Genomic DNA, 135,147 nt, shown 5'->3' with positions numbered 1-135,147 from the left:
TCCAGCAGCAGGGAGTTCCACAGGCAAATCCATGCTGTGGGGACCGGGCTTTCCTCATGGCCGTTCTCTGCCCACTGCCCTCAGCTCCCCGAGCAGCCCCTTGTTCCCAAGCTGCACCGCGGGGGGCAGAGACCAGCCGGCTGCCCCCTGCCGCCCTCCCCCCCGGCAGCAATTATTTTGGGAGCTGGAAACGGGTAAAAGCTGGTGAGAAGCTCTGGCCCCTGGCGTGTCCTGGCCACACTGTGTGTGTGTGTGTGGGGGGGTGTCTGATCCTGCCCCCCACCCGGGGCTGGTGTCATGCAAGGCCAGGATGGCCGGCATGCCAGGGTGAAGCGGTGTCACTGTCCAGGGGCGATTACAGCAGTTGGTCCCGGGGCACCCCACAGCACCCTCCCCCCTGCACTGCCCCCCAGCTCCCCACGGCCCTGGCACAGCCAAGGAAGGGGCCACTCACCTGCCCAGCGGCTGCATGTTTCCCCGCGGCGTGGTGCTGTGGGGCCCGTGGGGAGCACAGGAGGATCTGCAGGAGCCCCAGACTCTGACCCCCAACCTGCATGGCAGCGACAGACGGGCCATTATAAGGGCCCGGTGCTGGGAGGAGCCAGCTGGCTGCCGGCCAGCCAATCCCTGCCTGGCAGTGTTACATTGCAGCCCCCGGGGGGGGGGCATCACCTGAGCTGCTGCTTCTCCCCTCCCCAGCCAGCCTGTGCCCAGGGGCGCAGGGCTGGGCAGGGCTGGGCCCAGAGGCCTGCACTTCCGGGGCTCTCCGCCCTGTGCCCTGGGCTCTGAGACACCCGGAGGGGGGGGCTGCGCTCCTGCCTGGCCTGGCACTGCTAGGGATGCCCTGAGCCGGGGGCCAGACGCCGCTGGGACGTCCCTGCAGGAACAGAGGGGTTAAAGAAAGGGGTGGGGGGGGCTCGGTGCCAGGACTCAGGCAGCTGAGGGACAGGGGCCTGGCCAGTGCCCCCATCAGGTGGGCACCACAGACCTTTCTGCCAGGCTCCTGGTGCCTGGATTGGGCCGGGGGGGCTCAGGTTTCCCAGGGTGCAGTGGGACATTCAATAGCAGCTACGCTAAGGGGATGGGGATGAACACCCCCGCTGCACCCCCATCCCCCCATGAGGAGACGGGCTCAGAGCCCGGCACCGGGGTGCTCCTTGGAGAGCTGCGTCTCTGCCCCGCGGTCTGAGCCCCTGGGGCTAGTCCCCAGCCTGCTCCCCAGGGAGGGGTTCCTGGAGCAGGCGTGGGGCAGTGGTGCACATAGGGTGACCAGATGTCCTGATTTTATAGGGACAGTCCCGATTTTTGGGTCTTTTTCTTATATAGGCTCCTATTACCCCCCCACCCCCATCCCGATTTTTCACATTTGCTGTCTGGTCACCCTAGGTGCACAAGGCAGGGGGAGATCCCCCCCCAGCTGAGATGACAGCCCATTCGTGGCTGGCTTTGATCACTGCCTGCCAGGGAGCAACGTACCGTGAACGCCAAGGGGTCGGGGCAGCCTCTGGCCCAGACTCCGAGGGGGCCGGAGTCTGAAGGCAGCTGCCCAGCCCCTGCCCCATGCTCTGCCCCATTCCTGCCTCAGGGCCTTTCCCCTCTCCTCCCCTGCATGGGGCCTCTCGCACTGCCTGAGCTGGGGGGCGGGGGGGGGCTGCCAGGGGACTCCCCGTCCTCTCCCCGCAGCACGCTCAGAGCAGTGCCCGGAGCCCCCCCCGCGCCCGGCCTCGGCACAGGGCCAGGGTGGTGCCGGGGTCACAGCGGGGGGCTGGGCTCTCTTTGGCTGAGGGCAGCAGGGACAAAGGCTACGGCCCAGCAGAAACTAACCCTGGGCCCAGAAAATACCCAACAGGAAAGCTGGGGTCAGGGGGGTCAGAGAGAGGCCTACGGGGGCCCCCGTGGCGATGAGAGAGCAGCCACTGCCGGGGTGGGAGCGGGTGCCCGGGAGGGGAAGGGTCCTAGGGCCTGGTGCCGTCGCTCTAAGCTATGCAGCCCCCTCCCCCCTGGGTACTGGCACAGACGCCGCTCCCCGGGGCGCCCGCCTTGGCTTCCCCAGCACCCCGTGCGGCGGGCGGGGCGAGGGCCGGGGCTGTGCGCTCAGCGGAGCGACTGGCGGAGCCTGGGACGGCTACAGGAAGCCAGGCGCGGGCGGCGCGGGCGGCGGGGAGCTGGCCAGAGCGATGGCGGCGGCAGGGCCACAGCCCCTGGGCTCTCGAGCCTCCCTGCTGCCGGCCCCTGTGAGCGGACGGTGCTGTGGGAGGAACAAAGGCTCCTTCATGGCTGGGCAGCAGCTCAATGGGCCGTTGTTCCCCACAGCCCCTGGATTAGAGGGTCCCAGCAGGGAGGGACTCCGGGGCTTGTGCCAGGGCCCTCTGGAGATTGCAGCCCCTTTCATATCACCTGGCCTCTGGGAGCCCTTTGTTCCCCTAGGGCTGGCCCGGTTCCAGGCCCCCCACGCCCCCTCCCTGCGAGGACTCCCCAGGTCGGGCCTGCGCTCAGCCCCGTTCCATCCCCCCCTTTCCCAGCCCCCCACGTGTGGCCCCCTCAGGTCCCTCCAGATACCCCCCACCAGCGAGCCTGGCAGCGGGGCCCATAGCCTGGCAAAGCCGCCCATAGCCTGGCAAAGCCAGGTACAGAGCCATCACTGAGCCCCTCCTGACTAATCCAGCGCTGCTGGGTCCCTGCTGCGACCCCTGGGCGAGGCAGGGCCCGACCCGGCTCGGCATCCCTGGGCCCAAGCCTGCCCCAGAAACCTCCCTGCAGCCGGGCAGAGCCCCTGGTGCAGGTGTGACGCCTCGTGCCAGGCCCTGCCCCTTCACACACAGCTGCTGTGCGCTGGCCAGCGGCGGGGATTGGCTGGGCCAGCCCCATGGAGCAGGCCCAGCAGTAACCCGACCCCCAGGTGACAAGGGGTGAAGTCGGAGCCCGGCAGAGACGCATGCGACCTCCTCGCCAAGCACAGACAGTGACAAGGGCACTTGGCGACCTCTGGTACCTGGGAACCGCAGAGCAGCTGGGAGCTCCCCCGGCTGCAAACCCCAGGGCCAAGCGCTGACCACACCCCATTGATGTAGCTCAGAGTTCCAGTTATTTCTCTTTACACACTGGACCCCTGTCTCAGCCTGGACCCTGCCGTTCCCTCAGGTGTTTTTAGCAGTCTCCCTTCCTGGGCAGGCATTGAGGTATCAGAGAATCTCAGGGTTGGAAGGGACCCCAGGAGGTCTCTAGTCCAACCCCCTGCTCAAGGCAGGACCAAGCTCCAGACAGATTTTGCCCCAGATCCCTAAAGGGACACCCCCCCCGCCAAGGATTGAATTTACAACCCTGGGTTTAGCAGGCCAATGCTCAGACCACGGAGCTATCCCTCCCCCCCCCCACCCCTGGAGGAGAGTTAAGATTAACCCCCTGGCCAGCCTTAAAAAGGATTTACCTCAGGTGGGAATCCTTTGTTTGAACCCCATCCTCCTACAGTGGAAAAGTCCCAGCAAGTTAAGACATTGGCCAGTACCAGGTGACAGGGGCACCAGACCCTGCTGTGTGGAGCAGCAGCCCAGGAAACTTCTCAGGAAGGAGTGAGATTCGCATTTTCCAAGTTCTATTGTTCTCTTCCTAATGGCCCATCAAGGCTGATGGCTGCTGTCTGGCAGGTGTTTCCCAAGTACACACACAGCTGTAATTGTTACACAGTCAATGTTCCTAACTTTAGAGACAGAAATGACACATGCATACAAATTGGATAATCACATTCAGTAAATCAGAACCTTTCCAATGATACCTCACATGCCCCTTCTGCCATAAAACGTATCTTAGTTATGCCATATTCATATCCTAACAATATTTCTATGAAGAATATGGACTGTAACGTCACACCCACATTCGAGCCGAAGTCCAGGACTCTTGTGATCCGTGCGCATGCACCGAGATACCCCGCACTAAGCCTCTTGGCACTCTAATACCTGTGGAGACCCCGTCTAGACCCTGGGCTTCATACTCAAAATCCCTGTGGTCTTGACCGTTGTAGACTAACTGACGAAAATGGTACAGTTCATCCACTGTGACTGCCTGCTCTCCGCTGAAACAACGGCTCATTTCCTCGTGCTCCATGTTATCTGTCTTCATGGGCTTCTGATACGGTCTCCCCAGGGGCGGCTCTAGGAATTTGGCCGCCCCAAGCAGGGTGGCACGCCGCAGGGGGCGCGCTGCCGGTCGCCGGTCCCGCAGCTCCGGGGGACCTCTGGCAGATGTGCCTGCGGAGGGTCTGCTGGTCCCGCGGCTCCGGTGGAGCATCCGCAGGCGTGCTGGGTCCACCCAAGCCGCAGGACCAGCAGACCCTCCGCAGTCATGCCTGCGGGAGGTCCACTGGAGCCGCGGGACCAGTGGACCTCCGCAGTCATGCCTGCGGAAGGTCCGCTGGAGCTGCCTGCCGCCCTCCTGGCAAAATACCGCCCCAAGCGCGCGCTTGGCGCACTGGGGTCTGGAGCTGGCCCTGGGTCTCCCACAGTATTCCTGCCAGCAAGTTAAAGAAGTATGGGCTGGATGAATGGACTATAAGATGGGTAGAAAGCTGGCTAGATCATCGGGCTCAATGGGTAGTGATCAACGGCTCCATGTCTAGTTGGCAGCCGGTTTCAAGCAGAGTGCCCCAAGGGTTGGTCCTGGGGCTGGTTTTGTTCAATATCTTCATTAATGATCTGGAGGATGGCGTGGACTGGACCCTCAGCAAGTTTGCAGATGACACTAAACTGTCAGGAGTGGTAGTTACGCTGGAGGATAGGGATAGGATACAGAGGGACCTAAACAAATTAGAGGACTGGGCCAAAAGAAATTTGATGAGGTTCAACAAGGACAAGTGCAGAGTCCTGAACTTAAGGACAGAAGAATCCCATGCACTGGTACAGACTAGGGACCGAGTGGCTGGGCAGCAGTTCTGCAGAAAAGGACCTAGGGGTTACAGTGGACGAGAAGCTGGATATGAGTCAACAGTGTGCCCTTGTTGCCAAGAAGGCTAACGACATTTTGGGCTGTATAAGTAGGGGCATTGCCAGCAGATTGAGGGACGTGATCATTCCCCTCTATTCAGCACTGATGATGCCACATCTGAAGTACTGCATCCATTTTTGGGCCCTGCACTACAGTAAGGATGTGGAAAAATTGGAAAGAGTCCAGCGGAGGGCAACAAAAATGATTAGGGGGCTGGAGCACATGACTTACGAGGAGAGGCTGAGGGAACTGGGATTGTTTAGTCTGCAGAAGAGAAGAATGAGGGGGGATTTGATAGCTGCTTTCAACTACCTGAAAGGGGGTTCCAAAGAGGATGGAGCTCGGCTGTTCTCAGTGGTGGCAGATGACAGAACAAGGAGCAATGGTCTCAAGTTGCACTGGGGGAGGTTTAGATTGGATATTAGGAAACACTATTTCACCAGGATGGTGGTGAAGCACTGGAATGGGTTCCCTAGGGAGGTGGTGGAATCTCCTTCTTCAGGAGTTTTGAAGGTCAGGCTTGACAAAGCCCTGGCTGGGATGATTTAGTTGGGGATTGGTCCTGCTTTGAGCAGGGGGTTGGACTAGAACCTCCTGAGGTCCCTTCCAACCCTGATAGTCTATGATTCTATGATCCAAAAGAAGGTGTATGGACCTCTGAGCTTCAGCCATTGCTGGGAGCCCACCAGCGCCGTGCCAGCCTGTAACCAGGTGGGCTGGGATCAGAGAGACAGGAGGGCTCCTCATACCATGGGGGTTGTTCTGCCACACGCTTCTCAATTACCCTCCCCATGGGGAGGGCCCCCCCAGCCTGGCTCCGTGCAGCTTGCCCAGGGGAGGTGACTCCCAGCCGTGGCCGGCTCAGCCCCGCTCTCTGGCCAGGGAGGAGCGACTCGTCAGCTCTGGCAGGGCCCGCTCTGCCGCGGGAGGCTCCTTGCTGGCGGAGGAGGCCGGCTGGAGATAGGGCTAAGGCTTGGCAGCCATGCCACCCCCTTGCGAGGTGATTGCAATGAGGTCCCCCCCCCCGGAACGACTCTCCCCAGACAGGGGCCACCACTGAGCCCTGGAAACGCAGTGGGACGGAAGCTGGGCCTGCTCCTCTGTTCCTGTCCCACTCCCGTTTAATGGGGAAAGCAGGCGCTGGGCACCAGCGGCCTTTGGTGCAGCACAGCCCGTGTCATGTGGCTGGGATAATGTGGCCTTTTACTGGGCCATCCCCAGTCAGCTCAGCTTTGTCTGGGCCCCACGGCGCTGAGTACAAGCCACCCCTGGAGCACTGCACAGGTGGCCTGGCTCCTTTCCCAGCCGGCAGACACTTTACAGCCGGACAGGTCCATGCTGATGATCTAGGCTGGCCCCCCGCAGATCACAAGCCCGTCACTCCTCCCGGTCTCTCTCCGGCGCTGTCTGGCTCTCCGGCTCAGTACACAGCCATCCACCTGCTGCACTTCGCTTCCGAGTTTCCGCTGCAGCCTGCTGCTGTGGTCGGCCTTGCCCGGCACATTGGCTAGACTGGGGCAAGCACCAGGGCCCGTCTGGCCCACTGTCCTGTCCTGTCGTGGAGCGGGGCAGCCGCAGGTGCTGCAGGGAAGGTGTCAAATTAAGAACCCCGTGGAGGGCAGACAGGTTCATCGGCCCCACCAGAGTCTCCTTCCAAACCCCGATGTCAGCCGGGAAGCACAAGGTTTGGTCTCCCGTCTGAGCTGTGTGTTTGAATGAACTCGGGAGAGTCTCATTGTCCATGCCCCTCCCTAAGCCTGGGGAAGGAGCGTCCCAAGATGGACTCACAGATTAGGACATTGGGACCGGGATAAGGGACTGGCACATGCTTCCCTCTTCCCGGAATTTCTCGCCTGCCCACCCCAGCCCCCGCGGCTCCCCTCTGCTGGTGCAGCCAGAGCCCCGTCCCGCTGGGGGCGGGGGGGGTGACACCAGTTTAGGGTGCCCTGCAGACAGGGTGTGACGAGCCCCGTAGCCAGCTCAATGTGCAGGGGGGGTTCAGGAGCCAGCGATTACCTGGCTGAACTGGAGCCTGGCCCGGACCCACCGGGGGCCCCTTATGGCTCACCCAGGACCTGGGTTTCCACATTTCACGGCCGCCCTGGCACCACGCTGGGGCAATGGGTCAGACAGCAAGGGGAGAGCACGTCCTCCCGCCCCACCAGCACTGCTGCCTGCTGCACGTGGCCTTTCTCGAGAGGTGTCGCAGCCGAGTACGGGCTGGGCCGGGGGCTCCGGTGACCTCCCGTGGGCTGGCCTGGATCAGTGGCTTGCTCCAGCGTAGCTGCCTGAGCGTCACACTAACGTTCGTCCTCCCCGCAGAGGCTCAGGGTGGGCTTGGGCATCCCCAGGCCTGGGTGCAAGGCCCAGGTCTGCCCTTGTCTCACGTGTGAGCTTCCCTCGTGTGCCGGGCTTCCCCCTCAGTGCGCCGGGGAGGGAACCAGGGCCAGGCCGAGGGCAGCCAGTCAATACCCCATGAGCAAGCAGCCTGATTAACGGGCAGGGCCACCTGACTGTCAGCTGAGCCGGCAGGTGCAGCTTGGCAGCACCTTGGCAAAGCTCGGCAGCCCTGCACTTAGCGACATTCCTCCCCCGGGGCCGGGGCCGGGGCTGGGGCCGGCAGAACAAGGGGCTCTTTGCTGCTGGGCCGCAGTCGCTCAATGGCCCATTGTTCCCGGAGCACTCCATGTGCCTGGATCAAAGGGTCTCTGGGGAATGACTCAGGAGATTGTGGAGCCGGGTTGGGTTCCAGGGGGCCCCTTGGTCCCGGGCTGAGGCAGAGCAGCACGCCGGCTGTGTCCTGCAGCCCCCCTTCCTCGGAGCCAGGCCACCCCAAGGGTCAGAGCACAGCGAGGAACGGCGCGACTCCCCGGGTTCCTGAGCCCCCAGAGAGCCGAGCCGGGAGGTGGAAAGGGGGGATACTGGGGCTATACAGACAGGCATCATTTGTCATCGTGCCCAGCACACCCCTCTTTGCCGTGCCCACATGGACACTAGTGAGGGGACCAGGAGCCAGGCAGGGGGCTGCTGGGGCTGCCTGGCAAGGGGGCAGCATCTTTTGAGGTTGCCGTCTTGTGCTCCAGCATCTCAGCTTGTGTTATAGACGAGCAGGTGGCCAACCCCTGTGCCATGCGGCTGGAGCAGCTCTGAGGGGGGAAGCTGTGAACTCAGCTGCCCAGTGACGGTGGTTTAAGTGGCAGGGTTGTTACCTGGGTCACTGCTGAGTGAAGCACGTGAGGAAGGCAAGGGAGGCTCACACACCTGTAAGTGGGGGATCCCGTCACACGGACCCGTGAGCGGGGGGATCCCATCACACATACCTGTGAGTGGGGGGATCCCATCACACATACCCATGAGTGGGGGGATCCCATCACACATACCTGTGAGTGGGGGGATCCCGTCACACGCATCCGTGAGTGGGAGGATCTCATCTCACATACCTGTAAGTGGGGGGATCCTGTCTCACATACCTGTAAACAGGATGATCCCGTCTCACGTACCCGTGAGCGGGGGGATCCCATCTCACATACCTGTAAGTGGAGGGCAGGGGCGGCTCCAGGCCCCAGCACACCAAGCGCGTGCTTGGGGCGGCAAGCCGTGGGGGGCGCTCTGCCAGTGCCGCGAGGGCGGCAGGCAGGCTGCCCTCGGCGGCTTGCCTCTAGAGGGTCCGCTGGTCCCGCGGCTTCTCGCCGAAGCCACGGGACCAGCGGACCCTCCGCAGGCAAGCCGCCGAGGGCAGCCTGCCTGCCGTGCTTGGGGCAGCAAAATGCCTAGAGCTGCCCCTGGCGGATGGATCCCGTCACACATACCCGTGAGCGGGGGGATCCCGTCACACGTACCCGTGAGCGGAGGGGATCCCATCACACGTACCCGTGAGCGGGGGGGATCCCGTCACACGTACCCGTGAGCGGGGGGATCCCGTCACACGTACCCGTGAGCGGAGGGGATCCCATCACACGTACCCGTGAGCGGGGGGGATCCCGTCACACGTACCCGTGAGCGGAGGGGTTCCCATCACACGTACCCGTGAGCGGGGGGGATCCCGTCACACGTACCCGTGAGCGGAGGGGATCCCATCACACGTACCCGTGAGCGGGGGGATCCCGTCACACATACCTGTAAGCGGGGGGATCCCATCACACGTACCTGTAAGCGGGGGGGATCCTGTCACACGTACCTGTAAGCGGGGGGATCCCGTCACACGTACCCGTGAGCGGGGGGATCCCGTCACACGTACCTGTAAGCGGGGGGGATCCCGTCACACGTACCCGTGAGCGGGGGGATCCCGTCACACGTACCTGTAAGCGGGGGGGATCCCGTCACACGTACCCGTGAGCGGGGGGATCCCGTCACACATACCTGTAAGCGGGGGGGATCCCGTCACACGTACCCGTGAGCGGGGGGATCCCGTCACACGTACCCGTGAGCGGGGGGATCCTGTCACACGTACCTGTGAGCGGGGGGATCCCGTCACACGTACCCGTGAGCGGAGGGGTCCCGTCACACGTTCCCGTGAGCGGGGGATCCCGTCACACGTACCCGTGAGCGGGGGGATCCCGTCACACGTACCCGTGAGCGGAGGGGTCCCGTCACACGTACCCGTGAGCGGGGGGGATCCCATCACACGTACCCGTGAGCGGGGGATCCCGTCACACGTACCCGTGAGCGGGGGGGATCCCATCACACTTACCCGTGAGCGGGGGATCCCGTCACACGTACCCGTGAGCGGGGGGATCCCGTCACATGTACCTGTAAGCGGGGGGGATCCCATCACACGTACCTGTAAGCGGGGGGATCCCGTCACACGTACCTGTAAGCGGGGGGGATCCCGTCACACGTACCCGTGAGCGGGGGGATCCCGTCACACGTACCCGTGAGCGGGGGGGTCGCGTCACACGCACCCGTGAGCGGAGGTCCCGTCACACGCACCCGTGGCGGGGATCCCGTCACGTACCCGTGAGCGGGGATCCCATCACCGCGTACCTGTGAGCGGGGATCCGTCACACGTACCCGTGAGCGGGGGGATCCCGTCACACGTACCCGTGAGCGGAGGGGTCCCGTCACACGTACCCGTGAGCGGGGGATCCCGTCACACGTACCCGTGAGCGGGGGGATCCCATCACACGTACCTGTGAGCGGGGGGATCCCGTCACACGTACCCGTGAGCGGGGGGATCCCGTCACACGTACCCGTGAGCGGAGGGGTCCCGTCACACGTACCCGTGAGCGGGGGGATCCCGTCACACGTACCCGTGAGCGGAGGGGTCCCGTCACACGTACCCGTGAGCGGGGGGGATCCCGTCACACGTACCCGTGAGCGGGGGATCCCGTCACACGTACCCGTGAGCAGGGGGATCCCGTCACATGTACCTGTAAGCGGGGGGATCCCGTCACACGTACCCGTGAGCGGGGGGATCCCGTCACACGTACCCGTGAGCAGGGGGATCCCGTCACACGTACCTGTAAGCGGGGGGGGATCCCGTCACACGTACCCGTGAGCAGGGGGATCCCGTCACACGTACCCGTGAGCGGGGGATCCCGTCACACGTACCCATGAGCGGGGGGATCCCGTCACACGTACCCGTGAGCGGGGGATCCCGTCACACGTACCCGTGAGCGGGGGGATCCCGTCACACGTACCCGTGAGCGGGGGATCCCGTCACACCTACCTGTAAGCGGGGGGGATCCCGTCACACGTACCCGGGAGCGGGGAGGCTGGTCCCGCTGTTGTGGGGAACTTTCCTGGCTCCTGCACGGCCCCGGTGGAATTGGCTGGCGAAAGGCACTGAGTCCTCGTTCCCACTCCCTTCACCCGGAGGCCACCTGACCTCGAGGACTCTCCCTGGTGGGGTCCTTGTAACTCTGACAAGGCTGGGCCCAGGATTGCTGGGGGGGCTGAACCCGCCCGGCTTGTTGTGGTCACTTGGGACGGGGGCTGGGGGGTCCCTGCTCGGGGGTGCTCTCTCCACACCAGCCGCTTCCTTTACCCATCGGTCTTGGCATTAAGTTCAAACCAGCAGCTGCAAGAAAACTAAGGCACGAAGGGAAAGGTTAAAGGACCAGGGCCCAGCCCGTGGGCACCGGAACACTGCGACCAGCCAGCTCTGGGACGGACGTAAGACGAGTTCGCAGGCTGCTCCTCACCCGGCCCAGGCCCTGCCCAGGCCCTGGCTGTGCTGAATCTGTGTGTCGGACACCTGCTCTGGCGGTGGCCGCTCACCCTCAGGCGCTAGGTGGCAGGGCCCCTCTCCCCAACATCGGCCCCCTGTCAGGGTCACATCCCCCCTCCGCGTCCGGCCTGCAAGGTGTCTTGCCTGGCGACGTCTCCCTGGGCAGGGCCCCCTTGCTCTCCCCTGCCGCTCACCGTGCCTGGCACAGCCGGCATCCGCCGTCCCGGCTCTGGGCCCACAGCTCCACTCGCCGCTCAGCCCTGGCTCCCTGTCGGTGCAGCTGCTCTGTGCTGCCCCAGCTCCTGGCTCTGGGCTGCTCTAGCTCCAGCTCCACCAGCTCTGCCTCCTTCCCGGCTCAGCTGCTGCTTTCCCCTTAGCTCTGCCCTCCTCTGGCTCACATGGAGGACAGGCCCCCGGGCTCCAGACTCCCTCATTGGCTTGCCTGCCCTGTCAGTTGCACTGACCTGGAACATTGGCATCTCCCTATTGGCCCTGGGGACTGTCAGTCTCAGGATCCTGCTTTCTCTTTGCCCTCCCCTTCTGTTGGTATGGGGAGAGGGGCAACCCCAAACCCCACTGAGCATCAGTGGGGGGTCAGCAGTCCCCGGACAGTATGGAGCCCTGCCCAATCTCCCGTGAGGAGTGTGAGGGTGGCCTTTGGGAAGGCACCTGCCCCCTTTGCTGGGCACCCGTAGGGCAGAAGCAGAGTTCAGTCAGACCTGAGCCCCCCAGGTGCAAGCCCCCCAGGTCCCGACTCTCCAAGGACCCTCTCCCCAGCTTCCCAGGCTCCCTCTGGCCAGGAGGCACTCGGGGCCGCTGCTCATCCTTGGGGCACCTTTCGGGGCTCGTGCTGGGTCTGCCCCATGCTGTCAGAGCTGGGGAGCCCCAGGTACGGGCGTCCCGCTGACCTCAGAATGTGCTCGCCGTGGGGGTCCCTGCAGCCCTGGCAGTGCCGAGAGCTGCACGGGAACCCACCTCCCCCTGCGGGCCAGCGTGAGGACACAGGGTGCAGTCGTGGGGTGCCGAGGCCTGTTCCCGTGCAGACGCCTTTCCCCTCTTCCAGCCGGTTCCTCCCTGCTCTGCTTTCTGCCCTGGCTCTGCCCCCCAGCCGTGACCCACTGGGCAGCACGGCTGGGATTTCGCGCGTCCCGCAGGGCTGCAAGGACCCAGCAGCCCTTCCCAGCCACTGGGGAACGCTCCCCCGCGGGAGTCCAGCCAGCCCAGGGCGGAAGGGGAGCAGTGGGGTGGGGCATGGGAGGGAGGCTAGGGCAAGAGGGGGAGCCTGTCCCAGCCCTGCCCTCCCCCTCTCCCAGAAACAAGCCCCCAGGCTCCCTGCCCCACAGCCGGCCCCTGCTCCCCTCCAGTGCTCTTGCTCCGCACTGGCTGCGCCAGGCTCCCCAGTGCCCATGTCTCTGCCCAGCCCCGGGAGGCGAGGGGCAGGCGTCTATCTCTCGCGGCGCATACATCACGCCAGCGGCACTGCTGGGGGCCGGCTGAGCCCCCAGCCCCTCCCAGCTCGGAGCCGAGTGCAAGTCAACATTATTCACTGGCTCCTTTTTTCTATTCGTTTATTTATTTTTGAGCCCGGCACCCTGCAGGCAGGAGGGGCAAATAGGTAGGGGGAGTTCCTGGGGGGCAGCTGGGACTGAGCCCCTCTCTCCCCCTGCGCACCCTGCTGCAGTGCCTGCCCCATCCAGCTCCGGGGCAGCTGAGCCTGGGTCCCGCTCTCCCCTGTCCTTGTTGCCACCGGCTCTCCCCAGAAGCCCGAGGCACAGCTGATCCATGCAGCTGTGCCCGTCTCGTTGCCTGCAGATGCCAACAGGCAGTGGCCCCCACAGCCTCAGCAGCACAGCACAGGTCCCGGGGGCTCGGGCAGGTGAGGCCAGGCCAGGATCCGGGCCGTGGAGTGAAAGACAAGGAAGACTCATGGGGTCACTGTGATGAAGTGGGAGGTTTCCTGGTTTTTCCGTGTTTCCCAGTGGGTTGCATGCAGAGGAGGTGGGACTCAGTGTCCCCAGGTGTTACTGGTTTAACGAGGGGAGGGGAGAGGGAGTTTGTTGGTGCACAGGACTGGAGAGGGAACTCCGGACCCCGGCCGATGGCCTGGAGGATGGAGACCCCAGCGACTGGTGACCTGGTGACCCGGAGACCCAGCTCAGGAGTCACAGCCGGTTCTGGCCAGTGGGGGACAATGGGCTGTGGGGAGAGGACCCTGGTGACCTGACCAGCTGGTTCCAGCCAGAGGGGGGCTGAGAGGAGAGGAGACCCAGGCCTGCCTGTTTACAACCCTGTTTATCTGGAGAGAAGCCAATGGACAGAGGGGGCTTGGGGCTGGGATATCGGAGGCCCAGCTGGGAAGCAGGGGGGCTCGGGGCTGGAGAGGGGGAGCAGGCAGAGCCCACGTGGCTGCAGGGGGACTGGGATGTGCTGGGCTGAGGGAAGCCAGGCCTGAGAGGTTCCTGTGCTGGGTTCAACTCTCAATAAACCCTCCTGTTTTGCGCTGGCTGAGAGTCACTCCAGGCTAGAGAACAGGGCGTGGGGGGGGGCATCAACCCCTTCAGGGGTGAGGATGCCTGGGGGGGCCAGAGTGAGGGGACTCCCTGAGGGGGCCCACGGCAGAGACAGACGTGCTGAGGCTCAGAGAGGTGCGGCTCTGGGAGATGGAGGGGCCTGACCCCGAGAGAGAGTGGCCCCCGAGAGGGGCTCTCACACTGGAAGTGCCCCTCCCACGGACCGCACGGGGCCACGAGTGGGCATGACCTGTGAGTCCGTGACAGTCACCACTCACTCAGCCCCGGGCTTGATCCAGCTCCTAGCACTTCCTGGGGCTGGATTGGCCTGATCGGTGCTGCCTGTCCCCAGCAACCTCTGCAGAGCGGCTGAGTCTGAATGGGGCTGGGGCCAGACTAGCACCTGATACCCCAGGTGCCCTCCCCTCCCAGAGCCTCCCAGGGCTCGGGGGAGCTGGCTCTGCCTGGCTCAGGGAGGAGAGGACCTGGGCTGGCAGCATCTCCCAGCAGCACTAAAGTCCCTGCAAGACAGTGGCGCTGAGCGGTGACATTAACTTTTTCTGCTTCCCTCCACACGTGTCACCATCCCAGCCCCTTCCGCCGACGTGCCGTAATCAGATCCATTTGGCTATGGAGCCGGGCTCACCCTTGTGCGGTCCTGAGCTGGGTGAAGCTAACGGTTCAGTGGTCGTCCAACAAATTAAGTGCAAATCAACTGTGGGGAAAAAATATCCAGCGCTACTAGAACGGTGTGGCCAGGGAGCAAGGCAGGCGAGTGGCACTCCTCTAAAACCTCTGCCTTTTCCTCATGCTCCGGGTGACCAGCAGGACAGGAGAGAGACATGCTTAAAACAGCTGTGTGAGGAGTCACTGGAGTACCCTGGCTCTCCTGCTTGAGAGAGACGGTGCAATCTCCGCATTATGATGCTGTAACTGCCATATTTAACAGCGAGCCCTGAGGCGGAGTGGAGACAAGGGGACACTATCTAGGCAGTGCCCGTAATTCACTGACTTCCGTTTCGTTTACGAATTGGTTACAATTTAAAATAACTCTGTCCTTGGTTTGGTGACACTGCTGGCTTTGTGCGTCTAAGTACATTTCCCACAGACCCAGGCAGAATCTATTTTTTGTCTACTTAAAACGTGGTCAGTAGATGTACGGGAGCCTCTAGTTAACGCATTCGGAGGCTAATGGGTTTAACTCATTCATAATTAGGGTGACCAGATGTCCCGATTTTATAGGGACAGTCCCGATTTTTGGGTCTTTTTCTTATATAGGCTCCTATTACCCCCCACCCCAGTCCCGATTTTTTACATTTGCTGTCTGGTCACCCTATTCACAATAGAAATCAGTTGCCGTGACGACAGGCCTTTGGTCCTCGCCCATCCACCATAAATTGGGGCCCACCCAAATTTCCATCCTTAGCTACGCCACCGCGTCCCACCGGGACCTGCACAGATCTGGGCCACCCTGAATCCTGTCCCCTAGACATGGACTTATTCTCCCTTCCCTGACAGGTGTCAACCATCCATCCAGCCGCTCAGGCTGTGCGCTGATCCCAGCCGAGCGCCGGGGCTGCCCCTGTGTCTGCGGAGAGCCCGGCCCGAGGTAGCTAAGCCCAGAACCCCGCTCCCGCTCCTGGAACCAAAACCTGTCGCTCAGGCTCTTCTGTCTCAGGCCTGCAGTTGTGCTGCCCTCTGCGGGCTGGACATTGCACTGAACGTTGCAAAGGCTGCCTGGCAGGCTATGCAATGGACTGTATTGGCATGGCAGGCTCTAAGAGCTTGCTGATCTTGAACGCAAAAAAGCAGCTTACAAGAAGTGGAAGATTGGACAAATGACCAGGGAGGAGTATAAAAATATTGCTCAGGCTGCAGGAGTGAAATCAGGAAGGCCAAATCACACTTGGAGTTGCAGCTAGCAAGGGATGTTAAGAGTAACAAGAAGGGTTTCTTCAGGTATGTTAGCAACAAGAAGAAAGTCAAGGAAAGTGTGGGCCCCTTGCTGAATGAGGGAGGGAACCTAGTGACAGAGGATGTGGAAAAAGCTAACGTACTCAATGCTTTTTTTGCCTCTGTCTTCACAAACAAGGTCAGCTCCCAGACTGCTGCACTGGGCAGCACAGTATGGGGAGGAGGTGACCAGCCCTCTGTGGAGAAAAGTGGTTCAGGACTATTTAGAAAAGCTGGACAAGCACAAGTCCATGGGGCTGGATGCGCTGCATCTGAGGGTACTAAAGGAGTTGGCGGGTGTGATTGCAGAGCCCTTGGCCATTATCTTTGAAAACGCCTGGTGATCAGGGGAGGTCCCGGATGACTGGAAAAAGGCTAATGTGCCCATCTTTAAAAAAGGGAAGAAGGAGGATCCAGGGAACTACAGGCCAGTCAGCCTCACCTCAGTCCCTGGAAAAATCATGGAGCAGGTCCTCAAGAGAATCAATTCTGAAGCACTTAGAGGAGAGGAAAGTGATCAGGAACAGTCAGCATGGATTGACCAAGGGCAAGTCATGCCTGACTGACCTAATTGCCTTCTATGAGGAGATAACTGGGTCTATAGATGAGGGGAAAGCAGTGGATGTGTTATTCCTTGACTTTAGCAAAGCTTTTGATACGGTCTCCCACAGTATTCTTGCTGGCAAGTTAAAAAAGTATGGGCTGGATGAATGGACTATAAGGTGGGTAGAAAGCTGGCTAGATCATCAGGCTCAACGGGTAGTGATCAACGGCTCCATGTCTAGTTGGCAGCCAGTTTCAAGTGCAGTGCCCCAAGGGTCGGTCCTGGGGCCAGTTTTGTTCAATATCTTCATTAATGATCTGGAGGATGGTGTGGATTGCACCCTCAGCAAGTTTGCAGATGACACTAAACTGGGAGGAGTGGTAGATACGCTGGAGGGTAGGGATAGGATACAGAGGGACCTAGACAAATTAGAGGATTGGGCAAAAGAAATCTGATGAGGTTCAACAAGGACAAGTGCAGAGTCCTGCACTTAGGACGGAAGAATCCCATGCACTGCTACAGACTAGGGACCGAGTGGCTAGGCAGCAGTTCTGCAGAAAAGGACCTAGGGGTTACAGTGTGTCATGGAGTGTGGGGGAGTCGGGGCCCTGCACCCCCAGCTTCCTGCGATTCACCAGGACTCTCAGCCAGCCAGTAAAGCAGAAGGTTTATTTAGACGACAGGAACACAGTCCAACACAGGTCTTGCCAGCACAGACAACAGGATCCGCCCCAGTTAGGTCCATCTTGGGGCCCCAGGGGCACCACAGCCCCACTGGGGGGGTCAGAGCCCTGTCTGTCCTTCCCTCCATTCCCCAGCCAGCTCCTGAAACTCCCTCACTCTCCAGCGTCTCCTCCCCCAGCCTTTGTTCAGCTTCCCAGGCAGAGGTGTCACCTGGCCTCTAACCCCTTCCTGGGTTCTCACGTTACATGCTCAGGTCTCCTCCCTCAGGCCAGTCTCCTATCCCCCAATGCAGACCATCCTCCCAGGCCAACACCCTCCACTCAGCATTCACAAGCCACAGTAAGAACAGTCCCAGTTCTCACACAGTGGACGAGAAGCTGACTATGAGTCAACAGTGTGCCCTTGTTGCCAAGAAGGCTAACGGCATTTTGGGCTGTATAAGTAGGGGCATTGCCAGCAGATCGAGTGACGTGATCATTCCCCTCTATTCAACATTGGTGAGGCCTCATCTGGAGTATTGTGTCCAGTTTTGGGTCCCACACTACAAGAAGGATGTGGATAAATTGGAAAGAGTCCAGCGGAGGGCAACAAAAATGATTAGGGGGCTGGAGCACATGACTTATGATGAGAGGCTGAGGGAACTGAGATTGTTTAGTCTGCAGAAGAGAGGAATGAAGGGGGATCTGATAGCTGCTTTCAACTACCTGAAGGGGTTTCCAAAGAGGATGGAGCTCGGCTGTTCTCAGTGGTGGCAGGTGACAGAACAAGGAGCAATGGTCTCAAGCTGCAGTGGGGAGGTTTAGGTTGGACATTAGGAAACACTATGATGATGTCACTCCCCTGCCTTATGTAGTTTTTGCATATGGCAGGAACTCTTTGTTTCAAAGCTTGATTTCCACGCCTGTCAGTGGAAAAACACTGATATCCCAAGATGGAGACCAGCACCAGGTGACCTGATCACATGTCCCTGTAGTGTCACAGCAGCCATAACTCGGTGGCTGTTTGTAGTATCCTCAGGAAGGTCCAAGTGGGCAATAATCTTCTAAGGCCTATTGTTCTTCCGAACGGTTCATTAATTTGAATGGGTCCTTTCCAGCCAGCCATCTAGACTGGGAGCCTTTTGCCTAATGGGCATTCCCCATGTGTAAACATATTTTGTGATACCAATACATAGTCAATGTTCCTAACTTCAGATACAAAAATGGTACATGCATACAAATAGGGTACTCATATTCAGTGAACCAGAATCTTTCCAATTTCTGACATGACCTATCCTGCATAAAATACATTATGATGATGTTATAATCATAACATAATATATCTGTGGAGAATATAGGGTGCAGTGTCACACCTTTATTTCAGGCTGTGTTGAATAAACTCTTGGGAATATCGACAGCATCGGGCCAGAAGTCAGGGCAGTGCTCTCAAAGGTACAGCAGTGCAAAATGAGACTTTTTGGCTAAATATCATGGCTGTGATCATCTGGTCTGACCTCCTGCATAACACAGGCCCACTTCAATCCCCCCCAGCTCAGGGACTGGGGCGCAGGCACCTCCCCCACTTCAATTCCCCCCCAGCTCAGGGACTGGGGCGCAGGCACCTCCCCCACTTCAAGTCCCCCCCAGCTCAGGGACTGGGGTGCAGGCACCTCCCCCACTTCAATCCCCCCCAGCTCAGGGACTGGGGCGCAGGCACCTCCCCCACTTCAATCCCCACAGCTCAGGGACCGGGGCGCAGGCACCTCCCCCACTTCAATCCCCCCACCTCAGGGACTGGGGTGCAGGCACCTCCCCCACTTCAATTCCCCCACCTCAGGGACTGGGGCGCAGGCACCTCCCCACTTCAATCCCCACCTCAGGGACCAGGGCACAGGCACCTCCCCACTTCAATCCCCACCTCAGGGACCAGGGCACAGGCACCTCCCCACTTCAATCCCCCAGCTCAGGCACCGGGGCGCAGGCACCTCCCCCACTTCAATTCCCCCAGCTCAGGGACTGGGGTGCAGGCACCTCCCCACTTCAATCCCCAGCTCAGGGACCGGGCGCAGGCACCTCCCCACTTCAATCCCCAGCTCAGGGACCGGGGTGCAGGCACCTCCCCCACTTCAATCCCCCCACCTCAGGGACCAGGGCACAGGCACCTCCCCCAATTCAATCCCCACCTCAGGGACTGGGGTGCAGGCACCTCCCCACTTCAATCCCCACAGCTCAGGGACCGGGCGCAGGCACCTCCCCACTTCAATCCCCCAGCTCAGGGACTGGGGTGCAGGCACCTCCCCACTTCAATCCCCACAGCTCAGGGACCAGGGCACTGGCACCTCCCCCACTTCAATCCCCACTGCTCAGGGACCGGGGTGCAGGCACCTCCCCCACTTCAATCCCCCCAGCTCAGGGACCGGGGTGCAGGCCCCTCCCCACTTCAATCCCCCCACCTCAGGGACTGGGGTGCAGGCACCTCCCCCACTTCAATCCCCACAGCTCAGGGACCGGGGTGCAGGCACCTCCCCCACTTCAATCCCCCCACCTCAGGGACCAGGGCACAGGCACCTCCCCCACTTCAATCCCCACAGCTCAGGGACTGGGGTGCAGGCACCTCCCCCACTTCAATCCCCACAGCTCAGGGACTGGGGTGCAGGCACCTCCCACTTCAATCCCCCCACCTCAGGGACCAGGGCCCAGGCACCTCCCCCACTTCAATCCCCACAGCTCAGGGACCGGGGTGCAGGCACCTCCCCCACTTCAATCCCCCCCACCTCAGGGACCAGGGCACAGGCACCTCCCCCACTTCAATCCCCCCACCTCAGGGACTGGGGTGCAGGCACCTCCCCCACTTCAATCCCCCCAGCTCAGGGACCAGGGCACAGGCACCTCCCCCACTTCAATCCCCACAGCTCAGGGACCAGGGCAGAGGCACCTCCCCCACGTCAATCCCCACAGCTCAGGGACTGGGGTGCAGGCACCTCCCCCACTTCAATCCCCCCACCTCAGGGACCAGGGCACAGGCACCTCCCCCACTTCAATCCCCACAGCTCAGGGACCGGGGTGCAGGCACCTCCCCCACTTCAATCCCCCCCACCTCAGGGCCCAGGGCACAGGCCCCTCCCCCACGTCAAACCCCACCGCTCAGGGAGCGGGGGGCAGGCCCCTCCCCCACTTCAATCCCCACAGCTCAGGGACCAGGGCACAGGCACCTCCCCACTTCAATCCCCACTGCTCAGGGACCGGGTGCAGGCACCTCCCCACTTCAATCCCCACCTCAGGGACCAGGGCACAGGCACCTCCCCACTTCAATCCCCACCTCAGGGAGCACCTCCCACTTCAATCCCCAGCTCAGGGACTGGGGCGCAGGCACCTCCCCCACTTCAATGCCCCCACCTCAGGGACCAGGGCACTGGCACCTCCCCCACTTCAATCCCCCCAGCTCAGGGACCGGGCACAGGCACCTCCCCACTTCAATCCCCACAGCTCAGGGACCGGGGTGCAGGCACCTCCCACTTCAATCCCCACCTCAGGGACCAGGGCACAGGCACCTCCCCACTTCAATCCCCCCAGCTCAGGGACCGGCGTGCAGGCACCTCCCCCACTTCAATCCCCCCCACCTCAGGAACTGGGGGCGCGGGCACCTCCCCCACTTCAATCCCCCGCCAGCTCAGGGACCAGGGCACAGGCACCTCCCCCACTTCAATCCCCCCACCTCAGGGACCTGTCCTTTAAATCGGCTTCGGTACCCAGTGACTGGAAGTTAGCTAATGTAACGCCAATATTTAAAAAGGGCTCTAGAGGTGATCCCGGCAATTACAGACCGGTAAGTCTAACGTCAGTACCGGGCAAATTAGTCGAAACAATAGCTAAGAATAAAATTGTCAGACACATAGAAAAACATAAACTGTTGAGCAATAGTCAACATGGTTTCTGTAAAGGGAAATCGTGTCTTACTAATCTATTAGAGTTCTTTGAAGGGGTCAACAAACATGTGGACAAGGGGGATCCGGTGGACATAGTGTACTTGGATTTCCAGAAAGCCTTTGACAAGGTCCCTCACCAAAGGCTCTTACGTAAATTAAGCTGTCATGGGATAAAAGGGAAGGTCCTTTCATGGATTGAGAACTGGTTAAAGGACAGGGAACAAAGGGTAGGAATAAATGGTAAATTCTCAGAATGGAGAGGGGTAACTAGTGGTGTTCCCCAAGGGTCAGTCCTAGGACCAATCCTATTCAATTTATTCATAAATGATCTGGAGAAAGGGGTAAACAGTGAGGTGGCAAAGTTTGCAGATGATACTAAACTACTCAAGATAGTTAAGACCAAAGCAGATTGTGAAGAACTTCAAAAAGATCTCACAAAACTAAGTGATTGGGCAACAAAATGGCAAATGAAATTTAATGTGGATAAATGTAAAGTAATGCACACTGGAAAAAATAACCCCAACTATACATACAATATGATGGGGGATAATTTAGCTACAACGAGTCAGGAAAGAGATCTTGGAGTCATTGTGGATAGTTCTCTGAAGATGTCCACGCAGTGTGCAGAGGCGGTCAAAAAAGCTAACAGGATGTTAGGAATTATTAAAAAGGGGATAGAGAATAAGACTGAGAATATCTTATTGCCCTTATATAAATCCATGGTACGCCCACATCTCGAATACTGTGTACAGATGTGGTCTCCTCACCTCAAAAAAGATATTCTAGCACTAGAAAACGTTCAGAAAAGGGCAACTAAAATGATTAGGGGTTTGGAGAGGGTCCCATACGAGGAAAGATTAAAGAGGCTAGGACTCTTCAGCTTGGAAAAGAGGAGACTAAGGGGGGATATGATAGAGGTGTATAAAATCATGAGTGATGTTGAGAAAGTGGATAAGGAAAAGTTATTTACTTATTCCCATAATACAAGAACTAGGGGTCACAAAATGAAACTAATAGGCAGCAGGTTTAAAACAAATAAAAGGAAGTTCTTCTTCACGCAGCGCACAGTCAACTTGTGGAACTCCTTACCTGAGGAGGTTGTGAAGGCTGGGACTATAACAATGTTTAAAAGGGGACTGGATAAATTCATGGTGGTTAAGTCCATAAATGGCTATTAGCCAGGATGGGTAAGAATGGTGTCCCTAGCCTCTGTTTGTCAGAGGATGGAGCTGGATGGCAGGAGAGAGATCACTTGATCATTGCCTGTTAGGTTCACTCCCTCTGGGGCACCTGGCATTGGCCACTGTCGGTAGACAGATACTGGGCTGGATGGACCTTTGGTCTGACCTGGTACGACCGTTCTTATGTTCTAATGTTCTAGGGACCGGGGTGCAGGCACCTCCCTCACTTCAATCCCCCCCACCTCAGGGACCAGGGTGCAGGCACCTCCCCCACTTCAATCCCCCCCACCTCAGGGACCAGGGTGCAGGCACCTCCCCCACTTCAATCCCCCCACCTCAATTTCTCGTCCTAACAGAACCAGGCTGGCAAAGCCCTGGCTGGTGGCGGACTGCTTGGGCAGGAAAGGGGCTAGTGTTGCGTTTGTCACAGCTGCTGCCATGCGTTGGCCAGGTATTTTCACAGCCATCCCCAGTGCTGCTCAGGACTCTTCTGAGCAGCTTCGGTTTAATTTAGACCCCGGCCATGTGCATGAAGAGTTCACATTTTTCTGCCCAATGTGCGTCACCTGGCAAGTTTAATGGGGTGGAGTCCTGGTCACTGGCATATGCAGGGTGCAGGAGGAGAATGGGCTCTGGGTTCAGCCCTTGCTCCAGACCCGCACTCCCCGTGGCATTGCTCGGCACCCCCTCCCTCTCCCTCTCCCAGACCCGCACTCCCCGTGGCATTGCCCGGCACCCCCTCCCTCTCCCTGTCCCAGGCCCGCACTCACCGTGGCATTGCCCGGCACCCCCTCCCTCTCCCTGTCCCAGACCCGCACTCCCCGTGGCATTGCCCGGCACCCCCTCCCTCTCCCTGTCCCAGGCCCGCACTCCCTGTGGCATTGCCTGGTACCCCCCTCCCTGCCCTTGTCACAGACCCGCACTCCTGTGGCATTGCCCGGCACCCCCTCCCTCTCCCTGTCCCAGGCCCACACTCCCCGTGGCATTGCCTGGTACCCCCCTCCCTCTCCCTGTCCCAGACCCGCACTCCCCGTGGCATTACCCGGCACCCCCTCCCTCTCCCTGTCCCAGACCCGCACTCCCCATGGCATTGCCCGGCACCCCCTCCCTCTCCCTGTCACAGACCCGCACTCCCCGTGGCATTGCCCGGCACCCCCTCCCTCTCCCTCTCCCAGCCCCGCACTCCCTGTGGCATTGCCTGGTACCCCCCTCCCTGCCCTTGTCACAGACCCGCACTCCTGTGGCATTGCCCAGCACCCCCTCCCTCTCCCTGTCCCAGACCCGCACTCCCGATGGCATTTCCGAGCCCCCCCCTCACTCTTGCTGTCCCAGTCCCACACTCCCTGTGGCATTACCCGGCACCTCCCTCCCTCTCCCTGTCCCAGGCCCACACTCCCTGTGGCATTGCCCGGAACCCCCCTCCCTCTCCTTGTCCGAGGCCCGCATTCCCCATGGCATTGCCCAGCACCCCTCCCTCTCCCTGTCCCAGACCCGCACTCCCCCTGGCATTGCCCGGCACCCCCTCCCTCTCCCTGTCCCAGGCCCACACTCCCCGTGGCATTGCCTGGTACCCCCCTCCCTCTCCCTGTCCCAGACCCGCACTCCCAGTGGCATTGCCCGGCACCCCCGCCCTCGCCCTGTCCCAGGCCCCCACTCCCCGGGGCATTGCCCGGCACCCCCGCCCTCTCCCTGTCCCAGGCCCGCACTCACCGTGGCATTGCCCGGCACCCCCTCCCGCTCCCTGTCCCCGACCCGCACTCCTGTGGCATTGCCCGGCACCCCCGCCCCCTCCCTGTCCCAGCCCCGCACTCCCTGTGGCATTGCCCGGCACCCCCCTCCCTCTCCCTGTCCCAGACCCGCACTCCCTGTGGCATTGCCCGGCACCCCCCTCCCTGCCCTTGTCCCAGACCCGCACTCTCCATGGCATTGCCCGGCACCTCCCTCCCTCTCGCTGTCCCAGACCCATACTCCTGTGGCATTGCCCGGCACCTCCCTCCCTCTCCCTGTCCCAGACCCGCACTCCCCGGGGCATTGCCTGGCACCCCCCTCCCTCTCCTTGTCCAAGGCCCCCACTCCCCATGGCATTGCCCGGCACACCCTCCCTCTCCGTGTCCCAGGCCCGCACTCACCGTGGCATTGCCCAGCACCCCCCTCCCTCTCCCTGTCCCAGGCCCACACTCCCCGTGGCATTGCCCGGCACCCCCTCCCTCTCCCAGTCCCAGACCCGCACTCCCCGTGGCATTGCCAGACACCCCCTCCCTCTCCTTGTCCGAGGCCCGCATTCCCCATGGCATTGCCAGGCACCCCCTCCCTCTCCCTGTCCGAGGCCCGCACTCCCCGGGGCATTGCCCGGCACCTCCCTCCCTCTCCCTGTCCGAGGCCCGCACTCCTCGTGGCATTGAGATATCAGACAAGGTAGCCCGGGTGAGGTGGGGGAGGAGGGAAGGACACGGCCACATTGCTTATTGTAGCCACACTAAAAATCAAAGTGTTTGAAGGACAGCCGTCTGTTGCTTGGGCCATCCTCTGGAGTGGAGTGGCTGGGTGCCTGGAGCCTCCTCCCCGCGTTCTCGGGCGTCTGGGAGAGGAGGCTGTGGAACATGGGGAGGATGGCAGGCGGTTATACAGTGGATGCAGTGGGGGCCTGTGCTCTTGTTGGCTTTCCTGCAGCTCCAACAGACACTTCATCATGTCCGTTTGCTCCCCCATTAGCCTCAGCATCACATCCTGCCTCCGCTCTTCACGCTCACTTAATTCTTTCCTGGCTTCTGCCACTGAATGCCTCCGTGCATTAAGCTGTGCCCTATCAGTGCAGGAGGACTGCATGAGCTCAGAAAACATGTCATCGCAAGTGCGTTTTTTTCACCTTCTCATCTGCGATAACCTTAGGGACGGAGATGATAGGGGGAGCGTAGAAACATTCTACGCTCTATGATTCTGGGGGGACTGCATGGGCACCTGTGCTGCTGAGTTCACCACGCTGACCAAACAGGAAATTAAATTCAAAAGTTCCCAGAGCTTTTCCTGTGTACCTGCTCCCTGTCCCCTGACTGCCCCCCTGGGACCCGCTGCCCTTATCCAACCTCCCGGCCCCCTTACTATGCCGCTCAGAGCAGCATGTCTGGCAGCCACGCCGCACGGCCAGAGCTAGACACGCTGCCGCTCTGCTTAGCAGGAGCACGCAGCCCCGCTGCCCAGAGTGCTGCCTGCACGGTGGTGTGGCTTCAGGGGATGGGAGACAGCAGGGGAGGGGCTGGGGGCAGCCTCCCCAGCTGGGAGCTCAAGGGCCAGGCAGGACAGTCCCGCAGGCTATAGTTTGCCCACCTCAAGCCTAACCTGAGGGGGCTCTCGCCCACCCCTTGGGAGCCTGCTCCATGGCTGAGTACATCTCCCTGGCCGCATGTCCTGCTATTCAGTCTACATTTCCCATCCTAGGGTGTGTTTTGCTGTTGGATGCAGTCCAGTGCCAGAAAAGACTCTGGCCCCAAGTCTGGTGGTCTCCTCCCTGTGTGGGAAGCCTTCCTACGACTGGAGGCCCTTTCGCTCTGCAATGGGAAAACCCCTCCATCTCTAGTTCAAAGTGTAAACTTCTTTGGCACCAGGAGACTCTTGGCTGCAGGAGAACAGTCCCTTAGACCTACATTTTAAAAAATGTTCACGTATTTGATGGGTGCTCAGCGCCTCTGAAAACTAGGTCCATGGTATCTCAAGCTGGGCTCCCAAAAACCGAGGTCCATCAATTTGTGAACCCCTTTGAAAATGTGGGCTTTATTCACACTGCTGCTGTCTTGGTGCAAGGAGGAACTGAGGCAGCAATGGTAGGTAAGCCCAGAAGCACTGAGCTCGCCCATCTGACCTGCATTCCCTAGCCTCTGCCCCAACCTCCCCCAAACTCCAGTCATCACCCTACTCCCAGGGGGACAGCACTGTGGGGAGAGCTTAGGAGGTGTGTGTGGAACTATAGGGTGTCTGGGGACGGGGGAAATGGCTCTGTGGGGATCCAGAAGGGAGAACCACCATGAAAGAGTGCAGGAAAGTTAGTAGGGGAGAGTGGCTTTTTGGATATGTGGGGATAGCATGGGGTGGGTGGCCAGTACGTCTGCAATGAGGCATTGGTCTGTCACACTGGGGCAGTAGTGCAGTGAGGAGCCCTTCATGCACCAGTGCCTCAGGGCAGAGACACAGCTTCCCTTTGTCATTGCTATCATGGCAGCAGCACGGGAGGAGCCGGCATTGACACTTGAAGAGCTCCCCATGATGCTGCTGCTTCAGTCCAGTGGGGAATCAAGGCACCACTGCCAGCCAAGCCTGTTGAGTACTGATACCTCAGTGCAGAGCTACTGTGCTTCCCCATATCCCAGGCCTCCCTCACAACCCTGCTCTGCCTGACTGCAGACCTCCCGCCTAGCTTCAGTCTCCTGCCTGCTCCCACTTCGCTGGCCTGCATATCCCAGCTCAAATCCATCTCTCCAAGGCCTGGCTTACTCGGTCTGCTCCCTCCTCCCCCAGTTCCCTGAAACACTATTAGGTGTGTCAAATCTGGCTCATGGTTTGTGTCCTAGTCTATTTGTGTTGTCCATGCCAGTCTGCCATTTCGTAAAAGATGCATCTCAAATGTGCATTTCTTGCCAAGCCTGTGAAGATTTACTTCCCTCATTTTCATTTTCTCCCACCCTCATAGGAATTCAGAAGGAATTTTAGTCTCTATGGAAGTCGTGTTGGATTATGACCAAGTGAAGGGAGAAGCCCACTGAACTCAAGAGAAGAGGATATCAAAATACGTTTTTATCCCCAGATTTACATAGTTTCACACTGAATTTATGGAGAGCTTGTTGCTCTTATAGTTATGATCTAATTTAAGGGGTTATCATAATTCTAAACCAATTCCCATGTTGGATAATAAAGGATTATTATTTATATTGTGTAAACTCTATATCACGGTTAGGTTGGGGCCATCTAGGCCTGGGTGCACTGCACACACACAGGAAGTCACAGATGGAGCCTGCTCAAAAGTGCTTATATCCTGACTTGAAACAAGACAGAAAAAGCAACAAAGAATCCTGTGGCACCTTATAGACTAACAGACGTTCTGCAGCATGAGCTTTCGTGGGTGAATAACCACTTATTCAGATGGAAGTGAAGATGCATCTGAAGAAGTGGGTATTCACCCACGAAAGCTCATGGTGCAGAACGTCTGTTAGTCTATAAGGTGCCACAGGATTCTTTGTTGCTTTTACAGATCCAGACTAACACGGCTACCCCTCTGATACAAGACAGAAAAAGTGAGCCTAACAAACAAGAGGAGGGAAGGGGAACAAGGAAAAGGGTAATGATGATAAATTCCTGAGGTTATATAGGTTAACAATATGTTCAGATGGTTGGTTTTGAATCATGCAAAAGTATGAAGTTAGTAGAATCTGTGGGAACTCAGAACCTCTGAAAAATCTGCCCAACTGTGTTTTTAAAAAAGTGAATCAATGTCAGCCCTCACTGAATACCCTGTCTAGCCGTTATTAGCTGTTGATTGGTTACAAAACAGAAGCATGCTTGAGAGAACGTAGGTGGAGCACATTATGTTTTAAAGTCTGTGGATTCTGTTCCGTATCAATGGAGTCTGTTCTTCTTCTCTTCTCCTTTGCACAATTCTATTGTTTACTTTGTCCCCTCCACACACATCTTTTTCCTCTAGGTGACTTCAGCACCTGCAAATTCAGCTGAAGTCAATGTGAGCAGCAGCTACTCCGTACCTCTGAAAATCAGGGACATAACATTGAGATATGATCCATGGTGGGAAGGGCACCAGGGTCCTATGAATCTTACAGGCTTCTCCTCCTCAAGCCCATTCTAGCAGCATTCAGCTACTGCTAGTAGTCAGTGCTGCAAATCTAGGACCACTGCTATTTAATTTACCTTTGATCCCAGAGGAGGTGGGGACCCCTGATTTCAACCATAACTGTAATACCCCCTTCATAGATGCTGCCCAGAGACATTCAGGCTGCATTAGCTATGGATGGGATTTGGGATTTATTTTTATTTGCCTTTAAAATATCAAGGGAATTTCACTTTCATTCATAAACATCTAAAAAACTAAGAAGCTTCAGACTGGGTTATTACTTGGAGGGGAAGCTTCCTAAGACATCAGGGAGCCGTGCAGGTGACTTCCTCAGACTGCAGGGAGCACCAGGCAATATGCTCTGTTTGAGTCAGTGCTGATCTAACCCCAGGGCCCCTGCCCAGCACTAGGAATGGTATTGTGCTCCAGGAGCAGTGGGGGAAGGGGGAGTTCAGCAGGGGGCACCCCCCTCAGTCAGGGTTGACCCCAATGCCCCAGCCCAGCACTAGGGAGCTGTTCTGCTTTAGGGAGCAGTGGGGGAAAGGGGAGTTCAGCAGGGGGCACCCCCCTCAGTCAGGGTTGACCCCAATGCCCCAGCCCAGCACTAGGGAGCTGTTCTGCTTTAGGGAGCAGTGGCGGGAAGGGGGTTCGGTAGGGGGCACCCCCCCTCAGTCAGGGTTGACCCCAATGCCCCAGCCCAGCACTAGGGAGCTGTTCTGCTTTAGGGAGCAGTGGCGGGAAGAGGGTTTGGTAGGGGGCACCCCCCTCAGTCAGGGTTGACCCCAATGCCCCAGCCCAGCACTAGGGAGCAGTTCTGCTCCAGGAGCAGTGGCGGGAAGGGGGTTCGGTAGGGGGCACCCCCCTCAGTCAGGGTTGACCCCAATGCCCCACAGCACTAGGGAGCTGTTCTGCTTTAGGGAGCAGTGGCGGGAAGGGGGTTCGGTAGGGGGCACCCCCCCTCAGTCAGGGTTGACCCCAATGCCCCAGCCCAGCACTAGGGAGCTGTTCTGCTTTAGGGAGCAGTGGTGGGAAGGGGGTTCGGTAGGGGGCACCCCCCCTCACTCAGGGTTGACCCCAATGCCCCAGCCCAGCACTAGGGAGCTGTTCTGCTTTAGGGAGCAGTGGCGGGAAGGAGGTTCGGTAGGGGGCACCCCCCCCCTCAGTCAGGGTTGACCCCAATGCCCCAGCCCAGCACTAGGGAGCAGTTCTGCTCCAGGAGCAGTGGTGGGAAGGGGGTTCGGTAGGGGGCACCCCCCCTCAGTCAGGGTTGACCCCAATGCCCCAGCCCAGCACTAGGGAGCTGTTCTGCTTTAGGGAGCAGTGGCGGGAAGGGGGTTCGGTAGGGGGCACCCCCCCTCAGTCAGGGTTGACCCCAATGCCCCAGCCCAGCACTAGGGAGCTGTTCTGCTTTAGGGAGCAGTGGCGGGAAGGGGGTTCGGTAGGGGGCACCCCCCCTCAGTCAGGGTTGACCCCAATGCCCCAGCCCAGCACTAGGGAGCTGTTCTGCTTTAGGGAGCAGTGGCGGGAAGGGGGTTCAGCAGGGGGCACCCCCCCCAGTCAGGGTGACCCCAATGCCCCAGCCCAGCACTAGGGAGCTGTTCTGCTTTAGGGAGCAGTGGCGGGAAGGGGGTTCGTAGGGGGCACCCCTCAGTCAGGGTTGACCCCAATGCCCCAGCCCAGCACTAGGAGCTGTTCTGCTTTAGGAGCAGTGGTGGGTAGGGGGTTCGGTAGGGGGCACCCCCCCCTCAGTCAGGGTTGACCCCAATGCCCCAGCCCAGCACTAGGAAGCTGTTCTGCTCCAGGAGCAGTGGGGGAAAGGGGGCTCGGTAGGGGGCACCCCCCTCAGTCAGGGTTGACCCCAATGCCCCAGCCCAGCACTAGGGAGCAGTTCTGCTCCAGGAGCAGTGGCGGGAAGGGGGTTCGGTAGGGGGCACCCCCCCTCAGTCAGGGTTGACCCCAATGCCCCAGCCCAGCACTAGGGAGCTGTTCTGCTTTAGGGAGCAGTGGCGGGAAGGGGGTTCGGTAGGGGGCACCCCCCCTCAGTCAGGGTTGACCCCAATGCCCCAGCCCAGCACTAGGGAGCTGTTCTGCTTTAGGGAGCAGTGGTGGGAAGGGGGTTCGGTAGGGGGCACCCCCCCTCACTCAGGGTTGACCCCAATGCCCCAGCCCAGCACTAGGGAGCTGTTCTGCTTTAGGGAGCAGTGGCGGGAAGGGGATTCGGTAGGGGGCACCACCCCCTCAGTCAGGGTTGACCCCAATGCCCCAGCCCAGCACTAGGGAGCTGTTCTGCTTTAGGGAGCAGTGGTGGGAAGGGGGTTCGGTAGGGGGCACCCCCCCTCAGTCAGGGTTGACCCAGCAGGAGCCCGTGGCAGCGAGGCATTGAGTCCCCCTGCCCTAGTGGAACCCCCGGGGTGGGGGGTGCCCCGCAGGCAGGAGGCCCAACGCTCTATGGTCCCATGACGTACCAGGCGGCCCTCGGCCGGCGCCGTCTCTCTCCCGCACTCTATGGTGCGGGCCGGCGGGATGCGGAAGTGACCGCGCGCCAGGCCCTGGCGCCCTCTGGCGGCCCGGCCCGGCCCCGCCCCTGCCGCTCCCGCCCCGCTCCACGGCGCTGCTGCCCGGGCGCGCCGGCCGCCATATTGTCACCGCCGCGGGCCGGGCTCCGGCAGCCCCCGCCTCCAGCGGCCCGGCCAGGTGAGGAGCCGGCTGCGGCCTCGGCAGGGCCCGGCCCGGAGCGCGGGGAACCGACCGGGGGCGGGAGTGTGTTCCCGGATCTGCCCGGGGCTGGGGGCGGGAGTGTGTCCCCGGATCTGCCCTGGGGCTGGGGGGGGCTCGGGGTGTGTCCCCCCCCGGATCTGCCCCGGGGCTGGGGGGGGGCTCGGGGTGTGTGTGTCCCCCTGGATCTGCCCCGGGGCTCGGGGGGGCGGGGAGTGTGTCCCCCCCCGATCTGCCCCGGGGCTCGGGGGGGCGGGGAGTGTGTCCCCCCCCGATCTGCCCCGGGGCTCGGGGGGGCGGGGAGTGTGTCCCCCCCCGATCTGCCTCGGGGGCTGGAGGAGGGTGGGGAGTGTGTCCCTCCCTGGATCTGCCCCTGGGGCTGGGGAGTTCCCCCCACTCGATCTGCCCTGGGGCTGGGGGGATGGGGAGTGTTCCCCCCCCCAGATCTGCACCTGGTGCTGTTGGGGGTGGAGGGGAGGGTTCCCCGAAAAACTGACCCAGGTGCTGTGTGGGGAGGTTCCCCTCAGATCTGCCTGTGATGCTGTTGTGGGAGGGGCAGCATAGAGGGAGGTTACCCCCATCTCCCCAGTGCTATGGAGGGAGGGGGCGGTGGGAGGGGAGCTCCCCCTGGTGCTCTGGGGCAGAGGTCGTCCCCCCCCCCTCACCCTCGGTGCTGTGGCAGGAGAAATCAGCGTGTGCGAAGGTTTCCCCCGTCACCCTAATGCCATAGGGGTGGGAACCACTGTGTGGGGAAGGCCCCCCGCCATCCTCCCTGGTGCTATGGGGTGCTGGTCTAGTGTGGAGAAAGTTTTCCCAAGCTGTATTACCCACTGGTGCTGTGGGGAAGAGAGGCAGTGTGAGGGGAGCTCCCGTCTGTATACCCCACTTCCCACCCTCAGGGCAGGGGTTGGTGTGAGGGGGTGTTCCCCCTCCCCACTCCTCCTAGCGCTGGTGTGGGACGGGGGTGGTTTGAATGAGCATTTCCCCCCTTTCGTATCTCCCTGGTGGTTGTGGGGAAGGCAGTTGATGAGAGTGGAGAGGTGAGATAGTGTTGGGGCAGATTCCCCTCTCGCTGTGTTCCCTGACACACTCCACACACCCCCAGCACCAGAGGGAAGATCTCATTTGCCCTTCCTTCCTGCTGCTGTTGTGGTAGGTGGTCAGTGTTAGAGAACATCCTCTCCACCCATGTCTATGTTCTGTTGGTGCTGCTGGGATTTTGTGGGGGGGGGGGGGGGGAGGGAATCTCCTTTTTGGCCTTGCTGGAAGGGGCTTTCATGATTGATTTAGTTGGGGTTGGTCCTGCTTTGAGCAGGGAGTTGGACTAGAACCTCCTGAGGTCCCTTCCAAGCCTGAGACTCTAGGATCTCAAAGGCCTGGCCTAGTTTCTCGTGGAGGACACATTTCCCAGCCCTACCCATGACTCCTACCATCATACGTCGTCATTCCCAGCCGTCAGTCCCAAGCAAGCCCGCTTGGTAACCGTGATTCTAATCAGGATCCAAAAGCCTCACTCCTGTGCTAAGCGAGGCCCCAAGCAGCCCTCGGATGCCGTAGCTCCCAGCATGCTGTGCCCCATCTTGAGAGGAGTGTTCCAGGCCTCCTGTGCTTGGACTCTTAGGCTCCATGGGCTCCTTTGTTTTATTGCAGGCCTGCTGGACTCTTGGGCCTCTGGCGAGTGGCTAGTGCAGCTTGAGAATGTGTGAGGTTTGGACACCCCCCGTTCTTTAAAAGTAGACACGGACATTTGTGGATGACACCAAGCTGGGAGGGGTCGCAAGCACTGTGGAGGACAAGATTAGGATTCAAAATGACTGTGACAAATTGGAGAACGGTCTGAAATCAGCAAGATGACATTCAGCAAAGAGAAGTGCAAAGTACTGCACTCAGGAAGGAAAAATCAAATGCACAAGTACAAAATGGGGGATAACTGGCCAGGCAGAAGTGCTGCTGGCTCACAAAACGAGTATGAGTCGCCAATGTAATGCAGCCGCAACAAAGGCTAATCCCATTCTGGTGCTTACTGACAGGAGTGTCCTAGGTAAGACGTGGGAAGTAATTGTCCTGCTCTACTCGGCACTGGGGAAGGCCTCAGCTGAAGTAGTGTGTCCAGTTCTGGGCACCAGATGTGAATAAACTGGAGAGAGTCCAGAGGAGAGCAACAGCAATGACAAAAGGTTTAGAAAACCTGACCTGTGAGGAAAGGTTAAAAAACTGGGCATATTTAGTCTTGAGAAAGGAAGACTCAGGGGGCACCTGGTAAGTCTTCAGATATGTTAAGAGTTGCTGTAAAGAGGGTGGTGATCAATTGTTCTCCGTGACTGCTGAAGGAAGGGTAAGAAGTAATGGGCTTAATCTGCAGCAAGGGAGATTTAAATTAGATATTAGGAAAAACTTTCTAACTCTGAAGGCAGCTAAGTTCTGGAACAGGCTCCCAAGGGAAATTGAGGAATCCCTGTCATTTAAGAACAGGCTGGACAAACACTTGTCAGGAGGATGGTCTAGGTTTACTTGGTCCTTCCTCAGTGCAGGACGTGGATGTGTAATGACCTCTCAAGATCTTTTCCAGCCTGACATTTCTGTGATTCTCTGGGCAGAATAAATGAAGCTTCATTCCAGTGTAGCGGAAGAGTACTAGCTCCGTGGATTTCTGTTCCGGGCTCAGAGTGGTCCCTCTCTAGTTTATTGTGGATTGTGCTGTATTAGATGGGTCTATTGCTGGATTATTTCTCTAGTCCTGTAAGTGTACAAGGCATTTTGTGGGTGTGTGATTTTGGACATCTAAAGAAGCATCAGGCTTTTTAGCTGTAACATCACTGGTCACTTCCCCTTCCCTCTGACTATATCAATGTTTGTCTTAAGCAGATTTGTTTTCAGTGAAACCTGCTTTCTGTGCATGCGATTGAAACCACTCCACCTCATTTGCTCTTGCAAGCAAAGCAGAGTCAGGCCTGATCAATGCTTGGAATGAAGATCTCCAAGAAACATCTAGATGGTGCCAGAAGTGGCTTTGGTAATGGAGAGGGTTCTCTCAGAAGGGGGGTTCTCCCTTTAGTCAGGAATAGTGTTCATACCCCATTTTGGTGCTGCAGGGAGGGGCTGTGTGATTCAGCAGAGGATGCTCTGTGCCAAGTCAAGATTGACCCCAATGCCTAGCGGGGACTTAGGGGGCTGCTGGAAGTGCTATCTTGTGGATAAGATGTAAAATCAAGGGCTTGAGCATTTGTGGATATTAAAGATACTATGGTACTTTCTTCAGAAACTGGCTTGTTCACCTCAGTGTCATCTGCAACATTCAATTTAAGTAATTTAATTTTGCTTCCCCCCTGTGATTTCACCTGGTTATGGAATTCTCCTTTAATCTCTGTTGTAAATAGCTGGGCAGTGTTGCTATGTGCTGTTAAACCACTGCTGTGTCCCACCGGAGAGGTAGCTGCATTTCGGTGCTGCTCTGATCCTTGTGTATGTGTTTGCCACGCCCTTTGGATTGCTGATGGAGGGGTGCTATAGACATGTCTGCTTTGTTTTTTTTTAGGGACAGGGCAATGCTGTAAGTGCCTGGTTCCGGGAGGCCTCTCAGCCCATCACTTTTCTCTGTGCTGATGGATGGAAACCACTGATAGCTGCAACGTGGAAGCACTTTTCCTTCCCTCTTGAGCTGATTGCTGCAGTGAGCTCTGCCCGGCCCCGCTGGCCCCCGCACCCGTCTGGAATGCAGCTCACGCCTTTCTCTGCCTCTCCCAGGACAGCTCAGGGCAGCATCTGGGCTAGAGATTAAGCAAGGTTCAAGGTACTAACTTTCTGTTCCTGGAGAATGTGAAATCAATGTCAGTGACCTGGGCCATGTTGTACCATGGTCCTTTCAAAGGGAAAGTCAGTCTGAGACTGTGCCCTGTCTGACCTGGGCTGGAGAGTTGATACTCTTGCAGGCTGTAATATGTATGAAAGTGTTTTGCCAGTCCTGGGATGCTCCCTCAGGTGTGCCCACGTATCTCACTTCTTACCTGCAGTTCCCCTGCTATCCCTGTCCTGGGACCCTACATGATTTGCTCATGCGCTGTTCCTGAGTTGCTCCCACCTCCTTCTCCCTGACTGCTGCTTCTCCAGGTGTGAGGGCAGCAGCCTAGCAATGGAGTGCTTGGGCAGCTTCACCTTGTTCTTCAGCTCGCACATGATGTGCGAGTGCACCGTGACCACATGCTGCTGGCACTGTGCTGCCTCGTCCTGGCCCACTGTGAGCTGGGACCTGGGACACGTGTTTCAGTCTCTTTGTGCCTCAGTCACTAGTCAGGCCCCAGCCTCCTCGCTGAAAATGAGACGTGGGCCGGTGTAGACGCAGCCTGTGTCCCGCAGTGAATGGCTGATGGGTAAGAAGCCAAAGAGGAAGGTCGAGCTTTCCTGAGGAAATGGGGAAGAGGGTATGTGCGGGAGCAATTCATTATGTCTCATATCAAAAGGCTCTTCCCATGAAACCAGTTGGGCTTCTAGCTGCTGCTAAATCAGGGCCGTAGTTGCAAAGCTTTCACTTAAGAAGGACATCTATGGCTAGTCACGCTAGATGATGCATTAATGGGAATTTTGAGGAGGAGCAGAGAGGTTATTGTACCAGTTACTGTATGTGGCCCTGGTGCGAGCGCTGCTGGGTCCAGTTCTGGTGCCCATGGTTCAAGAAGGATGATGATAAATGGGAGGGGTCAGAGAAGAGCCACGAGAATGATTAAAGGGTTAGAAACCTGCCGTACAGTGATAGACTCCACATGCTCAGTCTATTTAGCTGAACAAAGAGAAGATTAAAGGATGGCTTGATTAGTCTGTAAGCACCTACCTGGGAAACAAATATTGAATAACGGGCTCTTCAGTCTAGCAGAGGAAGGTCTAACATCCAAAGGCTGGAAGTTGATGCTAGACAAATTCAGACTGGAAATAAGGTGTACATTTTGGACAGGGTAATTAATCAGTGGACCAATTTACCAAAAGTCATGGTGGATTCTCTGTCACTAACCATTTTTAAATGAAGATTGGACGGTTTTCTAAAAGATCTACTCTAGGAATTTTTGGGGGGAAGTTCTATGGCCTGTGTTATACCGGAGGTCAGACTAGATGATCACAGTGATCACTCTGGCCTTGGAATCTATGAATCTGTGTGTAACAGGACTTGAAATAGGTTGGAGATTCTGAATTCTGGGGCTATGAAATATCAATTTGATTATTATACCTTAATTTAGGGTAAACAATGAGGTGACAAAATTTGCACATGATACAAAACTACTCAAGATAGTTAAGTCCCAGGCAGACTGCGAAGCTACAAAGGAATCTCACAAAACTGGGTGATTGGGCAACATAATGGCAGATGAAATTTAATGTTGATAAATGCAAAGTAATGCACATTGGAAAACATAATTCCAGCTATACATATAAAATGGTGGGGTCTAAATTAGCTCTTACCAGTCAAGAAAGAGATCTTGAGTGGTAACAGCATCCTCAGCAAGTCTGCAGATGACACTAAGCTGGGGGTAGAGGTAGATACGCTGGAGGGTAGGGACAGGATACAGAGGGACCTAGACAAATTAGAGGACTGGGCCAAAAGAAACCTGATGAGGTTCAGCAAGGAGAAGTGCAGAGTCCTGCACTTAGGACGGAAGAATCCCATTCACTGCTACAGACTAGGGACCAAGTGGCTAGGCAGCAGTTCTGCAGAAAAGGACCTGGGGGTTACAGTGGACGAGAAGCTGGATATGAGTCAACAGTGTGCCCTTGTTGCCAAGAAGGCTAACGGCATTTTGGGCTGTATAAGTAGGGGCATTGCCAGCAGATCGAGGGATCTGATCATTCCTCTCTACTCAGCATTGGTGAGGCCTCATCTGGAGTACTGTGTCCAGTTTTGGGCCCCACACTACAAGAAGGATGTGGATAAATTGGAGAGAGTCCAGCGGAGGGCAACAAAAATGATTAGGGGGCTGGAGCACATGATTTATGAGGTGAGGCTGAGGTAACTGGGATTATTTAGTCTGCAGAAGAGAAGAGTGAGGGGGGGATTTGATAGCTGCTTTCAACTACCTGAAAGGGGGTTCCAAAGAGGATGGATCTAGACTGTTCTCAGTGATATCAGATGACAGAACAAGGAGCAATGGTCTCAAGTTGCAGTGGGGGAGGTTTAAGTTGAATATTAGGAAACACTATTTCACTAGTAGGATGGTGAAGCACTGAAATGGGTTCCCTAGGGAGGTGGTGGAATCTCCTTCCTTAGAGGTTTTTAAGGTCAGGCTTGACAAAGCCCTGGCTGGGATGATTTAGTTTGTGTTGGTCCTGCTTTGAGCAGGGGGTTGGACTAGATACCTCCTGAGGTCCCTTCCAACCCTGAGATTCTATGATTCGATGATCTTGGAGTCACTGTGGATAGTTCTCTGAAAACATCTGCTCAATGTGCAGCGGCAGTCAAAAAAGCAAACAGAATGTTGGGAGTCATTAGGAAAGGGATAGATAAGGAGACAGAAAATATCATAATGCCTCTATATAAATCCATGGTACCCCCACAGCTTGAATACTGTGTGCAGATGTGGTTGGCCCATCTCAAAAAAGATGTATTGGAATTTGAAAAGGTTCAGAAAAGGGCAACAAAAATTATATGGGTTATGGAACAGCTTCCATGTGAGGAGAAATTAATAAGACTGGGACTTTTCAGCTTGGGAAAGAGACGACTAAGGGGGGATATGCTAGAGGTCTATAAAATCATGAGGGGTGTGGAGAAAGTAAATAAGGAAGAGTTATTTACTCCTTCTCATAACACAAAAACTAGGGGCACCAAATGAAATTAATAGGCAGCAGGTTTAAAAGGAAAAAAAGGCAGTATTTCTTTACACAATGCCCAGTCAACCTGTGGAACTCTTTGCCAGAGGATGTTGTGAAGGCCAAGACTATAATAGGGTTAAAAAAAGAACTAGATAAGTTCACGGGGGATAGGTCCATCAATGGCTATTAGCCAGGCTGGGCAGGGATGGTGTCCCTGGCCTCTGTTTGCCAGAAGCAGGGAATGGGCGACAGGGGATGGATCACTTGATGATTCCCTGTTCTGTTCATTCTCTCTGGGGCACCTGGCATTGGCCACTGTCAGAAGACAGGATCCTGGGTTATATGGACCAGTCTAGTCGCTCTTATGTTCTTATTTATTTTTAATATTTATTATGACAAGTGGAGTGTCCTTGGTTGAAATCTCAATTAAAGGTGGCCACTCAAGTGGTCTTTCATAATGTGTAGAGAAAGCCTGAAAGGGTTTTAAAAAATGTTTTTCTAGGTTTTTTTTTAAACTTTAGAAATATCTGGAATGTCCGAGTGTGTTGATACCCAGTTCTTCTGGAGGACTTTTGGGGCTGTTGAATCTTTAACAAAGCCAAGTGTTGAGAGAGGAGCTTATGAATAGGTGTTAACATAGATAGACAAAGGGGCAGAGCTTGAGGCAGCACTGAATAAAAATCACTTCCCCATTCAGGTTTAACTGGATGGCCTCACTGACGTCATTTTATCAGTTTCCTAGACCTTCACAGAGTCTTCTAGGCCAGTGGTTCTCAAACTTTTTTTTCGTGGACCATTTGAAAATTGCTGAGGGTCTCGGTGGAGCACTTAATGATCCTTCCAAATGTTGTCTGTGCCATGAGCTAATTAGCATAAAGCGCTTTGGATAAAAGGGCTATATAAAAAACCTGTTAATACTAGTCCACCTTTTTTGTTCTGCAAATAAAAGCCCACAACTCATATTTTAATATCAGTAGCCTTACCTTTCTAATGCGATGGATGTGCCCTCTCTGCCCTGCCGCAGCACCCCCGAGCTGGGGCTGGGAAGCAGGGCCATTTCTCCCCAGTAGCCGCAGCCCTGGAGCTGGGGAAAGTTGCCTCTTTCTCTGGCCACCGCAGCCATAGACATCCCAAATTCTCCCCCGACCCCCTCTTCTCACCCCACTGCCCCCTCCCATCCACCTACCCCCTATTCCCCCCAAGGCCACCACCTCACCTTACATGTGCATCTTCTCCAGGGTCCAGGCACATAATTAGTGGAGCCACGCCTGGGTGGCCCTTCATTCTCTTGTGTGCAGCCGCCCAGGCACGCACCTTAGATGGAACTATCCGCGAACCACCTGAATGGAGCTCATGGACCACGGGTGATCCACAGACCACAGTTTGAGAACCTCTGTTCTAGGGGGAAAAGGGTAGACGAGACATGAATTTCCAATGAAAAATAACAAGCGGAAAAGATCTGTAGAATTGACTTTCATTGTTTCTTTGTAGATCATAAAGGGCACAAGTCATTTTACTGTCTGTGCAGCCCCCTGAAGAGGATTGTGCTGCAGTATTACTCATCACATTGTTATGTCTGAGCACAGTGCCTAGCATTATAGGCCCCTAATCCCTGATTGAAGCTTTTGGGCTCTGCAGCAATACAACTATAAATCATCATCTATATTAATTCTATGCAAGGGTCTCAAACCCCTTTGCAAACATTCACTTGTGAATTGTTAAAACATTTCTGTGAGGTGGGTAACTATCATTATCCCCATTTTACAGATGAGGAAACTGAGTCACTGACGTGCCCGAGGTCAGAGTTGGAGTTGGTGGCAGAGCTAGGAATGCCCTTAGGAATCCTGACTCAAGCTGCCAGTCAGAACTCCCATGTTGCAGTACTTTCCCCTGTGCCTACTGTCTCTCAGTGCCTCAGTGTGGCGTAGGAGGTGCTGTGCTGTTGGGGGCTGCCATTTTTCAGATAGGATTCTGTGCCCACCAGAGCTCTGTCTGTGGGCATCACAGTGCAGAATCAGGGCCCTTGATTGCCACCACTGCCCCTTTATAAGGCCGATTTTGATCCCCCTTGTAATCTCCACCCACAGAAAACAGAATTCCTCAAGCTTTCAAAGACTTACAGTGAAGCCTCATTGCCACCGCGACTGTTTTCTGAACATCTTGAATCCATTAAGGACTTTTTGAGATTAAAAACTTACAATCTCTCCCTTTTGAAATATTTGTATATGTCTGACTGTCTGACGTTTTTGTCTGTGCGCTCAGTGAAATCACACTACACCACAATGTGTGAACTGTAGCAAGGTTTTGACATTAGCTCATGCAAGAGGCAGTTTTCAAAGGGAGGAATACTAAAATGTTTAAACTGCAATTATTTGAAATCTAAGCATGATTCCCTGTTGGTGGAGCTGAAATAAGAAAAAACCCACGGCATCGAGAATATTTTTCTTGGTGATGTAAAGCTATCCAGAGCCACTTCTCCAAAAGTGAAAGAAAACTTCATTGTTAAGAATCTCAGATAGTCTTGAGTCTCTTTCAGGGCCGCCCCGAGGGGGGGGCAAGTGGGGCAATTTGCCCCAGGCTCTGCAGGGGCCCCCAAGAGAACGGCTGAGGCTCCCGGGCCGGCCCCGCCTCCGCCCCCTCCCGGAGCCTCAGCGCATCCAGGAGTGTCCCTGAACAGCTGCAGCGTGGCTCCGGCGGGGCCGGAGCTCCTCTCCGCTCAGAGCCGCGTGGTAAGGGGGCGGGGCTGCGAGCTCAGGCCCCGCTGGAGCTTGCAGCCCCGCCTCCTTATCACGCGGCTCTGAGCTGGGGGGGAGCTCTGGCCCCGCTGAGCTTGCGCCACCCACCGGCTCTGAGCGGGGGGGCAGCTCAGGCCCCGCTGGAGCTTGCAGCCCCGCCCCCTTATCACGCGGCTCTGAGCGGGGGGGCAGCTCAGGCCCCGCTGGAGCTTGCAGCCCCGCCCCCTTACCACGCGGCTCTGAGCTGGGGGGGAGCTCAGGCCCCGCCGAAGCCATGCTGCACCGCTGTTCAGGGATGCTCCTGGATGCAACGCACTGAGGCTCCGAGTGAGGGGAGAGCCAGGGGTAAGGGGCTGGGGGGTGTTTGGATAAGGGGCAGGGAGTCCAGGGGACAGGGAGGGGGCAGAGGTTGGGGTGGGGGCCAGGAACGGGGGTTGGATCGTGGGCATTCTGGGGTCTGTCAGGACTCAGCGGGGGTGGATAGGGGTCGGGCAGTCAGGGGACAGGGAGCAGGGGTGGGGTCCCGAGGTGGTGGTGGTGGTGGGGTCTCTGGGGGATGGTGAGGGGGGCAAGGAGCAGGATGGGTCGGGGATTCTGAGGGGGGGTGGGCAGTCGGGGGCAGGAAGTGGGTGGGGGTCGGATAGGGGGCAGGGCCAGGCTGTTTGGAGGCACAGCCTTCCCTACCCTAAAGCTCATTCAGCAGTTTGAGGCTTGCAGAAGAGCCAAGCTGTGAGCTTTTCCATTAGGGCTCCCATCCCTTTCGCTTCTCAAATGCCAAATTCTAGTCTGTATTTAATTTCAGTGCCATAGGGAGATTCATGTCAGGGGAGGGGAGCGTCAGTTAAAATTAGCCACTGGGGCAGGGGTCACATGAGAAGGGCAATATCCTACACCACCTACATCCTTCCCAACCCTACCAAGGGAGACCCCCCTCCCCTGCATTCCCTGAGGCTTCAGAGGGGTTAATTCAGTGGTTCTCAAACTTTTGTCCTGGTGACCCCTTTCACACAGCAAACCTCTGAGGGTGACCCCCCCCCTTATGAATTGAAAACACTTTTTTATATATTTAACACTATTGTAAATGCTGGAGGCAAAGCGGGGTTTGAGGTGGAGGCTGACAGCTCGCGACCCCCAGCAATAACCTCATGACCCCCTGAGGGGTCCCGACTCCCAGTTTGAGAGCCCCTGGGTTAATTTGATTTTAGCACCCTGTGTCCATTCACATGCATGTGCTATTTTGAGCATTTCAGTTTTCACAACATAGGCTCATCCCAGATTCTGGAACAAGCTCAAATGCTCAGTTCGTGGAGTATGTACATAAGCTCTACTAAAGACAAACCCACAGTAACCATCTCCAGTTTGTGAGGGACCCCATGGAGCCAGTCTCTAGGAAACACATAAATGCATGGAGGTTAAGTCCATTAATGGCTATTAGCCGGGATGGGTAAGGAATGGTGTCCCTAGCCTCTGTTCGTCAGAGGGTGGAGATGGATGGCAGGAGAGAGATCACTTGATCATTGCCTGTTAGGTTCACTCCCTCTGGGACACCTGGCATTGGCCATTGTCGGTAGACAGGATACTGGGCTGGTCTGACCCAGTATGGCCGTTCTTATGTTCTAACCTAAATGAACCCAAAGTTATGGAGACAGATATGAGTCAAGGAAGCCAGCAGAGTATCAGAAACCTGGAAAAATCTCTGACTGGATGGGCTCAGGCATTTGGTCACAAGCTGAGGTGGTTCAAAAGTTTTGGATTTTTTTTAAGCAGAATTTTTTTGTTTCTTTAAACAATCAAACACAGCAAGCAGCAAATATTTGGCCACACACTCCTGAAACCCCAAATCACGTTCAGGTTTTGGCAGACTAATTTCAGCTTTTCAATTAAAAAAAAACACAACAAATTTTGAAGGAAAGCAGACGTTGTCTGTGATTTTTTTTCTGCTTTTTAAAAACCCCTAGTTTTCGATCCAAAAAAAGTTTTGACGGAAAATATTTGTCCAACCCTTTTAATGAGCTTTAGTGCCTTTTAGCACTAGCTGATGCTGAGAACCAGTGATAACTTGTAAAGAAGTTTTCTCACAACTGGGTTTGTGCCGAGATGCGGAAGGTTTATTTTTCCCAGGGTCACCCGTGGGGGATGGGGGAGAGCAAGTGGGGCAATTTGCCCGGGCCCTGCAGGGGCCCCCATGAGAATATAGTATTGCCATTTTTTTTATGGAAGGGGCCCCCAAAATTGCTTTGCCCCAGGCCCCCTGAATCCCCTGGGCGGCCCTGGTCTCTCTCACTAGCCAAGGTCGTGGATTACAGTGGCAGCCCGTGGCTTGGGGTTTTTTGTGGTGGTTTCAAGGTTTTCAGTTGTGCAAATGGGCTGAGTTCCGAGAAGGAAGGTATTGTTGTCAGGCCTGTGTCTGTCGTTTGGTTCTTGGTGTCCTGAGAGGCTGTTCTGGATACAAGTGACGCTCTGAGAAGTAGGTTGGTAGCTGTATTGTTTGAGAGCGGTGAGATTCTGGAGCTGACTGGAAGCATTCTGGTTTATACAGATATTCACAGTCCCAAATAGTTCCAGTAATGATCTAAGCTGTGAATTGTGGAGGACTGGCCAGCTGAGAGGCACCTGGCCGTGCAGAACAAATATGTCAGATTCACAGCATTTGTAGTGATTAGTGCTGCCCAGCAATCTAGAAATTTCCAACAGTGCTTGGGCCGTCTGTCGCCCTGGCGTTGGGGCCCAGGAGGAACCCGGGGCCATAGTTAGAGAACTTGTTTGACGATTGATGCTAGGTCACCAAAAGATCATCACCCTTTGTTGACCTTCAAGGCGGGGAGGATGAGGTTTACAACTGCATTTATGCTCCTCAGGTGCGGTATCAGTCTCTGAATGTGGCAATCCCTTTCCCCAGGGCATTCCACATCCAAGAGCTGCTGCTTGAAGGAGAGAAAATAAAGATGAGACCCCCCCCTGCTCTTTTGTAGCAGTGCTGAGAGCTGGGGTTCTCAAAGTTCAGGGGAAAGGACTCCTAAGGGTTGGTTCATATGGAACCACTGTGATCACTGGCTGTTACCTCTGCCCCTGTGCACTTCAGCCTTTTGACTCCTTGCTCTTTGAAACCTGCTCCCTCTGATCAGCAGCAGGGAAAACCTGCAGAGGTCTTGGGATTGGAAACATTGATTTGGGGAAAGACACAGATTAATTGCATTCTAGGGAGCAATCCTGCATGACCTCCTGGTCGGGGGTCTGACAGAGCATCTAACCTCACTGAAATACAGCTCCAGCTTTCTTGGCTATCTTATACCACCGCGCTGTCCATTTGCTAAGTTCATGGAAGGCATTAGGATTTCCCACCATCTCAGTGAGGGTCCCCTAAATTTCTCCTTCCCCATATAGTTTGAATGGGAGTGGCTGATGCTCCCATGGTGTACGGCTCATTCTCTCATGAGTTAAGCTACTGCAGTTTTGCTCAGCGTCTGAGTCTTGCCAGGCTCCTCTTGCACATGATGGTGCTTTCCATCCGGTCATCTGGTGGGCTCAGTCTCCTGGCAAAAGACCAAGAGGCAGGCCGTCCCCCACCCCCTCTTCTTGTCGTTTAACTCTATACAACAGGGAAGACAGAGGGCGAGAACTAGGAATCTTGTCATGTGACTAGGCAGATCCAGTTACACCCTTACATGAGGGGCAGAACTTGCTGGCCCCATGGGCCTGAGGTTAATTTTAAATGTGAGGGAAGCGAGCCTGCGACTCTGGAGACCTGGGCTCCGTTTCCAGACTTCCTCTGTGAGCTTGGGCAAGGCATTTAGTTCTTTTGGGCCTCAGTTTCATAAGAACATAAGAACATAAGAAAGGCCGTACCAGGTCAGACCAAAGGTCCATCTAGCCCAGTATCTATCTACCGACAGTGGCCAATGCCAGGTGCCCCTGAGGGAGTGAACCTAACAGGCAATGATCAAGTGATCTCTCTCCTGCCATCCATCTCCATCCTCTGACGAACAGAGGCTAGGGACACCATTCTTACCCATCCTGGCTAATAGCCATTTATGGACTTAGCCACCATGAATTTATCCAGTCCCCTTTTAAACATTGTTATAGTCCCAGCCTTCACAACCTCCTCAGGTAAGGAGTTCCACAAGTTGACTGTGCGCTGCGTGAAGAAGAACTTCCTTTTATTTGTTTTAAACCTGCTGCCTATTAATTTCATTTGGTGACCCCTAGTTCTTGTATTATGGGAATAAGTAAATAACTTTTCCTTATCCACTTTCTCAACATCACTCATGATTTTATATACCTCTATCATGTCCCCCCTTAGTCTTCTCTTTTCCAAACTGAAGAGTCCTAGCCTCTTTAATCTTTCCTCATATGGGACCCTCTCTAAACCCCTAATCATTTTAGTTGCTCTTTTCTGAACCTTTTCTAGTGCTAGAATATCTTTTTTGAGGTGAGGAGACCACATCTGTACACAGTATTCGAGATGTGGGCGTACCATGGGTTTATATAAGGGCAATAAGATATTCTCAGTCTTATTCTCTATCCCCTTTTTAATGATTCCTAACATCCTGTTTGCTTTTTTGACCGCCTCTGCACACTGCGTGGACATCTTCAGAGAACTATCCACGATAACTCCAAGATCTTTTTCCTGACTCGTTGTAGTTAAATTTGCCCCCATCATGTTGTATGTATAGTTGGGATTATTTTTTCCAATGTGCATTACTTTACATTTATCCACATTAAATTTCATTTGCCATTTTGTTGCCCAATCACTTAGTTTTGTGAGATCTTTTTGAAGTTCTTCACAATCTGCTTTGGTCTTAACTATCTTGAGTAGTTTAGTATCATCTGCAAACTTTGCCACCTCACTGTTTACCCCTTTCTCCAGATCATTTATGAATAAATTGAATAGGATTGGTCCCAGGACTGACCCTTGGGGAACACCACTAGTTACGCCTCTCCATTCTGAGAATTTACCATTAATTCCTACCCTTTGTTCCCTGTCCTTTAACCAGTTCTCAATCCATGAAAGGACCTTTCCTTTTATCCTATGACAGCTTAATTTACGTAAGAGCCTTTGGTGAGGGACCTTGTCAAAGGCTTTCTGGAAATCTAAGTACACTATGTCCACCGGATCCCCCTTGTCCACATGTATGTTGACTCCTTCAAAGAACTCTAATAGATTAGTAAGACACGATTTCCCTTTACAGAAACCATGTTGACTATTGCTCAACAGTTTGTTTTTCTATGCGTCTGACAATTTTATTCTTTACTATTGTTTCAACTAATTTGCCCGGTACCGACGTTAGACTTACCGGTCTGTAATTGCCGGGATCACCCCTAGAGCCCTTTTTAAATATTGGCGTTACATTAGCTAACTTCCAGTCATTGGGTACGGCGATTTAAAGGACAGGTTACAAACCTTAGTTAATAGTTCCGCAACTTCACATTTGAGTTCTTTCAGAACTCTTGGGTGAATGCCATCTGGTCCCGGTGACTTGTTAATGTTGAGTTTATCAATTAATTCCAAAACCTCCTCTAGTGATACTTCAATCTGTGACAGTTCCTCAGATTTGTCACCTACAAAAGCCAGCTCAGGTTTGGGAATCTCCCTAACATCCTCAGCCGTGAAGACTGAAGCAAAGAATCCATTTAGTTTCTCCGCAATGACTTTATCGTCTTTAAGCGCTCCTTTTCTATCTCGATCATCAAGGGGCCCCACTGGTTGTTTAGCAGGCTTCCTGCTTCTGATGTACTTAAACATTTTGTTATTACCTTTGGAGTTTTTGGCTAGCCGTTCTTCAAACTCCTCTTTGGCTTTTCTTATTACACTCTTGCACTTAAGTTGGCAGTGTTTGTGCTCCTTTCTATTTGCCTCACTAGGATTTGACTTCCACTTTTTAAAGGAAGTCTTTTTATCTCTCACTGCTTCTTTTACATGGTTGTTAAGCCACGGTGGCTCTTTTTTAGTTCTTTTACTGTTTTTCTTAATTTGGGGTATACATTGAAGTTGGGCCTCTATTATGGTGTCTTTAAAAAGGGCCCATGCAACTTGCAGGGATTTCACTTTAGTCACTGTACCTTGTAACTTTTGTCTAACTAACCCCCTCATTTTTGTATAGTTCCCCCTTTTGAAATTAAAGGCCACAGTGTTGGGCAGTTGAGATGTTCTTCCCACCACAGGGATGTTGAATGCTATTGTATTATGGTCACTATTTCCAAGCGGTCCTGCTATAGTTACCTCTTGGACCAGCTCCTGCGCTCCACTCAGGATTACATCTAGAGTCGCCTCTCCTTGTGGGTTCCTCGTACCAGCTGCTCCATGAAGCAGTCATTTAAAGTATTGAGAAATTTTATCTCTGCATTTCGTCCTGAAGTGAAATGTTCCCAGTCAATATGGGGATAATTGAAATCCCCACTATTATTGGGTTCTTAATTTTGATAGCCTCTCTAATTTCCCTTAGCATTTCATCATCACTATTACTGTCCTGGTCAGGTGGTCGATAATAGATCCCTACTGTTATATTTTTACTAGAGCATGAAATTTCTATCCATAGAGACTCTATGGAACCTGTGGATTCGCTTAAGATTTTTACTTCATTTGAATCTACACTTTCTTTAACATATAGTGCCACTCCTCCCCTGCACGGCCTGTCCTGTCCTTCCGATATATTTTGTACCCGGAATGATTGTGTCCCATTGATTGCTCTCAGTCCACCAGGTTTCTGTGATGCCTATTATATCTATATCCTCCTTTATCACAAGGCACTCTAGTTCACCCATCTTATTATTTAGACTTCTGGCATTTGTGTACAAGCACTTTAAAAACTTGTCCCTGTTTATTAGCCTGCCTTTTTCTGATGTGCCAGATTCTTTTTTATGTGACTGTTTATCATCTGATCCGGCCCTTACATTATACTTCTCATTCCTCTGCTCCTGACTATAACCTGGAGATTCTCTATCATCAGACTCTCCCCTAAGAGAAGTCTGTGTCCGATCCACACGCTCCTCTGCAGCAGCCGGCTTTCCCCCATCTCCTAGTTTAAAAACTGCTCTACAACCTTTTTAATGTTTAGTGCCAGCAGTCTGGTTCCACTTTGGTTTAGGTGGAGCCCATCTCTCCTGTATAGGCCCCTCCCATCCCAGAAGTTTCCCCAGTTCCTAATGAACGTGAACCCCTCCTCTCTACACCATCGTCTCATCCACGCATTGAGACTCTGAAGCTCTGCCTGCCTACCTGGCCCTGCACGTGGAACTGGGAGCATTTCTGAAAATGCCACCATAGAGGTCCTGGATTTCAGTCTCTTCCCTAGCAGCCTAAATTTGGCTTCCAGGACATCTCTCCTACCCTTCCCTATGTCATTGGTACCTAGATGTACCACGACCACCGGCTCCTCCCCAGCACTACACATCAGTCTATCTAGATGCCTCGAGAGATCCGCAACCTTCGCACCAGGCAGGCAAGTCACCATACGGTTCTCCCGGTCATCACAGACCCAGCTATCTACATTTCTAATAATCGAATCCCCCATTACTAACACCTGCCTTTTCCTAGAAACTGGAGTTCCCTCCCCCGGAGAGGTAACCTCAGTGCGAGAGGCAACCCCAGCACCATCTGGAAGGAGGGTCCCAACTATGGGAAGGTTTCCCTCTGCTCCCATTGACTGCTCTACTTCCCTGGGCCCTTCTTCCTCCTCAACAGCACAGGAGCTGTCTAAGCGGAGGTGGGACAATTCTACAGTGTCCCGGAAAGCCTCATCAACATACCTCTCTGCCTCTCTCAGCTCCTCCAGTTCCGCCACCCTGGCCTCCAAAGCCCGTACATGGTCTCTGAGGGCCAGGAGCTCCTTGCACCGACTGCACACATACGCCACCCGCCCACAGGGCAGGTAATCATACATGCGACAGTCAGCGCAATAAACTGGATAGCCCCCACTCTGCTGCTGGGCTTCTGCCTGCATTGTCTCCTAGTTAGTGAAAGGGTGGTTTACGGAAAGTAGTTTTGGACTGTGGTTCGGTTTATAGGTTTTGGGGGGGGCCACGGGGTGTGTGTCCTATTTGTAAAATGTGAGTGTTAGCCCTGCCCCGTCTCACAGGGTGTGTGTGAGAATAAATATGTTAACGTGTGTGAGGCGCTCAGATACGAGGATAATCGGGGCCATATAAGGACCTAAGATTAATGAATGTGAGGGAAACCGCAGGCTGCACTGTAGAAGAGCTGTTTTTGACCATGCATCTTAATGATAACTAAGAATTATAACCTTCCCCCAAGGGGTGGGAGAGGAATGGCCAGGACAGAGCCCTTTCTCTGAGTAGCCAGCTCTGAGGAGAGCCTCTGGCTTCCACAGGAAGCAGCTCTGCTCTGTTTTCACACCAGAGAACATTCTAGTGCAGTTCATGGACCAAATGCCTTCAGTTCACGAGCCTTAAATTGGAGTTGCGCATGCTGTCCAGCAACGGCCAACCCAAGTTCCCTTAGTACGACTCTCCTGGCATGGCAGCGAATAGAAAGAGACCTTCGTTTGCCTTTGTTTGTCTGATTGTAGCGGTTGGTCCCAGCAGAATTCATTTACTCATAGAAATCAGATAGGGAGAAGTCTATTGGGTCCTGTGCAGTCTTCTCCCCTTAGGCCAGGGAAGGTTGTTCTGTGTAATCTATTCTCTAGTGCTTTGTTCAGTCTGGGGCTTCCCCCCTTCCCTGGAGAGAGAATTCTGCTGCACTAATACGTCTCAGGGTCAGGAGAGTGTTTCTGATGTTCTGCCTACATTTCCCTTCATTCTATTCTATTTCTTCTACGTCTGCCTCCATGCTACCCTAAATAATTCAGTTACAAACGGGAATTGTATAGCCAAAAAAACCCTTTACTGCCACATTCTGAGATTTTAATTGCACAAAAGTCAGGAGCTGAGAGTTAATGTTCCCACCTCAGCCTTAACAATGTCTCCTCGCCTGGCTGGGGTAGGGTCCTTTAAGTGAGCACATCACAGTTGTCAGTCTGACATGCTGTTTTGCAGTGACTAAGACTTAAAGGAACTACCTCTCCTTTCACATGGGTTGAATCTCATCTTGCTCCTTAAGCTCTCATGTTGAATTTTAATACTTGCACCTCCAGTCAGAGTTTTGAAGAACAAATGTGTGCTGGTGATTTCCCTGTGAGCCTCCCTTTTGGGATAATCTCAGATGGCTGCATATGTAGCACACAGGCACCATCTCCTCCTCGTTTTCACCTGCGCCATGGACACGGGAGAGTCAGGAAGCCAGAGTAGTCAGCGTCTGTAGGGGAGGCAGGATCAATCCTGGGGCCAGAGCTCTGGGATGCAGATTCCCTACTTCAGGCAAAATGCACCTCAGGAACCTATGTAAATTGTTGTTTGGTTAAATGTGGAAGTAAAGTTGAAGTGCTTTTGGGGTGGTAACCTGGACGCTAATCGTTCCTTCCTGAGGTTGAGTGGCTACTCCTGTGGGTGCTTCATTTATTATTCTCTGATGTGGGATGATCATGGCGTATTTGTGGCCCTTGCCGTGAGCAGGGCATCATCATGTTATGTATTAAATGCATTGTCTTAGGCTCGCAGATGAGGGACAGAATCTGCAGTCCAGCGATGTGCTGCCCGGAGGCAGAGGTCTCCTGGATGGATTCCTCGAATGGTGATCACTTCTCCAGGTGGGCTTGTTGCCTCTTGTGTCTCAAGCAGGCTCCCATCATGCAAACGTTGGAGTGTGTACGTGCCCATTTGCCTGCAGACTATTGGAATCTCTTAGGGCAGGGGTGGGCAAACTATGGCCTGTGGGCCGGATCTGGCCCGCCAGCTGTTTTAATCCAGCCCTTGAGCTCCCGCTGGGGAGCAGGATTCGGGGCCACTCCACATGGCTCCCGGAAGCAGTGGCATGTCCCCGCTCCAGCTCCTACACATCGGGGCAGCCAGGGGGCTTCGCACGCTCCCCCTGCCCCAAGCGCCACCTCTGCAGCTCCCATTGGCTAGGAACCGCAGCTAATGGGAGCTGCAGGGGCGGTGCCTGCGGATGGGGCAGCATGCAGCAGAGCCGCCTGGCCGCGCCTCTGCATAGGAGCCGGGGAGGGGGACATGCCACTGCTTCTGGGAGCTGCTTGAGGTAAGCACCGCCCGGAGCCTGCACCCCTGAGGCACCACCCATGCCCCAACCCTCTGCCCCATCCCTGATCCCCCTCCTGCCCTCTGAACCCCTCAGTCCCAGCCTGGAGCACTGTCCTACACCCCAAACCCCTCATCCCCAGTCCAGCCCCAGAGTCTGCACCCCCAGCCTGAGCCCTCACCCCCCCTCCACCCTCCCTGCCCCAGCCCAGAGCCCCCTCCTGCACCCTGAACTCCTCACTTCTGGCCCCACCCCGGAGCCTGCACCCCCAGCCAGAGCCCTCACCCCCGCGTGCACCTCAACCCTAATTTCATGAGCATTCATGGCCCGCCATAATTTCTATACCCAGAAGTGGCCCTCGGACCAAAAAGTTTTCCCACCCCTGTTTTAGGGACTGTGGCGTGTTCTTGCAGAGGGATAGTCCTAATGCTCCAGTGTGTGTCCCTGTGGTGGGAACCTGAGCATGTCAAGTGGTGATGGGTAACTGCTCCTCTTCTCAGAAAGCTCTCACCTGCCAGGATCCAGACTATCCCCCTTCTCCTTAGTATCGACATGAGGCTACTAGGAGAGAGAGAGAGTCTGTGGGTTCAACTGCCAACAGTATGCATATGAAACTCAGCTAGATATCTCCTTCACCACTAATGCCACCACTACGGTCACTCAGAAGTCAGAATGCCCACAGGAAATCAGTTCTTGGATGAAGAGCAGCTGGCTCAAACTGAGCTTGGGCAAGACTGAAGGTGCTGGTTGGAAAGGGGGAAACACTTTGAAGAACTAGCTGAGAGACCACTGCTGCCACCTTCTGTTGAACTCTTGTCCAGGCCTTCATAATCTTGCATCTCAGCTACTTCAGCATCCTTCTGTCTGCCCTTGACAAAATGCAGTCTTGCCCCACTTGTATCCATTTAAAAAAACTGCTGCAAAAATCATTTCCCTAGCTCATCACTTTGTCACCCCCAATTTGCATCCATCCTCTTGCTCCCTTTTCTTCCCTGACATCAAACCCAACGATTTGTCTTCACTTGGAAGCCTGTCCCTACCCTACCTAGCACCTCAAGTACGCTGTCAAGATGTGGACTCCCACCCCTGCTCTACCAGTGGTTCCAGTCTTCGTTGTCCACTTGTTACATTTTCAAACAAGTACTTCTGTGCCGTCTCCCACATTGCCCCTCACACATGGAGGAACTCCCTGCAAACATCTGAAAAGCCACATCATTTATCTCCTTCAGATCCCTCTTTAAAATTCTCCTTTGCCGTGATGCCTTCAAAAAGCTTGACAGTGGAAGGCTGCTGGTGTGCTGAGACCATTGCCTGCCATGCTGAACAGTACCGTTCCCTTGGATTCCCCCATTGGGCTGTTTGTAGCCATCTGTTGTCTCTTGTCTGATATGGTCAGCTCTTTGGGGCAGGGCCAGCTTTTTGTTCCGGCTGTACATTATGTACCTGGCATAGCAGGGTCCTGATCCCTGACTAAAGCTCCACTGCAATATAAATCATAAACCCCATTCCTCAAGGTGGCGGGAAGCCCTGGGATCCTGTTTGATTCTTCACTATGTTTGGATAACCAGGTTGTGTCAGGGTAAAAATGTCTCCCTTCCCCTCCACCTGGCTAAGAAACTTTGTTCCTTCCTCAAGGCCATGGCCGGCCTGCAGTGATTCGTACATTTATCACTTCCAGGCTGGATCACTGCCATCCCCGTAACTGCAGGTCCCAGCGTTCAGTGTCTTGTCTTGATCTGGGTAGCTAGGCTACACCGCATGCTGGGAGCAGTGATGTTCAGGGACTACATCAAAGGTGAGGGCAGGTGTAACCTGTTTGATCTCTCTCAGATTCAGGGCAATCCTCAGTTGCAATAGGGCTCCCTCGGCGGGGCAGCGTTCTGGTGCTGCAGCCTCATTCCTCAGAGAAGGGCAGCTGAATTGAGTTTGCCTGTGTAGGTCTTTGTGCTACGCAGAAGTTAGGGGGGAAGCCCTCCTGGGTCCCATCGTGCAGTTAATGAGGAGGTGGCTGCAGAGAGCTGGGCTCTGGGAAGAGTGCCCTCAGGCTGCAGGCATTTGCTGGAAAATGCGCCTCCCTCATCTCTTAGGAAATCCTTCCTCACCCCGTGCTTCTGGATTCACCTAGCCAGGGCTTGGCAGGGCCTGTCTGGCAGAGCTGTGTGGCTCCAGCCCGGCTTGTGTAGCGCTGTGCTCGCTGAGTGGGACGGCAGAGATGAGCGTGTGCCGAGGGCAGGCTTTTCATCGCTGCCTCTCAGCCACTCGCCTTTGAACTAAGCAAGCTGCTTTATTCCTGTTCAGAGTCCAGGCTTTGAAGCCACACGCAGAGCAGTTAATCAGCAGCTTCCTGCCTCCTGGGGGATGGAGCAGGGTAGGGCACTGGGGCCCATTGCAGCCCTGTGCTCCGGCTCTGCTCCAGCTCCAGGCAAAAGCCTGCAGCTCCACTGCTCCGGAGCTGCTCCACACTCCAGCTCTGGGCTCCACTCCAAAGCCCTGTGTGGAAGTGTAGCCCCTGGAGACCAGTACAGAACAAGGCCAGGGCATTAGAATCCAGATGGGGGATTGCTTGTGGGATCTCTACTCTCCACAGGCCACATCTTGGTTAAACAGGAAGGCCGACCTGGGCCAGATTTTGGCTGCCCCTAGAGTAAGGGCATTTCCTCCATCCAGCTCGACCCTTCTGGGTGTGATATCTCTTGCCTTGGACATGAATGTGCATCATAAATTCCTGCTTGTGACACTGGTGCAGGATCCTATGGAAAGGGAAGCAGTGCCATGTTTCCAGGGACAGTTGCTGATTGGGCCATCCAGGTGAGAGGAGAAGGGGTTTCTGCTGGGGGTGCGGGCCCCGTTCAGAGAGGAAGGTCCAGGGTGGTGAAGAGGCTGGTATTTTGGCCAGACTCCAGCAGATGGTGGTTGAATTGATGGTCAGCAGAGGTCTGGGCTCCCTCCTCCTTGGCACTTTTCAGATAAAACTCTGGACATTTCTGCAGTGAGGAAGGGGTATTGGAGGACACTATAAAAAACTGGGTGGATTTGATTTAATTCATGATTTAAATCACTAGTCAGGAAGACTCTATTTAATCATGGATTTCTACATAAAAGTGCATTCTTGTTGGTTGTTATAACTTTAATATATATTAAAGGTCAGGGGACAAGGAGCGGGGGGGATTGGATGGGGGGGGATTTGATTTAAATCAATTTTATTTAAATCATGATTTAAATCACTAGGCAGGAAGACTCGATTTAATCATGGTTTTCTAACTATTTTAGGTAAAAACTATTTTAACAAAAACTAACCTGATTTTAAAAAACTTGAATGTTTAACTAAATTCAAACATTCATGTGCCTCTTTTGTTAAAATATTATATGTTTGCTGTTGAAGAAAAAAAATCCAGAATACATAACGTTGTGTTTTAGTTAAATAAAACAATTTCAATGTCTGGTGATGTTCTCCTCCTAACACAGCACGGCAAGGAAATCCTCCAAATATTAATGATTAACCTGTTGAATTGGAGATAGTTCATCTCCCAATGACTTCATAAATATCTGCTTCAATTACCTTTGGTAAATGAAATAACCAAACAATCATTTTCTGATATAGCTGTAAAACTAATCTGAAAAGTTTTCAAAATAAATCACTTAAAAATGTATAGTGTGTACGTTCTAAAAATGTAACCTACCTCTGTCTCTGAGTTGTGAAGGATTTGTATTAAGGATATAATCAACAAGAAGGCACTTTTATGTAGAAAACCATGATTAAATCGAGTCTTCCTGCCTAGTGATTTAAATCATGATTTAAATAAAATTGATTTAAATCAAATCCGTCCTGCTTCTATATATTATTTAGTTAGTTATTCATTTATTTAAAAACATTTTTACTGTCAACAAGCACGTTACCTCTGGAGACACAATGTCTAACCCAGGGGCGGGCAAACGTTTTGGCCCGAGGGCCACACATTGGGGTTCCAAAACTGTCTGGAGGGCCGGGTAGGGAAGGCTGTGCCCCCCCAAACAGCCTGGTCCCCACCCCTTATCTGGCCCCTCCCACTTCCTGCCCCCTGACTGCCCCTCTCAGAACCCCCCACCCATCCAACACCCCCCCCCGCTCCTTGTCCCCTGACCGCCCTCTCCCGGGACCCCCGCCCCCATCCAACTCCCCTCATCCCCATCCCCTGACCACCCCCCTAGAACCCCCGACCTATCCAGCCCCCCTGCTCCTTGTCCCCTAACTGCCCCCCCAGGACCCCACACCCTATCCAACCCCTCCTGCTCCCTGTCCCCTGACCTCTGTCCACACCTCCGCCCCCAGACAGGCCCCCTGGGACCTCACCCACCCCCCCACGTAGGCGGAGGACTCAGGCGGAGCAGGGGCAGCCGGAGAGAAGCGGTGGTTTCCCTTTCAAAGCGCCGCTTCTTTCTGGCTGGCTGCTCGGCCGCCGGGTGTCCCCCTGAGTCCTCTGCCCGTGCTCGCAGCTCTCCCGCCACCCACGCTGCCCGCCTGCTGCCCGGAGGCTGCGGGGGAGCCTCCCTCCCTGCTCTCCTGCCCAGCGCGCCCCCGCGACACGGCGAGGTGAGGCTGCGGGGGAGGGGGGACAGCTGGGGAGGGGCCGGGGGCAGCCTCCCCGCCTGGGAGCTCGGGGGCCGGGCAGGATGGTCCCACGGGCCGTACTTTGCCCGCGTTTGTTCTAGACTGAGCACGGTGTCCCATTGGGTAGCTAGAAAGATTAACCTGAATGATCGATACAGGAGCCCCTGGAGCCCCATGAGATTGGTCCTGCTTTGAGCAGGGGGTTGGACTAGATGATCTCCTGAGGTCCCTTCCAACCCTAATAATCTATGATCTATGATTACGTGGGGTCCGTCCCTGCAGGCTGGCCTCCCGACAGACAGGCTGGATGGCTGGGACCTGCTGTAGTTTAGGCCCAGAAGATGTGGCCTTTGCCAGTAGTGCTCTGGTTTGGGAGCTGCCCTGGATGTAAACCTTCCAGTCTTGAGACAGATCTGAGTTTTACCTCTGCTTGTGGTTTGTGTGCTGGCTCGGTACTGGCAGCTTTTTCTAGGCGCTTCCTTTTTCTGGCTTTCTCCTTTGGGGAAGCAGCTTTCAGATGGCTGCTAACTGGTTCAGTGAGGATTTGGTGGCGCTTGTTCTTAATTGCTGTGGAGCTCTTGAAACTGGAGACCAGTGGAGGGAGGTTTGTGCTGTTAGCTTAATTGGGCCCCTGGGTGGCTAGTGAGTGTGCTTGGGGCAGGGAGGAGGGAGGGTGTGTGCTGCCAGAGGCTGTCAGTTCTGCACAGCCGAGGTCTTGTCTCCAAGAGGAGGCCGGAATCTGGCCAGCAGCAGGAGTGTGGGCTTCCTTCGTTCTCTTGCACGCATGCTGCCGTGCTGCTGACCTGAACGGGTGATGCTTCAGAGGGGTGAGATGCTGCTGCTTCCCTGTTTTGGAGTAGAGCTGGAGCACAGTGCCACTGGCAGCTAGGAACGTGTCTAGCCTCGGTCCTGGAAATACAACCACTGCTAGTCCTGTGTGTGCTCCCCGGCTCCTTTCTCCATAGACCCCTTCCCGTTCAGCAATTTCCATGCTTATCCTCCTTTTTCCTTTTGCTGGAGAGTTTGCTTCTCATTTCAATTGGTTTGTATTTGTATTTTTTAGGGTGATTGAGGTGCTGACCCTCTGTCTGTGGAAGCATGTCGGGCCCAGTGCCGAGTCGAGCCAGGGTCTATGCAGATGTGAACACTCAGAGACCCCGCGAGTACTGGGACTACGAGTCACACGTCGTGGAATGGGGGTATGACTGGGGTCAAGGGAAACCCCAGGGACGTCTTTCCCAGATTACTGGCTTGTGGTATTTCTAGGTTGCTTAGCACCATAATATCAATGGCCCATGTTGTCAAATGGGGCCTAAAGTTAGGCTTCTGAAATACATATTTAAGCACCTTAATAATAACGATCCCTGGCTCTTAGCTAGCACTTTTCAGCACTAGATCTCAAAGCACTTCAGAAAGGAGGCATCTTGGATCGTTCTCATTCCCCCCTTTTTGGAGATGGGCTTTGGCTTGCCAGTGGCAAAGCAGGGTGAAGAACCCAGGTGTCCAGAGTCCCGGTCCAGTGAGTGCTCTCCTAGGTCACGCTGCTAGTGGAGAGAACACTGGCAATAAGTGGCTGAGCTGTCAGAGGTGCTGAGCACCTGCCATTCCAGGTCCCCAGCGCCTCTGAACATTCAGCCGTTTTCATTTTGGTGCCCAGCTTTAAGCACCTGCATTGGCCCAAGTGCCTAATGCTGTGATGAGGGTTTGCAGAGCACAGTCTGTAGCCGGAGTTACTGAGGATTTTGGCTTTGGTAGGTTTTTATCATTTAAAAGAAGATTAAAATCAAGTTATAGTAAAGAATTTTCCAAACAAATTTTGAAGCCCCTATTGCTGTGAGCTGGTCTCTTCAGCTCTGTCTGCGCTTTGGATACTGTCCCATCATTGCTAACGCCCGGGGAGCTGAACTGAGTGTTAGCTTTAGGTATAGACAGGCATCCCGTGGCCCCTCCCGTTTTCAACACCAAGTCCTGTAACTCCACTCAGAGCAGAGCTAAATGACAGCTCTGAAAATGCGCTTGGCAGCCAGCAATGCCCCTCTAGCAGGGCTCCCAATGCTCCTAGCATCAGTGGAGCTGGTGGTAAGCTTGAAAAATGACCCTCGTGTGGAGAGGGTCTTTGCCAGTCTTGGGAGGTGGCTGGTTTGGAATGTGGGAATTCTCACCGCTGGGGGAGTGGGCTGCTCTCTGAGTGCTAGTGACTATAGGGAAATTGGGACAGTAAGCGTTAGCTTTTCACTTAAACCTTCCTGTGAGCTGGGAGCAGGCCCCTCTGCTGTGCTGGGCTGGCAACACTCAGTGCTAACTGCAGTGCTGGGTTTGTTCTGTCCACTGGGAACGGGACTGAGAGATACCCCCAGCCCCAAGCTCATTTCATCTACAGGCCACTGAGCAGCCTGGCCTGGGACCGGTGACCTGGAGATGAAAGATTCCGTGTCCAATTCCAGCCAGCCCCCTGGAGAACGTAATCGAAAGCCTTGTGTATCTCCGGTGATGATAATTCCACATCCTCCCTTGGCAGCTTGTTCGGTCACTCAGACTGTGCTCAGAATTAACCTTCTTTCCTGGGCTTGTTTCCCGTTGAACAAGAAGGGCTCCCTGCTGTCTCTCACACACAGCCCACTGTGTTTTCTTCATTTGCTGAGCCCGACATGGTTGGTTTGTGTGTCCATGCTGTCCACTTGTCTCCCCGGGTTTCTCTCTGTTGAGAGCTCAGCTCCTTTTCTTGACTCTGGTAATTTGCAATGTATGAAGTCAAACTCTCTGCCTGTTGTTCCCTTTCTTTCTCCAGCTTGTTTACTCTTCTCAGATCTTTGGAGGCTTTATGCCGTTCCTCCCTAACTTACCAGAAATAATTGCCAACACTTCGCTAGTTCCTTTAGTCCTCTCAGGTGAATTTCATGAGGCCCTGATGATTTAACTTAAATGCAGGTTCTCTGGGTGGTATTTATCCTATTATTTCCTGATTCCCCCTTGTTAAGATTATTTTTATAGTGCTCCAGACGTGCATGACCCTTTCTAGACCAAGAGGAATGGACAGGTCCCTGCCCAGAGGAGGGCAGCATTGCATTTCAAGTACTGTGTAAATCTTTGCCCTCCTTTAGTGCCTTCCATCAGTAGATGTTGGAGTTTGAATTAATGAATTAATCCTCACAACCCACAACTATCCATTTTGTAGATGGCAAAACTGAGGCACAAAGAGGGGACATATGGCTCAGGGCTACTCAGGGCGGAGCTGGCAATAGACTCAAGGAGCCCTGACTCCATCTGCTCCTCAAAGGGAAGAGTGCCAAGTTTCTGAATCGCCAAAACCATCTTCTTCAGCACGGAAGTGTTTCCCCGGAGGGTTCTGGGTGGATTCCATCTGGGTAGCTGCATTCTTCCAGCACTAATCTGCACACACACTGGTGAATTTACACTCTGTTAAGTCCCATCCCAGAGATGGTGAGTGAAGTGTTCTCTGTTAGTATCTAATCATAAAGCCCTTTGAGGTACACAAGAGAGCCGTATTCCTTTTCACCAGCTCTAGGATTTGTGGAGCCCTGTATGCTACAGAACTGCTCCCCGTTCTCTTGCCCTCACCAGTGTCTTTGGGAGAGCTGCTCTCTGATTTTTTTTTTTTTTTTTAATTAACGGAGATATCCTATCTCCTAGAACTGGAAGGGACCTTGGAAGGTCATTGAGTCCAGCCCCCTGCCTTCACTAGCAGGACCAACCACTGATTTTGACCCAGATCCCTAAGTGGCCCCCTCAAGGGCTGAACTCACAACCCTGGGTTTAGCAGGCCAATGCTCAAACCACTGAGCTATCCCTCCCCGCAGTGTTCAGTTCTGACCCGGGTTCTCCTCCTCCATTTTCTTCTCTCGTACAGCAACCAAGACGACTACCAGCTTGTGCGGAAACTTGGCCGCGGCAAATACAGTGAAGTCTTTGAAGCCATCAACATCACCAACAACGAGAAAGTTGTGGTGAAAATCCTTAAGGTGGGTGTGTTGGGCGGGGGGCTGTGAACCCCATCCTGTTCCCTACCTGGTGCTCCCTGTTCACCCCTTCCCTGTGCATTTGAGGTATGTGCTACTGATCTTTGGGGGATGGAGCCTTTGCTGAGGAAGGCTGTAGTCATGAGACGGGAAGGGAGAACTTTTCATTGTCTGAACCGTCCTCCTCTCCCTACCTACAGCTCCGAGAGCTGATGTGACGAAGAGTCCACGGGAGGGGCAGGCACGTTCCCTGTGCCCCTCCTCATATTGAAACCCCACCTGTTCCCTCTTTGCCCCTCTTCTCCACCATCACTGTCAGAGCTTCTGAGGCTGGGGGGGGTGTCTATTAACACATGCCAGTCTCTGCCCCACTTGGAGGTGCTGCGGGACACCCCCCCCCCCCACACACACAGCCACGACTTTCGTACCAGAGGCACCAGGCCTTGTTGCTGCTGCAATCTAAAACTAGAGGAGCAGGGGTTGGCCATGACTATAACAGGGTTTGAAAGAGAGTAGGGTAAGTTCACGGGGGACAGGTCCATCAATGGCTCTTAGCCAGGCTGGGCAGGGGTGGGGTCCCCAGCCTCTGTTTGCCCAAACCTGGGAATGGCCGACGGGGGATGGGTCACTTGATGATTCCCTGTTCTGTTCATTCCCTCTGGGGCACCTGGCACTGGCCACTGTCGGCAGACAGGATACTGGGCTAGATGGACCTTAAGTCTGACCCAGTACGGCCGTTCTTATGTTCTTATGATATACTTGGCCAAAACGTCCGCTCTCCTCCCCCGAGATGGCTGCATCTCGGTGCTGTGTGTGGAGTTTATGAATGCTGTGGCGTGTGAGCATTGAGGCTCCTCAGTTGCCATTTCAGTAAGTCACAGCAGCCCTGCAAATCCAGCATTAAATCATAGAATCATAGAATATCAGGGTTGGAAGGGACTTCAGGAGGTCGTCTGCGGGGAGGGATAGCTCAGTGGTTTGAGCATTGGCCTGCTAAACCCAGGGTTGTGAGCTCAATCCTTGAGGGGGCCATTTAGGGATCTTGGGCAAAAATCTGTCTGAGAATTGGTCCTGCCTTGAGCAGGGGGTTGGACTAGAGACCTCCTGAGGTCCCTTCCAACCCTGAGATTCTATGATTCTATGAACCCCTTGCTCAAAGCAGGACCAATCCCCAACTAAATCATCCCAGCCAGGGCTTTGTCAAGCCTGACCTTAAAAACCTCTAAGGAAAGAGATTCCACCCCCTCCCTAGGGAACCCATTCCAGTGCTTCAGCACCCTCCTAGGGAAAAATCCACAAGCTGAGAACAGCGTAGTTCCCCACCGCCCAGAAGAGAAACAGTAGCTGTGTCCTTGCTCCCAGGAGCTGAAACCTGATTGCAGCTCATTGTTCCAATGGCTCCACGCCCCACACACACTGTGTTATGGCAGCTCCCTTCTCCGTGGGGAGGAACGCAGACTGAGCAGCACTTCAGAGACTGTCTTCAGCCCATATCCTCCATGTGGGTTTTCCATGCTGTCTGCCCAAGTCATTGTGGCAAACGGGTCCAGTGAGGAATGTGTGGTGGTAACACTCTGATTTTCTCTTTTGTAGCCAGTAAAAAAGAAGAAAATCAAGCGTGAGATTAAGATCCTGGAGAATCTCCGAGGAGGCCCCAATATTATCAGCCTGCTAGATATAGTCAAAGACCCTGTGGTAAGAAGCGTGGGCTGGAAGGGAAGGGGTTAAAGACGAGAAGGAACCATAGTGGCCTAGTCTGCGCTGACTAATGCTGGCCATGGTCTCACCCCGTGAGTCCTACATCAAACCCAGTGACCTGTGGCGGAGCTGGAACATGTTCCTTGGCCTGGCGGCAGCAGCCCACCTCCCACACAGGGAGTCATGGGCAGGGCCGTATGTTCAGCCCTCTAGTCCTGGGTGGTGGGGGGAGCCTCTTGCACTGCGGCAGTGATCCCTCTGGCTGAGTCAGGAGCCGGGGGGTAACGGGCGGGGCCTGCGTGCAGCCCTCTAGCGCCCAGGTAAAGGAGGTTGTGTCAGGGGGAGGGGGTATCCCCAGGTCACCTTCTATTAACTGAGCCGTTTCCCCACGGGAACATCTGCTTTCTCGCCCCGTTTTGTGGGTCACTGGCAGGCGACTCTGCCGTGGGGCAGGCTGCCTTGCCCACCCACCTGCAGGTCAAGAACAAGCTGATTTTGAATGCACCCTCTTAGGAGCCCTTCTAGTTTGCTAATGAACAAGCGAGGCTCTAGGATGCTGCAGTCTGTGCTCTAGGTGGCACTTCCCACACTCGGAACGGGCCGGACTGACGGCTTCGCGGGGAAGGGTGGAGGAGGTGGAGAAACAGGACTCCTCAGGCCCTGGCTCTGGATGGTTTTATAGACGGGCTGGTTGTCTTGAACCCGGACTGACACCTTTAATGTAGCACGTTGCAGGAGGGAACAGATGTGATCCTTGTAGCACCTGATCTCGCTGACCCCTTGCAAAGAAGGGTTCACGCTGGAAGCAGTGAGGTTACGGTGAGAAAAGTGACAGTGTAACAACGGTTCACTTCTTATGCCACATGGCAGTCTCCTTTGTCTGTCACACCTGCCTCTGGTACTGGCCAAAGGGGCATTTACTCCTCCCGTCCCCACCGAGCCAGAGCAACGCTGGGAGTCGGCCTTGTGCCAGCTCGGTTCCTGGGGCCGGCTCCTTAGTCCCAGTGGTGATGTAGGGAACAGGAGGAGTCTGGCTGGCTTTGAGGGTCGAAGGGAAACGTGTGCTTCTGGCAACCAAACTAGTGTTTTTTCACGTGAGCTGAGCATGCAGGATCTGGAGGCTGCCAAGAGAAGGCAAATCTGGGAGCCACCGGGTGGCTTCTCGGAGCAGAGCTGTACCATAACCCCAGCAGTGCTGGAGGCACCCTGGGGTAAATCAGACCTCCGCTGGATGCAGCGTCTTCCTTCATTCCTGCCCTAACTTGCTTTGTAGTATTGCTGTTCAATACTGGCTGCATCTCACCCCAGAGGAGGCTGCATTTCACTGGTTGGTGAAGTGATGATATGTATGCAGGTGCTTTTTGTGTTATGGTATGTGCAATACCATAGCGTGGGGCACTACACACACACCTGGAGATGATCCTGGCCCAGGTGGCTTTCCAGTCCGGTTCTCTGGTGTAGCTCTGTGCAGTGTGATGCTGCTTGGGAAGCTCCTCAGGACCCTTTGAGAGAGAGAGCGAAGGATTCTGAGTCCTAAATAGGGCAAGAGACCTGCTCCTTGTATCTGCCTTGCTAAACCCCTGGCTGGCTCTGTTCTCTGTGTGCAGGACTAAACCACTTTCTTTTCTTTCTCTGCCTTGGAACGGCTGATGCTGCCGCGCAGTCTCGCACGCCTGCCCTGGTCTTCGAACATGTCAACAACACAGACTTCAAGGTGAGTGAGCTCCAGCCACCTGCAGGTGCCCCTGTAATATCAGGCGTGCTCAGAGTCCGGCCCAGCCTCATGCAGGGGAGGGAAGGCCTTGAGTGGGCCTCTGCTGCCGAGCCCAACAGGGCCACAGACCTGGTTACTGTCACCCTTCAGAGCAAATGGGCCGGGAAATGCTGCCGCTGCGACCTGGAGTCATCACCGACTCCCTCAGGGATGTGCTGGTGCTGTTGACTGAAGGGGCTTAAAATCTGGGGGAGGAACCCAGGAGCCTAATGCACGGGGCAGGAATTGCTGCACTGGATTGACGTTGCCGGTATCCCTCCAGCTCTGTCACACTGTTCAGAGGGGGAGCCTGCCTCTGCCCTGTACCCTGTCTCTGGCAGCGGCCTGTGTGTGACGCTTTAGAGGAAGCTGACAGCCACGAATGCAGATCTGGGCCTTGGGACAAGGCCTCCAGCATGTTCACAGTGGAAAAACGAGTGGGTGAGAGCAGGGGGTTGGACTAGACGACCTCCCGAGGTCTCTTCCAATCCTGTGATTCTTAGTCCTTGTTGTGAGAGTAAATGATGTCGTGGTTAGGCCCCTCTCTGCCCCCAGTGGTAAGTGTCTCCTGCATGTTACAGTCGGTCCCTGGTTCCTGTGTGCCAGGGGCTCATCTCTGACCTGTCTCAGACAGGCGCTGTCTGCCCTCGGTGGGTTGTTCAGCACGGCCAGGCGTTCGTTTTCCGTCCCGGTTCGTCTAGCTCAGGGGTTCTCAAACTGTAGGTTGGGGCCCCATTTTAATGGGGTCACCAAGGCTGATGTTAGACTTGCTGGGGTCCAGGGCCCAAGCCCCACTGCCTGGGGTTAAGGTTACGTGCTCCCCGCCCAGGGCTTTGGTCCCCCCCATCCTGGGGTCGTGTAAGGGGGTCACGGTGCAGTGAAATTTGAGACCTGCTGGTCTAGCTCCATCCTCAGTGCCAGGATCTAGTAGCACCAAGTTCTCCCTGTTCCTAGGCCTAGGACAGGAGCATCTCACTCCATCTGCTCTACCTCCATGTCACGAGGTGGGAGTAGTGGAGTGCGGTGGGTTGTGGGGTTGACCAGTTTGTGGGTTCAGCTCCTCTTCTGTTGGTGTTGATGGTTCCTGGTTGTAACAGTTGGGGCACAGAGCAGGCACTGTGGGCTGTGCTCTAGAGACCTACCAGGGTGTGACGGTTACAATCTTAAGAGCCCAGAATGGCCTGAGTCCGGCCCCAGTCTTTCAAGATCGCTTCTCCCCCTGGGCCCCATCCAGGAGCATTCCCGGTTGGTTGGCCAGGCCTGGAGTTCTGGTTTCTTCGGAACATTTCAGGAACATTTTGTGCCGGCGGAACATTTTTAGCTTAGGCTGGCTGGGCTAGGGCGCGGGTGCCCCGGGAATTATATAGTGGGCCGCCCCCAGTCCTGCTTTCCTTCTTCCCCCTTTCCGTGGCTTGCCGTGTTAGTTGCTTGTCTCTCCCCGTTCACCTTGCTCCTGGTTTGTAGTTTGTATTTAGTGTTTGTTGTAGTGTGTAGTTGTGGTTTAGGGTTTAGTGTATATAGTAGATTAGTAGTTAGGGGCTTTAGGGAGAATTGGGGGGGTCCGGTGAGGGCGGGTATGCCCAAGACCCCAGATTCAAGCGCTGCGCGGTGCCAGCGCTGTATGCCTTGCCAGCCGCATATGCCACCTCCGTCCCCCCCGGCGAGTCTGCCTCGACTGTCTCGGTGGGGACATCGACCTGACCGTCGCCTCATTTGCAAACTAAAAGCCGCAGGGTGCAGCTCCAGGGCAGCTCCTTGCGTTGCGGCGGCGTGCCGCGTGCCGGCCCGCCTCTCCTCCCCGGCGGAGTGTGCCCTCGCCGAGTGCGGTCGGCCGAACGCCGTCCGTACTTCGCTCGCAGAAGCAGCGGCACGCGGCCCCCGCCATCTGGGAAGCGGAAGCGAAGCCAAGGCTGCGCTGTGCTATTTAGCGCAGCGGCACCGCCGGGGCGCGCCCCGGCGGGCCAGGGGCGGCGCGCGTGCGGACGGCGCGGCGGCGCCCGCGACTCCGCCCCGCTCGGCCCGCCGCACCCGCGCAGTCCGGCCGCCGTGCCCCCCCGGTGCGGGTGCGAGCCTGCCCTCCCCCCTCGCGGACATATTTAGCCGATAGGAGCATCAGTCCGAGCGGGCAGCACCGCAGCCCTCCGCACCGTTACCGCGGCCGGCGCGCAATGGCCCTTCCTCACTGGGCCGCCCGCGCGGATAGCCACCTGACAAGACGGAGCCCCGGAGGCGGCGGTCCAGCCAGTATGTCCCGAGGGGCGGCTTCACGTCACCCCTTCCCGTAACGTCACCTTCCGGTTCTTACCGGTCAGTCGGCGGCGCTCGGCGGCCTCGCGCCCGTCCCTCCTCGGCTCCTCAGTCCGGTGCGCGGTCCCGGTTCCCGAGTCCGACGCCGCTCGGCCGGCACCGCCGCGAGGGAGGATCCCCGACCCCGCTCCCCGTCCTGCGTCCTCGCGGCCTCCGCGCCGGCGAGTCGGCGCCGCGGTCGCGCTCCGGCTCGGTAGCGACCGGCTGGCGACCGACGGGCACCGTCCACGGACGGCTAGGCCACGGACGGCCGCGGCCGGCGGCTGGGCCAGCCCGGGCGACGCCTCTCCTCCGCCGGCCGCCGCCTGGCGCCCGGCCGCGGCGGCAGACAGCAGCGGCCGCGACCGCCGCACCGCGACGACAATGGGGAGACAAGACCTGGCAATCAGCGACCTCTGCCTGGCTCCGGGCCGCAAGCGCTCAGCAGGCGCCCCTCCCTGGCGGGGACATTTGGCCATGGGGTGTGCGGAAGCCACCATCAGTCCCCTCCCATCGCTCCGCCCACGTTCTCCCCCGCGCCTCCGCGGGAGGAACATCACGAGGCGGCGGCCTCCCCTCTGAGCCGGCCTCAGGTCCCCTCTGCCTATTGAGTCACCACACACTCTCGCGCTTCCTCGCCCGACGAGGCGGTGGCGGGATCGATCCCATCGATCCCCACCACGTGCCCCGCCCACCAGGACCTCCTTGGTAGGAGTGTCCCGCCCCTTAACCTCCGGTCATCGCCGTCCACTAATGCCCCGGGTGTAAGGTGTCCGGTCTGGTAATCCCCGCCAGCTGTGAGCCGGAGACGTGTACTAATGGACACCCTGACTGGTACGAAAGTGGTCACAAACCATCCGCCCCGGACTTGCGCCAACCCAGGAGCCTCTGGACAGGCTGCTATGGGATACTCCTGTCCCTCTGCACAAATCAGTTGCTTGCTCTCCTGGGGATGGTACTGTGTTGGTCGAGTTCACTCTCCCACTGGAAGGTCTCCTCTCGGCCTTGGTCCCAGCAGGTTCACAGCCCTCTAGGCAGAGAGGATGGAGAAGGCTACTATCCAGGCTAGGCCACAGACTTTTGACCAAGAGGACTGGACCTGACTGACCTCTTTGAGGGAAGACAATCAGAAGGGACATAGTGCAATCATGCACAAGGAGCTCCAGGTTGCCCCTGAGAGCAAGGAAGTATGCCCTGCGAGACTGCAGGGCTTATTCTCGGACAATGAGGACTCTTGCTCGCCAGAGGCTGCTGATGGCGCATTGCCACCTTGCCGCCCTAGCGGCTACCACTGCTGACTCGCGAGACCACGCAGGCCAGCAGCAGGTTTCCGCCCGCCAATCAATCCAGGGGTGGCAGCATGATGCCGAAAAGGGCTTGCAGTGTCTGAACCTTTGCAGCGCAATCGGCGATCCCGGAACGGGCGAAGTTTCCGCTTCCTCGGGGCCAAGCAGGGCGCCCACTCGGATCTCGGCGCATCATCAGTCATTCCAGGTCCCGCGGCTTCCCCTTCCCCATTATTTTCCGCTCTCCAATGACCCTAGCCCTTGGCTGCCCCCCAGGTCGCTCCTCCGTGGGTGCTTTCATTAGACCAGCAATTTCCCCCCACCCCTTTCCCGCCCCCCACCCCTCCCCAGACAGATGGCTCCTCCTCTTAGGGGGTGCCTGCTTTACTCAGGTTGCCTGCAGAAGAGGAGGTGCCGATCATGAGGCGGGGTGCTTGCACTTCACGAGCAAGTCATCCTTGAATAAAGTATTTATCCCAGGCCATTTCAGCCTGCCTACTGATCCATAGAGAGTTAAGCAGCCTCGGGTTTGGTAACCCTGGGGACAATCATTCCTAACTGGTAACGGAGACTCTCTTGGTGGGCCCCTATTTTCGAACTGATAACAATTCACACTCACCCATTCAGAGGGCGGTACCCCATCTCATATCATTCCCTACCTCATCCGAGACTAACGCTTCGCTGGCACCATCACTCACTGCTTACGGTCGCCATTTCTGCCCCTCTTCGGGATGGCTACAAGTGCGCTGCCCATCCGCCATGGCCAGCATGGATCGGCAAAGGCTCATCGTAGCGACATCCAGTCCGGACGACTGGCCTGTCTGAGGCCCCCCTGGCCACGGTATGTCTGCTAACCGTGTCACAAGCCATGCGTTTCCCCCAGCCTGTCGGGCAGAGGGCCAAGCCGCAGCGCGCCAGTTGGCCTGTGGCCCCTTGTCTCCGGGCTGCCCAGCCAACCCTCCCCTAACTTGCCTGCACCTCGGAGCTGCCCCCTGGTTCAAGCTTCTCCTTCTCTCTGCTGCTGCCTCCGCCTCCCTGCCCACTACTCTGTGCTACCGCCCCCTCCTCTCCCCCAGTCACCCTCTTGTACTACCCTCGCCAAGCAGTGCCACTGTGATGGTCGCGTGCCCGCCAGCCTCCTCCCTTCGCGCACAGCCCACCGCGCGCTCCTCACACATGGTTGCTCAGCCACTACTGCGCTGCAGTTCTTTGCTCGTTCCGCCCGACCGCCGTGTCGTGCTGTCTCTTTCACGCAGGCTGCGGTCCCGCCCCCACCCACCCTCACATCAGGAGCCTGCCTGGGGTGTCCAAGCCACACAGAGTGTCCAGCTCCTCGAGTCGCCCTCTCCCTCCCTCTCAATGTCAGAGAGCTCCCTCCGGGTGGTCTCAGGGGGCCTCGCCGCGCTGCATGGCGATGTTCGTTGCGGCCAGCCATGTGGGACTCGACAATGGTGCCGATGGTTTTGAGTTATGGCACGTGGGGACCGATCTTCTCCTCCATTTTCCGGGTGGCCTACACTAGGACTTCCTACTCAGAGCAACGCCCACGACCGTCTGCGCAGTGCCTTCACCTCTCGGAGCAGTCCGCCGGGTGGCCCGTGCCGTCCAGAGCAGATCTGTCCCGTGATTTTAGTGGTCTCCCGGGGTTTAGCCGTTTTCCAACGTTTGAGAACAGAAGTTCCAGCTGCCTCCTGTCCTCCAGCCCCAGAGAGCCCCCAGAGATGTTCCTCTTTCCTCGCCCTGGGCGCCCGTCCCCCTGCGTTTGCCTCTCATCCTCCTCCCTGGTCGGGCTGCGTGTGCTTGCTCCTTCCTCCCCGCCTCATTCCCATACTCGGCCGCTCGGGCCCGCAGCAGACAGCACTTGCCGCCTCCTGCTCGAGTTATGAGCTCCCATCCTCTGCTCTGCATTACACTCTGCCGACACGTCGCCGCCCTCTGCTCCCGGCTCCGCCCTGGTAACCTGTCCTCTCTCTCCGCAGCCAGTACCTGCTCCCTCCATCTGACAGCCTGGCCACCTGCTGGCGGTCCAGCTGAGGAGCCCTGTGTTCTGCTGTCTCCACTCCACTGCTGACAGCGGAAAAAAACCGAAGCGATCGACCCATACCACCCGGACAGGATTCCCCATATCCTCTGGCCCGTCCTATTCCAATGATACTGGACAGCCTCCCCTCAAAGGCAAAGAGCTGCCTGTCCTGGTCTCGCGAAACTGTCTGCACAAGCTGTCTCAGGCGTCCCACTGCTTGGCAGTCGCAGCACCCGATCCATCCCGCGATCCCCCTTCCCCGATCCTCGAGGTCCTCCGACTCTCCGCTTCTCCCCCAATCCCCGGTTTCCCGCAGGCTCTGGGACCTGCCCCTGCCCTGGGGACCACCACACTCCCCCTATGATCCTGTACCTCCTGCACGCTACTCCATAACCTCGTCAAAGCAGATCTCAGCAAGCAGCCGAGTTTCGCAGGGTCAGCCAGTGAGCCCACCTCTCAGCTGCACACCATCTTCTCCGTGACTCCACCCGCCTTCCTCCCCCCCCAGGTATCCTCCTTCCAGTGGCCTCAGCCTTCTTTCCTTCTCCTGGTGCTTCTCCTGTTTTCCAGAAGCCTCATTTCCTGAGTTTTTCCCAACGCCTGCCTGAGTGGACCAGCTGCTAGTCGCACTACATGGACGTCCTCTCATCTGACATTCTTATTCATACACAAAATCCTTCCGACATTTTCTGGAGCCAGTGTTGAGCTCTCAGAGGAAAGGCAGCCGGCATCTCCTTCATCGGATATTCGTGGATCTCTTGATATGCATCAAACATTAATACTGAGCCTGTTGCCTGGCACCTCTACGAGGCGCCACTCGCCTCTGCCGCACTGGCGCCCTTCGCTTCCTGCCCCATCTGGCCCATGTCACCTGGTCCTCGTCCCAGTCCCCACGCCTCACCCTTCCACCCCTGGGCTAGCAGCAATCCATGAGACGATGCAGCCTTTCTCCCGCAGTCTGCACTCCTGCCACATCTCACTCTGACCCCACCGCCTAGGTAAGGCTTGGGAATCACCTAAAATGAATTGCAGCAATCATCAAGAAGAGAAAGAAATTACTCACCTCAGTGTACTGGGTGTTCTTGAGATGTGTGTGTTCTCTATCCCATTCCAGACCCGCCCCTCCACTGTCGGAGAGTAGCCGCAAGAAGGAACTGAGGAGCGGACGGGGGCCGGGGGGTATATATATATATATATAGGCCGCTCCAGCAGCGCCGGCGCCCCGCCCGCCCGTGTTAGGCTAAAAATGTTCCGAAGAACCGTGCACGCTCGGCGCGCACACCTACATGGAATGCATAGGAGCAACACATCTCGAAGAACCACAGTTACTACAGCTGAGTAACCGTCTTTTTCAGGGCCTGAGGGCTGAGCACAAAAGTCCTCCCCTGTTGTGCAATTCCTGCTGTTGTGCAGGGGGCTAGCGAGCCCCGACTTGCTGTGTGGTGTGCAGCGGCGCTGTTGTGCCAATAGACGCGCATGTCACTGCCCCAGAGCTTACAGGAGACGATAAGATGCTGTGCACAAGCGTGTGGGGCATGTCATTAACTGCGCTCCGATTCCTTGCTTGCAGCAATTGTACCAGACGCTGTCTGACTTCGACATTCGATTCTACATGTATGAAATCCTAAAGGTGAGTGCCCCGAGACAGAGGTGATGGGTGGGTGCTCTGTATTGCAGTGACCGGGGGTGAGGTGCTATGTCTCCTCCTTGTAGTCAGAATGCAAAGGCAGGAGGCAGGGCACAGCAGCCAGTTGGCTACACAACGCCCCTGAGTTGGTGCCTGCTAGTCACGTGGGATGGCTTCCTGAGCAGCAACGCAAGGAGCTCACAGGTAAATCCCAGGCAGGGCGGAGGAAGCAGGCTGTAGAGTTTGTTGGTGAGTGGGACGATGTCTTGGGATGTGGAGGTCCCAAAGTCACTGACTGGTTGAGGTCCTGTGACCCTGAGAAACCATCCATCCTCCTTCCCCACTTCAGGCCCAGTGTCAGGATTGGCGTTAGTTGCAAGCAGCTTGCATGGGGGAGCGTGTGGTTTTCTAAGCTGGCTGGCCGGCGTGAAGAGGGGGAATCAGCGCTTTATCTAGGTGTCACCTGGGCCTGCATTACAAGCATCACCCGTCCAGCCACAGGCTGGCCACAATCCCATTGTGCAGCTCCTTAGGTGCCTCCTGTGACTATCGGAATGCGGGCGCTTGAGAAGCAAGGCAGAAATGAACCCTAGGTCTCACCCTTGGCGCTGGGCCGGACCGGTGAGAGTCTGCGACTGAGAATTGAACCTGGGAGTTTTGTACTAACCCCTAGGCCAGGGGTCAGCTTGGGAAACCAGAGATCAGGGCTGGGGTGGAACTGGCACCAGTGCAGCAGGGGTAGCCGAAGTGCAGACCACTGTATGGTCGTTAATGCTGCCCGTGGCTACTGGGGGGTTTAATTGAGCATCCTGGCAGAGCCCTCCTCTAGGTGAGTTTGGTCACAAAGGACCCGATTTTCCTGCCGCAGGAATGCAGAGAGGTCGGAAGCAGGAGAGTATATTGATTGGGTGATCAATCCTAGGGGCTTATCTGGGGCAGGAAAAGGGCTGCACCTGAACAGAGCCCGGAGAGTGTGTGGGCTCAGATCTCGGGGTTCGTGTCAGTGAAGCGGTGACGGCTCTGGGTGTTCAGCCACGAAGGTCCTGCGGGTGCATGGCCCGTGACTCTCTCCCTCTGCTACAGCTGCTGCCAAACCTTCCATCTGATAGTGCCCAGTGCACTGACTGTGCCTAGGTGCACAGGGGGATTTGCTAGTCAGTGACATGACGCTGCCTCTGTTCTGTTCCCAGGCACTGGATTACTGTCACAGCATGGGGGTCATGCACAGAGACGTCAAGCCACACAACGTCATGATAGACCACGAGCACAGAAAGGTACGGTGGGGCCTCCACAAAAGCCCGCACTGGAACGTGCCTTTCTTCCCTTCCTCTGCCCGAGACACGCTGCTGAGCAGCACCGGAGAGCTCACTTGTGTGTGTGATGAGGAAAGCAGCTGCTGCTGATCCGGCCCCCCGCCCACAGTGAGCCCCGGCTTCCAAACTCGGCTTCCAAGGCCCAATAAAGAAACCTCCTGAAAATAGCAGAGCCAGAGTCCTCCTCTTGCACACTCGTGTGCACATTTGCTCATGCTTCTCCTTTGTGCTCCCTCAGGCTCATTTACACACCGGGCCCATCCTGATCAGAAATGTAGCGGCAGTTTGCTTAGCTGTGCTTTTAATACCATTGCTTCCCTTGGCCAGGCGGCTGAGTTAGTGCCGCTTGGGGCTAATATGCTCACAGCCCTTTCCCCGCGCTGTGTTCCAGTCTCTCGCTCCCACCTCCGACAGGGAGGACATGGCGGCAGTGGGAACCGGGGGCTGGTGGTATGCAGGCAGCAAGTGGGTTGGAGTGGAGCCTTGCCTGGAAAGAGACTGACCAGCCCTGGCTATAGCAGGTCCCCAGCAGGCTCCAGCCTGGGGTGATGAATTTGCAGCTGTCCCCCAACACTCCTGGTTGTCTGGGGATACAGGTGCCCATAAAAACCGCACCTGTATCTAGTAAACTCGGTTTTATTTGCCACCTGTTTGTCAGTAACTTGGGCTTGTAACTGTAACTTTAGATTGCTCCCAGAGCCTTTGTAGTGAGCCGCCATCTGGGACCCTGAAAACCCCAGGACTTCAAAGGGAGGCTGCTCGGAGAGCTGTGCTGGTCATTCTCGTGTCAAGGGCAAAACCACCTATTGCCAGCAAACTCCTGTGATCCTTAGCAGGGAAAGAAAGTTCTCTCTCAGGGGCCATGTTCTGCCACTTCCTTCTGCGGGGGAGGTGAGGCCAGGCCCACCTGTTCCGGGTCACTTCCCCTTCAGTTATCCACAGCACCTTCCCATCTCCGCCACGGACTTACTGCAGGGCTTCGGGCAAGTCATTTCCCCTCTGGGGCGAATATTGACCTACTTCAAGGGGCTGTTTGTGGAGCTTGGTAGGAATTTGCTCACATTTAGAAAGTGCTTTGAGATCCTCAGATGTGTTGTGTTCATTGAGATGGAATAAATGGGCCCAAAGGTGTAACGTGACCTGAAACTGTCCAGCACTGAACAGTGTTAAGCAGAGTTTGGGGTTTGGTCCGCAGAGGAGAGCTGCCTGCTTAGTCCCTGGCAAACACCCCAGTAACGCGCTTTTTAACCTTTCCTGAAGGATACGGAAAAGGAGGAAAACCATTTGAAATGTCAGGCGATGGGTAAAGCTTTCATTTCAGTACCATCCCTTGTTCCCTTTCCCTTTAGCTGGACAGAGATTTTTAGAAGGAAAATGCCCCTGGTCTGACAGCCTCTTAGCTGTTGTTAAAGATCGGAATGACTGTCCTTTTGAGGAAGAGAGACCTTGGTAGAGATGGGCTGGAGCTGCTGCTAAAGTCCAATCCCGTTTCATAAGAGAGAAATGATGACAAACACGCACGCAAGGGGAATGCAAAGCAGCAAAGATAGCAAATGCAGCTTCTGTCTCTGGTGTTCTCTGACTCGCAGCCTCGCGGCTGGAAGACACTAGCATGGCATGCGGTTTGATCAGCTGCTCCGAGACTTGGCAAACTTTGTAGCAGCATTGGGTGTTCAGGGCATTGCATTTAGCTGCCTTTCTGGTCACAAGATGTCCAGTCTTGTCTGACTACGCTAGACGCTCTTTAGACAGCAGGCAGAAGGAGAGGGCTGGGAAGGAGAAGAAATAAGGCAGGGAAGAAAAAGGACACGGGGTGGAGGGGGAGACACGTGTTCGGGATTTAGCGAGAGATGGTGGAGGTGGTGATGTCGTCAGTTTCCCCCTCTGGCCTGGCCTGGGCAGGGCGTCTCTCAGGGCTAGGGTGGGGCTGGCAGCCATAATGGTGAAGCTTAGTCGTCCCCTCCCCTTGCCTTGCAGTCAGCGTCACGGTGGCAGCTTTTCCCCAGAAAGTCTCCTTTTGAGGACCCCAAAAGGGAGAAATGGTGGGAAACCCCTTCCCTCTCCTCCTTATTTTGTTCACCAATTAGGCCTAATTTCTGACATTCCAGTTTTGTTCCCTGATTTCAGGTCCCACCCTTCTGGTTACCAGGCATGATCTTAACACAGTCCTTGAGTTATGTCTGGGGCTGATTCAGTCTGTCTCCAGTTGCGCCTTTTCCCATCAGCATTTGTTGTTCTAGGTTTCTGAGACTCTGTATAAACGTTCTCAGGTTTGATAGGTTCGCTCACAAGTAGGGTACGTTTGTAGGCCCAGTTATCACAGCAGCTGAAAACGCAGAGTTTCTGGTTTTCCGCTGCGGTTCCTGAGTCTCCCTGGCCTTGAGATCCCCCTGGGAAGGGCAGAGTGCTGGCCCGGTAATGGCGCTGTCTCTTTCCCACTACAGCTGCGACTGATAGACTGGGGCCTGGCTGAGTTCTATCACCCTGGGCAGGAGTACAATGTCCGCGTGGCCTCCAGGTATTTCAAGGGACCGGAGCTCTTGGTAGACTACCAGGTACGTTAAGAAGCCGAGCAGGTGAACAGTGCCAGCTGCTGGCCGTGCCGGTCCTTGCAGCGATTGTGCAGCCTTTGTACAGGTCGGGGCTCCTGTTCCTCGTCGGCTCCTGGGGGGGGAGTGGAAATACACACTGGCAAGCGGTGGGGGTGCAGCTGTTCTGTGCCCCCAGACACACCATGCAGGGCTGGGCAGTGTCTGTGCAGCTCTCCCCTAAGAAGGGGTGTTACAGGATAAGACATTGGGGCTGATTCTCAGAGAAAAGAGAGACTGTGGCATCAAACTAGAATCTGTCCAAGGGGTGAAAGGGCCACCATGGATGCAGGGGAGGGGACCTGGCCAGGATGAGGCCATGCTGAAAGGAGTGTGGCGGGGGGACAAGTGAGGCAATGAATATAAACGAGTGCGACACAGCTGGGAGGGCTCCTCTGGGTGGGAGGAGAAAGGAAGGTGGTAGAAGAGTGACCATGAAATGCAGGTGAAACCCAGGCCTGTGAACAAGAGACTGAGGGCCCTGGGCTACCGGCATCTTGGAAGGGGAACTGTCAGCCAAACTGACACCCCCTGTTCTCTGCCGGAGGCTGAGGGATCAACTCGGGGTTTGTGGTGCAGGAGGGCAGGGCCTGATCTCTCTCCGGAGCCAGTGGTAGCTGGCTGGGGGTGCTTGGAGCTGCTGCTGACTCCACCTCTCTCCCCTTGGCTTTCCAGATGTATGACTACAGCCTGGACATGTGGAGTTTAGGCTGCATGTTGGCCAGTATGATCTTCCGGAAGGAGCCCTTCTTCCACGGCCATGATAACTATGACCAGGTGAGCTGAGGGTGTCGGGGTGCAGGACCCCACACAGCCCCTCCTTTACTCTCTAGCTGTCTTTCTGCACGAACCAGGTGAGACTCGCTGGATGAGAGATTGCGTCAGTGCTCTGTTCTCTAGAGTATCGGCTCCGGCAGCCCTGCACTTGCCAGCAGGCCTAGAACAGACCAGCCACCAGCTCTCCGGAGCAATCCTGGGACAACAGACCGGCCCTCTAGAGAACCAGGACAGTAACCACCTGCACAAGCAGGCGTGCAACATCCGACCAGTGCGTGCAGCCTCGTGTGCGCGGCACCCGAGGAGAACTAGGGGGCTGCACCCAGGGCTTAATTTGTAACCAAAGGGGGGCCAGGCTCAAGCAATTGTTTTATTTTCATAAATGAAGCTGCCGGGCCCGGCGGCGCCGGGGGCTCTGACCGGCCGGGCGCGGGGGGCTGGGACCGGCCGGGCCCGGCGGCGCGGGGGCTCTGACTGGCCGGGCGCGGGGGGCTCTGAGTGGCACAGGGGCTCTGACCGGCCGGGCCTGGCGGCGCGGGGGCTCTGACCGGCCGGGCCCGGCGGCGCGAGGGCTCAGCCCTGGCACAAATTAAGCCCTGGTTGCACCCTTTGTTGCTTCTGTAGGCTGAGTTCATTGCACGTACCAGGGTCTTGTTGCATCCGTCCATTCCCCCAGAAGCTCCCTGTGTGCCACCCTCCCATACCCCTGTATTTCAGCGACTCCCTGCAGCCCAACTCCGCCCCTCCATCATGCCAGGGGCACCCACTGCTCCCCCCACCGTTGCTTCTCCTGGGAGATGAACATGTCGACACTGAGTGACGATGGGCGAAGCTCAGGTGGGGGTGTTAATTGAGCTATAGACAACTGCCAAGGTGCTCGAGACTGGGGCTCTGTCCCCCCCGTTTCCCCCCACACCACTAGAGCTCTGCCCGCTGAAGCTGAGAACGTTCCCTGACGTGGGCTGGAGAAGGCATTCCCAAGTTAATGCTCCATCTGAACAAAGGCCATCCTTGAGCAAAGGGCCTTACGTCTTAGCTGACAAACACGCGTGCGTCTAAGGCTCGTGTCAGGGCTACCCTACAAACGTGCATCGGCGCAGCTGTCCCGCTGTAGCGCGTCTGGTGAAGATGCTCTAGGCCGACAGGAGACAGCTCTCCACCGGCTTAACCCCGCCTCGGTAGCTGTGTCACCCACAGCGCTGTCTACACGGGGGGTTAGGTCGGTGTAACTGCGTCGCTCGGGGGTGGATTTTTCACACCCCGGAGTGATGTCGTTATCCCAAAGGAAGTGTGTGGTGTAGTCCTGGTCTTGGTGTACACATATCCTGGCACGGCTGTGTTGGTGGGTGTGAAATAACCACCGCCCGAGTGCCATAGCTGTGCTGGCAACCCCCCAGCTGTGCTGACAACCGCAGCTCTGCCAACAGACGGGAGCTGCTGTCAGCACAGCTAATGCTGCCTGGAGGTGCTATTCCTACATGGGCTGGAAATCTCCTCCTGCTGGCGTCCATGCGAGGGGGCTCGTCTGGCATCAGCTCTGTCGTGCAGATGTAGCTGAAATCATAGTGCCCATCAAACCTTGCTGTCAGCCAGGCCCTGGGCCCTCCCCTGCACCCTCACTGGTCTCCGCTGGCCTGTCACCTCTGCTGTCAGCAGCAGCTGAGCAGAGACCCTTCACTGCACTCTGCGGATCCTCCTACACGGGGCTCCCCTCCCGTTCTGAGTCGGGGAGCAGCAGTAAATATGGATGTGCTGGCGTTACTGATGCCAATGGTCTAGCTCTGTTGAAAGCTGACCTAGGGCCTTGTAACCCACCCTCTTAGCCCCTGAAGGAAGGGGCTGGTGTATCGCACCTCACTGGGGTGTTAAATCGGCCGTTAGCGGGCAGCCCCCAGAGGAGTGTTCGGAAGGCTGGGGCGATCCCTACAGACGTGCTCTGATCCAAGCACCGTCTGCATTGTCTGTGTGTTGTCCCTGGAGCGCTTGGCACGAAGGCTCCCAGTGTCAGGCAGTGAAGGGCTGGGAGGCCTGCAGCGAGGCCTCGCGTTCTGGCTCTGTGCTCTGCCGCTGGTGTGGAAAATCACGTACGGCCCAGATGTGGCCTGGTGACCCTGTCCGCGTGGGTAGGATTTGCCTACGTGCCGTTGGATTTAGTGGTGGTTCTTTCTCTCCCCTCCCCCAGCTTGTGCGGATCGCGAAGGTGCTGGGAACGGAGGATCTGTACGACTACATTGACAAGTACAACATAGAGCTGGATCCCCGCTTCAATGATATCCTAGGCAGGTGGGTGCCGGGGCAGCTGGAGTTCCTGCCTCTGCTTCCCTCCCTGAATCTCCCCTGGGGATGTGCTGACCTAGCCTCCCCCAGGTGCAGTCTCACTGCACTGGCCCCGCTTCACCCCTGCGTGGCCTTTTCTCCAGCCGGTGAGGTGAGCTGTACTCTGGCCTCTCAGTCTGTGGGCTGGAGCTATTGCTGCAGGGAGTGGCCGTGCTTAAAGCTACGATTTAGGCCCGGGTATTTTTAGTAAAAGTCACGGGCAGTAAACATGACTTGTACTATATACCCCCGAGTAACTCCTGGGTGCTCTGGGGCAGGGAGCGGCCCAGGACCGCCGCTGGTGCTCGATGGGGAGGGCAGCACGGTGGCCTGAGACTGCCCCAGCAGCCCTGGGATCAGGCGCACTGGCCGCTGCAGAAGTCTCGGGGGTCCTGGACAGTCACAGAATCCGTGATCTGTGACAGACTCACACCCGGTGTCAAGCTCCGAGGAGATAAACTGAGGCTGCTTTAGTCCTTGAATGGGAGCCTTCCCCAGACAACGGGGTCCAGGAAGGGGTAAGGGTGCTTCAGCAGGGGGCGCTCTTCCCTCGGAGCATGTACCATCCCCCAGTGTGGTGCCGGGGGTGCCGGCTGTTTTCTGGGGAGGCCTCAAAGTGAGGCCCTGGGGTCTGGATTTCATTGGTAAACTTTGGGGACGTTAGACAAAGCTGAAGCATTGTCTAGGAGAACTACAGGGAATCTCCCTCCCCACGCGTCGGAGAGAGACGGCAGGTCCCATACGTGGGGGGCAGGAGAGGCTCTAATCCGTGTAGCTAATCCCCTGCGCTTGGAAGCTCCATTCCCGTGAGTCCAGGTGGCTGTGGCAGCAGGTTCACGGAAGAACTCGTTTGGTAATAAAACCGAGACGCTAAAGCTCTCAGGACACCGAGATGCCGGGTTAGCCCTCGTGCCTGGCCAAATTCTGACTGTGTTCAGGGGAGTTCAGGGATCAGGCCCCTCAGATGAGACCTCAGCTCCCTGCAGAATAAAGCTGGTGATTCGGCTGAGGTAACCACATCCCTGCACTGGGCACCTCCGGAGCAGGGGCTCGATGTAGCCCGGTGGGTGGCTATGTAGGAAGAACAGAAGCGGGAGCTGCTGACCAGGCGTGTGCTGGTTTGCGATTAAGCGGAGCAGTGAGGCTGGCTGGTTCCTCCATCTCGGGGAGTCAGGGTCTCTGGCTGGGGGCTGTCTCATCTGCGGGGAAAGCAGGTACTGGACAGTTCCGGGGGTGTCACCGTGCTGTGGCGGGTGCATGCTGTATGGGTCGGGCCCTACCAAATCACTCTCCAGTTTGGTCAATTTCATGGTCATAGGATTTTAAAAATCATAAATTTCATGATCAGCTATTTCAGTCTGAAACGTCGGGGTGCTGTAATTGTAGGGGTGGTGTCGCGAGGTTATTGGGGGGGGGGGGCTTGCCGGAAGGCCACCCTTACTTCTGCGCTGCTGCTGGCAGCGCTGCCTTCCGAGCTGGGCACCCGGCCAACAGCCGCCGCTCTCCACCCCCAGCTCGGAAGGCAGCGCAGAAGTAAGGGTGGCAGTACCGCGACCCCCCTAAAGTAACCTTGCCCCCGCCCTTGTAACTCCCTTTTGGGTCAGGGCCCCCGATTTGAGAAATGCTGCTCTCCCCTGTGAAATCTGCATAGCACAGGGTAAAAGCGCACACAGGAGCAGAGTTCACGGGCGGTGACGTGTTTCATGGCTGTGAATTTGGCAGGGCCTGTGCATGGGCCTGCAGAGAGCCTGGGGTGCCGATGGCTGGGGCGTGCGTTAGCCAGGGGGAGCTCCAGGGGCAGCAGGCCGGGTTCCAGGCTGTCTGTCTCCCTTGCAGACACTCCCGCAAGCGATGGGAGCGCTTCGTGCACAGTGAGAACCAGCACCTCGTGAGCACGGAGGCACTCGACTTCCTGGACAAGCTGCTGCGCTACGACCACCAGACGCGACTCACTGCCCGGGAGGCCATGGAGCACCCGTACTTCTGTGCGTAGGAGCAACGCCAGCGTCGCCTTCTCTCTCCTCCAGCCAGTCTGTCCTGGCAGCCCCCATTCCCTCTCCCAGCCCTCGGCTCTCAGCCCCTGCCCCGCCTCGAGCTGTGCACTGCCGGGACCGCCCAGTCTCCTGGACAAGTGTCATTCTGGCCACAGCACGGCCAGTGCCCTCCCGTGTCTGGGCAGCAGCCTCCTTTCTGCACCTCCCCTCGGTGCAGACACCTGCTCTGCAGCCCGCTCTGTCGCTGAGCAGCGTCTCGGCCCCTCTGGCAGCCCCATGGGTCAGTTCTGGGTCCTCTGCCCTTCTCTCTTCCTGCTCAGCCATCTGCACTTTCCTTTCTCCCCACGCCCTGCTCGAGCGCTGCCCGTTCCCACCCAGGCACCGCACCTGTAAAGCGACGACTGTCCATCAGAATCAGACATGCTGCTCCCTGTGGGGAGAGAGCAGCCCCCCAAGAGCTGGATTCCCTCCCCTTTGCTGACACGCCCGATGTAGATAAACTCCGCAGGGCAGGGAGTGAGTCACCTCCTGTCTCAAGCCCCATGCACACTGCTGCTGTAGGAATGAGTCTCTCCTGTGCTCTTTCGTGGCTGCTGATAGCCAGCGTTCCCGGGGGCACCTTGCCTGCCCTGGCAGAGTGAGCTGGCGCTCCCCGTCTCTCACGGGAGTGGAGCATCCTGTGTTCAAGCACCCGGATTTCCCACTTGCCTCCCCCACCTTGGGTGTAGCTTCACCTTTGACCCTGCTGCGTGGCTGCTGCTGTCCATGGCTGCTGCTGTCCGGGATGGTGAGGGAGACCCTCCGAAAGCACCCAGCTCTCCGTGGGTTTGGAGTCTCTTGTGCGCACGGATGCTCGTCTCATTCACCCTTTCCCTTGCAGATCCCATAGCGAAAGATCCAGCCAGGATGGGCCCCTCAGCTGGACTGTCAGCCAGTAACACACCTGTCAGCTCCTCCAGTATGTTGGCAGGTAGGGTCCTGTGTTCTGGAGCCCTGTGGTAGGGAGGAGGAGTGACTCCGGTCAGGGAAGATGGGAAGGGCTGCCCTTCCTGTGCCACCCACCTGCCTGCCTCTCCAGGGAGCTGGCTTGGCATTGGGGGCCCGGCCTTCGCGCTAGAGTGGGCTAGGGGGTGCCATGAGGAGCAGCCTCTGGCCTGTTCCCTCCCTGCCATTGTTCCTTTGCTGCCTCTGCTGGCCTGACTCTCTGCCCTCTCCCTGGCACAGGTCTTACCTCAATGTCTGCAGCCCAGCCCATTGGCAGCTTGGCCGCATCGCCCGTCATCTCCTCTCCAAACGCTCTGGGGTCGCCGGTTCCTGCTGCAGCTGGAGTGCAGCCCTGAACTCAGATCTCAGCCTCTGGCTTCGAGCTCCACCACGGCTGTGCTTGCCTCCTACGCTCCTGCCCTCTTCCGCCGAGCGCTGACCCACTGCCATCTGCAGCAGCAGCTTTCCAGAAGGCAGGAACCGGGGGGCTCTCTGGAATTTTATTTGTATTTCTGTTGAGTATGAAAAAAGAGCAAAACCAGGTTCCTTTTTCCCTCTGTGCGGTAACGATCTCAAACGCTGTGGCTATGGCCGAAGGCTGATCTTGTCGTCTGTCCGGGTAAAGAGTTAGCTGCATTCTTCTCATGAGGATCATGGTTAGTGATGCAACGACAATGTAGAAATTTAAAATGGATAATAAAATTTATTTTCTATGTCCCTAACAGGACAGCATGGCCAGTGGCTTGGTGTATCCTGGGCAGGGAGTGTCTCTCGGGCGGCCACCACTAGCCAGGGTTGAGGCTAGTAATGCTCCTTCTGGAGAACTCGGATTTTAAGGCCAGAAGAGGAACCGTTCTGATCATCTAGTCTGACCCCCAACTATCATTTGTTCCCCTCTGTTGCCATAGGCAGGGGCTGGAATCCCCTGGCGTGTCCCCTCGCTCACTCACCTCCATCTGAACGTGCCGATGGGTTAGTATTGATCTGGTTCCTAGGCTGTGCCGAGGGAGCTGTGTGGAGTGTTTGCACTGGGAATCGTCCTGTTTGTCCCTCCTTCCTTGTGAGGTCCTGAAGTTCGGGCTCCAGCCCCAGCCCAACATCTGCACAGCAATTTTACAGCCTGAGCCCTGGCCAGCTGTGTAGACACCCTCCGAATCCAAGGATGGGAGGAAGCTTAGGTCCAGGTTACAGCTGGTGTCCTGACGCTGTGCTGCAGCACTGATAGGGCCTTGCTGCTTTTGGCTTTCAAATCTGAAACACCTGCTTCTGCAAACTCATCCATTGCTGCTCACCTAGAGGGGAGCTGATGCTGCCAAGCTCTCTGGTATCTGTAAAGCGAAGCCTTCGTCAACCACGTGTCTTCTCAGGGAACCTTCCTGTGTTAGCTGTTCCCAAGTTTGGGGCTGGAGACACTGGTGAGCAGCAAAGGTCTCAGTTTTCAGAGCTGACCTCTCTGCCACTAGTGATAGTGAGCAAAAAGCCTCTGGTCCAGGAACCCTCCCAGCAGCCGGGCACTGTGTAATCTCCTCAGTGAAGATAGATCTACCAAGAGCACCTTATTCGGTTCGCAGACCCCACTATGTTCATATGCCTTCCACGGCAGGGAGGGATGTTCCCCGTGACCTCTGTTCAGGGAAGATTTTTGGGGTGCTGGTGCAGAGCATTGAGACCTGATGAGGCTGTTCCCACTCGCTGTCTTCTCCAACTGATGGCTGCCACGGTTTGAAACCCCGAGCCGGCTGTGTGACCTGCAGCTGGTTGGCTTCCAAACCGTGCCAAGGGCACATCTGTACACGCGCGTGCTCCATACTCTCCATTTCCTCACCCTCGTGTTCTGCCCGGACACTAAGTGGTGGGGTCTAGTGAGGGTGAGGAACCGCGGTGGGCCAGCCTGTATTCCACCTTGGTCCCACGGCCGCCAGGCAGAGTAGGTGGCGGCTCCTTCATGGAGCTGTGAGCACGGGCAGGTACCTGGCGCGGTTCACCCGCCCCACTGCCTGGCCCTCTGCGGCATGAGGGAGACCCTGGCACATGCCTAGCTGGAGTGCGCCAGGTTGCAGCCCCTATTCTGGCTTGCACCTGCCCCTTGCCAGAACCCAGCAGGACCACTGGGATTTGAATGTCCCACAGGGCCCAGGATGTGGCCTGTCCTCCCCTCTGGCTTGGTATGAATGGCCCTGGGGTGGTTTGCTCAGGAATTCTCTCCTCGTGCAGCCTGTGTGAGGGGAGAGAAGAGGCCTGAGCCCTAGGTGGATGGAGTTCGGTTCTGCCTCCTCCATTAGCTACTCCTGGGGGGATTCTGGGCCGAAAAATCCTGCACCCAGTATTTTCAAATCCTGCTAATTCTATTTGTCAGAATAACACAATAGAATCACCCCAGTTTCAATTATTTTGGGTCATTTATTTCAAAATACAGACAAAAAAGATGCAGGAATTTGAGAGACAGATTCCTTCCTAGGCGTATTAATACAGAACCCGGAGTAATGATTCCTTTAACCTACACCCCAGAACCGGATTTCCCGCACCCCCCAGGAGCAGTGCAAAGCCGGGGGGGCGTCAGGGGTGGCAGAGGGAGAGGGAAGTAGATTGCTGGGAAGGAACCTGGGTGTGAACTTGGAGGGTTGTTGGGTGTGGGTGGGAAAAGTAGGGAAGAGGGTGGTGGGTTTTTTTGGGGGGTGGGGGCAGAGGGGGACTGTTAAGGAACTTCCCCCATGCAGGCCCTGGGCTGACCCGACCCCTAGCCTCCCCTTCAGTCAGGCACATCCGTCCCTGTCCCTCCACCCCCACTCCTCCCATTGCCATGTGGCTCTGAGCCCCCACTCAGCCAGTCTCTTGTCCCTGCCCCCCCGTTCCCCCCTCAGTCACCCTCTGTCCCGCTGCATCCCCTCCCCCGTCACCATGTGTCCCTGCACCTCCCTCCCTCCCTCTGGTGGCCCTGTGCCTCCACTCCCCCTCAGCCCCTGCCCCGCTCTGTCCCCCCCCCTCCCCCAGCACCCTGCGCTGGCTGGCTCCTGACACGGCCCCTGGGCGCTGGGGAGAAGGCAGCTCCTTCTCTTCCCTAGCTGGGATAGGCACTGAGGAGGTGGAGCATGTGACCGTTCCCCCACCAGCCCTGGCCACCGATGGAAATGGTGGGTAATCACAGGCAGGCAGCTCCCCCAGCCCCTGCTTCCCCTGCACTCAGCTCCTTGCCCGGCTGCTTGGGTGAGCGCACGGCCGGTCCCCCACCTCTGGGCCTGCCGCTAGGGCCGTTTGCAGTAGCTCTGGGACCTTTCTGGCCCGGGGGGGGGGGGCTGCTAGATGCAAGGGAAGGGGCCTTGTAGGCAGTTGGGCAGTGGTGCAGTACAAGGAAGGTTCCCTCCCCGGGGGCTGGCAGGTGCTGACTGGGTCCCTTCGCGGCTGCCCAGCTCCAGCAGGCCTAGGGAGCCTTGGCTGGGAGGTGCTCACTTCCTCTTGAGAGCAGCTGGTCTGCGTCACCTGCCCAGGAGGGGTCAGCTCCTATCCGCCAGCTGGGGCCCTTGGTGTTCCTCTGCCCCTAGCGCCCCCCCCCCCCCATGCCTGCTGCCACAGTGGGGCAGCCAGTCCCCCACTCACCGCAGGCCAGCTGTGCACAGCTACGGCTCCCTCACCCCTGGCTGGAAGAGCAGCACCACCCCTGTTCCCTCGGGCCTCGCCCCTGGCCTGCGCTGGGCTCCCTTTGCTCTTTGGTTCTGCTCCCATCCACACCCAGCAGCGCCTGGAGCCTCTTGGAGGGAAGCTTAATTGCTCTGCTGCTCCGTGCTGCTCCGGCACTGATACGGGCTTCCCCCTCCAGCTCCGCTGGCAGCAGGGCTGGCCTGAGGCCCGGAGATGCTCTGCCTCCCTGCAGAGGGGTCAGCAACAACTGCTCGTTTCCGTTAACTGCCTCTAGAAACCCTTCCAGGAGGTGGGAGGAATCAGTGCAGAGACTCGGCTGCAGGGGCAAAGCCCCAGCAACTGCTCCGCCCCTTTGTGCAGCCCTATTACCGCTGCAGCCACTGCCCTGCCCGAGCTCCCTGCTGGGGGCCGGGCCTGCAGCCACTGCCCTGCCCGAGCTCCCTGCTGGGGGCCGGGCCTGCACCCACTGCCCTGCCCGAGCTCCCTGCTGGGGGCCGGGCCTGCAGCCACTGGCCCTGGGACTCTGCCAGGGGAGTAGTGAAGGAGGTGGGGGGAGGGCCAGTCCTCCCACTTCCAGCTGGAGCTGACCCTGCTGGAAGACTGGAGGCAGCCCCCACCCCCAGAAGAAGGGTAGGACTAGCAGCTGGCTGCAGCCCACCCCCTCTGTGCCTTACACTGACCAGGTACCCTCAGGCCAGGGTCTCCTTTCCTCTGAGATGCCATGACCACCCTCTCCTTAGCTGCACCAGCCCAGGGTGCCACCTCCCACCCTCCAGTCCTGGGCAGTGGGTAGGGGGAACCCTCACGGGAGGCAGCTGCTCAGGTCAGTTTATCTAGGAAATCAGCCGTTTGTTAGGTACTTAGAAGGGAGTTAGGTTACGGTCATGGAGCCAGGGCCAAAGGTGCACGGGCAGGGCCTGCTCCAGGCACCAGCGTAGGGAAGCAGGTGCTCAGAGCGACACTCCATCCAGTATCAGGGTCTGGGGTAGGACCCTCATTCCCTCTCTGCCTCTCTGAGCTGCTGCTGAATTGCCACCGCAGGGGAACAGAGGGAGGATGCGCCCCTGAATGTCCGTCAAAGAAGTGGTGGGATGGAGCTAAAGTGCTGCTGCTCATCTTCCTCCCCCACCCCCTTGTGCCACTTGGGGCAGCAGAAAAGCTGGAGCTGGCCCTGTGCACGGGGGTGGTAAACTGCCACCTCCCTTCAGTGAGTACATGGCCAAGAGGGACTCTGCTGGGCCTTGAAGCTGGGGTTGGAGGAGTTTTCATCTCTTCCATGCTAGCAGCTTGGCAGACTTACTTGCCTTCTGCCGCAGTAGTAAGGGGGGTAGTATTACTCCTCTTCAAGGAGGCACCCTGCCTTGTCTTTCCAGGGCTGAGATTAGGGTTGGACGGGACCTCAGGAGGTCATCTAGGCCCACTCCCTGCTCAAAGCAGGACCAAACCCAACTAAATCATCCCAGCCAGGGCTTTGTCAGGCTGGGCCTTAAAAACCTCTAAGGAAGGAGATTCCACCACCTCCCTAGGGAACCCATTCCAGTGCTTCACCACCCTCCTAGTGAAAAAGTTTTTCCTAATATCCAACCTAAACCTCCCCCACTGCAACTTGAGACCATTACTCTTTGTTTTGTCATCTGCCACCACTGAGAACAGTCTAGATGCATCCTCTTTGGAACCCCCTTTCAGGTAGTTGAAAGCAGCTATCAAATCCCCCCTCATTCTTCTCTTCTGCAGACTAAACAATCCCAGTTCCCTCAGCCTCTCCTCGTAAGTCATGTGCCCCAGCCCCCTAATCATTTGTGTTGCCCTCCCCTGGACTCTCCAATTTATCCACATCCTTCTTGTAGTGTGGGGCCCAAAACTGGACCCAGTGCTCCAGATGAGGCCTCACCAATGCTGAATAGAGGGGAATGATCACGTCCCTCGATCTGCTGGCAATGCCCATACTAATGCAGCCCAAAATGCCGTTAGCCTTCTTGGCAACAAGGGCACACTGCTGACTCATATCCAGCTTCTCGTCCACTGTAACCCCCAGGTCTTTTTCTGCAGAACTGCTGCCCAGCCACCTGGTCCCTAGTCTGTAGCAGTGCATGGGATTCTTCCGTCCTAAGTGCAGGACTCTCCACTTGTCCTTGTCGAACCTCATCAGATTTCCTTTAGCCCAGTCCTCTAATTTGTCTACATCCCTCTGTATCCTGTCCCTACCCTCTAGCATATCTACCTCTCCCCTCAGTTTAGTGTCAGCTGTGAACTTGCTGAGGGTGCAGCCCATTCCATCATCCAGATTATTGAAGCTGAACAAAACTAGCCCCAGGACCAAGCCCTGGGGCACTCCGCTTGATAATATCTCAGTGGTTAGTTGGCAGCTGTTAACCACTACCCCTTGAGCCTGGCAGTCTAGCCAGCTTTCTGTCCACTGTAGTGTCCATTCAGCCAGCACAGACTAACTTGCTGGCAAGAATAGGGTGGGAGATTCTATCAAAAGCTTTGCCAAAGTTCAGCTATCACATCCACCACTTTCCTCATATCCACCGGGCCAGTTCTCCTCATAGAAGACAAGCAGGTTGGTCAGGCATGACTGGCCCTTGGTGAATCCACGTGGGCTGTTCCTGATCCCTGTCCTGTCCTGCGAGTGCTTCCGAATGGAGTCGCTGGGGACCGGCTCCGTGACTTTTCCAGGGACTGAGGTGAGGCTGTAGTTCCCCACCTTCTCCTTCTCCCCTTATTTAAACACAGGCACGAGATTTGCCTTTCCCCAATTGCCACAAGGTTTCAGAGATAACGGCCAACAGCTCTGCCATCACATCCGCCACCTCCCTCAGCACCTCGGATGCATTAGATCTTCACTCACATGTCACGGAGTCCCCGGGCGCTGCTCTGGAACTGCTCCCCACAAAGCCAGGCAGGACTCTGGGAGCCTCCTCTCCCTTGGAGCAGCCTGTCTGCAGGGCAAGAAGCTCACACGGCTTCATCTCCTGGGTCTCTCCTTGGAGCATTCAGCATCCTCTGCCCTCCGTGCGCTTCCCACAGCGAGTCCGCCCAGGCGGGGTCCTGGGGAAGCCAGAGGGTCCTGCACCCCCACTTCACAGTCAGACGTGACTCTCAGCCAGCCAGTAACACAGAGGTTTATTAGACGACAGGAACAGGGTCTAAAACAGAGCTTGTAGGTACAGAGAACCGGACCCCTCAGCTGGGTCCATCCTGGGCAGGGCAGTGAGCCAGACCCCCACATCTGCCCTCACTCCTCGTCCCCAGCCAGCTCCAGACTGACTCATCCTCCAGCCCCTCCTCCTCTGGGCTTTGTTCCTTTCCTAGGCCAGGAGGTCACCCGATTCCTTTGTTCTCCTGGCAACTAATGGCAGCTACAGAGTGCCAGCCGTTTATGCACACTGGCCCTTTGCTCTGCAACAATCTCACCCCCTAGAGACTTAAGAAATGCATGGGGGAAACTGAGGCACCCACCCAGTATTCAGAGGAAATATTAAGAGCAGCCCCCCTTTGTCCCATCATGGACTTGTGCTCATCCAGCTTTTCTAATTAGTCCTGAACCACTTTTCTCCACTGAGGGCTGGTCACCTCCTCCCTATGCTGTGCTGCCCAATGCAGCAGTCTGGGAGCTGACCTTGTCTGAAGACCAAGAAAAAACCACATGCATTGAGTACTTCAGCTTTTTCCAAGTCATCTGGCATTAGGTTGCCTCCCCCATTCAGTAAGGGGCCCACATTGTCCCTGGCTGCTGTCTTGTTGCTAACATACCTGAAGAAACCCTTCTTGTTACTCGTAACATCTCTCGCTAGCTGCAGCTCCAGGGTGCTTTGGCCTTCCTGGTTTCACTCCTGCAGCCTGAGCAATATTTTTATACTCCTCCCTGGTCATCTGTCCAAGTTCCACTTCTTGTAAGCTTCCTTTTTGTATCTAAGCTCACCCAAGATTTCACTGTTAAGCCAAGCTGGCTGCCTGCCATATTTGCTGTTCTTTCTGCACATCAGGATGGTTTGTTCCTGTGCCCTCATTAAGGCTTCTTTAAAATACAGCCAGCTCTCCTGGCCTCCTTTCCCCCTCATGTTATTCTCCCAGAGGATCCTGCCCATCAGCTCCCTGAGGGAGTCAGGCTGCTTTTCTGAAGGCCAGGGTCCGTATCCTGCTGCTCTTTCTTCCTTTTGTGAGGATCCTGAACTCAACCATCTCCTGGTCACCACTGCCCAGGTTGCCACCCACTTCTACTTCTCCAACCAGTTCTTCCCTGTCTGTGAGCGCCAGGTCAAGAGGAGCATGGCCCCTAGTTGGTTCCTCCAGCACTTGTACCAGGAAGTTGTCCCCAAACACTCTCCAAAAACTTCCTGGATTGTCTGTGCCCTGCTGTACTGCTCTCCCAGCAGATATCGGGGTGATTGAGCTCCCCCTGAGAGCCAGGGCCTGTGACCTGGAATGGAGGATCAGCATCTACTCTCACGCCACAGGCAGCACCACCATTTCTCCTGCTGGTCATTGTGGTGGAGGAAGCGCAGGCTGGCTGGGATGTTTAGCCATGGCAGCAGCATGAAGGGGATGCCTTGGCCATGGGGGCTGGCAGCATCTGGCAAGGTTTGGTGTCTTTTCCCCTCCTCCAGGCAGATGGCACTGGAGAGATTACTTGAGCTGTGTACAATGCAGGCCCTGGTCCCTGCTCCAGCGCTAGGTGGCCGAGGGTCTGGCTGCTCACATCCAGAGGTTAAGGGACGTTTGCATTCACTAGATGGAATGAAAACACGGCCGAGGTGCAGGGCTGCACCATTTCCTCCTGCTCACCTGCCACGGCCCATCAGTGACCCCCCTTTAGCTGCCGTTAGATGGGAGTTGTGAGAGCGACGCTTGTGCCATGGAGACGCCATTCTCGCTAGTTCAATCCACGCGACTGCCCTGGGCCCAGCTCTGGAGGGGAGACAGCTGGTGCCTCCCCTGAGAAAAGCCCAGCTCCATGGAGGGCTGGAGCATGGGCACTGAGTTAGTGCCCTGCCTCCCTCCCTCCCACCCCCCGCAAGGCAGCCAGGGGACAGGGTTGGAAAAGATGCTTTATTCACGGTTTGGCAGATACAGACGAAGTGTCAGACGTTGCTAGGGCAGACAGACATTTCTGGAGGTGGGTAGCACACAGGACTGTGGCCCCTGCATGGACTACTCATCCCCCCCCCCCAGGGGACATTCAACACAGATCCAGATGGGACCTGCCATCTCAGAGTCACCCCCCCAAGCAGCACAGCCATGGAGGGCAATGCAGCCCCCTGGGTGTGCTCAAGGACAGACTAGGGGGGCTGTCGAGAGGAGCCCAAGTGGAACCTGTGCACAGTACAGAAACCAGAGGCACCTGCAGGGTGGCCACGAACAGAGACTCCCCTACTTGGGGAGCTTCACACAAGAGCAGGCAGCTCCTGGTTCACCTTGGTGCCATCTGCTGGGTCCTGCAGCCAGGGGCTAGCCCCACAGGGAGGCTGGTACCTGGAAGGATTCTCAGGAGGGCTGCAGGATCAGGGCTGAGGGAGAGACCCTTCAGCAACAGCTGCCTTTTAAAGAGGCGGTAGCTGGCATGTCTGAACATGGGACGGAGTGAGAACAAAATCTGAGACTTCAGTGAAAGTCCTTTTAAAGTGCCTTAAAAATGGCAGCTCCCAGCTGGCTGCCTCTGCACCGGGCAGGGCAAAGGAGCCACCACATTAAAGCTTTGACACCCTACATGGAGGCCCAGCCCTTGCTGCTGGCCAGCTCCTAGGGACGAGGCAGCAGGCGCCCATCTCCTCTGCCAAGACGGGGGCAACGTTCCAGAGGCGGTCAGAGCAGAAACACATTCTGAAGGCTCAGCTCGCCAAGCTCTCCAGTGGGCCTCAGAAGATGTTGGTGCTGCCTTGGCAGGCCCTAAGCTCAGCCCCGAACACCTGCAAGGCCTGTTACAGGAGCCTGGGAAATGCCCTCTCAAGAATCTGATCCTGAGCATTAACACCAGTGATAGGAGAGAAGGGGCCCATGGTGGCCCTGCCTCCTCCCCGGTGCTTCTCACTGGAGGATATTGCATTGATCCAACATTCAATTCACAGAAACACTCATCCCCATTGATTACACACACGTATAAAAAAGACAAGGCAGCTTCCTTAGACTGACATCTCCGCACATGTGCTGGTGCTAGTCAGTCCCAGAGGCTTGCGGAGAGCAGCAGGAAGTGGGGCTCTGACCCCGGCCAGGCTCCTTGCAGACACCACAAGGAGAGGGAGGAACGGGGAGTCCACATGCATCACTGGCTGCCTTCGTAGTTGAGCACGTAGTAGTCGTGAACGTACATCAGGACGGCTATCGGCTGCCCGATGATCAAGGAGATCCATACGGCTGCGTTCCCATAGTTGCCTCTGAGGAACCTTCCCACAAGCCAGGCCAGTGGAATCTGGGAGGAGGAACAGTCAGAGCTTGGACTCCAAGCCTCAGAGACAGGCCGTCACGCACCAAGGGGGCGGAACAGAGCACAGATACCATGCGAGGGGGTGTGTTAATAACCAAGACAGGCCCCAGTGCCTGGCCCATGAGTCCAAAGGCAGCGGTGGGTGCCACAGAGCACTGGGAAGGAGCCACTGAAGGCGGCAGCTACAGAACACGAGGGGCAGGCATCTCCCTACGGTTCCATGTGGAATACGGCAGTGGAGAAGGCCCAGTTATGGGCATGAGCAGTTTTCCAGCATGCTAGAATGGAGATTCCCTGGAAGGATCAGAAACCCAAGGAGCCAGGTGACCTTCCTACCTCCCAGGTCTTACCTGAGCCATCATCCCCATGAACGCCCACAGCCGGAACATCTTCAGGGGCACGCTGACCAAGTACTGGAGGAGAGAAGAGTCCATCAGCTCCATGCATGGCCCCCAAGCCCCACTGCATTCCCCAAGGTGGGCAGAGGAGCTGCTGCTGGCCCTCCTGGATCCACCCCCCACAGCTACAGGGGGGAGGGATGGTTGAGCCCACTAACCACAGCCCACCCCCAGCATCCTCCCTTCCCCCAGGATGGGAACCCAAGTCAGCCCAGAGCCAGACCCAGCTGCCCAGAACTAGTCCCTGGAAGCATCCCGGGGGCAGCGCTGAGCAGAGTTTGCCTTGTCGGCAGCTCTCTCCTCCCAGCGAGGTGCGGGCGCGCCGAGGGCTTGCACTGCTGGCTGGTTGTCCCGTTGAGGGCAGGCTGCTCCGAGTTTTACCCTCTCCCCGGTCAGGCCATGAACGTTCCTTTTACGCAGCTCTCGCAACCAACAGCCGACGCCGAGTCCCCTCCCTCCCACGCAGGGAGCAAGCCAGGTGCCAACCTCGTGGAAGAAAGCCGATGCCAGGAACACTGCAGTCTGGGCTGTCCATTTGCTGACCCCCCTCTTGATCATCGGCTTGTAGAAGTGCCTAGAACACAGCGCAGGAGTTAGCGTGGGAGGGAGCGGAGCAGGCAGGGGAGCACTGGCTGTTGCAGGCAGCAGCAGCAGCAGGGAGTTCTGGGAGCGTCCCCCAGCCCCGCGAGGAGAAGGAACTAGGTTCGCGGAGCTGCCCCTTCCCGGAGCATCCTCACGTGCTGATCAGCCCTGCAGGAGCCTGCTGCCGTCTGCCCCAGCGCAGGAGCTCAGGGTGGTCTCTAGTCGGCTTTTCTCCACCAAGCTCTTAGCTCACAGCGCCTCCCTCCGCCCCGAGGGAGCAGCCGCACCGAGCCCCCAGCAGACTGGGCGGGGGGGCCCTCGCTGAGCCGTACCTGAGACACCACTTGTGCACCGGTATGTTCCAGTTCTGCCAGAAGTACGTCACGGACTCCGAGTTCCTGGGGGAGAGAACCGGCATCAGCAACATCCCAGCCATGGGCACGCAGAGACCTGGGACCAGCACAACCCCTCTGCTCCCAACGGCCAGCAGGGCAGGGACCGTCACTACGGCCAGCACCGGGGGGCCATGTAGGACTTCCCCCTCATGCTGCTGGGCATCTAGCTGGGGTTTCACAGGCCCCCGCTCCCCTCTGCCCCCAGCACTGTCTGGTAGAAGTGCATTTAACAGCAGCCCCATCCCAGGGGGGCCGGCTGGCCCCGTTCCGAGGGAAGGGCAGCCCCTGCTCGCTGGCCAGTCATGTTTAGCCGCAAGAGGGGAAGGGGCGGAGGGACCCGATGTACAACCCTGATTTCCAACTGCAGTTCAGACCAACACCCGCAGGGTTCGTCCAGTGGCTCCCATGGGCCTGGGTTTCCCAGGCAGCTCTGGCCGCAGTGTGCGCATGGAGCTGCAGAAGTCCCCTGGCAGAGCCGACGTGCTCCGCTGGGGTCAGACTGACCCGCCTGTGACTGGGCTGTGGCCTCTAGCAGGGTATCCGAGGACAGCGACACCGACCACCATCCCTGGGGAGCCAGCTCTGACCAGAAGGAACTGGTCAATGGCACAGCATCACCAGGAGGCCCCAGGTATTCGGCACGGACAATGGAGACAGGACGGTGTCTCTCCCAGTACAGGAGCTCCCTTCCCTGCAGCACCTGCGCATGCTCCTTGGAGAGCCCCGAGCCCAGCAGGAAGGCACTGGAAGTGCTTTGTAAGGGTCTTCCTAGTCTCAGGGGGCTCAAGACCCCCCTCACCCCAGGGGGTGGGCAGCAGGACGGGGCTACACAGACAAGCCACATGGCGTCTCTACACTGCTACATGCGTGAGACAGTCTCGTCTCCCATCAGGGACGAAGGCGGCAGCCGGAGTCTCCATGGTGCTGGTGCCACCAGCTCCCTGCAGCTGGCCACAATGGCTAGTTGAGCCCAAGGGGATCCCCGCCCCCCACGCAGGGTTGTTGATATGGGCCTGGGGCCATTGGGGGAGCTGTCACTTCCCCTCCAGGCAGCTCCTCGCGGCCCCCCCGCCCCGAGGGGATCACTGCTCACCACCAGTCCCTGTAGAACTCCCGGTCGCCAAACTGCATCACTTCAGCCAGGACGTTCAGCGACGAGTGGAAGAACCAGTAAAAGAAGATGAGCCAGATCAGGTGATTGGGGACCTGCCCAGAGAAAGGAACAGACCGAACTCAAGCCCTTGGCCGACGCCCGAGGCATTCCAGGGAGTTCCCTGCTGGAGAGCAGAGCCAGCCGCCCCTTGGCATTACTGCCAGCCGCTGCCCAGGAGAGGCCTGGGGATGGAATAGCAGGTTCTGCCAAGCCAGACAGTGCTGGGAGCCTGTTTCAGGAAGGCTGCCACGTCCCCAGCCCTGGAGGGAGGTGGTGAATTCGAGCTGCAGTACTCACAGCCAGCTTCAGGAGGCGCTCTATGATTCGGGAGTAGTCCATATCCTGGAAGGAGAGCTCAGCGTCAGTCCCAGCTGGCCAGGACAAGCTGGGGGGTGGGGAGAAGGCTGCTTTCAGGACTCCCCTACTCCCTCCCAGATACCCCACAGCCTTGTTCCTTCAGTGGCGAGGCCTGTTCAGATCCCAGACTGGCAGGAAGGGCTGGGGTCCCTGCTGAGGCCTGCTAAGGAAGCACGCACCCTCTGTGGGGCAGGCCACAGGGCAGCCAGGGCACCGGCCACGCGAGTGGCCTTCAAGCCCCCTCCGTTTAGGCCACTGCACGGCCGGCTGCAGGGCACGGAGCTCTGAGGTGCTGCCCCTGGGGGCCCCGGCTGTGGCCAGTCAGCCAGTGCACAAGCAGCAGAGCGGGAGATGGCCGCCTCCTGCCCGCCTAGGGCTCGTGCCAGCAGCCCCGCAGGAGAGGAGAGAGGCACAGCAGGGAGCTTGCGGAGTCGGAGCTGGGGGAGGGAATCTGTAGCCCAGACTGGATATAAGGGAGGCTGGTGACTCACCCGGAAAGGTTTCATCGAGTTCTGGATAGTGGGGACCATCCACTGCAAGAGAAGACGAAGTTTAGCTCCAGACAGTCAGGCTGCTCCCCCCAGCGCACCAAGCCCACCCCTCACCCCAGGATCTGGGGACCCCCCAGTCAGCCAGCTGCAGTCACTGCCTGCTTGGCAAGTCTGTCCGTGCCCCCGTGCAGCCCCTCTAGCTGCTTGGCCGATCCCAACCTGCCCCACAGACGCTCGCCTGGAGTCCCACACGCCGCCGGGGGCCTAGATCCAACTTCGTTAATCACAGATGCTCGTCAGGGAGCCTGTGTCTGCCCTTTGTTCCCACCCCCCCCTCAGTTCTGAAGGGCTCAGTTCCCTGTGCCGGGAACATGGCGCAGCGTCTGTGTCCTTTGATTCGGCCAGGAGGGCCCTGGAGAGAGAAGGCTCCAGCCCGCCCCGCACCAGGCACTTGGCACCACGTGCTGAGTCAGCCAGAGGCGACGCCGGCCTGGGGATGGCGGGTGGCTCCTGCCTACCACCCCACCTCTGCCAGTTTCAGCTATGCCTGTGCTTGGAGAAAGCTGAGACCCCCGCTGTGCCCCCTCCCACCAAGAGCCGCCCAGGGAATGGTCTCTGCTGCCCCATCCACATACCTGCTGTATCAGCCCCACCAGCAGCTGGATGAAGAAGAGCTGGAGAGAAAGAGGCAGCAGCAGTGAGATCGGCAGGGCCCCTCCCCTGCACAGCACAGGCCCATGCCGGACACCTGGCCGCTCAGGCGCTGGAGACCTGGCAGACAGGCCCAGGAGGCATATGGGCCCCTCAGTGCCATCCAGGCACCAGGCCACACTGTCCCAGCATGGCAGCACTCAGGCCAAGCCAGGAGCCAGCTCCAGGAGGCCAGCGTCCTGGAGCAATGCCGGGTTTGTCGCAGCCACTGAGCTAGGGGGGTCTCCTGCCCGCCAGCGGGCATGCTGCAGCCCACCAGCTAGGACGACAGGGAGTTAAAGCCACAGGCAGCCCCCCGGGCCTGCTCAGGAGACCTCTGCTGAGACGCCAGCCTGGGACTCTCCTCAGCCCACTCTCCAAAGCTGGAGTCGGTGCTGCAGGAGCAGCCATGGGCCACGCGCTGCCAGCCCTGTCTGTGGGCCGCCCACAATCGGCACCTGCTGAGTCCGGAGGGTTGTCGCTGGCCCAGCGCTCAGGAGCAGGGCCCGAGGCTGCCTTACCATCTCGAAGAGCCGGCGGAGCAGGAAGCGCTTGCGTATCCGGGGCGAGCGAGGGAAGTTCAGCTCGTAGCAGAGCGTGGGAGCAAACAGGAAGTAGTACATGTCTGAAACAGACCAGCAGAGTCACGCCAGGGCCCCGGGCCCCCCGCCAGGGCCCCGGGCCCCCCGCCAGGGCCCCGGGCCCCCCGCCAGGGCCCCGGGCCCCCCGCCAGGGCCCCGGGCCCCCCGCCAGGGCCCCGGGCCGATAGTTACTGAGGTTCTGAACAAGCAGCACTGACACCACCTGCCCAGAGCAGCCAAGGGCGAGTGGGCAGCAAGCTCCTGGGACGGCCCTATGGAGCAGGGCCGCCAGCGTTCAACCCCCAGCAGGGCTCAGAGCCGGCAGGTGAGGCTGCGGGTAGGTGCCAGCAGCCTGTCACCTGGGTCACTGTCCTGCCGTGGCAGAGCTGGGAGGTGACTATTAGCCCTCATGGAGTCCCCGGGTGCTGCTCTGGAACTGCTCCCCACGAAGCCAGGCAGGACTCTGGGGAGCCTCCTCTCCCTCGCAGCAGCCTGTCTGCAAGGCAAGAAGCTCCCACGGCTTCACCTCCTGGGTCTCTCCTTGGAGCATTCAGCATCCTCTGCCCCTCCGTGCGCTTCCCCCAGCGAGTCCGCCCAGGCGGGGTCCTGGGGAAGCCAAAGGGTCCTGCCCCCCCACTGCACAGTCAGACGTGACACTCAGCCAGCCAGTAACACAGAAGTTTATTCGATGACAGGAACACGGGCTAAACAGAGCTTGTAGGTGCAGAGAACGTGACCCCTCGGCCAGGTCCATTCTGTGGGGCAGTGAGCCAGACCCCCACGTCTGCCCTCACTCCTCGTCCCCAGCCAGCTCCAAACTGACACCCCCTCCGGCCCCTCCTTTCTGGGCTTTGTCTCTTTCCTGGGCCAGGAGGTCACCTGATCTTTCTTCCTTTAGCATCCCCTTGCAGGGGGGAAGGGCCCTGGTCATTAGTTGCCAGGAGACAGATTGTCAACCATTTATGCACAATGGAGACTTTTAATGCATAGGGGAAACTGAGGCACTCACAGTATTCAGAGGAAACTGTAAGAACAGCCCCACTTCGTCACAGCCCTGTTCTCCCCGGCCTGAATTGGCCTCCTACGCTCCTGAGAGAGTTCTGGGGCCAGTTCCACGCAGCCATCAGCGCCCGCGGCCAGCTGGCCCACCCGGGCTTTCAGCAGCACTTGCTCTGGGAGAGAGCTGAGGAGCCCAGGTGTGCTGGGCAATAGGCCCCTCCCAGTGATCACAGCCTAACACCCCCACACTGCAGGCCAGGAGCTCAGTTACCTTTATAGGTCAGGTTAGCTGGATAGCACACGCCGCTCGGCACCACCTCCCCGTTGGCTTTCTTCAGCCCGGAAGCTGGGAGAGGAGAGGAGAGGAGAGGAGCCATTAGCCTGAAGGCCCCGGGGTCGCTCGGGCTGCGGTTGAGACTCACTAGCCCCACGCCATGGGAGGAGGGCAGTCACGTGGGAGGAGCAGAGATGTGGAGATGGCAGTCGCACTAAGGCAGAGCCAGCTGCAGCGCCAATCTCTGCAGACCCATTTGTGGCCAGGGCGGTTTCCCTCCCAGGAACGGACGAGCCCCACTCGTGCATCGTGCCAGAGCGAGACCTGGCCGCAAGCCCCAGAGAGGGGGGCTCCACTCGCCTGCAATACAGCCACAAAGCAGAGGCCATAGCGGCATTCCTGGCACTGGGGAGCGGCTGCCTGCGCCTGCTGCTCCAGTCACGCAGGGCAGCACCGCGCCGTGCTGCAGCCGCCGCCCGCCCACCCACCACCGGGGCTCACCTGGGCGCACACGCGCGGCCTTGGGCCGGCCCCTGGCTCGGCACCACTTGTTCACGTCCCTGAAGGAGAAGAGCTTGAGGAAGAGGATGGTGTAGATGGACAGAGCGAACACGGCGCCGACTGGGGAGAGAAGGCGGGAGCGTGAGCGACCCGTGAGGCACCGCTGCAGGCCGGCGTCCCCGGGCGACTCACTGGCCCTGGCCAGCCCCGCCTCACCCTGGTTAGCGAGCACCTAACACTGGAGGGGAGACCCCAGGTCAGCCTGTCCCCAGGGACCCCCAGCCTCAGAGACCAACAGGGTCAAGGTCAGACAGCAGCTCCCCAGAGCAGGTCGCTGCTGCAGCCTCGCCCCAGGCATCCCCAGCTGATCCTGCTCCCACCCGGGGAGCCCAGAGCCTCCAGTATCCCAGGGGGTCCCTGCAGCGTGAGCCCACATCTGTATGCAGCCAGCGCTGGCAGCCAGGGCCTGGGGGGCTCACCACCTACCCGGAGTGACGGAGGAGACCACCAGCACCACCAGCGCTGGGAAACACAGGATGGTCAGGAGGTTGCACGCATGGATGACGGAGCCGACGTTCTCCGAGATGGAGCCCTGCAGGGAGCCAGGAGACATGAGGCCAGTACAACAGCCCTGAGCCCTCGGCCCTACCCCTCCTCCGGGGAGGCTGCCCCCACGGGCCTGACGACCTCTCCCCCCGGAGCACGGCACAGCCGGAGAAGGCAGCACTCGCCCTCACCCTGGTCGCTTTGCTGCAGGGACGTTCCGTTACCCAGGACTGGGCCCCAGGGAGGCTTTCGCCAGAGCCAGGTGCTGGGCCTCCCACCTGGGAACAGGAATCGCAGCAGCTCCTCCCGCCCTCAGACAGGCCAGGCCCAGAACGCGCCTGCGGCTCAGCGTGCCCCAGAGTGCTGCTGGCTCAGGCTCTCTGAAGGACAGGTGCCCTCGGTCGATCTCTGCTCCCCTGGGGAGAGGTATTCCAGGCAGGGCCCAGCACAGGCTGCTCGCTGCTCCCCGGGCCTGCAGGCAGCTCAGCTGGTAGATGCTGACACAGCAGCTGCTGGAGACCAGGCCAGTGAGATTCATGCCAGGGATTTTGGGCTGCAGCCCGAGAGCTCGTTCCACCTGTCAGGTTTAGCGTAACCCCGTTCACTCCTCCCCCACCCCCCACAAGTAACAAGCCTAAGGCCGCTGCTGGGGTGCACAGCGGAGATGGAGCCAGGGCAGAACGAGGCACCACTCGGTGCTCCACGGACACTTGCTGGTTGCGGGACTGAGGACAAGGCAGGGCGTCCCCTTATCCGGTGCAGAGGCCAGTCCAGAGCCACGCACTCCAGGGGATTCCCTAGGCAGCTCACTGGGCCCAGTGCGTCCCCCCCATTCTGGCCTGGCAGTGCCGTGCCTGCAGCCTGGTGTCAGAGGACCCGTCTCGATCCTCGAGTCCCCTTCTGCCCATGCATTTGCTAGGAGACGCCCATTTCCCCGGCCACAGGCTCCAGAGCAGCCCAGCGGCTGTAGCCCAAGTGTGACCCCCACCCCCACCCCGCCGGCCACGCGCAAAGGGGCTCACCGCTGCCAGGCATCTCTCCGTGTGCAGAGCACCCAGCGCAAACACATTGGCCACTGTGAACAGAGAGACAGTCAGCACACCCAGCCCCGGCCCTCAGGACCCTGGAGAGCTCTGAGCACAGCTGGGCCCTGGCGATACGCTGCCTGGCTCCTCGCTGAGTCTCCGAGCACGCTGCAGGATCGGTGCTGGGGAGCAGACAGGCCGCTGCAGCACAGGACCGGGAAGGCCGACCCCGGCACGAGGGGCAGCAGGCCGGCACCGAGCGATGCAGTGAGAGTCCCCCTGCTCCCAGAACAGGGGTTGTGGCTTGTCCGAGCGCTCAGCTCTGCTCTCGGGGGAGGCAGGAGGGGGCTGAGGCTAGGAGCTTGCCCCCTGCATCACTCCTGCAGGCCGTGCTCGGGAGACCCCGCGCCCCCATCCTAGGGACGGATCTCCAGCTGGCAACATTAGCTCCCGGTTCAGGACCTTCCCTTGTATCCGTGAAGGTCGCCAGCGAGCACATGGGTTCCCAGCCCCGCCAGCTGTGACAGACCAGGAACGAAGAGAAGCCCAGTGCAGCCGCCAGGAGCAGGTCTGAGTTGGACGTGGGTAAAGGCACATCTGGCCCGGACCCCAGGCTGCCCCCCACGAGCCAAGGATCTAATTACCTGCGACTGGGCTTTTTGCAGCATTTGCCCAAGCTCAGTGCCTGGAGGCAGGTGGAGGAGCCCGTCTGCAAGATCAGGTGGGTTAACTGGAGGGTCCAGCCCTCGGGTGACCACTTGCAATGGCCAGTGCTCACACCTCAGCAAGCAGCACGGGCTGAGGAGCGAATCCTGCTGGTGCTCTGGGCAGGGGAGCAGGGGCCGGGATCTGGGCAGATTGCTCCGTGGAGCAGCTCTCAGTGCGGGCAGCACCTGGTGAACAAAGGGCAGGCCCTGGGCTCGACCCGGGGGGACGCCCCTCCTGTCAGGCTGTGACCCCTGGGGAGCAAGAGCCCCAGCTCTGGTGCTGCCGAGGGGCTGGACAGAGCCCTCAGCAGGGCACACCCTGCCCTAGCCTGCTGGGGAAGGGCCGGGGCTCCGGCGGGCCTGTCCCAGCTCCACACGGCTAGGAGAGGAGGCAGCCAGTTCCCGTGGGGCCCAGCTCAGCTCAGCCCCGGCAGGATCTCGCAGACTCACCAATGACAAGGCACAAGGAGGGCCAGCTGTAGGGGTCCTTCAGGAACAGGGAGACCACTTGGATCGGATCCACCAGTATCCCGTATCTGTAGGAGAAACGCGTCTCGGGTGAGCTGGAGGGCAGCTCCTGCCTGACGTGCTGCACAGGGCTCGGGGGCTGGCTGCCCACATGGGTTCGAGTCCCCGCTGCCATCGAGCCACGTGGAGGAGCAGGGAGCGGCCAGCAGGTCCCTGTCCAGAGGGCGGTTCCCCCCTCCCACCAGCCACAGACATGGACCAGACAGCCCTGCCCCACGTACAATGGGCAGGAGCGACGCACGGCCGGCATCCCCAGAACGTCCCCCCCAGGGACCCCTGCCCCAGGGCTCGGTCCCTCCAGGGCTCGGTCTCCTGCCATTGCGCAGTTACTCATCAGCACTCAGCTTAGCGAGCAGTGGGGCGGAGGGGCTCTCCCCTCTGCTCAGAGGGGCTGGCTTTTCTCCCAGGACTCCTCTTGGTGTCAGGCCACCTGAGCCCCTCTCAGGGCTAGTTTGCAGTGGGCTCCCATACAGTGCGGATGGGCACGGGAACACCCAGAGGCTGCGGCCTTAGCTAGCCAGGCCAGGCCTCGTTCCAAGCCCGCACTCGGCACGAGGGACTGAGCAGACCCACACTGGGACTGGCACCAGCTGGCTGCTAGTGGCCCAGGACGAGAACTCTCAGGCCCGAGCGGCGCTCGGGGCCGTCCTGAGCTGCAGATTGAAGGAAAGCCCATCCCTGTACTGTCAGAGCTCCCAGCTCCGGCGGGGACAGGGGCCTGGTCCTGACAGGCAGGGTTTGAAAGCTGCTTTCAGAAGTTGCAGTACATGTTAGTACCACAGGGTGGCACCCCTGCCCTTAGCATGTGCAAGGTGGCCATGGCTAGCGCAGGGCTGGCTCCCGAGCCCTGGGAGGGGGCTACCGAGAGGCCTCGGGCAGCGGCCAGGGCATTGGCGGGAGGGGACCCTCACTGGGCCCACGCCAGGTATCTGTGGGAACGCGGTCAGACCTCACCGCCCACGAGCGGCACTCCAGAGTCCAGCGCAGAGCCGCCCCGGGGGTGGGAGCAGCGCCCCACCTGGCACGACTGGTCTGGGGTGCGGGGCTCAGCACGGGCAGGGAGAAGGGGTCTGAAGGGACCCTGCTAGTGACAGAACTTGAGCAGCTGACTCAGCAGCCGCTGCTGCTCATGCCAGAGGTGATCGGGTCCCGTCACACTCTGCCGTGGGAGTGGGTCTGCAGCCGGCCCCTGCCCAGCCACAGCAGCCCCACAGCAGACCCTGGGGTCAGCACTTACTTGATGAGGTTTTCTAGGAAGAGCCGGGCGTTGCTCAGGACCTGGAAGAGAAGGAGCCAGCGTTACTCAGGGAGCGACGGGGACGCGGCGCCGGGCTCGGCTCCTGAAGGAAAGGGGGGAGGATTCCACCCGGGGGCTTGGCTCAGCAGGGACAGGGCTTCCACGAGGCTCAGCTGGGAACGGGGGGGGGGGGTTAGACCCTTCAGAGCGACTCACCCCCAAGGGACATCCCAGAGCACGTCACTGGGCTCCCTGCTTCTCCCACCCTGCCCCCCAGAAGACACAGGCCTTTGCCCCTGCAAGCTCAGCTGTGCCCGGCAGGACCCCAGTGTCTGGCCATGGGTCTGTCCCTGGCACCAACCCGGCCTCACCAGTGCTCCCGACTCCCTCAGTGGAGCCTCTCGGAGGCTGCTCCGCAGGGCGCGGGGGTCAGGCCCAAGGGAGTGGCACAATCCCTGCTTACAGGGCAACTAGTTTAAGTAGCCAACAGGCCCCAGTGGGTCTCACTGCAAGCTTGGGGGGCAGAGGCCACGTGTGCAGCTGTGTTGTGCCCAGCATGGCAGGGTGGGGCTGCCAGAATACAAGTCAGATCCCACCCTGTCCCCTCCCGTCGATGAAGCCCGCACTGCGTTCACTGCAAGTCACCGGCACCACTGCTGAGGTCACAGGGTGCAAGCCAGGCTGCCCAGCTGTTCTCTGGGGGGCAGGGACCTGCCCCCTCCCGTAGGTGGGGAGACAGGACCAGTGTTTGCTGGCTCCCGGGCAGGTGGCTGAGCGAGATCAGAGCCCCAAGGGAAGATGTGGCCCCGGAGTCAGGTTGGAGCATTTCTGAACCCCATAGAACCTGGCTGCCCCATACTGAGCAGAGGCTTGGCTGGTCTGTCAGTGCCTGAGACACGGCACTAAGCCAGACCCTGCGTGTGCGACCCGGGGGCTGGCTGGGTTCTACCCCGGGAGTTGAGGAAGTTTTGAGCAAGCGCATGTTTCTCCATTTCCTGTGCTCGGGCATCACATGCTCCCACCGCACAACGGGGAGTTCACACCCTCTTCCCACACTTGCTCCCGCTTTGTTTTGACTTGGGGCAGGACAGCTGCTTCCTACCACGGCCCTCAGAGCCACCCCCCAGCCCCTTCCGGCAGCCTGGCCGCTGGCCCTGGGCATCTGCAGTGCAGCTCGTTGCCTGGAGAGGTTCCCTCGGCTCAGTCCTGCCCGTTCGCTCGGCTCAGAGCTCTCCCTGCCTGGGCTCGGCTTTGAGCCGCAGTATCAGGCGGTTTCCTAACCCCCCAAAGGGGCCTTGCCGCACAAGCCTGAACCTGCCGTACTCAGCCACGTGGCAGCTCCAAGGCAGGTTATTAACAGTCACCCTCCCGCTGCCGGCAGCTCCAGCTCCAGCCCCACCCTGCTGCTGGTCAGGGTTCAGCTCGGCACTCCCCCGCAGCCTGCGGGAGGCGGGCACTGAGCCGAAGGGCACCGAGCAGTGAACAGCAGGGACGGGTGCTGTGCCAGCTGCTTGGGGAGCTGCCGGGAACCCAGCACAACACGCCTGCTGTGGGCGAGCGCTTACTGGCTAGGCGCCGAGTTCCCTGCCCCAGGGCGCTGGGCGGGCAAGATGGAGACAGGCAAACCCTGCAAGAGCTCAAGCCTCACCCCCCTTCACCCCCTCAGGCCGCTGCTCCGCCCCCTCCCCACAACCGCTGGCTGTCAGGGGTCTCACAGGCCACACGCCCGTCACGGGTCAATACGGCACCTTCCAGGCCTCAGGACAGGGGTCGGTCAGGTCTATGTGCAGCCCCAGACGGGGGCTGGGGGAAGCTTTGCCCAGCCCAGGGCCATGGGTCACCGGAGTCGGCCCTGGCCCTGCCTGCCTGGCTGGCAGGGTTCTGCAGCTTCCCACCCCACACCTGGGCCTGCACCGCAGGCGTCTCCCCAGAGCGGTGGTGGGGACTTGACCTGCCCGAGGAACTGAGGGTTAACAGCCTCCACCGCTGGCCCTGCGCTGACAGCCAGGCGTTTCTGTGACTGCCACATGGGTCACTTCCAGATCCAGCAAGAGCCTCTTCCCTCCCCCACCCTAGGCTCCAGTGTCCCAATCTAGATGGGAGCGCTTGCACCACAGGAGAGAGGCCGTACAAGGGCCACTGCGGCACAGGACGTGAGTCATGAGGGAGATAAGAGGCCACAGCACGTGCTGCAGATCCCAGCGTCCCCAGTCCCCTTTGGAAAGGGTCAGAGGCCTTCAGTCAACAAGCGTTTCTCCTAGCAAAGGGGCCAGCAGGAGACCAGGTCCCTGCGGCTCCTCCTGCCCGACTGGCGTCACTGCCTCTGGGGGCAAACAAGTCCCTGGATGCCCAGAGCAGAACCCAGCCGGGCTGCTCGGCCAGGCTCGCGGGTGCTGCCTCGGGTCGGAGGAGGCAGGGCACCCAGGGAGCGGATCTGCCGGCCAAGGGTCTGTGCAGGCATGTGCCAGGCTGGTTCAGGCACGGCCACTGGGTCCAGTCGTGGTCCTTGGATCCCAGCTGGGTCCAGTTTGAGTCAGAGGCCCTGCTGCAGGTGTCCTGGAGGCCACTGGGGCCGTGTGCCTCACGCTGCCGGGGGAGAGAGGCAGGTGGGTGCTGAGGCCGGTGCAGACAGCTGTGCCCATTACAGAGCCCGGGGCAGTTCCACCAGCCCCCAGGGAGGAGGAGACGCTGGGGCAGGGAGGGGGGCAGCAGGTCGGAGTGGAGTGCTCACTAGTGCACTGGGCCAGCAGGAAATACGAGGCAGGGCCCCTTGCCAGGGACAGGGCTGCCCCACAGCTCTGCCACCATCTGCAGCTCCGTGCCACGAGCAAGAGCGAGTTTACCACAGAGCGCAGCTCTGCTGCCGCCAAGTCTCTTCTGCTCCCTTCCCAGGCAAATCAAATTAAACCCAGACTCCGGATTAGCCAGCACCCCGGGGCACCTGTCCTGGCTGCAGACCCACAGCTGGGGGTGGGGTCACAACGCCCCCGAACGAGCTCTGCAACCCGCCGGAGCAGGTCTGGGCTGCAGGTGGAGACCTTCCGCTGCCCAACTGCTCCTGGGCACAGAGCGTGGGGAGCCCAGCGTGCAGCCAGGCCCCTCACGGCCCTGCTGCTGCTACCCCCTTGGGTGCAGTTTGGTCTAGAGCTGCCCTGCAGCGAGGACTGGGCTAGGCTGGTACAGGGGCAGTGTCTGGCTGGCTCATGGCTCTGCTGGAGCAGAGCAGTTGGCCGGCTCCTTGCATGAGACAGGGAGCAACAGCCAGCGTGTCGGTCTGGGCGTTAACGCCCAGAGGAGCAGGCGCCGGAGAGAGGCCAGGCTTCAGCACCCTGGCTGAGTAACCCCCCCCCCCCCCCGCATGGTGGGGAGAACCTGGCCCTGGCCCCCAGCAGGGACGCCAGCCTTCAGCACCCTGGCTGAGTAACCCCCCCGCACGGTGGTGAGAACCTGGCCCTGGCCCCCAGCAGGGACGCCAGCCTTCAGCACCCTGGCTGAGTAACCCCCGCACGGTGGGGAGAACCTGGCCCCCAGCAGAGACACCAGCCTTCAGCACCCTGGATGAGTAACCCCCCCGCACGGTGGGGAGAACCTGGCCCTGGCCCCCAGCAGGGACGCCAGCCTTCAGCGCCCTGGCTGAGTAACCCCCGCACGGTGGGGAGAACCTGGCCCCCAGCAGAGACACCAGCCTTCAGCACCCTGGCTGAGTAACCCCCGCACGGTGGGGAGAACCTGGCCCCCAGCAGAGACACCAGCCTTCAGCACCCTGGCTGAGTAACCCCCCCGCACGGTGGGGAGAACCTGGCCCTGGCCCCCAGCAGGGACGCCAGCCTTCAGCACCCTGGCTGAGTAACCCCCGCACGGTGGGGAGAACCTGGCCCCGGCCCCCGTGCGGAAGGCCCAGACACTGCTCACACTCACCAGCATGACCACACACCAGTTCAGGATGCCCCGGTAGTTGCTGTACCCGCTGGAGGAGCTGAGCAGAGACTCCTGCACCTTGTGACACCTGGCGAGAGAAGGCAGAGATCCCAGCAGATTATACCAGTCCCAGTGACAGGCGAGGACCCACAGGAGCCCTTCCCACCCCTGGCTCCAGCCCCCAGCAGCTCCAGCTTTGATTGCTGGCAGGTTACGTCCTAGCAAGACTGGCTGGGGCATCACCCTCCCATTCGCCAGCCCCCAGGCCAGCCGGTGACCACTACAGCCACTGCTCGTGTGCAGGGCGAGGGAGTCCTGGCATGGCCCAGCCGGTACGAGAGCTGGCCACACGCAGCCCGGCAGCCCAGGGACCCCAGAGCTAGTCACACCAGGGAGCCCCAGGAGCGGGGGACCAGGAAGCTGAAGGAATGGACACAAAACGTTTAGACTTTCACAAGTCAGACTTGGAGGCCGGGAGACCCCAGCAGGTCTCTCGTCTGCCTTCCTGCACATCGGTGCCCCCGTGCCAGCCCCACAGGCTGGAATCTGGGCCACGCCGGGGCAGCCAGGCAGCCGCCATCTGCTGATGGCCAGTGGGTCCCCGTTCGGTGGAGTGTCCACGCTGGTCACCCCCAGGATGGACGGGCCCTGGGGGCTCACAGGCACCGCAGCGGGCAGGTGTGGGAGAACCTGGCACGGTTTCTGCTGCAGCGTTCGGGAAATAGACCCTGAGCCCGGCACAGCCAAGGGTCTGTCTGCACAGCTGCCCCTGGCCCATGCCGCGGGGGGGGGGGGGGGGTTCACTGCAGTGGAGATGGCTGGGCTTGGCTTGGGGCCTGGACTCCAGGTCCTGTGAGCTGGGAGGGTCCCTCAGCTTGGGCTCCCGCCCAAGCCCAGACGTCTATAGAGCAACGAAGCAACCCGAGCCCCAGGAGCCTGAGTCAGCTGGCCCGGCCCAGCCGCGGGTGGTTCTTTACTGTGTAGACAGCTCCAGAGAGCCCCAAGGTGTGGGACGAGAGGGGCTGACAACTGGCTCCTCTGGCACCATGGGGCTCTCCCAGGAGCCGCAGCCTTTCCAGGACCTGCTCCAGACAGCGGATCGAACTCCCCTCAGGAACTAAGGGCCAGCCCAAGCCTCCCCACCTTCTGCTCGGGCTGCTGCCTGCCAGACCTCTGCCGAGAGACAGCAAAATCTCTACCCGAGAGAGCCCCCGCGTGGTGCACCCTGCTCCCCTGGGGAGCGAGAACACAGGCAGATCCGTCACCCTGCTAAGTGCCCAGCGGGAAAGTGCCCGGATACTCCGGAAGAGCCGCCACAGAACAGGAGGCAGCACTGTGCTCGCGCCGGTCGCTGCAGGAGTCGCCAGCGCCAGAGAGCTGAGTGAACAGCACAGCCGCCTCCGCCAGGGGGTTCAGAGACAGCCAGTTCCCCGCAGTGGGGCAGCGGCCCATGGCCAAGCACCTCACTCCCAGTGAGCTAGGAGGGTCCCATACACAATCGGTCCCCTGCGTAACCTGTCCAACATTACCGACCCCCAGAGATTAAGCAAGGAGTCTGTTACTTGACCATTAATCACAACCTCTTAAGCTACTGAGTTAAGCCTCTTGCCAGCCTCCGGAGCCATTCCAGAGCGGGCCGGGGAGGGGACTGTGCCACTAGCCAGCAGGAGCAAGACCCTTCCCACTCACTGGCTGTCAGCCTGCTCCAGAGCAGGGAGAGCCCCGTTCACATCAGTGCTGGGCTCGGGGGGAGGCTTGGGGACAGACCACCCAGAGCTTGGGCAGAGCTTGCTATTCCCTCCCCCCGGGAGGAGTCTCACCCCTAGTGTTAGTGATCCGCACGCACACTGCTGCTAGGGCCGACTCCATGCTGCAGAGCAGGGGCAGGCGTGCACCACCCAAGGGAGCTGCTGCAGGGACCAGGATACATGGCCACACGCGGCACAGGTCCTAGGGGAGTACAGTGGTACCAGTCCCCACATGTGGCTGCGGCAGCAGGGAGCAGCCAGACCCCTCCTCCAGGCATTATCTCAAACAGGCCCATGCAGCTGGAAGACCCCCGAGGTGGTATCGTGTGGATTCAAGGCCCCGGGAGACTGCAAGGCTTGTTTGAGTCGTGCGGACAGGGTGCAGGAGGCCCTGCTTTCACATGGGTGCAGCATTTAACTAGGGTAACCGCTCGTGGTGGGCGAACGGGCCTCCCCTCGGGGCAGGGGTGTGCCTGCCATGTGGCTGGTGCACTCTGGGCTGGCACAGCATTGGCATGGGACTGGGCGGCAGAGAGCCAGGAATTCCAAAGCGGACGGCACAGCCAGGGTCAGAGTGGGACGAGAAGCAGCCGCTAGAGGCACTTGTGCTTGCACAAGGAATCAGACTGGGAGCCAGTGACGGCACCTGCCCAGGGGACACCAGGGAGCTGAAAATCCTGCTCACGGCATGTACCTGGCCAGACACAGGGGTTTTACGCTCAGCTGGGGCCAGAACGTGGCATCAGGTCTCAGCCCAGGCCAGATTGGCCGGGAACAGGCTTCTGTATCACCTTACCTAGAAGTACTTGAGCTGGGATTATCCCAGGATCAAGGCAGCGATATCCCACCGAGTTTCCCCACCGCTAAGGGCCCTGCTGAGCCTCTTACGAGGAGACAGCCGGACAAGTCAGAGCGCCGGCTGCTGGGAGTTCAGACTTGGGTCTGTGCGGTTCGATCCGGCTTGCCCCGTTTCCTGGTCCAACACTCAGGAACTCTTCTGCATATGAATGCTAGGCAGCCGCCCGCTCTCTCCTCACCCAGGGCTGGGGAGTGATGCACACAGCCAGGGTCTGCGGGAAGGCAGACAGCAGCCCCCCCCTCTGCACTGGCAGAGGCCAGATGCAGACTTGCCTTTTCGTAACAGACACCCAGAGCCACCACTGTGGGTCTAGGACACAGCAGCGAGGAGTGGCAGCCACTTTAGATCCCTGAAAGGGTTTTCCATTGAAATTAGAAGTGGTTTGAATCATTTCTAGGCACCAAATTTAGACACTCAATTTTCTCCCTGCAGCGGCAGGCTAACCCCCGCGAGCTAGAGCCAGGGCAGGAAAGGCTGAGCGGGGGTGGCAGTGAGCTCAGGGAGGAGGGAGAGATTTGCCGCTGTGTCTGGGGAGTCACCGTAGTGAGAGACAGGAGGCTTGTGCTGACTGGCTGTAAGAGAGGTATCCTTCAGTACAGCCAGCCGACCAGCCTCGTGCGCACTGGGGTTGCTATTTTAGACACAATGCAGTCGGACTGACTTGACATTTCTAGAGCTGCGTCTGGTCCTTAAGACCCGAAGCCAAGAGGTAAAGGACTTGCTCGGAGTCAGCTGAAGTGGAACCCAGGTGTCCTGTGACAGACACGCCACCTTTAATCGCCTGCGTCCACATTCTACGGCAGCACTTGGGATACGCCCCAGGAGTGTTTTGAGCCAGAAAGGTACAATCAGGTGGGGATGGGATTAAGAACCCTGAACTATAGTGAGAGGCCTCCGGGTCCAGGGCAGGGTCTCTTCTGGACTGTCTGAGCAAGAAGATTAAGGACCCTCACCCCACACTAGGCTAGAAAGTCAGTGGCCAGCCTCAGCACTGCAGCTTCCAGCAGGGTTTTGACTCCTCTCCTACTACATCCTTCCTGGCTGGGACTTGCTCTCCACAGTGGAGGCTTCCCTGTAATCCTCAGAGAAAGAGCAGCCTCTGCACCCGCTGATCAAACCAAGTGATGTTCTTGTGATCATAACACAGGAGTAGTGTCTCTCCTGGCTAGACTACAGCCGTCTGCGCCTCAGCGTTTAACAGCAGGGGGCTCCTGCTGTCGGGGGGATGCCACAGGATGCCTCTGAAGGCGGCTCTGCAGGAATGGCTCCCTTCTTACCCTTCACTCGTTCCCCCAAGGCAGCGCCTGCCCTGCCAAGAGAAGAAGTCTGACCACCTCTTAGCCGCCCGTAACTCATGGAGAGCACAGGATTCTCGTTAGCCTTGCGCGCTGTGCCCAAGGCAGAGGGACGCCAGCGGGGATACAAATCACATTCTTTGAAAAACAAACCAATAACATTGGATTTTTTTTTAATTTAAAATCAGATTTGAGGAAAAACTTATCTAAAGATGTTTTAATTAATGTACATTAGAGCTCAAAGGTATCACCATGGAATAGGGGTTATCAATTCTAATTCTAGAGTACAAGACAAATATCCAGGTAATGTTTAAGGAAAGTTTTGTAAACGAGTTCCAATAGTTCGTGGATTAGGGACCCAATCTTATGAGGTTCCACAGGCTTCTGGATAGATTAACCTAAATAACCTTTCTATCTCCCCAATGGGACTCAGTGCTCAGGCTAGAAGATACCAGAGAGGTTTAGTTTTGCAGTTCTCAAACTGTGAATTTGCATCTCCAGACAAAACGCTTGTTAACAACAAAAGGGTTTTTAAATAAATATACAGAGGTGAGAAATAACAGACCTCAACCCTATGGTCCCTCTGCAAATGTGTGTACAGAGTCAATCCCTTACCTCTCTCTAAAAGTGCAAAGTTTCAAAGAGTTAAATGACCAGAACAGGGGTCCCCAATGCGGCACCCGCCGGGGCATCCACGTGCGGCCGCCTACTGGCCGCTGGACAAGCAGCCGCCAAAACGTGGCAATGCCAAGAAGTGCCACAGCCAAAATCCTGCCGAATTTCAGCAGCGATGCCTCTTGACATCATTGCTTCACAGTGGCATTTCAGCGGCTGCTTGTCCAGCGGCCACGGTCCTTGGCCACTAGTCATCTGGCACCCCCCCATGGAAAAGCTTGGGGACCACTGGACTAGAAGATCGTTGGGGGCGGAATAGATCTGGACAAGGAAGAGAAGTCTGGAGATAAATGTGAGAAGGGAGGGACAGGCAGTAGAAACAAAAGTGAAACTGTTTGAGCAGCATATTCCAGAAGTCTTGAGGTCTGAGTGTAGCCTTCATTGATTTGAGATCTGCCAGACCATTCTCTCACTAGAAGGGAAAACCTATGCTGGCAGCAGGCTGTAAAAGAGACCCAGTTTGGGAATAAGAACCATTCAAGAAACGTGTTTGCTGATGTTTTAAAGAAAGTCACAGCAGTGAACTGGTGGAAGTCACTTCAGTACGTGGATTCAGAGACTGCTGAAGTGATGATCTCACTTTTAACAGCAATAGCTTCTTCTGCCGGTATAGAAAGAATATTTTCTTCCTTTGCACTAATTCATTCCAAACTGAGAAATCATTTGGGACCTGAAAAAGCAGGAAAGCTTGTTTTTCTTTTCCAGATTATGAACAAACAGGAAAATGAAGGTGAAGACGACCGAGTTAGCTGCAGAAGCCAATATTTTAAGTTTCTCAGCTGACTGGGCTGACTGTCAATTAAAAATGTTTTTAAATATTTCATTTAACTATTTTTGTTAAAATTCTTTAACAAACCTATTTAAAAAACTTGAATGTTTAGCTAAATTCAAAAATTCATATGCTTGTTTTGTTAAAATATTGTATGTTTGCTGTTGAAAAAATCCAGAATACATAACATTTGTTTTAGTTAAATAAAACAATTTAAGTGTCTGTCTGGTGATGTTCTCCTCCTAATACAGCATGGCAAGGAAATCCTCTAAATATTAATGATTAACCTGTTGAACTGGAGATAGTTCACCTCCCAATGACTTCATAAATATCTGCTTCAATTACCTTTGGTAAATGAAATAACCAATCATTCATGGCTTGCATCTGAAGAAGTGGGTATTCACCCACGAAAGCTCATGCTGCAAAACGTCTGTTAGTCTATAAGGTGCCACAGGATTCTTTGCTGCTTCTACAGAACCAGACTAACACGGCTACCCCTCTGATACCTGAAACCAATCATTCATTTTCTGAAATAGCTGTAAAACTAATCTGAAAAGTTTTCAGAATAAATCACTTTTAAAATGTATAGTGTGTACCTTCTAAAAATGAACCCTACATCTGAGTTGTGAAGAATGCATTACAGTTATACCAACCAACAAGAATGCACTTTTATAGAAATCCATGATTAAATCGAGTCTTCCTGACCAGGGCTTTGGAGCAAAGCCCGGAGCTGGAGCGTGGAGCAGCTCTGGAGCAGTGGAGCTGCAGGTTTTTGCCTGGAGCTGGAACCCAGCTCCAAAGTCCTGCTCCTGACTAGTGATTTAAGTCATGATTTAATCAAATCCACCCTGCTTAGCTCTGAGCGGAGCACGCAGCTCTGCCAGCCTGCACCTTGACTGGGGTCAGACAGCGTCCCAGTGCCTTTCCGAGCCCAGCTCTAGCCAGTCCACAAACGTGTCGCTCAGTTCCTGCCTAGGGCCACTTCTCCAGTGGCCACTCAGAGGTCCTGCCTCCCCCCTCCCCACACACCTTCCTGCTCCACCCCAGTATTTCTAGCCCCAGACAGGCAGAGAAAGTGACACGCTGAAGAAATGGCCTTATCCCCCGGCGCGCGTCTCGCTAGCAGCTGGGCTGCCTCTCGCCAGGCAGGCTGCACGAGGAGCTGTGCTTAGCCAGCTGACAAGCCCCCGGCCCGGTATATTTCCATCACTTGGGCTTTGGTGCAGACACTTTGCTCCCCTTCTACCACTAACCCCAGCACCACTGAGTGCCAGACTGTGACACCTGGAGTCTTGGCTGCTTCTCACCCCCCCCTGGGGTCCTCGTCCTCCTCCACACAGCACAGGGGGGAGGCAGAGTCCTGGCCCCTGTTCCTCCCTAGCAAAGCCAGGGGACACTGCCTGGGCATTTCCTCCATCCCCAGAGCGGGGAACTGACTCCTCAGGCAGCAGAGCAGGAGCAGCACCTTGGGCAAGGGAGGTGGATTCCGCTCAATCTTGCCCCCAGGTGCTGCACCTGAGCCTGCCCGAAAAGGGGGCTGCTCTCCAAGCTAACCAGAGCAGGAAGTGGCCGGCCAGCCACGAGGAGAGAACAGGTTATAGGCCATGTGTCTGCAGAGCAGGAGCCAGCCAAGCCTGTGGCTTACAAAAACCAACCCTTGCAGTGCCACAAGCACTATGACCCCTTTGCAGGCTGCGGTTCACGTAAATGCTACGTCCCACCTTGCACTGCGACTCCATCAGTGCCCGTGCGAAGCAGCAACCTGCTGCATCAGGGGAGCACTGATCCTTGAGAGCCGCAGGGGTGGAGGCGGGGGACTTCAAACCAGCATCACAGCATGTGTTCTTTGCACTGCACTGCTACCACTGCCATCTTTCCGATGAGGAAACAGCAGTTCTGACCAGTGTTGAGAGATCCCATGGCAATCCATAAAGGGAAGGGTCTCTCCCTGAATTCCCAGGGAACGCCAACCCTGTTACTCCCCCCACCCTACGACACCCCCCCTTGCAGTCTCATTTGGATGCAGGATTCTTTACTGTGTTCCACTGTGCTGTTTAACACCATCATGCAGCACCCCTGAGGAGGCTGCACGTCAGTGGCAGATGAAGTGAGCCACGAAGACTCACGGAAGCGTAGGACCGGTAGGGCCCTCGAGGGGTCAGCTGGTCCAGTTCCCGGAAATCAAGGCAGGACTAAGTAATAACCAGACCATCCCTGGCAGGTGTCTCACCTGTTCATTCCACAACACCACAAGCATACGGGCTTCCAGCCAGTAAAGTGGGAGGCAAGGGATGGCCCAGGGGTGCAGGCACTAGGACTGGGGTTCAATCCCCCTCCTCACCACAGGCAGTGGGTGACCTTTGGGGAGCTGAGACTTGCCATTGGCACACTGGGGTAACCGCCCTGCCCCGCCCTACGGGGGGTGGGGGAAGAAAGCCAGGAAAGGGTGTGCGGTTCAGACACTGCAGTGACAGGGGCCGGGGAGACGGGGTTTGGAATCCTCCAGAAGGCTAGCGGCGAGCTGTACACATGGCTAGTCACTACGTGGCCACTTGTCCTCCCTCCAGGTGGGACTCACTTGTTCTCTCCAGTCTAAAGAGGAGCCTGAGCTCAGAGCAGAGGCTGGCTGATGCTGAGCCAGTGGGGCCTTGATCCGGGCTGCAGCCTCTCAGCAATACTGTCAGCAGTTAGCTCCAGCAATGCAACGGCCGTCTCCAGGAACGGATCCCAGACCTTCAGCTCGGCTCACGCACATGAGTCAGTTTGCTTGGGACCAAGATTAAGCAGCAGACACAGTCATGTGCTTTTGTTCTCTGCGCTCCAGATTTGGCAGCAAGTCTCACACGCTGGGTTCTATTATCAGCCTCCAGCAGGCAACTCACCTACGTCAGCTGAGCAACTCTCCTGGCTCATGCTCCCTCTGAAAAAGCTCTAGCTCCTGTGGGGTCTGAGACTGCACCTCCCCACGCTCCCTCCCTGGCACTAACTGTGAAGAGACAGGGCCTTAATCACTGCTGGCATTTCTGCTTCAGGGCAAGAGTCACTCCCCCCGCCACTGGATTGGCTCGTACCCCTGTCTCAGCCAGCAAACTCCCTTCTCCCAGAAAGAGGGTGGAGTAGAGGCATTAGACCCGTGCCAGGCGGGAGACAGGATTACGAGACCAGTGTGGAGGGGACGTGTACAGTAGCTGACATGCTGGGGCCCGGCCCCAGGAAGGCCAAACGGCTGGTACGACTGTGCCAGGCCACAAGGGGGAGAAGAGATGCCCAAGCTGCCAGCAGCTTGGATTTGTACAGCGAGGAAAGAACTTTTGAAATCGCTGTTGACAGACCAGCTCGGAGAATCCTGGAGACATTCAAGATACAAATCCAGCCTTGCTGGCACCTCCCAGGATGCTGCTGCTCATTGCTGGCTTTGCTGAATGCTCCGCGAGGCAGAGAGGAGAGGGCAGGCATGCCAGTCGGCAGAGTCGGGACCGCGCCGTTACTGTCATGCAGTGTCAGGCATATCTACAGCGCTCTGGGGTCTCTACAGCATTTCCCAAGCTGTGGGGCCGGACCCCAAACGGGGGCCTGCCATCAGCAGGGGGGGGGGGTGGTCACAGCAATCTCGTGGGCAGAGGACACCAGTTTGCGCCGCACAGCGCGACTTCACGTGCCTGGTACGTGCAAGGCCCCAATGCACGGAGGCTGCCGTTTTGTAGAGCATTCTCCACACAGTGCGACCTCCCGGGCACTAAAGCTACGAGGTGTCACTGAGTGCAGGATGCCGTTTTGTAGAGCAAAAACTGGCATCATCCATGCTGTCTGGGGTCCTGGAGGGAAACCGTTGATTTAAACGGGGTTATGCCAGCAAACAGTTGGGGAACCCCTCGCGCCCTGCCCCCCAACCAGTGAATTCACAGAACACCCTAGAGCAGGGGCAGGCAACCTATGGCCCGGGTGCTGAAGGCAGCACATGAGCTGATTTTCAGGGCACTCACACTGCCCAGGTCCTGGCCACCGGTCCGGGGGCTCTGCATTTTAATTTAATTTTAAATGAAGCTTCTTAAACATTTTAAAAACCTGATTTACTTTACATACAACAATAGTTTAGTTCTGTATTATAGACTTACAGAAAGAAACCTTCTAAAAACATTAACATGTCTGACTGGCACGCGGCACCTTACGTTAGAGTGAATAACTGAAGACTCGGCACAGCACTGCTGAAAGGTGCCGACCCCTGCCCTAGAGAGTCGAACTTCGCAACCAGCAAGAGAAGGGAACAGAGTCACTTAGTGTGGGGTGCTCATGGTGCTGGTCTCGCTATCAGGGGGGTTAGAGGCAGAGGTTCAGGCCAGACAGGATCACCAGATCCCCTAGTCTGACCTGCACGCCACAGGCCACCACACACACACTAAACCCAGCTGTGGAGAGGAGACCCATGGCAGACTGCACTGGTGTGTGCCACAGGCAGAGAACAGCAGGGACCATGGGGCACTGGTGCCCAAGGCGCTGCAATGGCAGGGAACTGATTCAGTGAGCTGCACCCAGCTAATCCTGGCAAGTGACCCACACACTGCAGGGGAAGGCAACCGCCCCCCATGGTCCCTGTCAGTCTGACCCGGGAGGGGGAGGGGGATGCGACAGGACAATGACACACCCCTGCCCACGTATAGATCAGGGAGACCCTGGCATGCGAGCCAGAACCAGCAAGAGAAGGCTTGGTGCCAGCTCAGAGCCCTGACTCACCCTGCCCAATGTCCGACCTCCTGCCATGGCCTTCTCTGATGCTTCAGAGAAAGCAGAAACTCTCAGAATACACTGGGGGGAGGAGGGGGATCCCTTCCTGACCCCTGCTGATGGCTGGCTGAAACCCTGAAGCATGAGCTTTAGGAACACAAGACATACACTGGAAGAGAGCCCCAGGGTTGCAGAGCCCTGTCCCCCACCATCACAAGCAACCCCGTCACACAACTGCACTCAGCCAGTGCAGCCCCTGAGAGGCTCTCAGATGGCCGTGGAAAGCTGACCAGTCAATGTGCATTTCTCTTCCCTGGTTACAAGTGCTGACTCGCATGAGGGGATGTTATAAACACACCAAGGATGCTCTCAAAACGCCACCACATTATGGGATCATAGCTCTCCAGGTGCAGTCCCAAGAAACCAGCCCCATATTAAGATGGCTCCCCACTTTAGAGCCTGGGAACCCATAGCAAATCCCTCCTGCCTGAGGGCCGGGATTACTTCCTCCAGGCGACAAACCAGCCGCCAGCAGGAGCAAGGCAGGAACCCTGTTCCAGGGCAGCGTTTGATACGATGTCACAAGATCCCTGCCAGGGAAGTTCACTCAGGTTGGCCTGGATACAAGTGTTTCCATGTGGCCTGAAACTGGCAGAAGAAGGTAAACAAAGGGATGATAAATGGCAACAGGGTGAGCTGGGGGAGGCCTCAGGAGAGCTGATCCAGCCTCCTTTACAATGCTAATCCTTCCCCGTTTATAGGGCCGACCCCCTTCCCCGCCTCTCCCCCCTGCCAACCCTACACAGCCGCAGCACTCTCCCCTTGGAGCAGAGGGCAGGGGACGTGCATTGGCCACTCCTCTTAATGTAGCGTCCTGTGCAAGAGCCAGATTAGAAATATGGGCATAAAACAAGCAGAAGCCAAGTGGGTGAGACACTCACTACACATTCGTGCACCACTGGTGTAATCAAGCCAGAGCACGGGGACAGAGCTGGTCTGTGCAGAGGGAATTTTTCCTTGAACCATGCTCGGGGCTTATCTGCACACACAGTTCTCTGTGCCGGCAGCACAACTGCGTGAGTCAGACACATAACTGCAGCTACGCTGCACAGACAGCCTTGGACATCATTAGGGTCAAGAGTTAACACGGTCACACCACGCCAGCTAGGTGGGATCCAGACTATGGGGTACAAGGGCTCACAAACATCTCCCCCACAGCTCCCAGGGTGGGGGGCAGGGACAGGTACGTAGGGGCAGCACTAGGTGTGGGCTCTGAAGTCTGTCCCATTGCTGGGGGGGAGGCCAGATCACCCCAGCTGGAAGGGGCCACAAGGGGGGAGCCCCCTGGGCCCAAAGGAACACGGGGGGGGGCCTGGACCCAGGCAAAGGGGAGCTCCTGGGGCTAGGGCCCATGGGGAGGGCCCCTGTGGGGGCCCAGGCTACAGGGGCCTGGACCAGACTATAGGAGGCCTTGACCCCCCCCCCCGTGCACAGCACCCCCGTGGGACCCGAGCTACAGGAGCCCCCCTGCGGGGGGGAGGGGCGGGGACACGGGGGCCCCCCCGGGGACGGGGGGAGGGGCGGGGACACGGGCTGGGGGCCCCCCTTACCTGAAGTCCCCGCAGTTGTCGGGGTCGCTCTCGGCGGGGGGCTCCGCTGCCGGCTCCGGCCCCCCCCGGGGCGGCTCCGCCTCCCGCTCGGGCTCCCCCTCGGCCGGGCTGCCCGCGCTGGGCCGCCGGGGCCCGGACCTCCTGCGGCGGGAGCCGCCCGCGCCGCGCTCCCCCATGCCTGGCTCTGCGGGGCCCCCGCCGGGCTGCGTGAGCTGCTCGCCGCGCCCCTCCAGCGCGCCCCGCCCGGCTCCGCCTCCCGGCCACCGTAACCGCCCCGCGGCACCACGGGATATGTAGTCCCGGCCACGCCCCTCCAGCGCGCCCCGCCTGGCTCCGCCTCCCGGCCACCGTAACCGCCCCGCGGCACCACGGGATATGTAGTCCCGGCCACGCCCCTCCAGCGCGCCCCGCCTGGCTCCGCCTCCCGGCCACCGTAACCGCCCCGCGGCACCACGGGATATGTAGGCCCGGCCGCGCCCCTCTAGCACGCCTCGTCCGGCTCCGCCTCCCAGCCACCGTACCCGCCCCGCGGCACCACGGGATATATAGTCCCAGCCACACTCCAGCGAGGCTCCGCGGACGAAGCATGCTGGGAGATGTAGTCCCATCCCCCTTACTGCGTCCCCCCCCCTGCACCCCCCATTGCATCCCACCCCCTGCACCCCCATCCCCCCCTCATCCCATCTCGCCCTAGGGCTGAGGGTGCATTGGGTGGGATGCAGTGAGGGGGTGGGGGTGCGGGGGGTTGGGACGGGAGGGATGCAGTGAAGGGGTGGGGGTGCGGGGGTTGGGAGGATGCAGTGAAGGGGTGGGGGTGTGGGGGTTGGGACGGGGAGGGATGCAGTGATGGGGGGGGGGTGCGGGGGGTGGGATGCAGTGAGGGGGTGGGGGTGCGGGGGGTTCGGATGGGGTGGGATGCAGTGAAGGGGTGGGGTGCAGGGAGTGGGACGGGGTGGGATGCAGTGGGGTGGGGGTTGGGACGGGAAGGATGCAGTGAAGGGGTGGGGTGCGGGGTGGGATGCAGTGAAGGGATGGGGGTGCGGGGGGTTGGGACGGGGAAGGATGCAGTGAGGGGTGGGGGCGCAGCTCGAGCCCAGCCACACCAGGAGTGTGAGGAGACGAGGCCGGGCAGCCGCAGGAGAGATGCTCCACCTGCCGAGCACTCAAGTGGTGCTTGTTCCTACCCTGCCCTGCCCTGCCCCAGCCAATGGGAGCCGCGCCTGAGGGTGGGGGGAGGGGCAGTGCGTGGAGCCCCCTGGCAGCCCCTAAGGCTAGGAGCCGGATATGCCAGCTGCTTCCTGACCCAGGAGCCGCGCGGTCCGCAGGAAGCCTGCCAGCCCCGCTGTGACACTGCGCAAACCGGACATTCAATGGCTCGAACCACCAGGATCCCTTTTGGACCGGGTGCTCCAGTCCAAAACAGGACACCTGGTCACCCTACCAAGGGGTCATGGTGGTGGGTCACTGGGCAGTCCCTGGATAGCTGGGCAGCTCTGCTGCAATGGGGCAGGGAGAGAAAGTGCGGATAACCTATGGCCACAGCCCACAGTGACAGAAACATGGGGCTGGAGGGGCCTGGAGAGGCCATGGACTTCATCCCTCCTGTGGTGGGGCAGGGCTGAGGAACCCTAGACCAGCCCTGGCAGGGGTTTGTCCAGCCAGGGATGGGGACCCTACAGCCCCCCTGGCATCCTGTTCCAGAGCTTAGCTCCCAGCCTGTTCCTAATCTCTAACCGAAACCTCCCCTGCTGCAGGTTCAGCCCGTTACTTCCTCTCCTACCCTCAGCGGCCCCGGAGAACAGCTGATCCCAGCCCCCAGCCCTTAACAGATTTGAAGACTGTTATCAGGTCCTCCTCAGCTTCCCTTTTTTCAAAACTAATCAGACCCAGGTTTTTAACCTTTCCTCGCAGGTCAGGTTTTCTAAATCTCACAGGAGAGTTTTGGAGGGAGCAGCTCCAGCCTCTGTGCTTAGAGGTAGCGGATTTCATGGGCCGGTGCACGTCTGTGGGTTGTGTGTCTGACTCTTTGTTTGTTGTTCTCTGTGTGACTGGGCCGTAGGCCCCTGAGTGAGCCTGGGAGCGGCTGTTTGAAGTCTCTGAGTGAATCACTTCATGGTGGTGAGGGGCGGAGCTGAGCAGAACTAAGCAAGGAAGGGTTGGTATAGATCCAGTACTTGCTAGGTTAACATGAGAGCTGCAAACAGGGGAGTTTCACAGAAAGTGTGAGAGGCTCAGTACTATGTGTGATATCAAGATGGCCAGCAATGGAACAGTGGTGGTGACCGGCAACGCATGTGCCATGGTCTCTTTCCTACCTCAAACCTGAAGGGATTTTCTGCGCATGAAGTGCATGTTGGTGGCTGTGCTGGAGGAAAAGATTCTTGGATTGAAGGGGTAAGTTGACACTAAGAACCAGAGCAACGGAAGAGTTCCTGTACCCCCAGGTTTGGGAAACACCGGTACCCCAGGTTCGAGGAAGAATGGAGCTGGCTACAAAGAAATTGATGAGAGAGAGAGTCAGAGAGGAGGCCTGGCAGTTCGTAACCACCAGAGGCAGGAAGTCACAGCAGCTTTCAATACAGGTGGAGACAGACGAGGCTAGATAGACTGTGGCCCCCAGAGAGAAGAGAAGCAGTTGGAATTTCACACAGCTAGACTTTCCAGTCAATACCAGGTCCTCAATGTGGACACTATGGGAGATACTTCTCAGAATCCAGCAGGTCCAAGGGAATGGGGAGGTGTACGGGACAAGTGCAGATGGCAGCTCGTCCCAACCTATAAGAGAATAGAGCTTATCCACAAAGAGTTTTCCAACCATCCGAGGAAGGCAGATGATCCTTGTTGGAAATTCAATGCTCAAAAAAATCGAAAGAACATTCTGTAAGGGATAGGTGGACAATAGGATGGTGTGCTGCCTTCCTGAAGCCAAGATACAAGATGTCACTCTAAGATTAGATAAGCTTCTGAAGTTGACAGGCAAGGCTTCATGGGTAGTCGTTCATATCAGCACGAAGGACACTGCATCACAGGATATCTCGCAGAGAGTAGATGACCTCAGGACACTCAGAATCATAGAATCTCAGGGTTGGAAGGGACCTCAGGAGGTCATCTAGTCCAACCCCCTGAAGAAGAAGAATGTCCAGGCCATGTTCTCTGAGACCCTTCCTGTCCCCTGAGCAAAGGAAGACTGAAGGCAGAAGATTCTGGCTGTGAATCGCTGGCTAGGCAAGTGGTGTAGGGTGGAGGGCTTTGGTTTTGTGGAGCATTCGTCCACCTTCTATGGGGAGAGGGGGCTGGATAGGTTGGATAGCCGAATGGGGACCAATCTCTTCAGGGACAGGCTGGCTGGAATGGTCAGGAAGGAGTTAAACTAATAGCAAAGGGGCGGGTAAAAATAGGGAAGCTCGGAGCGCTCAGCACAAAATCGCGATGTTGAGAATAGAATGAAGCAAGGAGCAAAGGACACGAAGAGAAGAAATTCTTGAATTGCCTCTACACCAATGGGCAACAGAGAAGAGGAACTGGAATTGTTCATTGATGAGTGTAAATGTGCTTGAGTCGGTATTCCTGAATCCTGCTGGGCTGATTCCCGTGACTGGAATGTTAAAGTCGATGGTTAGAACCCATTTAGGAAGGACTGAGTGGGCAAACGAGGAGGGGGAGTGGCACTCTGTGTTAAAAACAGCATGACCTGTTTCTGAGTCACTGATAACTTGAAAGAAGATGCTCTTGAATGCGTATGGATCGGTGCCCTAACAGATAAAGCACCAGATGGGGTGTCTCCTACAGGCCACCGAATCACATTCGGGAGCAGGATGACCACTTCCTTACCAGTTGATCTGTGTGCTCCTGGGGGACTTCAATCTGAGTGACATATGCTGGAGGACGCATGCTGCCAGTTCTAAAACATCCTTGGAATTTCCAAGTATTACAGGTGATAATTTTCTAACTTAAAAAGTGTTGCAACCAACACGGGGGAATTCTACATTAGAGCTTGTACTAACAGATAAGGATGAACTGATCACGGAACTAAAAATTAAGAACATCAAAACAGCCATACTGGGTCAGACCAATTGTCCACCTCGCCCGGTATCCTGTCTTCTGACAGTGGCCAGTGCCAGACGCCTCTGGGGGAGTGAAGAGAACAGGGCAATGTATCAAGTGATCCATCCCCTGTTGTCAAGTCCGAGCTTCTGACAGTCAAAGATTTAGAGACACCCAGAGCATGGGGTTGCATCCTTGACCATCCTGGCCAATAGCCATTGATGGACCCTGTCCTCCATGAACTTATTTAATTCTTTTTTGAACCCTGTTATAGTCTTGGCCTTCACAACATCCTCTGGCAAAGAGTTCCACAGGTTGACTCTGCGTTGTGTGAAGACATACTGCCTTATGCTTGTTTTAAACCTGCCTCCTATCCATTTCATTTGGTGGCTCCTAGTTCTTGTGTTATGAGAAGTAGTAAATAACACTTCCTTATCTACTTTCTCCACACCAGTCGTGATTTTATAGACCTCTATCATATCCCCCCTTAGCCGTCTCTTTTCCAAGCTAAACAGTCCTAGTCCTATTAATCTTTCCTCGTACAGAAGCTGTTCCATACCCCTAAACATTTTTGTTGCCCTTTTCTGAACCTTTTCCAAGTCCAGTGTATCTTTTTTGAGATGGGGCGACCACACCTGCACACAGGATTCAAGCTGTGGGTGTACCATGGATTTATATAGAGGCAATAAGATGTTTTTTGTCTCCTTATCTATCCCTCTCCTAGCGGTTACCAACATTCTGTTCGCTTTTATGACACCGCTGCACATTGAGTGGATGTTTTCCGAGAACTTTCCACAGTGACTCCAAGATCTTTCTTGAGTGGTAAGAGCTAATTTAGACCCCATCATTTTATATGTAGAGTTGGGACGATGTTTTCCAATGTGCATCACTTTGCATTTATCAACATTGAATTTCATCTGCCATTTTGTTGCCCAGTCACCCAGTTTTGTGAGATCCTTTTGTAGCTCATCGCAGGCTGCCTGGGACTTAACTATCTTGAGTAATTTTGTATCATCTGCAAATTTTGCCACCTCACTGTTTACCCTCGTCCCTTTTTCCAGATCATTTATGAATACGTTGAATAGGACTGGGCCCTGGGGGACACCACTATTTACCTCTCTCCATTCTGAAAACTGACCATTTATTCCTACCCTTTGTTTCCTATCTTTTAACTCGTCCATTAGACCAGGGATTCTCAACCTTTTTCTTTCGGAGAACCCCCCCCCCCCCAAAACATGCTATAAAAACGCCACGGCCCACTTGTGCCACAACAACTGGTTTTCTGCATATAAAAGCCGGGGCCGGCCTCAGGGGGTAGCAAACAGGGCAATTGCCCAGGGTCCCACATCACATAGGACACCGCAAAGCTAAGTTGCTCAGGCTTCTGCTTCAGCCCCAGTTGGCGGGGCTCAGGGCCCCAGGCTTCAGCCCCATGCAGTGGGACTTTGGCTTTCTGCCCTGGGCCACAGCAAATCTAACACTGGGCCTGCTTGGCGGAGGCCCTGAAACCTGCTCACCGCCCCGCCCCCAGGGGCCCCGAACCCCTGGTTGAAAAGCACTGCATTAGAGGACCTTCCCTCTTATCCCATGACAACTTACTTTGCTTAAGAGTATTTGGTGAGGGACCATGTCAAAGGCTTTCTGAAAGTCCAAATACACTGGATCCACTGGATCCCCCTTGCTGACATGCTTGTCGACCCCCTCAAAGAATTCTAGTAGATTGGTGAGGCATGATTTCCCTGTACAAAAACCATGTTGACTCTTCCCCAACAAATCATGTTTATCTCTGTGTCTGATAATTCTGTTCTTGACTATAGTTTCAACCAATTTGCCGTGTACTGAAGGTAGGCTTACCGGCCTATAAGAGGATCGCCTCTGGAGCCTTTTAAAAAAATTGGCATCACATTAGCTACCCTCCAGTCATTTGGTACAGAAGCAGATTTAAATGATAGGTTGCATTCCACTGTCAATAGTTTTGCAATTTCACATTTGAAATTGAACTTCAGAACGCTTGGGTGATAAAATCTGGTCCTGGTGTTTTATTACTGTTTAGTTTATCAGTTTGTTCCAAAACCTCCTCTAATGACATCACAATTTGCAACAGTTCCTCAGATCTGTCACCTAAAAAGAATGGCTCAGGTTTGGGAATCTCCCTCGCATCCTCCACCATGAAGACCAATGCAAAGAATTCATTTAGTTTCTCTGCAATGGCCTTATCCCCCTTGAGTGCTCCTTTAGCATCTCGATCGTCCAGCGGCCCCACTGGTTGTTAGCAGGCTTCCTGCTTCTGATGTAGTTAGAAAAAAATTTGCTGTTACTTTTTGAGTCTTTGGCTGGCTGTTCTTCAAATTCTTTTTTGGCCTTCCTAATTGTATTTTTACACTTCAGTTACCAGAGTTTATGCTCCTTTCTATTTTCCTCACTAGGATTTAACTTCCACTTTTTAAAGGATGCCTTTTTGCCTCTCACTGCTTCTCTTACTTTGTTGTTTAGCCACAGTGGCGCTTTTTTGGTTCTCTTACTATGTTTTTTTTAATTTGGGGTATACATTTAATTTGACTCTCTATTATAGTGTGTTAAAAAAGTTTCCATGCGGCTTGCAGGGATTTCACTTTTTGTCCTGTACCTTTTAATTTCTGTTTAACTAACCTCCTCATTTTTGTGTAGGTCTGCTGGTAACGTGGATTCGGCGACATGCCTGCGGGAGGTCCGCTGGTAACGCGGATTCGGTGACACGCCTGTGGGAGGTCCGCTGGTAACGTGGATTCGGCGACATGCCTGCAGGAGGTCTGCTGGTAACGCGGATTCGGTGACATGCCTGCAGGAGTGTGACGATGCGGTTCTGGCGGGACTCAACTGAGAGTGCCAAATCAGGACCAATTGCTCAAACAGGGCAGTCACAGCCCTAGGCTGGGGTTTTTCCACCTCGAAGGCAAACCAAACCAGCCAGACAAAAAGGACTTCAGTCTCACCCCAGTGGCTAACCACAAGTCACACAAGCAATTTCCTTAGACACTCCAGTCTCCCAGTATCACCACCAGTGCATTCGTCCTGGGGATGAATGGTTATGAAAACCAACACCCCAATAAAAGAAAAAGGTTCCCTCGATCCCAGAGGACCAAGCCCCAGACCCAGGTCAATATACACATCAGATCTTACCCACAAATCACGCTGTTGCCAATCCTTTAGAATCTAAAATCTAAAGGTTTATTTACAAAGGGAAAAAGGTAGAGAAGAGAGGTAGAATTGGTTAAATGCAATCAATTACATACAGTAATGGCAAAGTTCTTAGTTCAGGCTTGCAGCAGTGCTGGAGTAAACTGCAGGTTCAAATCAAGTCTCTGGAACATCCCCCGCTGGGATGGGTCATTCAGTCCTTTGTTCAGAGCTTCAGTCTGTAGCAAAGTCCCTCCAGAGGTCAGAAGCAGGATTGAAGACAAAATGGAGGTGAGGCATCAGCCTTATATAGGCTCTTCCAGGTGTAAGAACCTCTTTGTTCTTACTGTGGAAAATCACAGCAAAATGGAGTCTGGAGTCACATGGGCCAGTCCCTGCATACTTCGCTGAGTCACAAGGCGTGTCTGCCTTCTCTCCATGGGTCAATTGTGTAGCTGATGGTCCTTAATGGGCCATCAAGCAGGCTAAGCAGAGCTAACACCTGCTTGTCTGGGATATCACCCAGAAGCACATCACCAACTTGAAGCACAGACAGTATAGAGCCAATATACATAACTTCAACTAAAAATGATACATGCACACAGACAGCATAATCATAACCAGCAACGCAGAACCTGGTCTTAGACACCTTATGTGACCCCCTTTACCTAAGATTTGGTGCCACTACAGGACCTTGGTTGCAACCCATGTTCTATATGGTCCCAATTTATATCAATAACGTCACAGGGAGGTCCGCTGGTAACGCGGATTTGGCGACATGCCTGCGGGAGGTCCGCTGGTAATGTGGATTCGGTGACATGCCTGCGGGAGGTCTGCTGGTAACGCGGATTCGGTGACACGCCTGCGGGAGGTCTGCTGGTAACGCGGATTCGGTGACATGCCTGCGGGAGGTCTGCTGGTAACGCAGATTCGGTGACATGCCTGTGGGAGGTCTGCTGGTAACGTGGATTCAGCGACATGCCTGCGGGAGGTCTGCCGGTAACGCAGATTCGCTGGATGCCTGTGGGAGGTCTGCTGGTAACGTGGATTCAGCGACATGCCTGCGGGAGGTCTGCTGGTAACGTGGATTCGCTGGATGCCTGTGGAAGGTCTGCTGGTAATGTGGATTCGGCGACATGCCTGCGGGAGGTCCGCTGGTAACGCGGATTCGGCGACATGCCTGTGGGAGGTCTGCTGGTAACGTGGATTCAGCGACATGCCTGCGGGAGGTCTGCCGGTAACGCAGATTCGCTGGATGCCTGTGGGAGGTCTGCCGGTAACGCGGATTCGGCGGCATGCCTGCGGGAGGTCTGCCGGTCCTGCGCCTTCGGTGTACCTGCTGCCGAATTACTGCCGAAACCGCGGGACCAGCGGACCTCCCGCAGGCATGCCACCGAAGGCAGCCTGACTGCCACCCTCGCAGCGACTGGCAGGCCGCCCCCGCAGCTCGCCGCCCCAGACATGTGCTTGGTGTGCTGGTGCCTGGAGCCGCCCCTGCTTGGACCTGATCCTGTGCTCCACTTAGAACTAAAGCAAGAATTGCCTCTCCTCTTGTGGGTTCCAGGACTAGCTGCTCCAAGAAACAGTCATTTAAGGTGTCAAGAAACTTTATCGCTGCATCCCGTCCTGAGGTGAAATGTATCCAGTCAATATGGGGAAGAGTTGAAACCCCCCATTATTATGATGGAGTTTTTGATTTTTGTAGCCTCTCTAATCTCTCTGAGCATTTCATAGTCACTAGCACCACCCTGGTCAGGTGGTCGGTCGTATACCCCTACTGCTCTATTCTTATTAGTCAAGCATGGAATTACTATCCAGAGAGATTCTATGGGACAGTTTGGTTCATTTGAGATTTTTACTTCATTTGACTCTACGCTTTCTTTCACATATTCTGCCACTCCCCCACCAGCACATCCTGTTCTGTCCTTCTCTCCCACTTGTCCACAGCTTTCCGAAAGTGTGGTGCCCGGAACTGGATGCAGTGCTCCAGCTGAGGCCTCCCCAGTGCCAAGCAGAGTGATACCATGACCTCTTGTCTCTTAAATACGACACCCCTGGTAATACACCCCACGATGGTATTAGCCCTTTTTGTAACGGCATCACATTGCTGACTCAGGTTCAATTTGGGATCCACTAAAACTCCCAGATCCTTTTCTGCAGTTAGTCCCCATTCGGTAGTCGTGCCTTTGATTTTTCCTTCCTAAGTGCAGTCCTTCGCTCACGAGTTGATTGGATTTCATCTTGTTGGTTTCAGACTCATTCTCCAACTTGAAGAGCTCTAATAAATAATAGGTCCTGATCATTGGCCATAACTGATATTTGCCCAGTTACAAAGCTCCCCTGCCACAAGCTATTTGAGGCTCTGAGCAACCATAAAAACAAGGTGACTTTCAGCCAGATTGCTACATCCCGCAGAGCACGGGTGTCCAAGGGCGCCCTTTTCTCAGAGAGGAGGAGTGAGAGCTGTGCTGGGAGGAGATGGCAGCATGGGGCAGCCCAGAGCATCTGTGGCCGGAAGGTCTGTTCACGCTGTTTGCTATTTACCATGTGGCCTGAGAGTGCTGGACACAAGGAGATGTGCTGCCAGCACTGACAGGCTGCTCCTACGATGGACTGGCACTCGCTGGGCTGCCCGTAAAGATGAGGGTGGTTGCAAAGGGCAGCTTTCAGGCTCCAGCTGGGGATATTGCGCCTCCCTGTTAAAGCATCAGGCCAGGCTTGCCTAGAAATACTAGGTGCACAGGTTCAAATCTCACATCGGGAGCAACTCGACCCTTTGTCCATCCACGGTTCTGTGCGCTGATCCTCCATGTCTGCTCTGCTCGGACATGAATGTTGCTTTGGTGCATTTCTGCAAAAGCCAGAATTTACCCCGGGATCCAGACCACAATATCTCCCCCATGCACTGCGCTACCTACCTGCATGCTCCCTCCACCCCCAGGTAGCTGCATACAAGCGAGTCTGTGCGTGTAGAGTTTGGTGGACACTCTCACCAGCAACCGCACACCATACAACATAAACACTAACCCAGGAACCTATCCTTGCAACAAAGCCCGATGCCAGCTCTGTCCACATATCCATTCAAGTGACACCATCACTGGACCTAATCACATCAGACACGCCATCAGGGGCTCGTACACCTGCACATCTACCAACGTGATATATGCCATCATGTGCCAGCAATGCCCCTCTGCCATGTACATTGGCCAAACCGGACAGTCTCTATGTAAAAGAATAAATGGATACAAATCTGACATCAGGAATCATAACATTCAAAAACCAGTGGGAGACACTTCAACCTCTCTAACCACTCAGTGACAGACTTGAAGGTGGCAATTTTGCAACAAAAAAACTTCAAAACCAGACTCCAAAGAGAAACTGCTGAACTTGAATTAATATGCAAATTAGATACAATTAACTCAGGCCTAAACAGAGACTGGGAATGGTTGGGTCATTACACCAATTGAATCTATTTCCCTATGTTAAGTTCTCCTCACACCTTCTATGGGCCATCTTAATTATCACTTCAAAAAGTTTTTTTTTCCTCCTGCTCACGATAGCTCATCTCAATTGATTAGACTCTGCCTGTTGGTATGCATACTTCCACCTTTTCATGTTCTCTGTATGTATAAATGTCTCCTGTCTGTGTGTTCCATTCTATGCATCCGAAGAAGTGAGCTGCAGCTCACGAAAGCTCATGCTGAAATAAATGTGTTAGTCTTTAAGGTGCCACAAGTGCTCCTGTTCTTTTTGCGGATACAGACTAACAGGGCTGCTACTCTGAAACCTGTCAGACTGTTCTGACCTTCAAATTTCTCCTCCAATAACAAGAGCCCTGTTCTCTAGCCCTGCAGTGGCCTCGAGTGGTGGAGGGCTGGTAACTGCAGACTAAGCTGAGCTAGGCAAGAAGCTGGGGCTCGCTCCACACAAGGATGGATCTGCCTGGCCATATGAGTAAGGTGTCACTGGAACGTATCTCCGACTCTGCAGCCAGCGCTCCGTGATCAGGCTGGGGAGGCCCAAGCAAGGAGATGAACGACACAGCTGTGCTGATTTCTAGCTTGGCTAAGAACCCAGGAAAGATGAAGAAACAGTTGGTGGTGATGCAAGAACAGAGAGACTCATTAATGGTCCAGCACAATTTTGCAGCTGCTAGGGGAGTTTCACAGATAATGGAAATTAGAAATAACAAGGGGTCTGGCACATCTTGGATCTCAGGGCTTCTGACTCTCAACCAGGAGAAATGGACACGGCCCTCCGGAAACATTTAAACACCTAAGCTGTGATTACCATGACTGCCTGATTCATCCGCAGGGTTTAAATGTGAGACCTTCCCCACCAAAGCAAAGCCCTGTACTCCTGGCCCTCGAGAAGTAACTGCATGAGCCACACTCCAGCAGTGGCAGGTTCTCTTCTTCTTTAACATCTATATTGCAGTAGTGCCTAAAGGCCGTGATCCTGTTTGTCCCCATTGTGCTAGGGGCTGTACAAACACACAGTGCAAAGAGCTTACAGGCGAACAGCTTGGAGCTCAGGAGGGGGCAAGCAGGGAGATGGGGGTGGCAGTGCATGCCAGTATGCTGGGATGCCATGATCACTGTCAGGGCTGCAGGGGGCATGAAGTCAGGCGGGGAAACACTGAGCAGCTGATCGGACCATAGGTCCTAGCTGACATGCATACGAGGAAGAGAGGAGTGTGGAGTTATTGGGAGACGCTCAGACCCAGCCAGTGAAGAGATGCTGCTTCCCTCTGCCCCAAACGGGCAAGCTTTCCTGCAGCCTTGATCCACCCTGCAAAGGAAGAATCGTCACTGGGTCTTCTGGCCCCAAACAGGGAGGGGCACTTGGGGGGGAAGTATTTTGTTCTGGGAACTCCAGTCCCCATGACAACAGCGTTTCTGTGAGGTAACCAGCCCAGGATTCAGCCTCTGATCTTATTCTCTTCCTTTGTGGTGTTCACACGTCCTGCTTAAGGAGTTTGCAGACAGTCTCTTTATTCTGTGGCTGAGTCCAGCTGGCTCCACAGACCCCTGCCCAGACTCTCTGTCTGGGAAGCTCAATCCTTAAAGGCACAGAGCCTCAAAAGCATTTAGGTCCCTATGTCCCACTGGGCATTTTCCATCAACCTATTGGATTGGGGCTAACGGGGTCTAGCGGTTACATGTCTGGACCCAGACGTCACTGCAAACTCCTGGCCACTAATCTCTGGCCCTTTGTCCAACATCAGGGGAGCAGGGATGCCATGTCTAGCAAACCTAGCTGGTGAATGCCCAATCACCTGGTTAGCTGTAGTATCTCCTAGCCAGGCTAGCTCAGGGAAGCGAGACCAACAGTCTAGAATGAACAACTCCATGTCCACATTGTTCCAAGGGGGCCGTTTTTCCTGCCCCCCCCCCCACCTGGGCTCTTGCACTTGACTGGTCTCTATTTCTGGCATATGCGACAAACCTTAAACCCCCCCTCGATATTGCTGTTCAGGGGAGGCCAGTGGAAAACGTCTCTTCGATTTGTCAATCCCTGAATAACCTTCATGGACCTTTGGGAAGGTTTGCAAACCCTACCCGGCCATAGGTCAGCTCCGCCCGTGGTGCTGGGCTGGAAGGGAGGGGCTAACGGGGAACCCCAGCTCAGCAGGGGGCTGGCTGGAAGCACTGCAGAGTAGCAGTCACAGGGAGGCTGGATGGGTGGCTACAGCTGAGCAGGCCCTCAAGATAGGCCCTCAGAGGGGCCCCTTTGGACGTCGCTGGGCCTTATCCTCGATGCAGCAGAGGGTTCTCTGCCGTGGCGGGTGAGCTAAGGCCAGAGGGGTTGAGAGTGAAGCCCTGCGGGTGCAAAGACTCCTTTATTTGGACTGTGGCCTTGGTCTCTACTGTTCTGGAAGGGGACTGAACTCTTCGAGTGGCCTGGCTGGAGAGCAGAGCCACCAGCCTGGGCTGGAGCCATGGCTCAGAACCTACGGCAGAGCCGGGAAGACGTGTGCGCGGGGCGGTGGCCTGACCACAATCCTTTGTAACAGGTTTTTCTGCAGCACCGTAGAACTCCCCGTCCTGGTGCCTTTAAACAAATCCCATGTAGTACTAAGCGTGAGGGATGATGGAGCTTGCGAATATGCTGTGCTGGCCACCCTGGGTGAATAGCCTGGATCACGTTTCCTGGGGTCTCATCCTGAGCAGTAGCTCTGGCGAGCACAGTCCCTATTTCAGCTGACACCAGACAGGTTTTCCATCCAATTGCCGTGTACAAAATCTAGCTCTGGACTTTGCTCCACTCCACAGAACTTGTATCAAAGGCTCTAGAGCGTGTTTTCCCCAGGGCTGTATCCAAGTTGCAGATGGTATATCTGTAGCTGTGTTCCTGGGGCAGCAGGCAGCGCTCGGACCTTTCGGCGATGGCGATAACTGGTGTAGGGTCAGGCTCAGATAACTCAGCCTCCCAGAAATAAAGCCAGGGAACTTTTTCTGCCCATGGTCTCAGGCCAAAGCCTCCTTCTCCCGTTGAACGTATCGACACAGGGTTTGTTAGTGCCCGTGGTGCACAAACCGCCGCTCTCTGGCTTTGACCCGAGTATTGTGAAAGGACCCCAGTGACAGACTCCCGGCGGTGCCCCTGGATGCCTAGTGCCTCAGGAGCGGGGCCTCTTTAACGCCTTCCATTCCTCAAGCTGGACAGCTTTGCACAGCTGCACCCTCAGGTTGCAGGTTTGGCCAGCTAGCCGAGGCACAAATTTCCCTACCTAGTCAGCATTCCCAGGCATCGTTGTACCCCCCTGGTCTGTGGGGCCGGCCTGGTGGTGATGGCCTGAGCCTAGCTGTGTTAACTTCCCTAATACATTATTTACATGGAAGTTTTTTTACTCCTGGGAGCGTGTGGTATTCAGGGATCACTCAGTGCACTACAGACCCCCAACAGCACGGCTTTTACAAAGGAGCAGAAGCTGCTTTTAAATGGCTCCCCCTGACTCGGATGCTGCACTGAAGTCTCCTTCCCTAAGCTCTTGCTGGATCATGCCATGGACAGAAGAGCTCTGTAATGGAACAGAAAGCTGCATTCCCGGCAATGGCGGATGCACAGCCTGGTTTCCTGTCTCCCCAGCGTTTGGCGAGGCTGTGTTCCGTCACCTTCATTGTTCAACACTGGCACGGGCTGGTAGATGGATGCACTTGTCAGTGGCCTTGAGCTGTTCTGCTTCCAGATCTCAAATACGGCGATGACGTTGTCTTGTTGGCTCAGTCTGGCGAGCCACAGCAGCCGATGGGCTATCTGGTCAGGCAAGAGGCCGCGTGCATGAATTTGGCTATTAATCCAGACAAAACTATGTCTCTGGCCATCTCATCCAGCAGCATCCAGCTCCAGAGTACAACCAGGTCTGTATTCACCTGTCTGCTGGGACACTGAGCAGGTGGCCACTGTCAAATGCTTGGGCAGTGGCATAGACGAAAGATGAGGATGTGCGCACAGTAGCAGCTGATGCCATGTGTCGGGACCTTCAGTGGCCTCCGTGGGGATGTTGTCACATCAAGCCAGCCACAGAGATGTGGATCTACAGAACCGCTATTACACCGACTCTTCTGTGCGGAAGGGAGGCCTGGGTGCCAAGCGAGGCTGAAGAACACTCCTGGATTGATGGTTTTGAGTCTCGTTGTCTTCATCAGCTGCTCCATATCAAGTGGCAGGACAAGATCAGAAATGAGGATAGTCAAAGCCAAACCCAGCTCCTGCTGCGATCAATGCCAGTTTAGGTTTGATGGGTTTCTTGGTATTATTAGAATGGAAGACCAACAAATTCCAAAGCCTGGCTACCAAGGAATGCTGCTACATGGCAGCAACCACATGGGCATCAAAAGCTTTGGGGGCGCAACGAGGTTACCAGTGACAGCCCTAAACTGAAAATGGAACCAGATCACCTTCAGCACCTTGCCAGAGATCTATCCAGGAGGTCCTCCGTTTGCCAGGAGGCCGTGTCCCCTGGGATTTGCCATCATGATGATGGTGGTATAAGTTCTTAGACGTGAGGGGTTGGATGACTCAGGAGAGTGATAATGGGATATAGTTTTTCACCTCCACTTCTAATGGAGCCAGTGACCCAAAGTCATGATCATCTGATGGCTTTTGTGAGATAAATGTCTTAATCCAGCTTCTGCTGGGACAGGAGGTCACAGAACCAAAGCCACCATGTCAGGTGTCACTAATTGCCTCGTTGCCAAGAAGGCTAATGGCATGTTCGGCTGCATTAGTATGAGCATTGCCAGCAGATCGAGGGAAGTGATTATTTCCCTCTATTTGGCACCGATGAGGCCACATCTGGAGTATTGCATCCAGTTTGGGGCCCTCCACTGCAGAAGGGATGTGGACAGATTGGAGAGAGTCCAGCGGAGGGCAACAAAAATTATTAGGGGGCTGGAGCACATGACTTATGAGGAGAGGCTGAGGGAACTGGGATTGTTTAGTCTGCAGAAGAGAAGAATGAGGGGGGATTTGATAGCTGCTTTCAACTACCTGAAAGGGGGTTCCAGAGAGGATGGATCTAGACTGTTCTCAGTGGTAGAAGATGACAGAACAAGGAGTAATGGTCTCAAGTTGCAGTGGGGGAGGTCTAGGTTGGAGATTAGGAAACACTATTTCCCTAGGAGGATGGTGAAGCACTGGAATGGGTTCCCTAGGGAGGTGGTGGAATCTCCTTCCTTAGAGGTTTTTAAGGTCAGGCTTGACAAAGCCCTGGCTGGGATGATTTAGTTGGGGATAGTTCCTGTTCTGAGCAGGGGGTTGGACTAGATCCCTCCTGAGGTCCCTTCCAGCCCTGAGATTCTATGGTTCAGAGCAGGGACTGCCTCCATCTGTCTGTACGCTGGGGCCCTGATCCAGGCTGTGTGGAGGCACTGCTAGACTATAACAACAATGGGGTGGAGTTGGACAGGGACAGGCTGCCTGCAAGTGACTTTGTAAACTTATTATAATGTTGTTTCAGTTTGTCTGCAGGAGGCCTCTAGACCAAAGCTGAGGCTCGTGATTGGCTGAGTAGCAGTTCCCCTGCTGCCGCCTGTGCTGTGCTAGGGCGCGAGTGGGGTGACACACGCTTGTTATCATATAAACAACACACCTGACACCCCCCCCCCCCCCGCAGGGCAAGTGCACAAAACCTGCACGTGCATTTGTGGCCCAGAGAGGCTCAGTATGGCCAATGCCAGACATTACAAAATTATACCTCCCAAATCAGGGGTGTAGCTTAAAAACCATGAGCTCTTAAATAGAAATGTTTTTCTCTGCCTGCTGGGTGTGAGCCCTTAGGGGTCACAGTTCCAAGCTTTTCTCCACAATTAGCAGGGCTAGAAACTGTTCTTTTTAAAAACTGAAAGCTGGGTGACTCATGTGAGCACATGACTCCGGGAGCTGGTGCTGCAGGAAAACATACTGACTCTTTTGAGACGTGTGCTAACAGGATGAGAGTGGGCAATACTGCAGGCACTGGGCCAGAATTTTTCAGCTGTGCAGACATCACAGAGGAACGTAGCAATGGCCAAGGTAGAGCACACCTGAGGTCCAGCTAGCCCAGTCTACAGTCTCTGCCAGGGCAGGGGCCAGCGCCCGACGCTGCAGCAGAAGGTGTAAGAAGCCTGCAGGAGCAGATGTGGGCTAATCTGCCCCCTACATAAATCTCATCCTGGTTTCTGCTACCCAGAGACTGGTTTAAACCCCGAAGCAGGAGGTTGAAGAACTGCATGTTATGGATTTCTGTACTTATAGGGACCCAAAATCATTGAACCCAAATGTCCACCATAGGGAGCACCCTGAACAGACCCTCTCACCCATGAATCTGCCCCCTCCTTCTGCTCTCTCACCCATGCCCCCACCCCATCCATGCACCCCCTTCACCCTGCAGACCTCTTCGCCCATGCACTCCACACACCTTCACCTCTGCAGACCCCCAACCCCTGCATCCCCTCTGCATATCCTCAGACACCCCACCCCTCACCACTGCATTCCCCTCACCACCACAGACCCTTCCCATTCACCCCAACTCCTGCAGATCCCATCACCTGCACCGTCACCCATGAAGGCCCCCGTCCTTACCCTCACCCCCTCCCCCATGCACCTCCTCTCCTCATTCCCAGACACCCCACCCCTCCAGACCCCCTCACCCATGCACCCCCCACCCAGTGATTTCCCCAGGAATTGAAATTGGTGTTTGAATTTACAGGGGGGGGTGTCAAGGCTGATGAGGGGTAAAAATGTGAGGGTGAAGTGGGCTGTATGGCACCATAGTAAAAACTGAAAAATGTTTCATGACCATTTGATTAGATTTAACTCATGTTTTAAAATCATCCCACAAATTAAAGTTGGCTACTCAAGCCTTCTATGAAGCACCACGTCTACATCCTTGGTTTCTTGTTATAATTTTGCACAACTCTGTTAATGAACTTCTTGAATGCAACGCGTTCATCTTTGGTGGCTTCTTGTGTGTCCAGTACTTCCATTCCTTCAACTAATAAAAAAGGTAATAATTGGAGATATACCACTCTCCTAGAACTGGAAAGGACCTTCACTAGCATGACCAATTTTTGCCCCTGATCCCTAAGTGGCCTACCTCAAGGATTGAACTCACAACCCTGGGTTTAGTAGGCCAATGCTCAAACCACTGAGCTATCCCTCCCTCCTATACTGATATGATCAGGTATAAGGTGACTTCTTTCAGAACACAAAATTCTATTCAATGATGAAGAAGAACACTTAACTGCAGCTGTTGTGACTGGGAGTAGCAAGAGATGAATTCCTACTTCTTTCATCCCAGGAAACAGAACACAAAGATCGGGTCGAGCCACTAGTGATGATAAAAATGAAGATGAAGTAAAATCTTCATTCATTCATCATATGATATTCCACTCTGTGTTCAAATTCTCTATTCTGTCCTGAGCACATGGCAGCCCCATTGCTGGTAGTGCCTCACTCCACTCAACTGTCTGTGTTTTATAGGACAGGGATCTGTAAAAGCTACATAGAATCTAGAAGTCGCTGTTGTAGATTTTTAAGAATCAAGTCTGTGTACTTTTTCAGTTGTCTTAACAAACACTTCTTGTCCTCTTCACTTAAGGAATTAGTATAAATGCCTTCATTAGTCAACTTCTGGACTGAAGTCTTTGCTTCTTCCAGTACTTGTTCAATGGATAGCTCTCTGATTGACCCAAATGTAGCTTCTATTGCTGGACAACGATCTACTACTGTTGTAGCTGATGCCTGGATGGCATTGTGTAATGACCCAAGTGGTTTCAACAGTAGACTTACAAGAGAGAGAATGGCAACAGTCTTCTCTGAACGTAGTAACAAAAGTCATCCACCAGCCTCACTACTTAGATCCATCCCATCTTGGTAGATACTTTCCAAAGTCAGTAATAATGGCTGGAGTAATTTTAAGACAACAGCCAAGGATCGCTCATGAGAAAGCCAGCGGGTTTTCCCAGGTTGGACTAATTTGAACTTCAGTCCCAGTGTATCTTCTATATTTTCCAAGATATGCAGTCTTTTTGGACTCTTGCTGAAAAAAGAACATAATGAAGACATTACATGTATAGCTTTTTAAATGTCTTTTGAAGATTCTGCAGCTTGTACTAGCACTAGTTGGAGTAGATGGCCTCTGCAGTGTGTATAGGAGAGATTAGGGTTACACTTTTCTCTGAGCAAAGCTTGTACTTCACCATGTCTTCCAGAGAAGTTTGCAGCTCCATCAAATGCACAAGCAGCCGTCTGTTTGGGGTCCAATTGACAAGCATTTAACTCTTCTAAGATGTGGGTTGTCACAGATGCAGCCAATGTGTCTTCTATAACTTCAACATTTAGAAATGCATCTACTGGCCTACCCCTGACATCAAGATAACGTACACAATGACTTAATACTTGATGTCCATTTGCATCGGTGAATTCATCAGCCATGTATGCACATTTTTTGAATGTGGTGAGAGAGTTCTTCACTTTTTCAACTGTTGAGTCTGTCACTGTTGCACCGCATGCTTCTAGCCAGTCAGCTGAGTTTCTTGCAGAAAGATAGTGAGCATTTGCTGGTCTTGTTCAGGACCAGTGTTCAACTTCAGGATGACCAAGTGACAATGCACTTAACATTGGCCTCCAGTTTGTAGTGTGTGGTATCTCTTGCTTAAATAGAAAGTAGGATGCCACAGCCATGTTTGTTTGCATGAACTGTGTTGTGTCTCCAGCATTTTTAACAGCCTCATTAAGTACTTCTAAAATTGGCTTTGAAAGTGGGTGTATAAGGCTTTCTGCATGTTGATGCACTCCAGAGGCCTGGTGTTTTGCAGCCTATTCATTGACTCTAGGACTGGAAGGGACCTTGAGAGGTCATCGAGTCTAGTCCCTTGCCCTCCTGGCAGGACCATCCCGGATAGACATTTATCTAACCTACTGTTAAATATCTCCAGAGATGGAGATTCTACGATCTCCCTAGGCAATTTATTCTAGTGTTTAACCACCATGACAGTTAGGAACTTTTTCCTAATGTCCAACCTAAACCTCCCTTGCTGCAG

General features: G+C 56.5%; 2 protein-coding genes across 3 annotated transcripts; one reads left to right on the top strand and one right to left on the bottom strand.

The window, feature by feature from the left end:
* Nucleotides 1-30,303: 30,303 nt before the first annotated feature.
* On the top strand, nt 30,304-80,019 carry LOC120397888 (casein kinase II subunit alpha-like). 2 transcript variants are annotated; one of them, XM_039524524.1, is made up of 15 exons: nt 30,304-30,449; nt 34,006-34,260; nt 49,542-49,638; nt 55,739-55,874; nt 58,544-58,655; nt 60,246-60,347; nt 62,014-62,064; nt 69,269-69,328; nt 70,516-70,599; nt 73,083-73,193; nt 73,902-74,003; nt 76,186-76,286; nt 78,156-78,304; nt 79,194-79,283; nt 79,538-80,019. In XM_039524524.1, exons 4-15 carry the CDS (start codon nt 55,774-55,776, stop codon nt 79,651-79,653), a joined length of 1,179 nt encoding a protein of 392 aa, XP_039380458.1. In that variant the 5' UTR covers nt 30,304-30,449; nt 34,006-34,260; nt 49,542-49,638; nt 55,739-55,773; the 3' UTR covers nt 79,654-80,019. The 2 variants fall into 2 exon arrangements, with proteins under 2 accessions (XP_039380458.1, XP_039380457.1); XM_039524523.1 differs by lacking the exon at nt 49,542-49,638.
* A 7,952-nt stretch (nt 80,020-87,971) lies between these two features.
* DGAT1 (diacylglycerol O-acyltransferase 1) lies at nt 87,972-115,673 on the bottom strand. Its single transcript, XM_039526335.1, has 17 exons — nt 115,418-115,673; nt 103,740-103,827; nt 99,822-99,862; nt 98,507-98,592; nt 97,347-97,399; nt 96,265-96,370; nt 95,779-95,898; nt 95,275-95,349; nt 93,945-94,048; nt 93,369-93,407; nt 92,734-92,775; nt 92,183-92,227; nt 91,826-91,938; nt 90,670-90,735; nt 90,242-90,329; nt 89,708-89,770; nt 87,972-89,342 (listed from the first exon to the last, which is right to left on the bottom strand). The coding sequence occupies exons 1-17, from the start codon at nt 115,591-115,593 to the stop codon at nt 89,196-89,198; spliced, it is 1,452 nt and encodes a 483-aa protein (XP_039382269.1). The 5' UTR covers nt 115,594-115,673; the 3' UTR covers nt 87,972-89,195.
* Nucleotides 115,674-135,147: the final 19,474 nt, after the last annotated feature.

This window comes from Mauremys reevesii, linkage group 2, assembly GCF_016161935.1.
Source record: "Mauremys reevesii isolate NIE-2019 linkage group 2, ASM1616193v1, whole genome shotgun sequence".
Taxonomy (NCBI): domain Eukaryota; kingdom Metazoa; phylum Chordata; order Testudines; family Geoemydidae; genus Mauremys; species Mauremys reevesii.
This window is presented reverse-complemented; position numbering and strand designations above follow the sequence as displayed.

What these genes read in the sequence shown, in the direction of transcription:
- DGAT1 (XM_039526335.1), bottom strand. Translation starts at nt 115,593, where the DNA reads ATGGGGGAGCGCGGCGCGGGCGGCTCCCGCCGCAGGAGGTCCGGGCCC. An exon ending in CTCCTTGTGCCTTGTCATTG is followed by an intron (nt 97,400 to 98,506) that starts GTGAGTCTGCGA and finishes CTCTGTTCACAG; the next exon opens with TGGCCAATGTGTTTGCGCTG. An exon ending in CGGAGAGATGCCTGGCAGCG is followed by an intron (nt 96,371 to 97,346) that starts GTGAGCCCCTTT and finishes GGCTCCCTGCAG; the next exon opens with GGCTCCATCTCGGAGAACGT.
- LOC120397888 (XM_039524523.1), top strand. Translation starts at nt 55,774, where the DNA reads ATGTCGGGCCCAGTGCCGAGTCGAGCCAGGGTCTATGCAGATGTGAAC. An exon ending in TCACACGTCGTGGAATGGGG is followed by an intron (nt 55,875 to 58,543) that starts GTATGACTGGGG and finishes TCTCTCGTACAG; the next exon opens with CAACCAAGACGACTACCAGC. An exon ending in CTCCTCCAGTATGTTGGCAG is followed by an intron (nt 79,284 to 79,537) that starts GTAGGGTCCTGT and finishes TCCCTGGCACAG; the next exon opens with GTCTTACCTCAATGTCTGCA.